This window comes from Argiope bruennichi, chromosome 2 (genome assembly GCF_947563725.1).
Source record: "Argiope bruennichi chromosome 2, qqArgBrue1.1, whole genome shotgun sequence".
In the NCBI taxonomy this organism is placed as follows: Eukaryota; Metazoa; Arthropoda; class Arachnida; order Araneae; family Araneidae; genus Argiope; species Argiope bruennichi.
Window position 1 is genome coordinate 135,606,657 of NC_079152.1, and position 144,179 is coordinate 135,750,835.

Here is a 144,179-nt window from a genome sequence, read left to right on the forward strand (position 1 = left end):
ACGAAAACATTCCTCAGACTCTCTCCTCCAGCTTTAACTCTTCTGGCCATTGTTGCAGAGTGTTTGCTTCCAGACGTTTCATGTCGTATACGCCAACGTCCATCTGACCGATGGAGCATAAAACGTGATTCATCGGAAGAAGCCACCTGTCTCCTCTCAGTGGAAGTCCAGTTGCGGTACTGGCGTACAAATTCCAGCCTTCGTCGTCGATGAACAGCAGTCAGCATAGGTGCATTAATCAGACATCTGCTGCGGCGGCTTATACGCAGCAACGTTTACTGAAGCGTCGCTGTTGAGATACTATTGGTAGCCCCTTTGTTCATCTGGGCGGTCAGTTGCTCAACGGTTGCCTGTCTATTCGTCCGAAAGCATCTCCACAGCCGTCGTTCACCTCTGCCATTTGTCACGCCGCTGATTTTGGATAGGGCCATTTTGCCATGCACGGTATACTTTTACCACGACGGCCCGCGAACAGCTTACAAAATTAGCCGATTCGGAAATGCTTCCACCCTTGGCTCGAAAGCCAATGATCATGCCCTTTTGTAGGTCGAATAACTCACCCCGTTTCTGCATGACCGCAAGAGGTGAAATGTTTTCCGAATGCCTACAACACACTTTATATATCCACCAAATTTGCTGACAGCACGTTATTTCTGCGATTGGTAATTTAACTTTGACCTCAAAAGTAGGCGGTGGTCACATAATATGACTGGACTGTGTACTTCCTGCATTCCAGTTTGAATTATCTAAATTAGATATTCCGATTTTAATACTGAACCTATATCCCCAATTGTCCCCTTAAATAATATTTTTAATTTCTTCAAGTATTTTTTTAATATTTGGATTCACAAATATCTAATAAGACAAAATAATATTTTTATAAAAGATTATTCATGTATTTTTATAAAAGATTATTCGTTTTTTCATAATTCCATCTATTTAACAAATAAATCGACATTTTCAAAAGAATACACCGTAGGCATTAATATAATAGTACGATTTTAACCAAAACTGCTGAATTGCAAACGCCAAAAATAGGTTCTTAATAAGGAGATCATATCACTGTATTTTTCTTCTGCGTCCGTCTTCAGTAGGCGATAAGGTACGCTGACTGTCTGCAGTATTTCGAGATTATCACAAAAACGTCTTGACCTCTAGAAATTTCATGTCCACTCGCAAGAGGAAATCAAAGTCACAGCAAATAAGATAAATAACCTAAACTAAAGATGCTTAGAAATCGGGTTCACTTTCTGTTTCGGTCGATAGAAAAAATGTGCACTTGAAATAAAATATAAAACCTATTCACCTAATACACAGAAAGACGCACCAAAACTGTTCAAACGTATAAAATTTCACAAGATAAAATATAGGGCGGATCAATGAATCAACACAATATATTGAAAGACAATTTTTGTTACTCAAATTGCTCGTTAATTGACCATACACTTTTAACGGAAATTTGAGTACAATTTCTAAAAATCAAATGCATAAACATATCATCTAATAAAAACACAGGAAACACCTACAAATATTTAAACTTATTAGATTTGCTTGCACTTATTTATGTGTATTAACAATAATAAACATTTTATTATTATTATTTTGCCTGGTTTCTATGACGAGTTTATTCTTCGTACTCTACTCTTTTATAATTCCTAAATATCAGGGTTTTTCTTTTTTTTAGAAAAAATCAATAGCGAAATGGGAAGAATAAAAAGGTTATATATGCATCTATTAGTCTCGCTACAGACACCATCGGATATACTAAAACTCGCTCTTTTTACTTCCGTTACCATTCCTTTGTGTTCCGCTGATGAGTTCGTTGTTGGCTCTTGTGATTCTTTGACATTCCACTTTCGTCAGTTCATCTCTATTGAGACGCTGTCGGCTGACAACAGTCAATTCTTGTGTTTATTTTGCGAAGTGTTCATTATCCAAACATTGAATCATGAAAAACTTTCACAAGAAAATTCGTTGTTCGATTTATTTGCATTCGGAATTGTTCTTTAAACGAACATTACTGTATATACTTACAACTCATACACACTTCGAATTTGCAGTATTTATATTAGCGCACAAATAAATTTCAAATGATGTTACATACGATTTTAAAGATTCTTTTTGAACAAAAATATGTTTTGGTATTTTTTGAATTGCAATACAATCTCTATTAATAATACAGATGAATGTAGGTGTCTGTTGGAGCCTATACAGGCTACACCGTTTGACCTACAGCTACCCATTATGGCACATGGATGCCTTAGAGAGTGGGAATGTGTACTTCGGAGAGATTTTAATTTTATTTAATTAAAAATTTTATTTACTCAATGGCGATTTAAAATTTTCATTGAAACTTTAAGCTAAATTTTTGCATTTAATTAAAAATATTCAAAAACGATTTAAAATTTTCATTGAAACTTTAAGCTAAATTTTTGCATTTAATTAAAAATATTCAATAGCAATTTAAAATTTTCATTGAAACTTTAAACTAAATTTTTGCATTTAATTAAAAATATTCAATAGCGATTTAAAATTTTCATTGAAACTTTAAGCTAAATTTTTGCATTTAATTAAAAATATTCAATAGCGATTTAAAATTTTCATTGAAACTTTAAACTAAATTTTTGCATTTAATTAAAAATATTCAATAGCGATTTAAAATTTTCATTGAAACTTTAAGCTAAATTTTTGCATTTAATTAAAAATATTCAATAGCGATTTAAAATTTTCATTGAAACTTTAAGCTAAATTTTTGCATTTAATTAAAAAAATGTTAAATTTTGACGTTTTTCTAAAATAACTTCCGAAAATATTATTGCACAAAAATGAAATTTTCATCGCTTCAAAATTTAAAAAATTGCCTTTTAAATTATCCCATTTTTATAGTACCACCAATTTTTTCGGAATTTTGGCAAGTTTTAAAAAAATAGTTTTTTTGTCTTATTTTCAACAACAGATTACATTATTGTCCTGGAATTCAAACTGTTTGTATTGTTTTATCAAATATTTAACCGCGTGATTTTCTTCCATCGTTGAAAGCTAAAGCAAAACGATTCTATATGGCATCCGTACATTTTATAAAACGAATAAAAAATGTGAATTTTTAAGATAATTTATAAGATAGGCGAAATGGATATATTTACGTTTTCAACAGCGATATGATGTTATAAAGCTAAACTCCATTAGAAAGTCTCATGTACACAGTAAACAGAACTTAAATACGAAAATTAAAATAGCATGGCTTTAATGTCTGACAATTTGACAAATTCATGGACATGAAGTTACACCTAAGCGATTTAACTGAAATTTATATACCCAATATCCCGGTAAACAGCTGGTCGTCAAAGGCTGTTGGTTTGAAATAAATCTTTATATTTTTAAGTCGTAACTCAGGTTTCGAAATTTTTTCCTCAATGGCATATCATTAAGTTAGATTTAATACTTTTTTTTAAAGAAAAATCGCCAACTTTCCTAAATTTAGTGGCAAGTGAAGCTGACAGTATATGAAACATCAGCATTATTTAATGAAGTAATATGAGTCTACACGTCTCAGAGCAATAAAAAAAATCCATGAAATTAAAGAATGTTACATCAAATTATAATATATTAAACCCACAGAAAATCGATTATTGCTGCTTTAAATAACTTCTTTAGAAGCATTATTGCTTAAGACAAAGTTAAATTTATGCCTCGTTTTGGGAAGGAAATATGTTAGGATACATTCAGGGTTTGGTTTAGCTTAGGTCCCATTTTTAAAGCAGCCCTAGGGCTATTTTGACCTCGTCAGAACCGCGGTTAGCAGACGAAGACGACACCTGACCTGGCAACCCCCTCTCCAAACTTCCACACCACACCAATGGGAGGACGTTTGTCCCCGACCCGCTTACACGATGGTTCTTTGGTGTAATCGGGTCCCAAGTCTGAAACCCTCCGGTTCCGAAGCCGAAATCTTACCACCACGGCCCGATACATTCAGGGAGAAGAATACGTTAGAACTGATCTTGCAAATCTAGACAGATCAATATCTAAGCTGACACCAATATCTCTTTCTGTGCAACCCTTAAAATCGTAAATATAGCAGACTCTCTTTATGACATTATTTTATCCTAATCTTGATACATATCAGTTTACAAAAAACTTTATACCGACAAAAACGCGCCTACTTCGAATTTCCAATATATTGTTCCTTTTTTCAGGTGAAATAAAAACTTTTTTATCCTAGTTTTGTTCGCCCAATAGAGATGGCCAGAAGACGGGCTATTATTTCAGGCAACTCGAGGTCTTTTCAAACTTGTATAGAATAGTTAACAGACATATTGACTAATAAGTGGTGAAACATAATGGTGAAAGGTGACTTGTGAAACATAACAAGTATTGAAATATATCCAATAAAAAATGCATCACACTATTTATTATATGGTCATTGAGAAAATACGAAATATAAAAATATTAGGGATATTCCGTCCAGTGAGAAGACCAACAAGCTTGATAATGGATAACGATGCTTTAATCCAAAAGAACAACAACAAACGCAGACAGCAAAATCCGAGCAAAAAAAAAAAAAAAAGTTAGCAGTTGAGTAATTAAACAAACATTAGCAAATTTTTAATTAAATTCCGTGATCAATACTCCAAAGAGAGAATTCACTAGAATGACTTTCAGGTTTTTATAGTCTCCATTACAGAAGTTTCTAGAAGAGTCTACACGTTTCGGCTGTAAAAATGGCAGATAATAATTGTTCAAGCTATTTCAAACATAGAATCCGATTTGGTATTTGTAAGATAGGCTAGAAATGAAATTCGAATTTTTCTCGGAAGACCATTGGCAAGATCGAATGCAAAAATTCTAGGTAGAATGTGGCCATCGTTGCTGTCAAAAATCTTTTCACACAATAGCTGTACAAAATTCTTAAAAAATAGTCAAAACAATTTTTATGGGCTCATATGATAAAATCTATCTAAATGTATTTTTTATTAAGTTATTAAAAAATTTTTGTTGCATGACAGGAGAGAAAACAACGTTACCATGCCCAATTTTCAGATCATCTGCAAAAACAAAGCCCAATAAAAATGAACTACACCTTCCTACCACTCACACAGTTAAACTGAAATGAAGTAAGTCGCTAAGTTTTGTCTACATGCGCTTTTCCTTACAACAATGAATGTTTTAAATTAAGAGATTTTTTCGTTGTTGTTGGTTTACAATTTCTGACTCACTAAGGCTTCTAAAACAATGAAAATTAAGGTGTTTCTATTTTTATATGCGTTGTTAATATAGGCCTGTACCAGAAACATGCATTTAATCAACTCTGAGAGGTGTATTTAATTTTTGTAAGTTATGATTAAGATTTTTGAAATGTCTATTATTTGTAGATTTTTCTTTATACATTCATTAAAAAAAAAAAAGAAGAATATTTCATTTCAATATTATTTTAAATAATTTAGAATAAATTAATATTCTGTAAAAACTACAGGTAAATTATATAAATTTTATATCATGGTAATGATGAATGAAAACTTTAATTTCACTTTTCTCCATGTTGCGTTTGTGCTAATATGCCAATTTTTGAAACCCAAGACTTTTTTAAAAAATTAAAGTGATAAGTTTTTTGTAAATGTTTTAAAATATATGCTTTATAAAACTTGATATAAAATTAGCTCTCAGACAGATAGTAATTTTTGCAGAAAGGTTCTAAATCAAAATTAATGTATTTTTCAGAATTCTTTGTGTGTTTCACAATAAAGAAAAATTATAAAAACCTGTCATTAGCAGAAAGAAATCCATAGCAAGTTTCATGTACAATATTAATAGTTACCTGAAAAAAACTTTTATAGAAAAATCTATATTTTTAAAAGAAGCCTTAGAGCTTATATAATAATAATAAAAAGCATTCCAATTTTTCACAAATTTTTATAAATAATTCAAACTTATTTGTGGGGAACATATATAGAATACTATTCTACATAAAATATAATTAAGAACATTAAAATGTTAAAAAATTGTTTACATGATAATGTGCAACCTTAAGACCAAGAAAAAAAAGTTTTTTTTTTTTTTTACTTCAAATAGTGAAAATATGGTGGAAAAAAACTTTGAATACATTGTTAATATTATTAACATTAATTAATAGCTTTCAGAAACTGCTTATAGAAAATAAACAAGGTTTATGGAATAAGACATAACTATGGCTTTCTTAGAAAAATTATTAAATTACTGAAGATTTTTCATATAAAAATGTAAGTCAATAAACACTGCGACATACCATAAAATAATTTTGGATGGTAAATTAAAACTAAATGAATAACTAATATAACACGAAAAAAAATTATAAAGTCAGTACTCAACCAACCAAACATATCAGGTAGTAATAAATGTCCATTGAAGGACATTCTAATTTATTCACGATATTTTTTAAAACAAGTTTATCTTTGAATTAAATATCATAAGAGATTTATGATATATCTTAATATAAATAATTTTTTTTTCAAATTAAATAAAGTGTTTCAAAAAAAGTAAAACAAATATTTAGACCAACAAGAAATGTAGAATGGCCACTTGGAACCACAAGCTACACTATGTATCATAGCAAAAATAGACCTGATAATACATTTACACTAAAATATTTTTTATTATTTACAAACACAAAACTGATTAAACATATTCAAAGATGGACTCAAACAAGTGGGAAATATAGTAACAATGAAATTATACAAAACTTATGCAATGTATGCAAAAAAGTTTATACAATACTTAATCTTTATAGATTAATACAAATAAAAAATTCTTTTAACTTAATTACAGAAAGCTTCAAATAATGGAGAAAATAGTAAAAGATTGAAAGAATTTCAATTTATAAATCAATAAGCAACTCTTCAGTTATTTCAAAATTGTAGCAACACTCAATGTTGAGCATTTGCAAATTCTTCCAAAATTCCAGGGTGTCATAAAACGTTTACAGCAGTATAAAGACATATTTAAAAAAATCTTTTATGCAACTAAAGAATTAAAATTTTTAAATAAGTCTAAAAATAATAATATTTTAACCAGATATCTTAAATGAAATACAAACACTGATTATTTTTAAATTATTTATTCTAACATAAAATTTATCAGTCAAAAATCAGCATCATAATTTTTCATAACAGTACTTTGTCTCATTTACTGATTTTTACATGGCAAAACTACTTATTGTAGTATTTGTGGTAAAATTTCATAAATATGAGCAGCAATTCAAAAGTCTGAGAACTAAAATACCAATAAATAAATTACTTTCCCATGTTACATGAAAAATAAATATTTTCTTTCATATCAATTTTAAAGCGCCACTTTTTAATAGAGATGCAACTGGCCTATATCTTAAGATGTGTTGAGATTGTGCAGCCAAATCAACAATTTCTTCTTCACTGTAAATAAAAATATTAAATGGCATGAAAATAATACTTAACCAAAATATATATCACATCAAAAATTTTTTATTAATTACATCTATGGGAAATTATTTTTACATCATTTTTATGTAAACCAAGATTGCACGTAGACAGCAATATAAATTTCTTTTTCTCTCCATCCCAATAAAGAAACTGATCTGTCTCAAAAACTTAAAAGTAAAATTCTTCTTAAGAATACAAAATATCCAAATCAATTTCGCATAAAGAAACAATCTTCTTTAATATAAAGGAAAATATATATATATTGTAGAAACAATATAGAAGTTAATAATATGTTTTAACTAGAGAAGTTAAAAATATAAAGCAAAATATCTTCAATCACACTGATGACACATGATCAATAAGATATGAACAATTTTAATTATCAAATGCTAATACATTAAGTTTAATTTGTTATAAAACTTATCAAATTACTATTTGATGACATGATAAAACTAATCAGAAACATACATATTTAATATTAGCCACTTTTTATGACCACCTAGTTGGCAGGGATTATTGGCTGCAAAAAAATTCCAATTAAATCTTTTATACATAACATAAGCTTAAAGCCTTTCTCAACAATATATTTTTTTTTAAAATATTGATTCACAATTAATTTGTATTATTTTAAAAATGCTACCACATTATACTTATTGTACTATGCTTTTTAACTTTAAGTCCTTTCATCTAAAATTTAATTTTCACCTCACCGAACTTAAATTTTAGATGCGAAATTATTAAACTTCAACTAATCCAATAAATAATATGTAATTTTTTTATGAACATGCTGAGTCAAAGGAAGTTCATAAAAAATATAATGATAGAAAGTAAAATCATTTAACGTGAGAATGTACTAAGGTAATATTTCATGATTTATACAATATATCAAATTATTCTCTAGAATAATAACTTATCCCAAATTAGAGTATAAATTATAATAGCCACTTCAAAATGAACAAGTGTGCCTCTTTAGATTAGTAAATGTGTGTTTCTGTATATATTTGTGAAAATCTAAAGATTCATAGACACTTGCTCAGCCCCAATTTGGCCTTAGAAGGAGAATTACTAATGTATGGGATCAATCTTTTGAAAATAAAAACATGGATTAATAACACCATCTAATAGAAATCATTTCATTCCAAAAACCCAAGGCTTCCATGCATCAATAGGGCATCTTGTGCATTTCTACAGAGACGCAAGGATGTGGCATTCGGCTCAAAGTAGAATCCATTGCAAATACACATACACATTGTTTGTCCCAAAGGGGCTATACTTAAAAATGTATTTGATGCATCAAGTAATAAATGTTTTAATGAAAAGAAAATTAATATAATTGAATTAGACATCTTACCCATAATCACTAAAATCTTCTATGACAACACCTGGGCAATCTGTTTTAACTTTAATAAATACAGATCTATCCATTTGCGCTTTAGAACCTAAAAAAGAAGGGAAAAAATTCATTAAAATATAAACTATTTTAAGATACAAAATAAATTTATCATCTTTGGTAATTCAGATGTCACTGAATTCTTTAGAAAATTAATAAATAAAATTATATTATTTAATATTGATTGGAACAATTTTTTCAGACATTTCTTTGTTAAGTCTTTGCACTCATGCTTTAGATAGACAAAAAAAAAAAAAAAAGATATATAAAAGGAGGAAAACTTTATAAAAAATATGTGAAATTGTTAATGGCTGAGCAACAGATATATTCTGGATTCTTACTTTTACAGGGGGGGGGGGATTCATAGAACTTCAATGATGAAGAACCATAAAACTTCATATTTTAGACACAGAAATGCAAATGATTAATTTAAATCAATTGTTTTCACTATTAACTTTTAAAAGAGTTATCAAGTTATTTATTTATTTACTTAATACTTCTAGATGCTTACATGAAAAGCTTTAAATGAACTTCCTTTGTTTAGTTAAAGTTCAAATTGGGTTTCATGATCACTACACAAGCATCCTTATTGTTAGCCATTGCATGACTGCTACTAGATGCTAAATTCTCAAATTACTGCTTGGTTGTTCATCATTCATACTTTAGCTGAAACAAAATTATTTTTAAAAAAATACTAATTTAATATGAATTTTAAACTTTACTTCTAATCAATACTTTCAAAACGAAGGAACAATTGCAAGATACACTGACGGGAAAAAAAACCCCAACAGCAAGAAAGACTTGTGTTAGATGAACAAAATTTGGTAGGCGCATTTATACATCTGAAAGTTGACATCAATTCACATTTCGCGCTTTGTGCATAAGTGTGGTGCTAGTAGCGCCACTCGGAACATGCAAATTGTGTTTGCTTTAAATGTGTGCTGTAAAGTCCGTGAGCATTATTTATCATTGAAATTTGACGTATAGAATTGAAGTTAGCCAAGAACGTCCTTCAGAAGACGAAGAAGCCATTATCAACAGCTCATCGAGCTTGAACAAGGTCATTTAATAGGGCTACGAGAAGGTGCATGATTGTCGAGAGCAATGGTCAAGTGATGAGACTACCTCAAGAAGACCAGGTTTCGGGTGGCTATGTGGCACTACCGAGAGGGAAGACCACAAAATTCGGCGTACGGCTGTGGCGCATTTTACTGTGTCTGCGGCAGAAATTCAAGCCGCAGTTGGTACCACAGTGACACAACGAACTGTTAGAAATTGATTACTTCAAGGACAGCTCTGAACTGCATTCCACTGACTCCAAGCCATTGCCGTTTGCGAAGCCAGTGGTGTCAAGCCAGAGCTCATTGGCGGATAGAATGGAAATCTGTTGTGTTTTCTGATGAAAGCAGGTTCTGCCTTGGTGCCAGTGATGGTCGTGTGTTGGTCAGAAGGTGGCCAGGGAAACATCCACAACCAAACTGTCTGTAGCCTAGACATATTGGACTTACACCTGGAGTCATGGTTTGGAGAGCAATTTCCTATGACAGCAGGAGCACTCTCGTGATTATCCCAAACACACTAATTGCAAATTTGTATAAAAGTCTGGTAATTCAACCTGTAGTGCTGCCATTTGTGAATAGCATTCAAGAGGGGATTTTCCAACAGGGTAACGATTGCTCTCATAACGCTGTTGTAATGCAACGTGCTCTACAGAGTGTTGACATGTTACCTTGGCCTGCAAGATCATCACACCTGTCTCCAATTGAGCACGTATGGAATATCATTAGACAACAACATCAGCACCATCCACAGCCAGCACTGACCCTCCCAGTATTGACAGAACAAGTACAACAAGCATGGAACTCCATACCACAGAGTGACATTCGGCACCTGTATGACACTATGAATGCATGTTTGCAGGTATGTATTCAAAATTCTGGAGGTTAAACCGGCTATTAAAGTAACAGCCTTTCCCATTTGAAATGCATTTTCTTAAGCTTAAATTAACCTGTGATCTTGAAAATTTAATCAATTAAACATGTTAACTAGACAAATGTATTGTCCAAATTTCATTACTTTACAATACTTTTTTCTTGGTGTTAGGATTTTTTTTTCTGTCAGTATAAATACAATTTTTGTTTTAAATATCTTATATTTAAACAAAAGAACTAGAAAAATATGCTATTCTAACAATTAAAATTTACATATCCAATTCTTCTGTTAAAGCGTCAATCCCTAAAACTATTTGATTTTGAAATGCACTGAAAAATTCTTTTCTTCTCTGCCTAATCAATCAATTTGTTCACAAACTTTTGTAATACAGGAACTGATATTCAATTTTCAACTATTTTGATTTTAAATTATTAGTTCACCTGTAATAAGGATAACAGGTGCTCACAGCACGATTTAATTTCGTCTCCCAGCTGCCATCAGAGATTCAATAAAAATATATGAAGCCTGAGCATGGCATTATTTTTTAACCCCTTCATTTGTGCAAAATAAATAATAAATATGACCATTTCGAAAAATAATATAAGCATACTAATGTGTTGTCCTACAAAAACGAAATAAATCAGAATAAACCACATGGTAAAGCTGTGTCTTTCTCCAGTGTTATGGAAGACTTGAAATACAGAACACTTATTATTCAAAAATGAGGATTTGTGTATTGTTCTGATGGCACCCTAAATATCAAAAGCTTTTGCTCCCCCTCTTAGTTGCTACACCAATGCCTGCAATGCACTTCCTTTTCTTATTTATTCCATTTTGAAATTGTAATCTTTGCTTGCTTATGTTTTTGACAGAAATGATTTTTTACATATAATCTAATTTTTTTTTTACTGTAAAAACTCTCTACACAGACACAATTTTTTTTAAATTCATCTAAAATCAAATTTTTTACAACACATCTTTCTTCTTTAAGGCTTTAAATTTCCATACTTTTATTAACGAGATATTTTTCAACTATGGTCTTTATGTATATATGGGATAATATTACCAGTAATAAAAGCGTACTTCTAATAATTTTGATAAGATTTTTTATCAATTAAGTATTTTTGATTTTTAAAAATTATCAGGTTGATTTCTGGACAATTTAAACTCCTCAAAATGAACTACATTCCATGCATATTCAAAAAAAAAAAATGTTAAACTCTATTAAAATGCAGTTCTATTCTTTTTTTCTTATAATCAACGGTAATTCATAACAACAGAAAAGCTGTCTTTCTTCTTATTACAGCAGGAATGGGTTATTTTAGCAAATTTTTTTCACTAATGCATACTTCTGGTAAGTAATACAATTGAAATGGAATTCACTATTTATGTAGGAAATTTTTTAGCTGTTTTCCCAAAAAAGAAAAATATTTCTGATTAGTAATTTTGATCAAAAACAGATAAACTGCCAGTTTGATTGATAAGGTCAGATCTTTGCAACAGCATCATTTTGTAGACATCTAGTTCTGCAAAATTTTTTGGGAAATACCAATGTAAAAATTTTAAGCAATTCATCCTTCTCACTGGTGATTTTTCGATTAAATAAAACACTAGACCAAATGAGATTCTATATTCTATGTGGATATTATGTATAAAAAAATTGACAACATACAGGCTATAACTATCACCCTTTCTCAAAATCTCACAGAAAAAAGATGAGTGGTTGACACATAACCATATCAATACTTTTTACTTTATTGTATATAAAGAACACAAAGTATTGTAAAAAATACTTTATCTTTCAATTTTGAAATATTATCACTTGTTACTTCACAATAATGCGAGCAATCAAAGAAAGAAAGATTAATGTTCACATGTTAATAATTTCTTATTCCAAGTTTCTGATCCATTTTAATTTCTTTGTGTACATCAGCGGTTCTTAACCTATGGGTCGCGACCCAAAATTGGGTCGCGAAGCATATTTCTTGGGTCGCGCTGAGTCAAACCAAAAAAGTTAGTAATACACCAAATTTCAGACATTTTAGAAATGACGACTTGAATAAATATCAACAATCCAAAATGAATGTGATTAACAAGATCAAAAAATATCAGCTGATTAAAAAAGCGAGAGCAAAAAAAGTACGTGTGATGATAATAACGGTGAGAACTAAATGGAACAAAGCTGGCGAGGGCGTACAAGAGAAGCGCTCCAAATATTTGAATGCATTTAATTTTGATGTAAGTGATTTGCATGAGGAATTTGTTAATATTAATCAATTTCAAGAACAATTAATAGAAATACAAAGTGCTTTCTGGTTAAAATTAAAAACCGAAAAGCCAATAATTGTTAAAGAAACCCTAAAAGTATTATTGCCCTTTGCAACAACATATATGTGTGAGGCTGGTTTTTCGGCTCTGTGTGTAATCAAAAACAATTACTGGAACAAGTTAAATCCTGAAATAGATATAAGGTGCTCCTTGACAAGCATTCAACCGAGGTTTGAAGATCTTTGAAAATGTATTCAAGTACATTAAAACTGTATGACTTGCATTTAAAATTTAAAAGACTTAACATATGCATTGATATTTCTTTTTTTTAGGAATAAGTTAAAATGTCAATTATTTTCAAAAAGTTATAAATATATTTTAATTTGATCAATAAAAATTATTAATAACACTTGATTATTAATTAAATTTTCCTTGGATCGAAAAGTACTTTTGTTTATCTTTATTATTAAAAAAATAAATAAAAAATTTGTAAGTTAAAAAAAATCATCATCGTAGGATTGAAGACTTTTTAAAAATACGATCTAAAATAAAGCAATGAAAAAATTTTGACTTTTTTTGGGTCGCGACATGAACATATTTCTCAAATTTGGGTAGCGGCTTAAAAAGGTTAAGAACCACTGGTGTACATGAATATAAATTTTTTAAAATCTAACCGTTAAAAACAATGTGTGTTTTAGATTTTCCCGAGTTTGAAAATAAATTTTAGCAATTATATCTGTTTATCCCCGAACATAACTCAAAAAAGCTACGAGCTACATTTAATATGGTATTTTGTCTATACATCAAATTTGCATCTTTCCATTAAATTCGGACGGAAATCATCCACAAAAAAATGTGTCTAACTATTTGCCTACAAATAAATGAATACAATAAATACAAAATATTAACAGTTAAATAGATTTAATAACTAAATTGTATCTTTGTATAAAATTTTGAACCAGTCCTGCCAAAGAGCTGACTGTCCATCAAATTGTACATTAACAGACATATAAATGTGATAACTGAAAAAGACTGTATATAATTTATTGAATTATATATAACAAGTATTTATCATTTAAGATTTCTTTAATACAGTACAGGTTAATTTTAGTACAGGTTTTATTAGAAATAATTAAAGAAAAAAGAATTTTACATGCTTTTACATGAAATTCATTTTAATGAAAAGGGAAAGGTAGAAATGAACAGTCAACATTGGAAATCCTTGCCAAAAACCACTAATATTTTAATAAAACATCAAAAGTACCAATATATTCCACGTGGAAATAAAATTCAAAATACCATGTTTAGAACTTAATGGTGCATGCAAAAAAAAACATTTCTTTGCTTACTTACTCTTTGCTATTCAATGATTAAAAAAAAAAAAAAAACTGAATAAATGGTTGTGTGAGATGGTAATTTTATCAAAATATGATTCAATGAGCATACTGAAAAAATGCGTCAAACATATCAGTGTACCATGAATAAAAAGAATGTTTTAAACAAATTCTTATAAAAACTTTTAGTTTAAATATTCCTATCTTATAAAATTAAAAACTATTAGCAATTTAGTACAGAAAAGAAAGAAGAAATCAATCCAATATTTAACTCACAGATCTCTTCAAACTTTATATTTTGCATATTAACTGGCATGTTTTTCAGAGCAACAACGTGAAGATATTTTTTAACATTTGACGTAAATCTGGAGAAAAAAAAAAAGGAAAATAATATAAATATTAATATAAATAACATTTTTATTTACATGTTTCAAAACATTGTTTTATACAGAAAATAAAACTATCCTTATACTATTTTCAGAGCGGGGAGGGATAAAAATTGCATCATAATGAAATTCAATAAATTATATACAAGGCAAAATACAGGAATGTAGAAAAAAGAAGCAATCTATGGAGATGTATTCAGCTTCAAAACTAAATTTAGTCAAGAATGGTGTTTATTTTAGTCACATATAGACTCTCAAACGTGGGAATTATAAATGCATGTAACTCAGAAATTAAAGTGAAATTTGAATTCATATCAGAAAATAATTAACCATGTTTTAAAAATACGCAAAATGCAAAAGAAACTAAAAGAACAAACCTTCATACCTTGGTTAACAACAATGGAAGAAAAACATGAGATAAAATATATATAATAACAAATAGAATCATTTGCATTTCATGTGCATTGGAAAGCACTGTAAAATAAATTTTACAAATATTTTTATGTATATAAAAATTATGAGAAAAATTGTCAAACAATTACATTAATAACTCAAAAAGCAATTATTTTATATTTTTATATGGCATAAAAATAATTTTTGTGCTATAATATTTTCAGAAATTGTCAAAGAAAAATGCCAAAATATCATTAAATTATTGACAAATTAAAATTTACAAAAAATAGCTCTGAGGTGCACACATTTTCCTCTGATATATGTTACTACGAAATTTTGGAGTTCTATGTCTTAAAGAGCTTCAATATGCAAATTTGCTTCATTAGCAACTAAGTTAATAAGATTTATTAAACTCTGAAAATTTTCTTCATAGTTTTAAATAGATAGAAGGAAATCATGATAAAAAAAACAAACATATTCTTCAAAATCATCAATATATAAACAAGATTTGTATGAAAACTATTTATATATAGCAGGCAATTAACTAATATAGACAAATAATATTGAAATATCTGCAATACTAACTCTTGGGCATAGTTTCTTTCCTCTTCAGACATTAAATCCAAGTTCGTTTCATCTTGACTTTCCTGGTGCAGTAAATTAAAACCAAATTTTTCAATCTACAAAGAAATTTAATCATTAATTTTTTTAAGAAATTAGACTTTTTTTTAAGCTTATAAAGAAAATAATTGCAATTTTTTAAAATAGTTAATTAGTGATTTTCCTAAATGTTGCATTCAAAAAAATTAATTAGCAACAGAAATATTTTGAATGCAAAATTTTCAGAAAATCTAAATCAGTTTGTTTTGGTAAAATATTTCATTTTCAGATAACAAATGAGCTTTGTTATAAAAAGCACATAGTAATAAATATTGTCAAGTCTGATTTTATAAATATATATATATATATATATATATATATATATATATACATTTTATTTTAAACTGCAATATTAAATAAAAATCCAACCTTTTGAAAATTGATTAAAATTTCAATATGTTCTAATTTCCATTCATTTTGACATGGAAGTTCTGAAGATTTTTCAGTCTTGAATCTAATGAACTATATAACCATAAGTAGTTAATTTGAAAAACTGCAGTTACAATATTTTAAAATTAAGTATTAAACTTATGAAAAAAAATTAATATTTAATTTTTAACATAAGAAATTTTATTTGAATTGCAAAACAACACTTACTTTTTCCAAACGAATTCTTAGATAGCTGCTTAGGACATATTTAATCCGATCTAACTAAAAAAAATACACAAGCATTGTTTTATAAGCATTTGTATACCTGTTGAACAAAATAAACTTAGAAATATTTTGATGTTTATAATTTTTAAAATTCCATAAATATAATTTAGCAGCTTTTCATTAATGACATAGCAGTTTCATTAGTAGTATAGCATATTAATAGGAATTGCATCATGACAACTGTTTCAATGCATCTTCAACATTTTTGTATCTTAGAGTAACTTATAAAAAAAAATCCTAATTTTTATTATATTTGCACAATTCTAATTGTATTTTTAGAGATAAAATGATATAGCTCTAAGTTAGAGGAAGAAAAGGCATTCTCAAATATATATATATATATATGCTCCTTTGGAACTTTAGCTCTCCTGTAAAATGCTAAAATTGTTATTTATGACAGTTTATATCCCTGATAAATAGATTTAAAGAATATATTGTTTTAAGAAGCATTTGTTGGGCCATCTGCTCATTCTTATGATCTGAAAATCTGAATCTTATCTGTGAAAATTACAACTTCCAAATAATAGGCTTACTTGCCGAATTTCAGCTTACACCAAGACTGTCAAGCTTCACTGTACATAAGATACCAAGATTTCAAAAAGATGATTGCATTTCCGTGTTTATTTGGCAATTTCCAGATTACACTTAAAATTAATAATGCCATTAATAATTACCAGATTGGCAATGGTTTGCATTTTTTGGTGAATTATTGTGAGGATTACCAAAATAAACAAGTACTGCCTATATTAGCACTCTAATATATTACTTTAGTGCTTATAGTTAATTAAGATATTTATATAGTACTACGTATAGTATTTGTTTTATTCTTCAATAAATAAACCATTTTTTTAACAAACTTATACATTTCTCTAAATCAAATAATGAATTTCATATGCTATTATAAGCTACATAATGTAAGAACTATAAGTAAAAACAGAAACATTTCTTTAAAAAAAATCATAAAATAGTAATTTAAAGAGGAGCTAGAAACCTTTCAATTTAAAACACTCATATTTTTAAATTTCGAAATTTTTCAAGTTTTCAACCATTACAATTTAAAGCCTTTTAAGTGATTAATTTTAAAGTTTACACATACAGAATATGTCATAAAAATAATAAACGTGTACCAACTTGCAAACTTACTTCCATTTCATGAAAGACAACACGAAAATCTTTCTTTTCAATTTTTTGCAAATTGGTTTCCATATGTTGGATTTGATCGAATATAATTTCCACAACATCAGACTCGTATTGAAGTAAATCTGGAGCAAGTTTTTCATTAACCCATACCTATAACAAAAATGAGAACATGAAACTTCATACCAGCTAGATGAATAAAAATTTATGTATAAAATTTAATATGCCCTGTATAACCTGTTTGTTTGTACTGTTTATCAAGGCTGCCTTTTAATAATTCTGAAAGAGAACAATTGGACTTTGGGAGAAAGATAACAAATGATTGATTGCTAAAGTAACATTTTGCACCTTCATCCTTCAAACTGTGGATACCATCATAAAAAAAATTGTTCCATTTGAAGGTGATCTAGCCAGTAAGCTATTTTTTCAACATCTTCAAACTGTTGAAGTGTTACAGGGAAATAATGTAAGGCGTCAATTAAAGAAGTGGTAGTCTATAACAGAGAAGTACATGTGATGGGTAAGATTTCTCAGCCAAATGTAGAAACAGTGTCTCTGATGTCTTTTGTAGAATATGATATAGCACTGTCTTGCTGCATAAGCCCTTTTCTGTGTCAAATCTGTACACTTTTTTTTATCAATATGTGGTTCAAATTGATCAGTTGTTGACAGAAACAAATGATATTCACTACTTCATCTGCTTTCAGAAACTCATTCGTCCCCTTGATCAATAAATTGACACCATTGCCTTCCCTTCTTATATAAGAATAATTAATATGGATTTAGATCCAAGAATTCTATTTATTTTTTTAAAAAATAAAATGACATTTAAAAAAAAATTCATCTGGCTGGGGTTTTTTTCAGGGTTCAAGACAAAAATTATTAAATTTGAAGAGAGTTAGATTTTCAATTCCATAATAACTTGTTTCCAAAAATTCAAAGGATAAAACAGGAGAATAGAGAGTCACATTTCTCACCACGAAGGAAAAAAAATCTTGACAAGATATAAAATTTCACCAAACTACCAAATATAAGAATTTTCTTTAAAAAAAAAAAAAAAAGAATAACACATATAGGACCTATTGTCTTAAAAAAAAGTTACAACTTGGCCACCAGTACCCGATTCCCCTGCATGACTAATCAAAGAAATATAAATCACTTGAAATAATTTTTTAAAACATAAATAAAGATATATTTATAAAAGAACTTTTATTTTATTTTTTTATTTTGCTAAATTGGCTTTTTTAAAAGATTTAATATAATAAAATAACATAAAAAGTCATTAATTATTTTTAATACTTCTTTTAAAAAATGTTTTTGTAGGTATATAAGCTTAAAGTTTATTAAACTCCTTTAATTATTAAAATTGAGTTTGATTTATTAAAAAAAATATATAATTTGAAAACTAGTTGGTACAAACAATAAAGAGAGGGCTTCATAATCATCTGTAGATCCAGTGTCACTAAGTTTAAAGTTATAGCAAGCCACATTCATTACTGTACAGCATCAACTAATAGTATGATAATGATGGTTGAATAAAAGCCCCTGTAAATTTTTTATTTAATACTGTTTAAAATTGGCAATGAGAAGTCAGGCTCTTCTAATGATAAAAAAAAATATATGAATTTGAAGCATTATAAAAATTTTAACTTTTAAATAACCATTGCTACATATCATATATAATATTTGTGTAGTTTACCTAGTTATTTGTAATTGTATTTATTTTCTTGTCTACTACAGTAAAATTTAATGTAATTAAGTGACTAAACTTTTTGCAATAAGCAAAAAAAAAAAAAAAAATGATATATTATTTTGATATGTCCAATTTAAATTATTTTTCCACTAAAACAATTACAAATGACTTTAATGAGCAAATACATAAATAGTAGATTATATAATTTACTTCTTCTAATTTTTCGACAATATCAGGTAGTGTAGGGCCTTCTTCAGTTTCATTATCCTCAGGCGCATCATCTTCATATGGGTCCATTTTCAACTTCAGTACTAAAATAAGTATTGAATTAAAACTTTTATAGCTAAATAATCAATAATTAAATTATCGCGAGTATTTAAATTCAATTAAAACAGCAGCTCACTATCTTAAATTAGCATCTAAAATTAAAAGCTACTTAAAGAATTTAACATATCTTCAACTTTTACCGCGTAAACAGAAACAGAAATCACGCTGATAATCAAATGAACTTCTTAAGGAATCTGGGTTTGAGAGTTAAAAAAAAAAACAATTGAAATGAAGTAAAAATTAATTTTAATATTTCTTCATATTCTTTAATATTCATATTTCTTTAATATTCAGATTAGCAATTTTAACTGTTAGAAATTATGCCTATACTTAGAAAATAAAAATATTTTTGTCATTCCTATGTCGTGACCATTTTAATATTCAGCAGTAAACAACTAAACGACACTTTGTTTGTTTCTGCTTCTTTTTTTCTTAAATTGTAACAAACTATCAACTGGTATTCTTCAACTATCAAATCAACACGAAATTCGTTTTAAGATGTCTATCTAATCAAGATACAAAAGCATTGTTTACAAGCCTCACAGTACTTTCTTTTGGTTTGATAACTGACACTAAAGAAAATAATTGTCCCATCTGTATATGTTTTTTCTTAACTACGTGTTTTTAATCAATTTTTTTAAATAAACGTTTTCTTAAAGTTTGAACAGCTCTACTATTAGATTTTTTTGTTTATATATTTAAGATGGAGAAAAACAACTTTATGAAATCAATGAAGGAAGAAAATATTAAAGGTATAATTTTTTTCTTTGATTGCATGTTTTATACAACCGGCAAAAATCACTCGCATGAGATTTCATTTTTGCTGATTAAAAATTCTTTTTTTTTTTTTTTTTTCTGCTTATGAAATTGAGAAATGCACTGTAACAATAGATGCCATATTAAAATGGTAACCATTTATTTAAGATTTATGGATGATGATTTGTTTGAATAAAGTAAAAAATTAATTTATGGTAAAGGAGTGCAGCTTTTATTATAAGCACAAGAGTTTTATCCAATGGAAATTAAATTTGTCATATGCATTTAGATGAAAGATTAATGATGCTGTTACTGTCTGGCAAGAACGAAATTTGATAAGGATGTAACCATTTCAAACACTTTTATTTGCAATACAGTTTTAAAGTATTACTGTAATTCATTTATTAATAAGATGCTTCCAGAGTTATCCATAACTCATCATACCAAGTGCTTTTAACCATTTATATTTCAAGTGCTTTTTGAAAAAAATCACTTTGATCTTTTTTGATTACATAGACGGGAAAAAATTAATTTTTGTTAGATTGAAATCAAAATGCTTTCAGAATGAATTTCAACACATTTAAAATTTATTTTATGTGATAAATAAGTAAATATGAATGTTTTAAAAACTGTTTAATACTTTAAAATATTAATCTAGCATTATTTCATATCTTAACTCTCAAATATTTATTAATATGGTTTATTTGGGGCTTATTATTGTGTAGAGAGAATTTTAAATTGTCAATATGTGTATTTCATAGTTGCAATGATTGTCTATATATATTAGTGTTCAAAGTTTGTAATATAGGAACATTGTGTTTAGCATTCTTAGCTTTTGAGTCATAAAGCATTTATTTAATAGCTGCCTTAAAATTATCTGTCGGATTCTTTGAATTTCTTAAACAAAACAAAAAAGCAGTATCTAGTAAAATAAACATAATTGCTTTATATTTAAAAGTACTCTGTTCATAATACAAAAAGTAAAACTATAAGTAAACATTTACCTATAAGTTATGACATATTATCGTTATCATATAGTTACAATTAAAATAATACTTTTTGAAAGTCTGGTAAAGCTATTTGTATCGGATTTGACCAATAGAAAATTCTTAGTGAGAGAAATGAAGGTCTTATCCTTTCCAAACACATCAAAGAAGTACTACTAGACTTCAAACTCAGTCTGGCCTTATTCAGTATCTAGATCAATGATACCCTTTTTGAAAGAAATTGAAATTTTATCTTTTTGCTGATTACACATGTATTTTGTACTCTCACCCTCAAACTAAATTATATTCATCTGCTCCAACAAGAAAGGTCAGGCTGTTTATTTATTTTATAAATATTTCAATCTGAATCTTACATTTTATGGAAATGCCATACTGCAGCAAAACCAAACAACTAATTCTGATGTCATCTTGGATAAACTTTCTATTTGCCCAAATCATAACCAGAAAATTTCTAATAATTTAAAGCAAGAATTTTCTGAATATCAGTGCACTAATTAGAACTTTTTGGAATAAAAAAAGCAATCTTCTAATTTATAAAACCATGTTTAAGCCTTTAGTGAACTGTACATCAACAAGTTGAATCCAAGAAAGCACCATTAACATTAAGCAACTTGAGGTTCCACAAAATAAAATAGTGCAACAAATCTATGGTATGTATTGGTTTGTTAAAATACAATATTTGTTAAGCAATCTATGCTTAGCCACTTTCAAGGAATTCCTTAAGGAATTGGGAAAACAATTTTTCCAGTCTGCCCTCCATCCCTTAAAGAACACATAATTAAAAAAAAACAAAAAAAAAAAAACAGAAGATGATCTCTTAATAATATAGTTACCATCCAGATAAGGGACTTATTGTTGTGTTTGGTGATGGGCTTTCTCTGTTGTGAAAAATAAAGTTGCTGGTAATGTCTTTATTAGGCATGATTAATTATTTATATCATTTATATTTTAAAATTTCCTTCTACCACTTCTAAATTAAATACTTCATACAATTTAAAACAAGTTAATATATTCAAACTATAGTATATTAACCAAATCTACTTATAATTGCAACTTTGTGTATCTTTCCAGCAATACCTATGTACTGTGGTTAAGAATGTATTATTTAAAAACATTCAATTCAATCTTTGAACATTACCAACATTTCCTCTTAAATTACAGTTTATATAAAGGGAAAACTCTATGATGGATATAACTGAATTATTAAATGGCATTTCAACTAGGGATAAAATTTTAATCTAACAGTATTATATAGTTAACCGTGGATAAGCTAGCATCCAGGGTTTAAGTGATGTTTCTGCTTAATATTTTCATATCTGTGGTTTTATATTCTATGAAAATTTACATATGTTCTTTAAAAACAGTTTTTTTAAACAAGTTTACAATTTTAATTTTTATATTTGTAGAATTTTGAGATTAGAAAGAAAAAGACCACTTGCTTATAATTGTTTATTTTATTATAAATTAGCTGTCTTTGGTGACCAGCTGGTACACCAATCTTAATGCTTTTTAAAATTTTCAATTAAATATTTTATGTAATTTATCTTTTAATAGCTTCTTCATTAAAAATTTTTTTTCAAATTTTGATAGTCATATAATTCACTCACACTATTATAAATGCCTTAAGCCATAATGTACTATGTATCTGTCCAATTTTCTGTCAGCTCCCATAAAATTCCAATTTTAAATTAAAGTGGAAATGATTAAACAACAATTAATATAAAAACATTTTTTTATTGAAACCAAGCATTAAAAAAAAAATATGAGTACTGAAAACACAGTCATTCAGCATTTTAGTCTTATGTGCACTACAGAATAATTTTCATGATTTATGTAATATCTCAAGAATTATACATAAAATTTCTTTGATTTATCACAAAATCCAGTGTTTTAGTTTTAGTTTCAAATGGATTTAAATGACAATAATATGCTGCTTCATTTATACTTCCCTTTGGTCCTGAGGAATCATATCCTGCACAATATTCTTAACACTCCTACTTTTAAGTAAATAAATAAATGTGTCTGTCTACTGCAATCAAATTTGAGCAATTCATTAAGTTTTGTATATTAAAATTTTAGAACTACCAAAATTTTTATAATCTTAGGCAAATCGGACTTGAGATACCCTGGTCCACCAATCTTAGTAGATCTGCCAATCAATCTTGAGATTAGCATATCTTGTTTGAGACGGTCGATGAATTGGTCTAAAATCACCCTTTTTATAGAATAATGATTGATTTAGTTGAATGGAGTGGAACTCTTTTTATTTAAAATATTAATGTCTTACAAATATTTTGTTCAATATTATTCACAGAGAATGTAATAGTCTATGTAAAAATTTGAAATTCGTAATTCATTGGAGCATTTATTGACTCAAGTTAAATATAATTATAATTATTTTCTGCTCTCGGGTGCTCAGGGGTCTTTACCCTCATATGCTATTGCACCTTTCTTTTCGTTTTAAAGCGGACACAGCATCATCATCAAATATTATTATTTAAATCATTTAGACAATTTTGTTAGCAGATGCATAACTGTTACTAATGGTTTACTAATTAGCTGTTAGACCCTGATTAGCATGGATATCCAGCATATATTTAACTATGTTTTCCTTAAATAAAACAGATTTATTGAATTAATTATATAGATAATTGTAAAAAAATCATAGAAAACTTTTTTTTGCATATACATTTTAGAAAATATATTTCATATTTATTTCAAGTCACACAGAAACATGCTGAAAATTACACTTTTATATGTTTAATTTGCAATAATAATTAACTTATTTTTTTAATTTGAGCTTTTGTCAATATGATGGCAACATCTTGATAAAAGCTAATTTTTTTTCCAATGCATGAGTAGCATGCTTGTGCATATTACATTTTATTTTTATTTTGTGTGAAATAAATGGTAAAAAGATATGGTAAAAATATTTTTTTAAAACTTCATTAAAAAGAAAAATTTTTGAACTTTTATATGATGGAAAAATCAATTCTGTGCTGTAATATTTCTAGAAGTTATTGGGGAAGAAAGCCAAAATTTTGCTTAACTATTAATTAATTAAAATTTTAATTCAATATTTAAAAAATTAATATGAGGTGCACATTTCCAACTTCCCAGGTATACATGTGCCAAATTTGGTATTTGTAGGACAAATAGTCTTGTCTGTAGAGCACCAAAACACACACACACATTCAGTTTTATTATTGTAAGAATATACATTATATTTTTAAAATTAGAAAAAAGGCATTTTAGTTATGTTATATCTGTTATTTTAATATTTTTTATTAACATTTTACTTGCATGTTCATTAACCTTAAAATTATGTTAAGTATTAGCAAAATGATATCACTTATTAATAATTCAAACATTTATTCTTCATTTTTATTTATAATGGATACATAAAAAATCTATAGTTATTTTATAATTTTGTAGACAGTCAAATTGGAATATTCTGAGTAATTAAATCTTCTCTACTTGCTAAACTATGTTCTCATGTACAGATCTTTATCATACTGGATAGAAAGAAAAAAAAAAGTTCCTTTAAATTGAAAAAAAATAATAATAGTACATATTTTTAAACATTTATAATCAAGTTTAAATGTTATTTTATTTTACAGGCAACTTGGATAGGCTTCCCACTGTTCTTGTAACAGGTAAGTTTGTTTTTACAATTGGAAGTAAATGATAATTGTTAATTATTTTTACTTTTATTAATTAGCCAAGCATAAAATAATAACCATAAGTACTTTGAATTAATTCAGTAGCATTTATCATCCAATTAAATTTTGATTGCTAAATTAGTTTTACCCATTAACGCCCAACTTAATTTAAAATTGAAATTTTGTTAAAAACTTTTAAAATTATATTCTAAACACTTAAATTAAATATAATATGCAATTAAACTCCACACCATTAATTTGGGATCCAAAATAATTACTGTCCTATAAATAGGACGCTGGGCGGATATGGAAGTTTTTGAACAGTTAGTACTTCTTCTTTCTTTTTAGCTACTTGATTACGTTTCTTTTCCCAAATAATTGAACTTTAATATTTAATGCAAAATAAAATGAAACACAAATAAATTTGACATTTTTTATTAAGTTTAAGCATATTCACACTATTTATGGTAATTTGGAAAACATTTGGTACATAGAGTTACATTACATTTTATTCAAAATGTAAGAGGTTTTCCCTAACAATTTTGTATTTGACATCGTCTTTGTTTTTCTCTTTTACCAATTATATGGCCAACTCTGTCACGTCTAACAGTGTCTATTTCCTTCACCCGAGATGAAATTCTATAACCTGGTCTACCGATTTGTTTTTGTCCTGTGTTGCCTTCTTTTAGATAGGCTAGTGCAATATGTCTCCTTATTTCTTTGATACTCTTTTTCTCTGTATTTACCATGTTGTAAATAACGCAGGTATTTACAACAGCCATGTCTACAATTCGGGTAAAAATTGGCCAATACCATTTTTTTCCACGGATCTTTATGGTATGTTTCGCTAAAAGCCAATCATGAGAATCAACACCACCCATGTTTTTTTTATAATTATTTACGAGACATGGCTGTTCGATTTTATTTTTTTCAGCTTTTCCTTTTACACGCCTTGAAACAGATGTTAGTGGCTCAATTATGTCAAAATTTGTCGCAAGTGTAACGCATTTGTTATCATTCCATTTTACCGCAGTAATTTTATTTTTCACATCAAAGTAGAAATCATGTGAACCACGGCTAGTCTTTTTTAAAGTAGAATCAATTTCAAGGGGACAATGCTGTATTCTGTCACTTCTTATTGTTCCTGTTGCTCGAAATCCACTCTTTCTTAGGTCAACTAACAAATTTTAGGAATTAAAAAAAATTATCAAAATAAACTATATGACTCTTGGGATCAGTAAATGGCTGAAGGATTTTTTTTTTACAACTTGAGTTTCCAAGGACTCTTTTGAAAGAACCACGGTAGAAGCAGCACCGACAACTTCCTTGCCGCAATACAAATCAAAATTATAGCAGTAACCATTGTGCCCACATCTTATACCCGAGTTTCAGTGTCATCAAAACCTTTTTCATCTGTTAATTCATGTACTTCAGGTGGTAAAACAATAATTTCGGACACTAATTACTCCGAAAATAGATATTCTACAACTTCCTCAGCGGTTTAAAAAAAAAAAAACTGCGACATCTTGAGCACCTATGAAATAAACTACATATCAGAAAATTTAACGAATCCGCCCAGCGTCCTATTTTTAGGACAGTAGTTTAAATTTGTAATTAAAACTATTAAAAGTAAAAATAATTTTAAAACGTTATAAGATATCTGATAATAGAATATCTGAAATATAAATTCTGAAAAAATATTTAAATTTTCCTTTAAAACCTTTTTGTACGATTACAATGAAATTCAGCAAGAAAAAATCATGAAAATGGCGAAGTTTACGTGTCTGCAGTTGGCTGAAAAATGCTTCCATCTGGTCCAAATTGGTTTAAGTAAGTAGGGTGAAACCCTTACTCTTCAGGGGGCAGAAAAAGAATAGTCGAAACGTAGAATAGCTTTATTTATAATGGTGAAAATGAACTGTTCTATAAATATGACGCTGGGCGGAAACGGGTTAATGTGGCTTTCTCAATGAAAAAAAAAGCAAGCCAGTTATTTTTTTATTTAGTGTACTTTTCAAGCAAATGTTCAACTAATGAAAAAGTATTATGTGATATTTTAAATTATTTATAATGAGCCATTTGGGTCATATCTAGTCATTTTATGTCTGATGATGAAATATATTTACAGGATTTGGGCCATTTAGAAATCATTCTGAGAATTCCAGCTGGCTCACTGTTAAAGAACTTCTTAATCTTAATATAACTGATTTTAATATCATTGCCAAAGAGTTGCCTGTAGAGTATGAGTTTGTATCCAAAGCTGTACCTGAATTATGGGAGAAACACAAGCCAAAGGTATTAATCATTTATTGAATTTTGTATACAATTCCTATAATTATTACATTTATATAACAGTTTCTTGTTCTTTACTGGCACTACAGCTTCGTATAAAACTTGGTCTTATACGAAGACTTGGTCGTATAAATTTTGTTCTGTTCTTGGCTAAAGTCTTCTAATTTGTCAACTTAATAGTTTTCAAGTCTTTTTTTCTAGGCAGTCAGTCAACCTAAGTTTTGGTCTCCCTCTTTTTCAAGTACTAAATCAGAGCTACTGCGGCACGGGGTAACTAGAAATTTAAAAATCATCTAAAAAGCAAGTAAAATGCAAGGAAATTCGAACATTTCCATAAACACTGATTGAATTTTAAAAATTTGAGTTTTTTAGTTATTTTTTTTTCTCATCTAAAAAATGATGATCTCAAATCATTGCAAGAATAAAAGGTTATAGCCTTAGCACAAAAATGAAACAACTGTATAATCGTGAAACTCGCTCATATTTTACTCATTTCCTTTTTTTTTTTTTTTTTTTCCCCCTGTATAGATCAGTTTGATTTCAATTTCAGAGACTTTTGTTTTCATTTTATTAGATTTCCATATTGCAGTTAATGTGGATATATGAGACCTATAACTGCTTGAGAGGACAGAATAAATTTCTCTATTGGGAATAGCAACATTCATTCTGCGGAAGCAGCAAAGTGTTGTTTATTCAATCATACTTAAATGGTTTGTTCATTATTTCAGAAACTGTGAACTTATTCAGAGTAGATTAGAGAATATTTTTTAATCAATGAGCTGCTCAAAATTCGTATTTAATTTAGATTGGGTGGATAAAAATATGAGCTAACTAACTTTGTTGAATGGGTTAGAGAAGTTTTGCAAAATCCATTAGCTGCATACTTCTTGATTTCTAAGAAGATAATAAGCTAAAGTAATATGGAAAAACAGGCATATATAAGTCATGCTAAAAGAAATAAAATGTACAAATTTGTGTGCCAGTTACAAAAGTTCATAATCTGTATTGGACATTGTATATAAAAAGAAGGCAAGAGAAGATGACAAGTGAAATTTGATGCCCAAAAATAAGCCTTTTGAACTTTTTAATTCAAGAATACGCGTTTGAAGCTGAATCCTTTTTTGCATTAAAAGTTGTTGCAGCACATCTGTCGTTCAATGATACGTTGGAAATATTTTTACATATGTTCACTAATTGTGAAATAGCCAAAAACTGTACTTTAAGTTGTAAAAAAATGTACATTATTTGTTATTGATATGCTCCAATTTTTTCTTTTTTTTTTTCTTCAATGATCTCTTAAGAAATCTAAACAGTAAAAAATTTGTAATATTCTTTTAACTAATTTTCACAAAAATAACAAATGGATCATATTGTAAGGTATTTTTGTGAATTAACCAATAGCATCACCACACAATTTGGGAATTCAATATTTTTAAGTAATACCACTGCTCAAGGATTGTTTGAGAATTTTAAAGAAGTTATATTAAGTTTGGACATATAATTACTTTTACAAATTAGTATGGATGGACCAAATGTAAATTTAAAATTTATTAAATTTGTCAAAGAACTTCTGTTGAAAAATGATTGTACAATTTTAGAAATAGATACTTGTGAAACATACACATAATCCATTGAGCCTTTCAGTATGAACATCTTAGAAGTATAGTTAATAATAATTTTTATTATATAAATTATTTGACCTAGAATTTAATTTTTGTTATATATTTTAATGAAGATTCATTTATAAATTTTTTTCTAAAAATACACGAAGTTTTTGCTCAATTTTCAAAACTAAAACTTAGAACTTAAATTTTTTCCAATGTATGGTAAAAATATTGATTTTTTTTCAGCAGTTGCCTATAAGAAAAAAAAAATTAAAAATTAGTATATCAATAAATAATTATCCATATTAAATAATCAAATGTATATAAACTCTATACTTCTGAATAAACTGAAGATTATGTATCAATATTAATTTTTAGTAATATTATTTTGATATTTTAGCAACATAATTAAATGCATTTTCTAATTTAAAATACAGTTTTATGGAAGGATTGTGCAAAAACTATGAATTAATGACAAAAATGTAATTTAACAAATGTTATTTACTATATCATATGTTTGGTAATTTATTGTTAAATTTATAAATAATAATTTTTTAATAATTATGTAAATAACTTTTCCTGTTTATGTTCTTTAAACATTTTATTAATAAACTATCATTCAACTAAGATTTTTTTATATTTCATGTATTTATTTTGAAAAATTCTATTAATATTGGTCTTATTATTATTTATTCATGTTTTACTTCTATTAAAACATTGAGGACTTTTTGCAAGTTTTTACTGGTGCATTCCAAACAGTATTTATAGCAAAACAGAATTACTTTCTTTTATCTTTAAAAAAAATAATAATAATTTAATTTTAATGTAGCTTGTTGTTCACTGTGGTATGTCTGAGCAAGCCAAATGTATCACTCTTGAAAAAGTAGCTTACAATGCTGATTACCATGGCTGTGATATTAAAGGGCAAGTGCCTCAACTCAATATTTGTTGTGAAAATGGCCCGGAAAAACTCAGCACTGCTATAGACATTGATTCAGTTTTAGAAGATGTTGCTTCATCAAATGTTTGTGTAAAAGCTGTATCATCAGAAAATGCTGGAAGGTAAAAATTTTAATCCAAATTTTATTTTAGCTGTTAAATTTTACAACTATTTTATAAAATATATATATTTAGAAAAATAGTTTGTGGATATTTATCTAATATTATATAACAATAATAAACTATATATAAAAAAGGACCAGGAATTTTTTGATATAATATTATTAGCTGCCTTTGGCAACCAGCTTGCTCACCAAGATTGTAGATTTTTTTTAGATTATTAAACAATTAATATGGAATGCATTTTTAAAAATTTCTGTTTATTTGATACAACTTAAAAGCAAGACTTGAACGGAATCGTTCTGCAACAAATTATTGTGGGCACAAATTAAAAGTGTATATATTATGAAATATAAGCGGAAATGTAAAACCTGTTTCAGAATTAATGATAAAAAAAGTAATTTTTTATCTTAATTTTAGCATTAGCAAAAGCACATGATTGAATATTTTGATGGCTCAGTTTAAATTTCATAACATTAAAAAAGCAACTGAAATGAGCATAAAAAGTTTTTTTCAAAGCAAACTAAACCAAACCTAACATTAAAAACATCGTTACATTGTAAATTAAACTTGAAGAATTTATTAAAAATAAAGAAAAAAACTATATAGAAATGAAATTAATTTTGTAAAGAGATAAATTTTTTTTCTTAGTTTTAAGATAATGCAAAAAACCTCTTTGGGAAATAAATTGCTTTGGCAGTCATTTCTTTCCAGTAGATAAATTGTAGTAAGTAGCCATAGTGATGGTTAAGCCTATTTTCACTCTCATTTATTAAAGTTTATTTCTTTTTCTGACTGAATGGTTTGATATGGCGAGTAGCATTTATTTTGTAATAATTTTATTTAATTGTGAAATGTTGAATTACATGCAGCTGTAAAAACACTGAATAAAGTAGCATGCTGAAGCTTTCGTATATAAATAATTTTACATTTCTTTGCTGCCATTCTGTAATTAGAGTGATTTCTGTGCCACATTCATTAGTGTTATATATATATATAGATTTCTAGAAATTGATATGCAATAGGTTTTATCAATGTTAACATAATAAGATTTATTATTTAATATATTTTTTATTAATGGCTCTTTGTTTAATATGACAGTTTAATTAATACATCCTTAAATGCTGCCATGCTTTAATTTTAACATTATTCCATTAGTAACAATACATCATTAATGTTTGATTAAGGGTGTTACCTCTAAGAATTGGCAGGTTTTTGTCTGCTGCTTTACTAGAATTGTATTGCCTTTTAATTTATGTATAAATGGTATATGTTTTTATCTTATTAATTAGTTTTCTATTAGTTCTTTTGGCTTTTGTTTCATATTAAGCCATACTTATTAATAGTTATTAATTTTCTCAGTGTTCTTAAAATTTCTAAAACAGATAAAATGCACTGTTCATAAATTTTGTACCTTTGTATTATACTAATTTTAAAATTTTTTGGAAAAAGTGACTATTTGCTAGAAATTACATTAAATTTTTTAAATTAATTTTATTATAATGACAATTTTTTTCAGTGATGCATCATTTTTTTCTATAATCAATTTTATTCTATATTTCTTTCTAATTTGCTAAATAAGAAAAGTATGTGAAATTTTAAAATTTGATCTGTGAGTCACCATTATGACTATCTGTATGCCAAATTTCATGGCTGTGAGATAGATTTTTCTGGACATTACATGCAAAACTTACTGAATACAAACAATTTTTCACGATGATAAATAAAACAGCTAAAATTTGGAGGTCATTAATAGTTAGTAAATAATGGTCACAGGAGTATGGCTTTCATTAAGCTGTCTTTGATTATATATTTTCTAATTTTAAAAAAATCAGCTGGTTGTTTATCACATTTTGAGCATCACAAAATTCTGTTCTGTTCACACTGTTTAAATCCCTTAGAGTCTAATTTAAATCCCTTAGTTTTTCACTGTTAAAAACTAAGTTTAAGCATAGGCTAAAATTTTCAGTCAATGTGATTCAATATATAATTTAAAAAATCATTAATTCATTCCAAATACAGTTGTTCAGAGTCACTTGCTGGAAAATATTCAGTGATAATTATAAATACCAAAAATCCCTTAAAGCTATTGTTCAAATAATAATTGAGTGAACTTTTATTCCATAAACACAAATTCTTCATTAACTAAAAAATTAGCCACTTTTTATATTTTTAATGAACTTTTTCAGTTCTCAAACAAAAATAATTGACAAATAGGCACCTCTCGGTATTATAAAATTTCTCTAGAGATAATTGTGTAATATGATATTTAACATGATTGCCATTTTAATTAATGATTAGATAACATTTTGATAAGAAATCATAAAAATAGAGATTGCATTTTATACTTCATGCAATTATATTTGGACAGTTGGCTCCAGTTTACTTTAGTTTTTTAAAAAAATATTTATGTTTAAAAATTTGCCATATAAAAGGGATATTTTCTCTTTTTTATGTGAATGGTTGGTTAGTTTGAAGGAACACAATTTTGTCTTTTTATCATGTCATTTTCATTCTGTTTTGGTTAACTTTGAGGTTGTTTGTGACTTTTAAAATGAAGAGGCTGATATTTTGGAAGAATATCTAGTTTTTATGTAAACATTATGAAATATTCACTTTTATCCTTTCCAATTATCCTTAGCATTTCTGGCAGAAAACTGAAAACTGTCTTTATCTTTTCTTAAAAAATAACTAAATTGTATTTCTTGCCATATTACAAATGGGAAGATACAATCGTTGTTTCATAATTTTGGCATTAAATTGTCTTAGTAACAAGTTTAAAATGACAAAGAATCATAATTCACTTAAAGAACTTAGTGGAAATAAAGTTTCTGGCATTTGTATATTGGCCATATACAAATGCCAGAATATATTAGGAAATTGTTTGAATTATATCTTCCTTTTGATTTCTTATGAAAGCTGTTGTTTTAGTGATCTGATATCATCAAATAAAATAATATTTATTTAAAATTTTAAAAATGAAAATTGCAGTTAAATTTTTCAATAAGAATTTTTTAAAAAATAATCTTTATAAGCATGTTTGTATTAGTATTCTAAAGTGTAGAAACAATTTTTTTTTTTAATAAAAAGAACTGTATGTCATAGCAAAATGTAGCATTAAATAAATTAGTATTTTAATTATTTTCATAATGGATACAGATTTTTAATGATTATTTTAATATGTTGATTGGGATTTAATTTCCCACCATATTATATTCAATGCCTCATGTTTTTATTAATTTTCCTTTCATTTCCCCATTTTTGACTTAAAAAATATTTTCATCTTTTTAGTTATTAATACATTGCATAATTCATTTATTTTTATGAAATCTTTGTTATCAGTTTTCATCATATTGACTACAAAGTCATGTCAACCATACGGTATTAAAATTAACCAATTTGTTGATAATGTAATTTTGAAAATATTAAAATGTTGAATTATCATTGGGAATACACAGCTATCAAAGTTTCAGAACTCTAGCACATGAGAAAATGAGTGAAAAATTGATTACAAACATTAATTAGTCAAGTTAAATAAAAGCATGCAAAAGGCATTTTAATGAGACAAAAGAGTGAACCTAATAGAAATATTTATTTAGAAGCACTTAATAGATTTGAGTTTCTAAAATGTAAAGAAATTGATGTATATCTTTCTGAATTTAGATAATATCAAAAATGCCAGTATGTAAATTAATTAAGAATGAAATTTCAAGTATTAGTTACTATATCAATTAGTTCTGCAATTAATTAAAAGCAAATAATACTGTCCAGTTATTTGTAACATATAAATTTTACCATGTATTTTGATAATATTCTGTTGATATAAAAATAAAAGGGTTATGCTTCTAATACTGTGCTTAAATTATAAGTATCATGTGCATTTATTGCTATAATTTTTGTCATTAACTTTTGTATTATATATTTGCAGGTATCTCTGTGAATTCACGTTTTATACATCATTGAAAGTAAATAGAAATGCTGCCTTTGTGCATGTTCCACCCATAAATCAGCCATACAGTGCCAGAGCAATGGCTCAAGCTCTAGCCCTTATTATATCTGCAATGTTGAAACAAATTAAAAATACATAATACTCTGTTTAAAAATATTACTCATTTTTACTAAAAAGTGTTTGATTTTCAGGCTGATTGGAATGGGATAATTTTTTAAACTTTAAATAAAACTTTTGTTTTTAAGTAGATCTAAAGTAATAAAATTTTGTGCCTAGGGTATTCTAAAATAAGATTCAATTTTTCCAATGAAAATAACCAAGATATATTTGTTAAGCTTTTATTTTTAACCTGTTTTGTATTTGTATGTTTATTGTTTCAGTGCTGAAGATTGATATGATCATGCAGCTCCATTTTTTTAAAAATGAAATCTCATAAAAAATAATAGACATCTGTGTTTGTGTATGGCAGGGAATTTAACTGTAAAGATAATTTTTTCCTTAATTAAATTCTTTTTTATTATTTTTAAAAATGACCTTTGAAAAGTTGTTATAGATTTTGCAAATCTATTCTTTACTTCAAGCTTATTATACTTTTACCCTCCTGTATGATTCCTATCTTAATTTTTTTATCTTAATTTGTTGAATTATAATGTTAAGATATCATCACTCAAAATAAAATTGATCATGTATTAGGTATGACCTTTTTTTGTTTTCACATTTGGTAATCTTTGTGTATGTATATAAAGATTCTTTTATAACTCCTGTTTGATAATAATTATAATATTACTGATGTATAGTCAGAGAAAAAAAAAAGTCATGTTGTTTTATTCTGGCATCATTCATCATACAATCATTACAAAAAAGCGTCATTTGAAATCAAAAAGTGTCATATTCTTATATTGAAATTAGAATAAATTTCCAAAGGTAACACCCATTTTTCTCATTAAATTTTAAAACTATATTAAATGTTATTCGTGAAAACCATGTTTCAGTAGTTAAGGTCTTTTCATTTCGAAATTATGAATTAACAAAATTTAGATTATGTTAAAATTAATTTGGAACTTTTATTCATATCTTAAAAACTTATTGGCCTAAACTCTTTTTATTGCAAAAACATTAAGATATTCTTCATATTTTTGCATACATATTTAATATGAGAAAAATCGCAGAATTTGAGTTTTAAAACTTTTAAATTGAAATTTATGTAGATTTTAACATAAATGAAGGACAAGACTATTTCATGAGGATATACAAAATGTTAGCTCATTCCTATAAGTTGTTTGCCCATTATATTTCTTCTGCATTTGCTCCTGATACGTGCATTTAAGAGCACATTCACAAATATCAAAAGTTTTTTATTTGGTACTGAAATACTGCTGATCAAATATCATTTTCTGCATTGTTGTAATATGAAAATGTATTTTAAAAATTCGTCAGTGGCTAAAAATATGGATTTTTTTAAAAAAAAATTTGATTTAATTGTCACAGTATTTTATTAATAGTCGCAACTTTTAAATGTGGAGGATAGTCTCTGTCCTTGTAATATTCTAGAATTTGTATTTGTCAGCTCATATAATGTCACTTACAGAATACAACAAATTCTTGAAAAATGGACTTTTATTTCATAATAAATACTTTGTAGGATTTAACTATTTAGTTTTATAAACATTCTGACAAATTATTTCTCTTAATTATTTAAAAAATAATGAACTCATGGTATATCAATCTGAATTTGTTCTCCGGTTATTTTTTTCATGAAAAATCTATTCACGACATTTAAAAAACAAAATGTTGTCATATTGAATTTTAAAATTTGTTCAATTTTAATTATCTAGAAAAACCCGTATGAAAAGTTTTTACACTGCATCTTTTAGTATTCATTATTATCTTTACAATAGTATTTCAAATTTTCACATACGATGATCGATTGCAAAATAAATCTGGGTGACTTCTTTTTCCCTCTCTCTCGACTGTACTACTTGGATATTTTTACTCAATTCAAATTCCCTATCCCCAATTTATTTTTATATAGGGTTTCTAACATAATAATTTTTTTTTTAATTTAATTAATAAATCTCTATTATTTTATAATTTTTTTTTAAATCTTACATAAGTCCTAATAAGAAACTTTCTCTTTCATGTATTAAATGCATCATTAACATTATCTGTTCTTTTAATTTAATTTTTATAGCTTTCTTTTATATCCTTTCCTTATTTTTTTATTATTTTTCCAAAATTCAAGACTGCTGAGAGATTTTTTCCTATCCAGATATATTTTCCTTTTCTCTCACTCAAAAATTACACATGTGAATTCCTTAAAATAAAAGTAATAAATCAGTTTTTAAAAACACACTTTTATTAGTACAATAAAAAAAAATTTTTTTTTTTAGTCTTAATTTATATCATAAATATTATGGAATTTCTAGATTAATCAAATTTTGAAAAGATTAAAGTAATATATTGTCATTGAGAAAATGCAAATGTGTTTTGAAATTTTAGACTCAGGCAGCAAATCTATTACAAAATTCCATCTGTACGAACATGAAAAGTGTAGTTAAATAAAAGTGTGTTATTAAGATAACTACTGCATTATATATATATATATATATATATATATATATATATAATATCAGTTGCAGATTGTCAGGTCATTTTGAGTCATTCCATTTAATGAACAAATTAAAACTAGTTATTTTGCAGATTTGACAATGAATTTGTATTTATAATACATTTTGAATAAAATATTATGTAATGAATTCATTATTAAATTATCATTAATTTTAATGGATTATTATTATTTCTTATAAAATAAAAATTGTGAAATTTATTATTGATTGACATGATTTTTTGGGTGAAGTGAAGAATAGTGTGCCCCGAGTTTGTCGCCAATATGGCAAAGCAGCGGAATACTCTTCTAGCAACCCTAATGTTGTTTTGTTTACTACTTTTTGCAATGGTTGAGTTGTGCATAAACTACAACTATGTTATAAAAAATGTTAAATTAAAAATATTAAAAAATTATCGATTAAAGATTTTAATTTTGTTCTTTATTATAATTAAAAGTTTATTAAATAAAGAAAGTTAAGCTTATAATTAAAGGTTATTTTATTCTTTCTTTCTTTTTTTAAATGTGAATACGAGCAGAATATATTTATTCTTTTGAAATTTTTAATTGTTAGTATGCGCTTTAAAAAATCGTCTAAATTCTTACTTTACGAAATCGTCTGCATTCTCAGTTTAAAAGGCAGCTGCAATGGAATTCTTCGCAGTTCTCGTAATTCTTTTGGTGCTCTAACGGTTGTTCCCTTGATAATTTGTTACGTCGGCAATTATACAAGAATGGATGTCGGGTAAATGGGATGGAAGACAGTATTTCTTACCTGCAGAAGGGAGAGTGGAATATATATATATATATATATATATTACGAGTTGATGAAGTTAGGAAAGGATGCTTGTTTGGAATTTTGTATGGGGAATGGTCTGATTGCTTCTAAATGTGTATATCCGGTGTGTGGTGAGAATATGAAATTGGTTGATTTGGATGACAAAATCGATTGAAAGATCTGGTGTTGCAGAAAGAAAGGATTGAATCCGCACCATATCCCTTCATTCTTTCTTTTCTATTGATTATGTACTGTTTCTGTTATCCACACAGTCCTTATATGGAATGTGCTAGCGAAGCTACAAGGTTCCTGCTCCCGCTGCTAGCAAAGCCATAGGATGTTTTTTTTAAGTTAAAAAATTCTGCCCGGTGCCTTCTACAGATGCCGAAGGCACCGGGCAGTCTAAAAAAAAATACAATACTTATCAGTAAAAAATCATAATTACTTAGCGGAAAGTGGTGACCGTAACTATTCCGCAGCAGTGTTTATTTGCTTTGATCGCCATCTATTGGCGTCTTGGCATCCTTGGCGCAGCAATAGGCATACTAAAATTCACTTTTACCGATTTTTTTATATGAATAACTGCAATTATTTGTATTTATTAAAGTTTGTTTCTAGAATATAATTTCTTTTTTTTTAAAGTTCTTGATAATGAAAACTATTTTGCATTTTTAAAAACAGTGTTTGCAAAGTAACATTAATGAAGTTCCTATTTTTATGAAATGCATCATTCATTGGAAAGATGTATAAAAGCTAGTTTCAATTGTATAAGCTTTCAGTTGTTTATTTATGCTGGCATTTTAATGTTATACAATAAAACTGTCCACTTATAGAGCTTCATTTTAGCTCAATTGTATTTTAATAATTCAAAATAAAATTCTTTTTACATTATTTAGTTATTTTTTTAACATATTTTTTGATATAATTCGAGACTAACACAGAATTTGTGGGAGAGAGAATGCAATAAAATTCTTATTCTATTTAAAATAATCTTTTTTTTTCCCCCATTCTTAAAACTGTAGGTACAAATACAAATTCACAGGGTGCATAGCATCATGAAAAGTTCTTAAATTTGAAAAATGCTTAATTTTCTCAAGAAATGCAAAGAAAATTTTGTTTTGCTTCCCCAAATGTTGAATGCAATAAATCGAAAACATGATCATAAATGTTTGTTCACTGAATGTATGAAAAAAGAATTCATAGAAGAAGAAAGGGTGAAATAGATTCAGGGTGTCAACACATATTAAGTTAATGCTTAATGACTTTTTATGCCCCATTCTTCTTTCTTCAACAATGTGAATTGCCATTTATTGAAATACTTACTATGTCATACTTGTTGCAACTCAAAAAAAAAAAAAAAAAATGAACTTTAGTTTTTACTGTTTTAAAATTAGTTAAGAATTTAATTTCGTTTGTCTAATAAACATAAATTTAACCTTTTATGTGTTGTTCATGTATTGGTGTGATCAACAGAAAACCGGATGAATTTGGTGCACCAAAGAGAAGTTACTCTAAAAACGCTCCTCTTCATAACATTTGACAATCATTCTTATTAATATGTCATTTGTGCGCAATCCCTTGAATGCCTATTAAAAGGATTTTAGTATTGTATTGAATTGTAATTCATTGCAGTGTGTAATTAATTATATTAATAGATAATTATATTAATAGATAATTATATAATAGATTGCATAAAATCCACTATGATGAAACGTTGAAGTCATTAAATTTTCAGTAAATTGTAATTTCTTCTGTAATTCCTTCATCATTTGAAAATTATAATTTGTTGGTCCAATTTCATCAAATTTTTATTTCTTTAATATATATTTCAAAAAATATACATATTTTTTAACAGGGTGCATAGACTACCTTAAAAAATAAGAACATTTAACTTAAAAGAATAAGAACCAACATTAACCTAATATATATTTTTTTATTACAGAACTATAAGTTCGAATAATATAATATTGAGCATTAATTAAGTAAATGTCCAATTTTATACAAATATACAGTTAAAATACTATCAATAAATCGCTGAATATTTTTCGTCAACATTAAAACAAAGTTATTTAAAATGATTTGTTAATGCAAGTTTCGTTTGTAAAACCTTATCAAAAAATATGTAAATTTTGAAGAGAAAATATTAAATATAAATGAGCCATTTATAGGGTTTAATATAACTAATGTGACTGGAGATGGACTAGCAAAACCTCTGTTGAAAAAGATTAAGTGGGCTGGGTTTAGATATTATGAATTGTAGGCGGCATGCGTACGACAACGGTAGCAACATGATAGGGAAATTTCAAGTTGTACAATCTGGAATAATTGCTCTAAACCCACATGCAATTTATATGCCTTGCCTATCGTACTCTTTAAAAAAATAAAAGAGTATGATAGGCAAGCCATAATATTAATTTGTGATACCATTTCCAGCAGTATGTATTGTAAAAAAATGGATATTGCAACTTTTATATTCCTTATTTTTTGCATCTACAAAAAGATGGAAAATTTTACAAAAGCATTTAAACAGAGGCGGCGGCGGCAGATATTTGCCGACGGGGAGGCAAGACAAATCCGATGGGGGGGGCAAGCACAATATCCCTAATTTGGCTTCAAAATAACTCATAATAATGAATTTTATATTTAATTAAATAAAATCAACTATTATTTAGCTTCTTTTTTATTCAAATACTGACCCTTTTTTACATTAAAAATTCTCAAAGATATTTGTAAAAAAAATGTTCTCAAGGTGTTTTTTTTTTATTGACCGTCAAAAGATCGCTAATATTTGGGTCTATTTTTTATGGGACTCTTGAGATTTAATTGCACTGAGATCTAATGTTAGAAAAAATATGGTTATATTCCATTCTCGATTGTGGTATATAGATAGAAACACAGATTGCGGCAGAATGGATGAATGAACAAATGCATGCTCTTATTGTGGAATCTATATAAAATGAATGTTGAAATTGTTTTATAAAACAAACTTTTCAGAAATCCGAAATAAATGAATAAGAATATACGATGTTTCCACCGAAAATCGATTTTTCAGCATAGTTCCCCTACCTAAAATAATTGTTAAATCAGGATTGCAGCAACAAGCAGGAATTCAGATGTGTTTCGAATCCGAGGAAAATAAATTCACAAAAAAAAAAAAAAAAAAAAAATTAATACAACAAAATTTTTAATTTAACAAAAATTTCTGACACGATCAATATAGAATGCGGAAAAGATACATTTATGTTGTTTTTTAAGAAAGCTGGAGAAAATATTTTGTAGATATATGTACAAACTTACTATTTTATACCAGATATGAAAAATATTCTTATGAAAAAATGGAATACTTAAACATTAGATCCCCCATGTATTTATTTTCTCATATTTATTTAGGCTTAAAAAACCAATGCATTTTATTAAGAAACAATTAGATTTTGAATATGAATTCAACTATCTTCATTTTTAGGCATGCATTCTTATGGTTAAGTACTTTTTTGAAATTATTGCAAGCTAATATTCCTCCCAAAAAGTGAGTTTCATCCCCTCAGTTGCATGCATTGGTTTTTCTTACCCGCTTCGAATACAATGACGAGTCTGATTCGCTATGGAATTACTAAATTTTTAACTTTAAATCTGGAATTAAGAGAAAGCATTAAATAATTTAAAATGCAAAAATCACTTGAAAACGCATCATTACCTCAAATGCTCTTACATCATTCTAGGGATTAAAATAACAATAATTATCTCAAATAAGATCTGCCATTTAATTAGGAAATTAAGTAAATTCATATGTCAAGGGTTTAATGTGTTATATATAAATTTTCTATGAATAAATATTTTAATCATCTTTTCATCAAGACATTTTATACAAAGTCTATTAAAAATTTAGAAACATCTGAAATTATATAGTTTTTGCCGCGATTAACTGAAAGAAGGAAAAAAACAATACGTTCCCCGATTACATAGTCATAATATTGAATGCAAAGTTTGAATAATTTAAGTAGTAATTTATATAACAAATGTAGTGCATACATGGTTAAACTCTTTTAGTGTAGCTAAAAAGCTATCACATCACAAATATTTATTTATTTATTGTCATCAATTGTAGTCGATAATACTTTTTTAGAGTAATAATTGTAGCCTGATAAATTATATTGCAAATGAAAACAGATATTTTACTGTTAAAAAAATTTACAATTATACAATTTACTTACTCCAGTGATTTATAATGAAGCCACATAATTTCGCAACAGTAAAGTAACTCATTTTAGCATGCATATGCACAAGAGTGTCAAAAGAAAAGAGTGTTTTATTAAATTTAGTTTAACCATTAACTAGATTTTAGTCAGAAAATTCTCATAGTGAAATGAATAAAATAAATTTACCAATTCGTTATCGAGGAAGTAACTATTAGATGAATAAGACGACGATTAACTTTAGAACTTGAATTTGAATGAGGAATTATGAAAAACAATTCTATCGTCCTATTCATGAATAATGTAAAGACTTCAATTTCTCTAATAATTCCACTGGCAGGTAATCGAAGTGATCGATGAAAATAAATGATAAAATCTTAGTCGAAGGAGCAAATATTAGTCGGGAAAAATGTTACTGTAAAATATAATATAAATTATATGCTGAATGAATATTATAACATCTAAATCAGATGGCTGAGAATTTGGACATAACGTCGTCGATATCAAGAGCAATGAATTCTTAGTCGACCAAAAAAATTCTTTGGAAAATGCGACGTCTTATGTCTTATTCATATATCGCCCTGTCGGTTATATTGCCCAAAGTAGTGAAAATTAAAAGCTTGATGAACGACATTTGAATCAAATGTCTGAGAATCTGGGGATATAGTCTTCGACTTTCATCATATTCAGTTCACAGTCAGCCCCCTAAAAATTGTCGGCAGAATGAGATATATCATTCACTTGTCGAATATATTGTCTAAACAAGTGCAAATTATAAATTATATGAACGACATTTTAATCAGATGTCCGGAAATCTGCAGGCTTAACTTCTTCGACACTCATCGCATTGAGTTCATAGTCGGCCGATCAAAAGTTATCAGCAAAATGAGCCTATCACCTTGTTGATATCTTATTCACTTGTTACCTTGTCGATTGTATTGTCAAAAGCAGTACAAATTATAAGCTCTATGAACGACATTTGAATCAGATGCCTGAAAATCTGTAAACTTAACGCCTTCGACATCCATTGCGTTCGATTCTTAGTTGGCCTATCAAAAATTGTCCGTAAAATACGGCATATTATTGACCTGCCCCCCTATCGATTATTTTGCCAAATATAATCAAAACACTTTAACCATTACTTGGATATTTTGACTGTTTACAGTATATTAACTTCAAGGTGGTTTTTAAATAATCATATTCGATAATACGCAGCTCTCTATAACCATCCTGAAGTGGTGAACACTTTTGCCGACGGAACTCTGAACTTCTCGCCGACCGGGGGGGGGGGGGGAGAGGCCGCCTCTGCATTTAAATATTACCCTTAACCATTATGCGAGAATCTTTGGGAAGCCAAAATAGATTCAGTTAAAGCATATTGGTCTTTTGATTCTGATACGCGTGATCAGGTAATATATTCGATTCTTGCTGCATGTTGGTCCTGAGATTCTGAAGCACGTGAATTTGTAATTCGTAAACGATTTGCTTTATTGCTCCCTTGTCGTTCCTCGTTTGTTGAGAAGCTCGAATTGGTTTATTTCTACGTAATGCGTTGATAGATCTATTGGATGAAAGCTTGGGGATATACATATTGTCGAGGCAATCAACACGATATACGCTTATATATTCAAAATATCGTTTGTCGATTCAATGAATAAATAGAAAAATTGCTGTTTGCAATGAAAAATTTCCATTATATATAACTTAACTTGATCTGCGTCGATAATAAAAATTCTATTTTGCATGTGTGAGATAAACTCTGATTAATAAGTACGGTTTGGCACAGACAAAATATTGTGAACTTTGAATGACAACATCCTGTGTAGATGACTATTCATTAATGAGAAGAAAAAAATTAGAGCTTTCACTAAATATTTCCGATTTCATTTCACTCACATTGATTGGGATCTATCATAATAATTTTATTTTGTTTGAGATATGAGCGATTAACTCTGAATGACGGGCCATTTGTCTTTTGTCAATATTAAAATATAACCTTCGCGCAGGTTCAAGCAATAAGTCGACCAAATTCCATCGCAATCGGGTGAACGGTACGGCAGGGCACAAGGTAAGAACAAATAAAAATTCATTTTTATATATTAGATTTAATAGTATGATTTGCAATATTGTCTAAAATTGACACTACCAATAAACTATTTCAAGCAAAAACAGTTGTTCTTGATTTGGCTTGAACCAGGAAATTTAAAACTGAAATCCAAAATTTAACACATTTTTACACGAAGTAAAAGTGATAGGACTCAATTTGAATATTTTTTAACATTTTCCAAAAAAAAAAAAAAAAAAAAAAAAAAAAAAAAAAAACGAATTCGAAAAAGAAAAGAAAAATATTTTATTCCAAAATAACGAAGTTATAGAAAACCCGGTAAAGGAAGTATGTCAATTAATCATTAATATAAGAACTTTAGAAAAATGTTGTAAAGTTTTATAACAGAAAGTATATGAAAACCTAATCGTGGAAATTGGTTTGCTACAACATTTGATATTGAATTAAAGGGATGTAAATAAAGCACAAGACAATATTATAATACATACCAAATAATAATTATAATGAGTTATTTCTAAATCTGTCAACAGTGTTATAAATTTTTTTGACGTTGCCAATTACCATAGCAAATGTCGAACACTCTTTCAGTAAATTAAAATTAACAAATTAAAAAACCAAGCAAATTAACTTCGTCGGCAGAACGCTTAAATGAACTTTCAATACCAAGCAACAAAAAAAATTAAAATCACTTCAGAAAATTATAATTTTTCTTAAGTAATTAATAGTGTTACCGCTTCGTTGGCGCTCTTTGTTAAAGAATGTTGCAACCATGCACTGACTTGGCTTCAACGATAAAATTTATTGTAACTCTGCTGACATGGGATCAGCCCTTAAAAAACAGTTTCGTACTGAATCGTTGCGGGGTCGGTTGAACCTCGATTAAATAAAAAGTTGGCTTTCGAAGTGTCATTAGATTTTAAATAAGATTACAGTCCATTTATTAAAAAATTAAGATGAACCAGCTTAAACTTATGGTAAATTCGTACCATAAAATTTGGTCCGCCCGCGGAGTTTGAATTTTAATTAAATTTCGATTTGAATAGTAAATAATAATGGAGAAAGACATTACTTCGTTAATATGGTAGAACTATAACTAGACTATTAACGTCAACAAAGGATCAGCAGTTAGAGGATGTTGAAGTAGAAGAAATTGAAGTCAAGTTGGATAAAATGCGTAAATTAAATCAACAGTTTGAACTTTTAAGACAAGACTACTACAAAGTTGTGAAAAAAGATGAAGATTTAGTAGAAATTGAAAATAGTTTAGGGGATATATCAACTTGGATCTCATAAAATTGGAGGTAAGTTTGAAAAAACTTTTTATAATTGCATGCACAAAAATGACAATGCAAAAATTAATAAATCTAATGATGTTAATATCAAGCTGCTAGAAATCCCATTACCAAAATTTTCGGGAAATTTTGAGGAATGGAACATTTTTAAAGCTCAATTTGATTCATTAATTTCTTCTAACAAATAACTTTCAGAGTCGCAAAGGCTTTATTATTTACAATCATGTTTAGTTGGAAGTGCGGCTCGGATGATATCGAATGACGATACATTTCATTCCTTATTGAAAGCTTTGGAAGATAGATTTGATAATAAAAGACTTATTGTTATCAAATCACATTAATACTCACATTAATGAAATATTTTCGATTGAAAAGTTGCACAATGAAAGTGCCAAAGATTTAAGATCATTAGTTGATCAATTACATAAACATTTAAGAGCTCTAAAATTATTGGATTTGGATAAACTAGGTGAAGCTATGTTGATTAATATTGTTATGCAGAAATTGGATAAAGAATCGCGTAAACAATTTGAAATGACTTTGGCGTCAAATTAGATAACTGATTGGGATACCTTTATAAAATTTATTGAGAAAAGATTTAGAAAATTTTCAAAGTAATATCGTTCAACCACCAAAATCGAAATTTATTTCCCAAAGTTCTAAACCAGGTACTTTAGTAACAAAGGTAAATGACACTTCATCAAAGTGTCCTGTTTGTCGTCTACCAGCAAATCATCCTATCTATAAATGCAAAAGTTTTCTCGAGTCGAGTTCGATTAAAGTTCGAGTTAAACGATTGCTCGATTTAAATGCTGTGTTTAATATGGTTAAAAAACTCTCCCTCAATGTGTTGTGCTTAAAACCAGGGCACAAATTAACTTTAAGTCGACAATCTAAGTACTTGTGTAACATCTGCAATGGTAAGCATAATTATCTCTTGCACAGACAGCAAACCTTCGATCGGCGGAGAAAATATTACTCATTCCGAAGCAATTCTTTCGGAGCCGAGGACTGGTTTATCCCCAACAGATGTGACCTTGGCTAATTCACAATATACTTCCGGCCGTATTCACCAAACCGGTTGCTAAACATCGGATCGTTCAACCCATGATCAACGATTAATCATCAACCAATGATCATTGGTATTCACGAACGGTAATTTCACGACTAAGCATCAAGGTTACGACAATCAGCTTTTTCTGCCTTTTTCAACCGGAAATGGATCTTCATTGGTCTATATATATCACATGATTATCAGCTGATGGGTGGCGCTGTTTCGTGTTTTTGTTGTTATTTTGTTTCTTTCCCAGATGTGTACAAGGATCAAACGAGAAAACGAAGGTGATATTGCCTAGTGATAATCTCACCGATTTGCTTACATGATATTATAGCTTTTCGCAGGATTGTTTCTCTGACTATACATTATTAACCAAGTATATTTTAAATTTCCACTCTATTATTATGTAATAAAACATTTGAGCATTTGCTCTCTTTTGAATTGAGAATATGCATATTAGCTGTGCTTTGAATAGTTTTCCAATGAATTAAACTTTTACAAAAGGTCTATCTGAATTAAATTTTTGAAAAAAATGCATATTAACCTTAAATTAGTTCATTTACTTATGGAAATATTTAAACATTTTTTATATAATTATAGAGTATATACATAAACAATAGAAATAACAAACTGCTGCAAACTGATTTCGCAAGTGAGGAGTTCATTGAAGTTTCTTCTAAACAATGAATTTAACAAAAATTGTAGTATCCTGTATTTTTAATATAATAAAAGAGGAGAAAATGTAGTGTATAAAATCTTGCTTACAAGTATTATGACTTTCATATTAGTAAATAATTTTCATTTACACAAAATATTTCAATTTCCAAAGGTTATTTAAATTGCAATGATATCTCTGGCAATCCCATATAATTGTTTGCATGAAGTTTATAGCATATATTACAAACTTCTCTTTAAGATTGTTATTAGACTTTCAGCATTTATTTTTAAACAAATAGGTTTTAAACTTCCACAATATATTATATTTAAAAAAAAATACTAAGATTGTTTTTGGTGTCAATATTTAAATATGTATTAGCTGTCTACATATTCAGTAGTGTTTGAGATAATTTTTTTCCCTCAAAGCGGAATAAAAGTAAAAAATACTTATTCTGTGGTATGCTTTTATTTCCATCGAAAAGCAAATATGGAAAAATTTTCTTTTATTAACTATCAGAATATTAAATTTTTACATATATTTTGTTAAAAAAGATATAAATTTATTGTTATAAATGTCAGAATATATACATATAAGAAGAATATATACATTCAGAATATATGCTGCAAATCAGAAAATTCAAATTATAAACAAAAGTCAGTGAAAATTGTATATGAATATTGAAGAATTCTTATGAAAAACAAGAGCCTTTTTTGCCAAAATAAATATTCATGCAATAATTTTTTATAATATTTTATTATTGTGGAAGTGAATTAGCTCATTTGTATCTCATATCTAAAACTTTTTATAAACAATGAATTTAACAACTCTTTAAATTTGAATGAGTTAATTGTCAGTTTGACAACATGTACTTCACAATCTTGCCATTACAAATCTGCATAAAAATAATATAAATATTGATGACAACCATACTTATTTTAGAATTGCTATCCTTGAATAAAAGAAATGATTAATTTGCACATCATAAGCACTCACCACTCACTTTTGTACAAATAAATTGAGTGGAAAAACATCAACAACCAACAATAAATTTTTTAACACTTTCTGCTTGATGATTCAAACTTAATCAAAAAGCAACACAGTTTAACTTGATTAGCCTGTCAGAAACTAGTAATGATATTTTAATTCTTTCAAGTAAATGTGAAATTCCATTTGTTTCAACAAGTTTTTGCCTTTTTTTTTTATTTTTTTTATTCCCAGGATTTTGTACCAAAAAAGTTATTAATTTTTTGATATTTTAACATTTAGTTTCTACTCATACTTGAATAATATCTGTCACTTTATTATATTAATTTCCAACGATGTTTTTAATTATTCATATCTTCATGACAATCATTACTTCCTGAAATCATAAACCTATGAGCACAACATCTAACTAAATACTGTTAAGTCAGCATAATTTCCTTTGTTTAATTGTCAAATTTTTCAACTCAGGATCTTGTGTATTTAAACAAGGAATCTCTTTCTATATTTAAATTTGATGAAAGATGATCCAAATTGAAATGTTTCAAAAAAGTAAAAGAATTTTTCACAAAATTTTTTTTCTTGAAATCATCTTAAATATTATTCTAATAGGTTACATTAAACTGTCAGTTAAATTAAGTTGAATTTTTAAAATAAAAACCTCTTTTTTAAAATTTTATATTTGCATCATAATTTGTAGAAATTTGAATTAACTCGGATAAGTTATTATCTATACTTGTTTTTCAAATTCCAAAATTTTCAAATCACAATTAATCTATTTTCTTTGTTTTTCACACACTTCTCAGAATGTCTTAAAATATGCAAAATTAAAAAAGGACTTCTGTATACAAAAATCTATTTTATTCAAATTTGACTCGAAAAGTAACATATATGAATTACAAAAGAAAATTCTGACAGAGAAGTTACAGCTTCTACAAGCATTAAAACAAAGTTCCATTAAAGGTACTTTAAAATATAACATTCATGCTGATTATTAATTCAAAATTCTTCTACAAGAATTACAAGAAAGTGTCAATAGAGGTGCAACATTAATGCTGATTCTTAATACAAAATTCTTCTATATGTGTCTTTTTATTTCTCTAATACATATACATATTGTAATAAGATAATGAGCACATAAAACCACTAAAAAATAACTACACTGATATGAGTCATACATGCATGTCATTTTCTATAAATCATAAAAAGAACAACATCAAATTAAAAATACATTTGATTTTCAAAGATGGGAATAAGGAATTATTTAGTCATTTCTATACAGATAAATTCAAAAAATAATCAGGTAGAGAATACATTAGAAATAATGTTAAAATTTGTTATGTAATGAGAAGGAAAACATTAATAAAAATTGGTAATCATTTTCAGCAGATAACAAAGGTCAAAATTTGATTTCTTTAAAAAATGTTAATTTTATACACATTGTTGAAGATTAAAGCTGAAGTAAACTGATATTGTAAAAGAGATTAGCTATATTGAGTAACTAAGCACATTATTATATCACACAATTTATAAGTAACAAAAGTAATTTCTTTAAATTTCTAATTATTAATCATAATAAAAACTGCAATAATTCTTTTTCTATAAAATAAATAATAACATAAAAAATCAATTTACTAAAAAAAAAAAAAAAAAAAACTTATATACCCATGTGAAAACAGTGTACAATCATGGAAATGAGTCATACAGGAAAGTTTCAAAAATACAAAAAGCAATCCTGTATAATCATCACCAGACAAATGAAAAAGATTTTTTTGTTTGTTGCTTTTCTTTCTTTCTTTTTTTTTTTTTTTTCAGGAGGAAAAGGCTGTTCCTTATTTCTTCCATATCTTTGCAAGTCTTTAATCTGAGAAATGTGAAATAAGAATTAATTATATTATAAATAACTAATGAAAAAAATTGCTAATTTAACAATAATACTTACATGACATACTTAAAAATTGATAGTATAAACACAAATATTATAATTTATTTGATTATAATATTAAATTTTTTAAATATTATAATATTTGATATAAGACAAAAATTCCATTTTTTGTAACTAAATTTAGAATTCGTTTATACAGTACTTTTTAAAACTTTTTTATATATATAAAAAAAAGACATAAGATATTCTATTCTCAATCACTAGAAATGTGCATTCTAAAATATTTGTAAGTGATTGCAGATAACTTTGGAAAATATTCTACAGAAAGAATATTTTTTTTTCCTAATCTTAAAATATTATTTGTTCAACGAAAACATATTTATTATTTAGGTGGTTGTTTCTCAAAAACCCTTCTTGCTTTATTCATACAAAAATCTGCCGTAATCTTTGATATACAGTGGTATAATGGTAGGGGTAGAAGAATAAGATTTTTCAATATGGAATAAAGCATAATTAAAATGTTAAGTTTATATTGCAAATAATCTTTAATACTTGAATTCTTTATTATATTTTTACAGATTTACAAAATTGAAAAATAAAAGGAGCAAGGTTAAAATTGATTAACATGTACACTGTCTATGTAAAGAATGGGAAAATTTTCTTATAGTATAACAAATGCAAAAACTGTTACAGATGAATTCTAGTTATAAAAGTAATATTAAAAGTTAATTAAAAATGATTTGAAAAAATATTACATACATACATTATCAATTTTTAATAACTTATATCGCCATAATAACATAATTAAAAAAACTATAAGACTACACAAATGATATGAATATGTATAGATATGAAATAACTTATTTTATTAGCAAGTCATTAGATTAACCAGATAGAAAATATGCAATAAAATGTTTTTAATGGAAGTATTTTAAGGAACAAAAAACTGTAAAACAGTATTGACAAAAAACAGTATAATCGTACTAAACTTGATGAGTTTTCTAAAAGGTATTAATAAGTTTAGAAAATTCTTTTAATTATAATTCCTTTGCTTCAAAAATTTGAATGTTCACGGAATTATACAAATGACAGATTCTAATTTTAATTCCAGAAAATAATAATCAAAAATCAACTCGGATATAATAACAATAAAAAGGGATTCCCATATGAACGATGTAAAAGGGATAAATGTAAACATACCTCAAGTCGCTCAGATTCATTATTTGGTAGGTAAATGAATCTTGGCCTCATTTCAGCTATACATCTAGATACTTCATTTATAGCCCGGCAACATGATGACTGGATAGTTTGATTGAAATCACCAATTATTTGTTGATGACTTCCTGAAGCAAAAAAACGTAAGGCAATACACAATTTCTCTTCAGTAGTTACAGCACTGTTTCGTAAAATATTGATGCTTAATTTCTCCTTCTCAAATATAAAATGCATTGGAAACAAAATCACATTCATCTAACAAATCCAAATCAGAAACTCTGTCAGTGTAAATTATTCACCTCCTATCTGATATCAACTGCAATAGTTCCAATGTATCTAAATCCTCCATGTTTGTTTGAAAACTAATGTAACAGTTGTCCTTCTTGAGAACTGCGCATGCGGAAAACCGTTGATCAAATGTGATCATCGGAAGTCCATGAATCAAAAAATGGGGGAAAACAGGGGGAAATTGACAACGGGTTTGGTGTGGTGAATACCGATTTGACTGCTGAACAGCGTTTAATCATCAGCCGATGTTTAACAACGGTTGGTGAATACGGCCGGCCTCTGCCTGCTTGATTATAAAAAGTAAAAGCGTTCTACTTCCAACTGCAGTAGTACTTATTCAGAATATTTATGGCCACTTGGTAGCGCTTCTCAGACGAACTTTATAACAAAGCAGTTTGCCGACAACGCGAATTTACGAAGACAAAAAATAAATACATCGGTTTCTGGATTGGGAGGAATTTCTACTTCGATTGAATATGAGGCTGTTGCTACTATAGCCAATTGTAATGGATCTTTCTTTTTATCACAAACCTTTTTTGTAATAGATAAAATTACGGATATGATTCCAGCAACAAATGTTAATTTAGAGCATTTAAAAAATCCAGAGTATGCTTGAGGATCCGGAATTTACACGGAGTTCCAAAATCGATGACCTTTTGGGTGCTGAAACCTTCTTTGAAATTGTTAAGGGTGAACAAATACGTTCATCTCTAAATTCGTTAATATTTCAAAATACTGTATTTGGTTATGTCGCTGGTGGCTATGTAAATACAAACAATCAGGAGCCATGTACTAATTTATGTACTTTAGTTTCTCGAAATGAGAATATAGAAAAAGTAATCGAAAAATTCTGGTTAGTGGAAAATATTAGTGAAGAAAATACTATTCTTAGTACAGAAGAAGTTTTGCGAGGCGCATTTTAAAGAAACCCACAATAGAAGTAAGGATGGTCGATATGTAATTAAAATGCCGATGAAAGAAGGTTTGTTGGGCGATTCTAAAGCCTTAGCCAACGTTAGACTTAACCAAACAGTTAAGCGATTGCATAAGAATCCCATGATGCAAAATTTATATAAGGAGTTTATTGAAGAATATGAAAGTTTGGGTCATATGGAAAAAGGGAATAATGACCTTTGTGAAGGATCTTATTATTTGTCGCATCATGGAGTTTACAAACCTGAAAACTCAACCACAAAATTAAGGGTTGTATTTAATGCCAGTGCCCCTAGTGCATCGGGACAAAGTTTAAACGATTTGCTTCTTGCCGGTGCAGTGAAAGAAAATATTTTTGAAATAATGACTAGATTTAGGACTTATAAATACACATTTATGGCAGATATTAAGAAGATCTACCGTCAAATATTAATTGATGAATCACAAAGAAATCTGCTAAAAATATTATACAAGGATAATATGAATGAGTTTCCAACTACTTATCGTCTTAACACTGTCACTTATGGCACAAAATCGGCTCCGTTCTTGGCCATTCGTTGTTTGAAGCAACTCGCTTTGGATGAAGCAACAAAAATTTCCGTTAGCTTCGCAAGTTACACTAACAGATGTGTATATGGATGATTTTGTCACGGGTGCTGCTACTTTAGAAGCAGCCCAGGATTTACAAAGGCAGTTAATACAAATGCTGTAAACTTATGGCATGGAGCTTCATAAATGGACTTCAAATTCATCTGAACTCATAAATAATAGCTCTGAGGAAACTAACCAACAGTATTTTCTCGTTGATCGACATTCTTCAGTAAAAGCTTTGGGTTTTAATTGGTAACCAAACGAAGATTATTTTCTTTTTAAGGTAGACTTAAAGATTAAGCCTTTCTACACTAAAAGAGACGTGTTATCAGTTATTGCTGGTTTGTATGATCCATTAGGTCTCGTTGATCCTGTTATCACAAAGGCAAAAATTATGGATCCAACAATTGAACTGGGAAGATACTCTCCTTCAGTAAATTCAACAAGAATGGTCACATTTTGTGACATCTTTGAAAGTCTTCGAAAATCTCAAAATTCCTAGGTATATCTTGACAGAATCTTATGAAAGAACTGTTATAGTAGGTTATGCTGACGCTTCTAAAGCTGCTTTCGGAGCGGTAGTTTATATGAAGTCTATTATGGAAGATGGCACAGCTGTCAATAAACTTATTGCCAGTAAATCAAAAGTCGCTCCCATTAAAGTAATTTCAATCCCTTGTTTGGAGTTGTCAGCGTGTCTCCTTCTCTCGCAGTTGATAGAAAGAAATCATTTTTCTCTTCAGATGCTAATCAGTGAAACAATCTGTTACACAGATTCAACAATTGCACTTGCCTCGATAAAAACACCTTCATATAAATTAAAAACTTTTGTTGCTACTCGGGTATCAAAGATACAAACTCTAACAGAAAACTCCCAGTGGAAACATATTTCTTCCCAACTTAATCCTGCAGATATAATATCTAGAGGTTTGAACCCTCATGAACTCTTAACCAAAGACTTATGGTGGTGTGGTCCTGACTGTTTGCCGGACACTAAAAAACATTCTAGTGTTGAACTTGATGAACCTGTAATTTCAGATGAACAATATCTGACTGAACTTAAATCACAATCAAATATTAGTTTATCTTCTGTAAACAATACTTCATTTCTTGAGGACTTTTTAGCCATAAGTAATGACTATTTAAAATTAATTCGTGTATTTAGTTTTCTTTGCAGGTTTTTATTCAATATTAAGAATAAAACAAAAACTACCGGTCCAATTCACAAATAGTGAATTGGAAAGAGAAAAAAGGAAATTAATGGAGATTATTCAGGTAAGTGAATTTTATAAAGAGATAAAAGTCCTAAAAAACTGAGAAACTTTGAAGAAGGATCCTATAAGTCACTTAAATGCTTTTTTAGATGCAGACAATTTGTTAAGAGTTGGTGGTAGATTGGTTCATGCAGATGTTAGTTACAATCATAAACATCAGAAAATACTGCCTAAAAAGCTCAAAATTACTACTCTAATTTTCCAGTATTATCACTTAAAGAACTTTCACGCAGGACATCAATCATTATTACATTTTGTTCGGCAAGAATTTTGGCCCATTGGAGGCAAAAATATTGCAAGAAAGGTCGTGCGCAACTGTATAACTTGTTTCAGGTGCAAACCTACTCCCTTAGACCAATTAATGGGGAATTTACCTCCAGAGCGAGTAAGTCCCAACCCTGTATTTTCTAACACAGGTGTAGACTTTTGCGGTCCATTTTTCATAACGTACAAAAATCAAAGAAAGGGTAATTTGCATAAGGTGTATGTAGCTATTTTCCTTTGCCTAGTAACTAAGGCTATACATCTTGAAATAGTTTTTGACTCAACATCACAAGCATTTATTGCTTGCCTGAAAAGCTCGTCGAGGGATATGCTCAACCTTATTTAGTGATAATAGTAAAACCTTTATAGGAGCCAACAAAGAATTGAAAAAACTCGCTTCACTTGTTAATTTTCCTGATGAAAATTTATCCAGGTTTTTGGCAATGGAAAATATCTCCTGGAAATTTCTTCCCCCTCGGGCCGCTAATTTCGGAGGACTCTGGGGTTAAGTCCTTCAAGCATCATCTAAAAAGAACTGTTGCTGATGCAAAATTATTTTATGAGGAATTTTTAACTGTTGTTACTCAAATAGAAGGCTTCCTAAACTCAAGACATATTTCACCTTTATTTTCTGATGCTTCAGACTTAGAACCATTAATTCCAGGCCATTTTTTAATAGGCAGGCCCATAAATTCTATCCCAGAGCCTTCGGTAATAAATGAACTAGACAGTAAACTAGCCCGTTGGCAAAGACTGACAAAAATAATAGAACAAATCTGGAAACGCTGGTCGATTGACTATCTAAATCATTTGCAAGACCGAAAAAAATGGCGGTTTTCAAAAAATAATATGGTTTTACTAAAGAAGGATAACCTTCCACCTTTTAAATGGTGTCTTGGAAGAAAAAGTTATTCCCTGACAGGACGGCTAAATACGTTTTGTAATTGTCAAAACTAAAAGTGGTCATTTTAAAAGACCAATCTCTAAAATTTGCCTCCTACCTATTCAGACTTGATTTTCTAATCTGTGCATAAAAAAACTATATATTGTTCTGTACATATTCAAATGTTTATTTTCTATTTTTACATATTTAATTGTACATTTATGGTTCATACTTATTTATATTTCTATGTCTTTTTTTATATATATTTTCATGTTTGAATTTGAAAAAAAAAAATATATTTTGTTATATATTGTTGATTATAACTTTGAATCTTGAATTGTAACTTCTGTTGCATAAACACGCAACGCGGGGCGGAGTGTTACCGCTTCGTTGGCGCTCTTTGTTAAAGAATGTTGCAACCATGCGCTGACTTGGCTTCAGCGATAAAATTTATTGTAACCCTCCTGACAGGGGATCAGCTCTTAAAAATCAGTTTCGTACTGAATCGTTGCGGGGTCGGTTGAACCTCGATCAAATAAAAAGTTGGCTTTCGAATTGTCGTTTGATTTTAAATAAGATTACAGTCCACTTATTAAAAAATTGAAATGAACCAGCTTAAACTTATAGTAAGTTCGTACCAAATAGCAAAATCAAGTAATAAATAAACACGCAATAGTATTATATATTATGCTTTAATATATATATACTTTACAAATAATTTAGGGTCCCAAATGGTTTCTTGCACCCGGGCCCCTTTACAAAGAAGGTCGGCTCTGGATAGACAACAAACTACAAATGTGTTATTCTGAGGTTTGTATCATAGAGATAATGCAAAATCTCAAGTTCGAATTTTTTGGAAATTACAATTTTTTCTCTTAGAATAATTCATAACCGAAAAAGTAAAAAATTATGGACCTTAATTTATTTTTGGTATCTTTTTGAAGAATAACAAATAACCTACAAGTAACCTTTGAGCAATAAAGACATTTTGCTTTATTTTAATTTTTGGAAGCCTTGAATCATTCAATATACATACTTACATTAAAAGCCCATAATGAATCAAATGCACATTTTCAAGCCAACTTTTGCACAAAAATTAATGGGAAAAAAACCCCACATATATAATTTACTAATGGAAAGTCACTAAGTGGCACTGAAATATAATTAACAAATTAAACAAGTAATCATGTGCAGAAAAGCAAGGATGAGCTGAAGTTACTGTTAAAAACATGACAATTATTTCCAAAAAAAAAAAAAAAAAAATTCTCCATATCTAAACAAACAAAAGGAGTTGAAAGAAGAATCAAGTAAATGAAAAGGATATATTTTCGCCATTCTATCAATATGTCAAACTGAGATAAAAAAAAAACCTTTTTCACTGATCTCCGAATTCATTAAATCTGTTAAATATTGAAAGACCCAACATCACTAAGAAAATACAGTCAATAATCAGGCAGACCTAGTATGGTGAAACATTTTTTCCCCCCATCAGAATTAAATGGTATGGTTACATAAAAAAAATAATAATAAAGCACTTTTAAGGTCCTTATTTCAGGATTAAAAAAATTAAGCAGTTTTTAAGGACTTTTAATGATGGTATGCACACACAGCTCAAAACTTTTATTCTTCAGGAATCAGATTTTATCATGTTTTAACAATTTTTGTTTTTTCTCATGTTGACTTATAGCCCCCCCCCCCGTGAGATATCTCTGTAGGTACAAAGGTTTGTCCAGATTGACAGAGCAATATGCAGCATAAACCACTTAATTAGGCAGGAAGTTGCTATTTGATATTAGAGCAAAGAACCACTATGAACTTTTAAAATCAAACTTCAATTAGAAGTTTAATTAAAAAATAAAAACAGAATTTCAATGAGTTTCAGCCATAACAAATTATTGTACAAAAATTATTTTTACACCATTTTAAAAATTAACAAATGCAGTCTTTCATTTAAATCAATTTTTTTTTAAAATGAATGCTTTAGAATGAAGTTAATATAAACTAATTTAAAATAAAAATCAGGAAATTAAGATTTAATTTAATTTTAAAATATTATTATTATTATTATATAATGTAAGCACAATTTTTGAAGTAGATGGCAGTTTCGAAGACAGCGAAGACACTTTGCATTTTTAAATTTGCTTTAATTCATCCCATTCATCATATCCTTTCACTCGAAGCATGGGAACCGCTGACTAAAGCATTTTACAAAGCGTCTCTTGAATTAATTAAATAGAAAAAGTGGAATGGGATCACGAAATAAGAGAATATTTTAGAATGAAGTTATTATGGGCTAAATTAAGATAAAACCTTGGTAATTAATTAGAATTGAAATTAAGAGCTTAAAATATATATATATATATGAAACTATATCTCTTCTTTCCAGAGTTATATTATATAAAATACAACTCTCATTGTAGGATATATTACAACATTTTGGGCCATTTTATTGCAATTATAAAAATGCAAATGACTATTTTCACAACAATTTTTCTTGGGCTCCCCTTCCCCTTTTAAAAAGTTTGCTGGGAAATGGTAAATAGTAATTTTGTTTTGAAAATTAATTGACATTAAATTTTAAAGTCCAGCTAAATTATTTAAGGGAAAAATTAAGTAATGTAGTCATTAAAAGTTTTTTCCAGAGTCATAAGAACATGCAAAGAAATTTTTCAATGTATTCATTGTTTTAATACATCTTGAAAGATGGCAGAATTCATTTCTTCAACATTTCAACTATTTTCAATGAAGTATACTTAAATAAATCTTTAATTGTTTTCACTTCATATGCAATAATGAAGTGATATTTGCTTAATATTCAGTCATTTGCCTCTCAATTTGCACTATTATAGAAAAAAAGTAAAATGTAATCAATTGCATTTTTGCTCAAAAGAGAGAGATCAACATATTGAAATTTAGATTAGTAATGCTCTTCTACATACTTGCAACATTGTAAAGATTTTAATATTAGCATAAAAAGGAAAACAATGTATTAAAATATTATACTTACTATAGCTGATATTATATAAATGTACCCTTTTTAATCTCATTCAGTAACCAATAAAATATTGTTACGGCAATTTCGTACACCTTTCTATGAGATTAATGTTAATTTGGGGATTAATAAATTTATTAAAATAGTGATCTTTTTAATACATTATTTCATATTTTCATTTGATCTAAATTGAAAGTTAATTTTATTATTCTGATTCTGTTTTAAAGTCAATATTTTTAATTTATCCAATACCAAATTTTAAATTTACTGCCTTCGCTAAAAAATTTTGCCTATCACTTTTTTTTTCTTTACTGAAACTAGATTTGCCTTCAGTAGGAAATCATAGTGATGATTAATGATAGAACATGCATGCAAGAAAAATACCAAACTAGTTCCATACTTTGCACAATAATCCTAATTAAATGGAATATTATTTTGTTCTAGTCTCACAAAAGTAATTCTAGCAATGTAATCTTTATTTAAATTCTGATAATTCAAAATTTTCATTTCCACTTCCATTATCAACAAACCTCAAGTATAAGACTTTTCAAAACACATTTCTTGAAATATCTTTTTGTTTGCAACAGATTGAGAACAAGCAGCAATTCTATTTTATAGTTCATTTTTCATAAATTTCATGCCTCCAAGATTTTTAAAAATAAATTAAATGAATCAGCTTAACATTGAAATTTAAAATTGCAAACATTTCCAGTTTTCTTTAACATATATTTATTAATTTCTTTACATATATTTATTAAAAACTACACGATAAGCAAATCCATACTGTAGAAAACAATGTTCTCTTTTAATGACTCAAAACAAATCGTCCTTTTAAGATTCTTCGCATCAAAACTGCCCGGCCACCAGGAGTCGAAAGTCTTTTTTCCCATCCATGTGTCCTCACACGTTTTCTTTCACTCGGCCGAGGAAAATGCTTTCTCACATGCGTTCTGATTTGTTCTATATTTCGACCTCCCAGCACTGTTTCTAATTGCAAAAAGTTGGTTGGTTTCCATACTGAGGAAAAACTAGAAAAATATTTAAATTGTAATGAATTGTTAATTTTTAAAATTAATAAACAATTTGGGGTTTTTTTACAAATATATATTTTTAAATATTGATTAAATATAAAAATTACTACAAACATATTTACATTGCATACAAAATGCAATATGCATTGCTAGATATTGTATTTCATAAAGTATATATTGCAACATGAAAATCAGTTATCCACAAGCAGGTCTAACATGTATATTTGAAGACTTTTCAAGAAAATATACTAATATGAAGGATGTTACAAACTATATTTCAATGTGTAAAAGGCTATAAGAAGAAATATTTGCCAGTTGAATTGGCAGTTAACAGAGCAGATGAACTCAAAGATTTTTCATCTCCGTGCCTAATAATTTATCCAATCATCGTTAAAAAGATAAAAAGAAGATATGTGTTATATACAAGAGCAGCTAGATTACAAAAGAAAAGTGAAAACAAAATTATTTCAAGTGCAAAAAAGCAAAACAGAACCATTGGCTGAAAAAAAAAAAAAAAATTGTTTGCACTTTGTATATCAGAGTAAATAGGTAATCATTTTAAAGCAATTAATTAAAAAAATCAATCTATTTATATCTGAAGAACCAGTATCATATAAATCATGTAAGATTAAAATATCAACTAATTTTTTTTCAAAAGATAAAATGTATTTTAAAAATTAATTTGTTTAAAATACAAATACAAAATAATAAATCTAAATTAATTTAGAAATATATGACACACAAAAATTACATAACATGGATCTAAGTGACCTATTTCTGACAATAAAATTTATTTTCAAAACAATTATTTAAAAATATTCATTCTACCAAATCTTTCATAGCAAATATAAATATTTCTCATTGTTTTTAAAATCAAAACAGTAAGGTTAACATATTTATCAATCCTTTTTTACTGATCTTTCAGCATACAAATTGGTCTATCACAGAGTGAAATTGTAACATTAGTAATCAAAAAAAGCACCGAAAAAAAGGAAATCCAGTCAGTCATCATGACTATTGCTATGATATGCAGTGGATTAAATCTTGTTCACTTTTCATGCTTCTAATAATGAATTACATAATAAAAAATTAAAAAATAAATACACAACATAAAAAATTCACTGATAATATTAAAAAAAATAGCATCATCATGAAAATTAAAATTATGGATGTTAATATATTTAAAAACAACATGTTTAAATCAAATGAGTTTATGTATGTAACCAAAAAGGAAAGTATGATAGCATAAGGGAAAATAGTTAAAAGTGAAATCATGTGTCAGAGTAAATCATTTAATATGATGAAAAAAATGACAAAAAATTATTTGAATACGCAATCATAATAGTTTTAAAATATGATAAGAAACTTTTTTAATATATGCTACAAAATAAATAAGAATTTATAATATTACTGCCATTAATACAAATTCTTCAGATGTTCAGCTTTATTAAAGATTTTTGAATACATGTCTTTAACATAACTGGTATAGAAATGAGGCTTTGTACAATGGAATCTTTTTTAATTCAAAGATTAATTACACAATTTCAACGAGCTGTTAGGTTAGCAGCAACTGAAATATAATGTTATTTTAAACCAATTATTCAAATCCCTGTGCTTGTCAAGAGATCAAAGTATGCTTTAGACCTACCATTCCAAAATTTGTTTAGCAAAGTTAATATGGATATACATTTATATTTTTAAAAAAGGTAGATATTTTCATGTTCCGAACATAAATAATACGACTAAAGGTACAATTTCAAATTCACTGAAAAATTCTAAATGATATTCTGAACTTGTAAGATAAGACAAAAAGTTATATAATAAACACAATTCATTATATTCATTAAAATTACTATTAATAAAGATTCATTTACACACAATGTGAATCTGACAAAAAAGAAGAAAAGTTTGTCACTTTCCACACAAAAATATACAGAAAAATTTTAGAAGACAAACCTTGTAAATAAATTCCAACTTCGCATAGTAAAAGCCATGAAATACAAGATATTTTTCAAAATTTTTAAACGTAAGTATTAAATTATATATACATATGTATATAAAACTTAATTATGCAAATAAAAATAAATGATGCGAAAAAACTCAAAAACATAACAATTCAAATTTACAAATATTACAAATAAAACTAAGATGAGTTGAGTTGATTGTCTCTTCCCTATAAACAAGTAGTTTTTAATATATTAATGTCACGTGATAGAGGTAAAAATGCAAATTGTATATACGAAGGTACAATCGTCAAACTCAATATATTTACAATTCAGTGTAACTTTTATACTAAAGTTATACCTGGCCTCCGATAGATAGAATGTCGAGTTATATTGGGGAAGGGAAACACTAGTGCGAAAAAACCACAAACTTATAGCTTAAAAAGAAAAAAGCAATTTCGTTGCAAGCAAGCATAGTAACATCTTTGCGGTTGGTGATGAAAATGGAGATGTTTGTAGAGGAGACCCTGTTCAGATGTTGTTCTCGTCACCTAGTCAGGGTTTAATCTAATGAAGTCCATTCCAAATTAGCCTCCTAATGCTTTTAAGTAGGAATCATACTAACTAAATAAAATTTTACTTACAGTTACAATACTGTTCGATTGTAGCTGTAAATACGAACGAGTTTCTTTATTAATTTGGAAAGATCATTTTAAAATCCCTTATATTCACATTTAGATTAGAACTATTCTCTCTGTAGATGGTAGAATGAAATAAAGATTATTTATTAGCATATTTATTAAAACCTTTGAAGTAGAGCTAAATACTATTAGATATAAGGAAGACTACTTTTATTCTGTACCGTCACTATTTTCGGTCTTTATTAACAAAAAAGTATCATAATGGTACATTACATCATTTAGTTTCAGCATCATAACGTCATATAAAATATAGCTAACTGGTTCTCAATTAATTTCTATCAACTATCTCATTACAAATACGTATTGGCTGTTTTTTTAAATCCTGTTAGAAATTTTTATACAATACAAGAGTGGTCTTCATTTTATCTTCATGGTCCTTCTAATTTTCATGTGTGCAAAACTTGAAGTAAATAAAAGCTTCAATATGATTCATAGCACCCTGAAATTATAAACACAATCATTTTACACCAAAATACAATAATGCATTAATAGTTAATAAAGTAAGTTTAATTCAGAGATAGAATGCTACTAATGTAAAAATTTGTTCAGAGGATAGAGTGAAGAATATTCTTTTGCTCTTCTTATACCCACGCTTGTTCAAAAGTATTGTTATTTTGATTCTTTTTTCATTATAAGTTACCCCCCCCCCTTCCTATTTTACATACTTCCTGCAAATAATTCTGGTTTGAAAACAAATATTCTGTTTAGTTTCATAATTTTTTTTTACAGACGCATATATTATTCGTAGTATATTCATCAAACTGTTCAAAAAATTCAAAAACGAATGAATCAGTAGAATTAGAGAAACTCTAATATGAGATTCTCTAATTCTACTGATTCAGACGTTTTTTACATGTTAACTGTTATCTCAGGGGCTGTGACTATTACAATTCTTGCAAAAGAAGAAAGCCTATATGTAGATTAGAGATTTTGAAAATCGAAAATACTTTTCATCTGTAAAATCGTTTTTTAAATAAAAATCTTGCTTCAGTTTCTTAGCTTACTCAAACTTCATTAACCTCATTAACAAAATTCGATTTCGAAATATACATGTCTTTTGTTTCTTTGATCTATCTTAGAGAAGAAAAAAAATTATTTTCTGTTTTTATTTAAATTTCTCGAAAAACGAATTTTTTGAAAAAATAAAAATTAGCATTAATATTAATTTTAAAAACATTTTTATTTTTCATCTAATTTTAGTAAACTTTTAAAATATTAATACAAAGTTTTTCCAAAATTAAATAATAAATACATTACATATTACAATGTAATTTTCTTTATCTGTCAATGCAATTCAGTAATAGTCCAGATAATGTTTTAAATCTTTACCCGATCCCGAAATAATAACATCTGTTGAATAAAAAAATCACGAAATACTACTTTCTCAAACGCATTTCGAAAATATACTTTCTTTAAACATTTAGCTAAGAATTTTACTTTAATTATCTTCAGTACTACATTCTTTAATATAAATCGTTATGCTCATTAAATTTTTGATTATAAAACATTATTTTGAATTTTTTATAGTAATACTAAGAGAGATTTTTTAAAAAAGAAATTTGATTAAATTTTGGAAGAATTTTTCACATTATGTTTTCAAAACTTAGACATTCTTGTTTTGTATTAAATAACCGAAAAAGAATTTGGAATAAATAAACATCCCAAAAATATCTTTGTTTTGCAACTCATATTTACTAATTTTTTTTTTAAATACAGCTTTTAAAAATTTGTCAAATCACTAAAATGCATCATATATTAAGATTTCAAAATTTTATTTCTATTAAAGCAATTCGATAGATGAAATAACATGTTTTTAAAATTTCATTTAATACTGAAAAAAAGAAAAATAAATGAAATGTGAGATAATATCACAAAGAGAAACACATTACGAAAATAATGATTAAATTTTAAACATTTTATTGAATTTTAATAATCATATTTTCAATTAATATAACCCAAACGACATTTTAGAAATTTTATTGAAAAACAGATTTTAATACATTCATTTTCAAATATTAACAGCTTCAGAAACACTTTATATATAGCTAAGAATTCAGTCAATACGTAAATAAATATAATATGATTTTAAACTAAATTATCAAATTAAATGAAAAATTTGGCATGGTAAGAAAATTTTGGTAAACATGGTAATGAAAATTCTCACATTACGAAATAATAATTTCATAATAGTTTAAAGTTAAATAAATTATTTCATGGAAAATAAATAGAATGTTTTTGTTTTATAAGATATGCGAAAGTCTTCGGGCCGGATTCAGTTATTCTTTCTTTTAGATTCTTTGGCTATTAACTTAATATTTATTTCTAATTTGGTTTGTTTTTTAAGATGATAATTAAGCTTTACAAATTCTCCATAATATAAGAAAACATTGAAAATGGATCATATTTTCTTAAGAATAAAAGAGTTAGTTTCAACCAAATACTAACAATATACATACATCATTTACCTGAAATAATTTTTTTGAGAAATATGTTACTTAATGATGCTCATCATGATAGGGGTCGAAAACAGTTTACAAATAAACAAACTTAACAAATATCACTTCAATTCGATTTGAAATGATTTTTTAATTTAATGAAACACATCGTATACATTTTTTTCTTTCTCTCATCTATTTTAATTCTTTCATGAGTCTGGATTTTAATAAACACTCTGCGAGCCTGATGAAGCTACTCTTTTTTTGTCAACTGTGCGTCTATTAATGACATCCTGAAGTCTAAATGAGTTTTAGGTTTTTCTTTATGGAAAATTCGTCGTCTAATAAATAATATAGGCATTATTTACAATTATATTTATTAAATATCAAAACATGTATATTCATCATTTACGAGATTTTCTTCCAATGTTATGACATTTTCTGTATTTGTCCGCTAAATCTACTCCACCCATATGCTTATTATATTCCACAATAGCCTTTGAGCAGGTTACAAAGCACACATTTCCACCTGTTCTACATTTTATGGATGTAATTTCGTTCTTAAGAAAGAAATTTATTTTTAATTCGTTCTTCGTTGTTTAGAAAGAAGAAAATCTTTTTTGTCCTTCCAAACAGTGCATGTTACGTTTAGCGCTTCAATACATTCATACATTCGATACATTTTTCAGAAGTTTCTATTTAAATTTGGAGGAAGGAATTTTCGATTTGTGTTCCCTATTCTAGCTCTATAGAGTTAGAGCTGAAACAAATCCTTCATTAGCATAACACTCGTATAAAATATATCAAGGAATATATGGTGTCCTTTGGAAATATTTATAGTTAAGAAGATTACTACACAATAACCAAGTCCATTTTCACTTCTTGATAATTTATCTTTGTTTTTCCCACGGTATCAAAGAAAAAGAGCACTTAACTCACATTTTAATGCCTTTTTTCCCTTCTCCTACGGCTTATTAGGGATATATTACACTATGCTCAATCTACCCTTGTACTTCGCATAGCTTCACCTAGAGATAAATAAGTATGATTTAAACTACTTTTGAAAATTTGACCGCACACATGAAAAGACCCAGTTTCTGTATCATATAAAATGAGGAATCATCTTTAGAAATTTCATTTTCTCGATCTGAGAGATGGAAGAATTTAGACATGTTAAAAATCTACCCTTTGTCATCATCCACTTCACTTTATCGTTTCCTAGCATAGGATTGAAGGATCAATAATTTTATATTCTTGGCAGCTTACCAATTCCCATAATATTATGGCTGTAAAATTGAAAAGATCAGCGATGTCCGTAACTGGCTCCCATCGCCATTTTTTGTTACCAGTTGGTTCCCATTCATTTGATGTTGCAAATTGCACAAACTCCGCATATTTGTTTGTTTTCACGAATTTTTTACACATATCATTCGTGAAAGGCGATTTAAAATAATCTCTGGCGTCAGGTGAAACAGATAAATTATATTTAGAGTCATCACAAAATTTTTCATAGTTTACGATATCAATCCGACAATTCTCAGCACATTCTGTGAAAGAAGGGTTGAAATAGCCCCAGACATTATTTGGTGATTTTTCGTCTCTCTCTTTCTCATTCATTTGATTTTAGTCAATTTTATCTGCTGATTCTTTGTTAAAAATAAACGAAAAATCAGCTAAAGTACCATTTTTTGGCCAAGCACACTCTTTGACATTGAAAATCATCATGACAGATTATTATCACTTTCATTAGAAGCAAGTAAAATTACTTTGAGTTCTTCTTCAGTGAGTTCATATTTTCTTTTACTCATAATAAAGAAATAACAAGTGTTTAAATACAAAAATTATTTTCACAACACAAATGCTGATTTAAAGCACGTAAAAGTCGGCTATGAATTGCTACTTTTTAGAAGTAATTCACAGCCGATGAGATTTTCAGAATGGGATTGGTACAAGGAACTCAGCATTTTTATAGCTTATCTCACTCTATGAAGGGGGGAAAAATCCACAATCTTTTTTTGAGTCTTTTAATGCTATTTCAGTCGTAGTTCTACTCAGCAATCAAAAATTCTGAAAGCCTTTTGATGACAGAATAAGATGCTGAGAATATAAAATGAGTTCCTTTCAAATAACAAGATTCGCTTTACATTCCGTGAGAAAAATTGTTACGCGAATAGGTTGTAATAATATTGTAATAGTTTTTCTTTCTATTATTACAATAGTTTAAATATTGAAAACATCTGATACTTATCTGAAAAATAAAGAGCGTGTCGTTATCTCATCATTAACAGAGCACTTAAGTGGAAAAATTTCATTTGGTATTTTGAACTTTCCTATTTTGAGATAACAATACATGAAAATGGAAACAAAAATCCTTTGAAAACATTAAAAAAAAAAAAAAAATAAATAAAAGACGCAAACAACCTATTTAGTGAATGCCACCCCGACTCTTACCGCCTTAAGACACATGGGATCGGCTGCCTTGGATGTTAAGACAAAATTCTCAAAGTGTCTGATTTTAAGTATCACATCCGTTTTAAAGAAACACTAAGTATATTTTGGGACAGATCTAGTAATTTTGCACCGCGGTTAGACGACGAGGATGATATTTGAACTGGAGATCCTTTTTCCAAACTTTCACACTACAAAGCAGGAAGACATTTAGCTCCGACGGACCATACTCGCCTGAAAACCGGTTCTTCGGTGGAATCGTATCTCGAACCTGGAACCCTCCTGTCCCGTAACCGAAAGCATATTACCCTGCCACCTAATCTGGTCGATAGGCAATGCCGTTTTTTCCTAAAAGGACGTCTCGAGCAAATACCAAAACTGCGCCCTTTCCCCTCTCTCTTTAGATATATAATTGAAACTTGACCCTGACTTTTGTCTGGCCCTTTATACCTAGGAGTGCAAAGATTAAAAAAGCATTTGCACCTAAATAATAATATAAAAAATATTTTGAAATTGATATGATTTAAACATTATAAATGACTTTACAGTGATTGCTATATATGACCAGCCCTTGAATAGAATATGTGTCATAAGAATATTTCAAAAATTGTTAAAAAACAAATATTATAAATCAGTTTAGAGGTTCCATGTTAAATTTACGCGAAGACTTTTCTCCGTTCTAATTTAAATAAGGCCTAAATAAAAGAATCAAATAGTTAATATAGAGCTTTTGAAACATTAGAGAAATACATTAAAAATTATTTATATTTATTTTATACTTAAAATATATAGAATGGGTGCAAATTTAAATTTATCACTAATAATGCTTAATAATATATCTAGACCCTGAGACAAAGTTATAATGCACTATATGAAATAAAAAGGTTAAAATTACACAAAAACTGAAAGATCTGATTCAAAGATGAATTAAAATGAACATATTATTAATTTGCCTTTGTCTTGTAAAATACACTTAGTTACAATTTTAGTAAAAAAATATTTATATACATTCATAAAAAATATTATTTCCGAAAAATTTTGGAGGTGTTAAATGTTGAAAATATTACAAATCCCCCTTTCTCATTTTTATCAACACAAAAGTGTTCATGATTACGTTGAAGTTCGTTCACGCTCACACTCAAAAGAACTAAGTCTCGGGCTTTTTCTTTCTTCCTTTTCTTTGTCGTTCCGAGACCGTGAGATAATGAAACAAAGGCATTAGATATATAAAAGAGCTTTCGCAGCTTGCACTTGGTATTGCTATTGTCTAAAATGTCAGCAGAGCTGCTTCTCATAATGTAAAAGTAAAGAATTAAATTTAAGAACGTGTGTGCATGGTAAAAATATTCAATTGATGTTTGGTTATTATATCTATACCATCTTAAATTATAGTATAGATATTTTTTGCTTATAATTTATATGATAGGTCTTTTTAATTTTAATGAAGCTATACTGGGTTTTTTTCGTATTCAAAAGCATTAATCCACATTCCAAAAGATTAGCCGTTTGGAATACTTTTAATATATTTTGCTGGTTAATAGAGCTTTCAATGAATGAAAATAAATGTAATCTGCTGGCTCATCAACATTCAGCCTGGTGACGCGTAATTCTCTTGATATTCCAAATAAGAAAAGTTAGGAAATTTATTTTTATATGAGTGCTTTCCATTCATTATTTTACTTTGAGATATATACTAAGTCGACAATTTATTATGACTGCCTTTTTAAAGCGATGTTGGACCCTCTTTTGTCCTAAATACTGCATGAATTCTTCTTGGCATGGATCTATGAGTTGTTAATAGGTGGTATGAGGAATTTGAGACCATATCCGATATACCGCACTTTCGGATTCTTTAAGTTTTGATGGTACTGCATCCAGCTGCCTAATGACCGTTAGAACTCATTCCCCATTTTCTCAAATGGATTGCTATTGAGATTATGTCGGCCAACTAAGTGAGTTAAAATCTCTTCGGAGAACTCCAGATTTATGATAGTGATGGATACTCCTGCTGGAAATATCCATCCACTTCAGGGTGTACTATTAACATAACATGATGTACTTCATCTTCTATAACACTTAAATATACTTCGACATTCAGACGCTGTTCCGCAGTAATCAAAGGATATATACAATGTCAAGAAAACGTTCCCCAAACCATAATATTGTTTGCACTAGCTTCAAGTGTTGTAGCAATGCAGTTGGGATCCATGCTTTCGTGTTATTTTCTCCATATTCGCAGTCTGTCATCTTGCATGATATGATTGAAATCTCATTGGACTATATGACACTTTTCTAATTATCTACTGTCCAATCTTTGTTAAATGGAGACGTCTGCTTTTGTTCAAGACATACAATAAACGCTTTCGAACAGGTCATCGGCTTCTCTATCACTGTACGGTATACTGTTTCAAAGATCTTCGCAGTTACCCCCTGATTAAGATTTGATGCACTGTAACTCTTCTGTTGCATTGGACAATTATGGCAAGTCTTCTTTCAGATCAAGCGTTCAATAACCTGCGACGACCACAAGCCATACATAGAGATTTGATTTTCTGCTTGGTAGTTCATTTTCTGTAAACATTAATAACTGCTGTCCTCGACAACTTTCAAGAGTGCAGCCGTTTAGCTGATACTCGTTCTGACGCTTTGAGCCCTTACAATCATCAAGCATTCAGACTCAGTTAAATTATGTTTTTTGCCCATTCCTTCCCATATAATATGGTGCAATTGATGCTTCACTTCTCCTGCATTCCCTTTTTACAACTCATTCATCCTTTAATGGCAACAACGCGAAGTTAAGGCCTTTCTGTAAATAAGTATCAAGTTCTCATAATAATTTAGCCATTCACTGTATATCTCAGTTCTAGCAATCATAAATATATTTTCTAAGATTCATGATTCGATCTTCAGGAACGTAGACTTCTATTTTACCACTCAAACATCAGAAGAATAAAAAACAAACCTTATTTCTGAAACAAAAGATCCTCATTTAAAGATTTTGAAACCTATACTATTTCTAGCTATGCTGTAAATGTGTGTTTATTGCTTTCGCATGAATGAGAAGGCAAACCTATTTATTTTCACATAAATCCAGAAGACTTAAAATCTTTATTCTTTGCTTTTCATGTAAAATAAAAAAAAGTATATAATCTAATGAGAGTTTTGTTATAATTTATTACGTTTAACACATAAAATAACTGAAGCTAGTAACCGTAAGTTTCTAAATAACCTTTATTTCGAAAGAGAGAGCCTTTCTAAATAACCTAATTAGAGAGAGCCATTTCCTTTAAAAGCTTTAAATTTTTTTTCAGTTTTTTTGAAAGCCTTTAATTTTTTTCCATTTGGGGATAAAAGCTTATTAGTTTTCTTTTAAAAACAACTACTTGATATCTTCATTTTGCGCCTCTTGGTATTCCCACCAAGTGCTTGTCTGTTCCACCAAAGTTACGCCACTGCCCTTCTACGATGAAGTCTGTCATCTAATAATAAGCGAGGTTAGAGTCTATTAAATAAGAGCCTACCTTTTTACAGTTATAGTCGCACCATCATTCCCCACTTGTCAATGATTTTGAAAGAAGAAAACAAATGATGTTCATGACGTAAAATTGTTTTCGTCTCTTCATTATATTTGGCTTTGAAAAGCGCCATGCACATTCTACCGTTTCGTTTTCATGATACCTGTTATATTTATAACACGTCAACAAGACAGTATTTATTTTATAGAATAACTAATATTTAATCAAGTTAGGAACTATTTTTGGGTACATTTTTAACAAATATTTGAAAAAAAATAAGATTTATTTCCTATCTGACAAGAATTATACCGATTGTAAAGTTGTAGTAATTCACGATCCTTATAAACTTGCAAATTCTAGTCATCTTTGGATGCTTACATTTTGGCTTTTTCATTAGGTTTTTAACAATTGTTTTATGAATTAGAGCATCTGTGCGTGATATATCGCTATAATGAACAAAAGACTTTTCTAAATATCAACTGCTTTATTTTTATAAGTTTAATTTTGAATGATAATATGTCTATGAAAATCTTTTTCTCCTATCAATCTGCCATAAAATATTTCGTAAAAGAATGCATAAAACTAAATCGATCATATTTATGAACGAGAAAAAAAATATAAATATTTGCAGTTCAAAAGAAATGAACAATAAGCATTAAAAAAACTTTAATAAAGCTTTGAAGTAGCACAAATAAAAATATTTTTTTTTGATAAATATAATAACGTTCATTACAAGAGAGATTCATGGCACATCTTACATTTTGGCACAATTTATAAGTATGATATAAAAATACAAAAATACATTTATAGTAACAAACACTTATTAATGGGTTAATATTAAGCTCCTGCGCTATATTAACATTGCACAATAATACATAAAAATTTATAAGAGATTCTTTATCAGTTTAAAATGCAGGTCAGTTCTCTACGAAATACTACTCTTCAAACTTTCGAGATCTTTTGTGGCAAGATTCTGAAGACGAATACTTAAAAATAAAATAAATAGAATGATAATTTAATTGCGACATCACCTGTTCGTTAAGTATTTCTGCTTATTGCTTAAAATGATTTTTGCTAATGTTTTTTGCGAAGCTAAACTTGACAGCTTGCTTCCCCAACACATTTCGTATTGTATATCTTCTAAGTCTGGACTGCAAGTGATAGGATGAAAAATATGGACGATTCCCGGATCCGCCGCTCGAAGTACGGTTAAATTGCTACGAACGACTTTGGAATATAGATCTACATCTTCTTTACCCCAGCCTCGAATCGAAGTATCCAAACCACCTACATCCCTCAGATCTGAATGATATATACTTACGATACCATAACCAAACTGTCGCCAATAGCCTCTCTCTTCGCTAAGGTATGGCAAATCCGAATCATTTTCCACATATTCTGGATCATATTCGCTGAAGACCACAGGAAAGTAGACTTGCTTTGACCGAATTGTATTCAATCGTATTCTTTCTATCACGCCTAAGTCAAGAACTATGTCCACGTCAAGAAAAAATAAGAGAGAATCCAATGAAAATGCTTTCGCACCTATTTCCAAAGCTGAAGCTCTGGAAAATGGACCTTTTGCTTCAATTAAGCGGATATCGTAAGTTGGATATTTCCTTTTAAGATCTTCGAAAACAATTTTGCTTTCTGTGGAATCTTCTCCATCAGATTCGAAAAAGATCACGGCAAGACCTATTTTTTCACCCACCTGAAGACATACATTTTCGATATTATTAATGAAACGCTTAAAATTTTCCAAACGTCCATACAAAGGTACAATAATATTCACATGAGTTTGCAATGCATCAACGGATGAAGGTTGATTATTCTGAGTATACTCCTCTCTGAATTCCAATTGAGAGAAAGCTTTCTGGAGATAAGCGTGCCTCCGAACAGGAACTGTCATTTTCTTTCCTCTGTATTTACGGTAAGTTAACAGCATGTCTAGAATGTAATCCACACCAAACAAGGGGTTCTCTCGAACATACCCGTAAAGTATTTCTTTGAAATCGATCACCCTGCCTCTTTGTTTGGAGTACTTATTAATAATTTCCATTACTTCCATCACAACATCATTCACAGCTAACTGCTGATAAGATTCTAACCGCTTTTTGGGATTCAAACTACCAGCTGAATAGATATGCTTACTAACGAAATCCCAAATCAAAGTTTCATCACTGCTGGTCGGATTAAATTTATTTAGAACAGGTTTCATGCCTAATATTGAAGTATTGAAGTGGAGCAATTGCTCTGTGTTGCTAAACGGCTTCGTGTCCTGTAAAAGGTTCTCCATATCTAAAATTTCGCGATAGAGATTGAGAGAATTATATCTCAGATTCTGAGACTGCAAACCATAGAAATAGCTATGCATTCGATATAAGTAGGGTGGCTGCTTAACAGGATGGAGAGTTATAGCTCTGTGGATCTCTTTAGTCTTTAAGCGACCAGTGAACACTTCTTCTCCACTAAAGCTGTGATAGAATATGCTCTGCATCTGCAAGGAAAAATAGTTACTCATAGTTAGAATATAAATTGATATTATCAAAAATGTCAGCATAATCATATCGCTTAATCTATTTTAAATCATAATTCATTTCATATTTTTTAAAATCCTAAATTAGTCCATATTACTTTATTCCAAAATTTTCACTTATTTCTTCATGCAAAACCAGCATTTTTTAAATTTGTTTCCAACAAGAGCTCTCAAAAATAATTGAATAGTACAACTAGGGATTGCAATACCGGACCAAAATTTCAATACCGGTATTCGGTATTTTTTAAATCTTAATACCGGTATTAGAAATTTTAGAAAAAGAAAGAAAACACAGGTGTTTTTTTGTTTTATTTGCCAGTTTTATTAGAAAATGTAAATATCACAAAAAATAATTTGTAACTTATAAATTATAACAGTATATAATCACGAAAAAGTAAAGAAAAATCTTATTTATTTAAATCACAAAAAAAGTGTAAATATCACTATTCAGTCTGTGATACTATTACAAATTTTTGAAATGTGATCTTAAAAAACATAATCATCAATTGTACTGTCATTAAACCTGAAAAGCAATTTTGTGTAAAAATTACCAGCTGTCGAAAACGCTCTTTCGGCATCTACGCTAATTGGTGGTACTGTTAGCAATGCGCGATATACTTTTTCCAAGTATTTACCTCTAAATCCCTCATCTTCAAACAAATCGATTTCTCGTTGGATGGTTTTGGATATAGCTGATTTCTGTATTGTATTTTGGTTCGTTGAAATTTTTTTATTTAAGTCGATTATTGCTTTTTGGATTGGATTTCTCAGTTTCAAAAATCGTTCCATCATTAGGAGTAAACTGTTCCAAACGTGTTTTAGAATCTAATATTAACATATATTCTGTTTTATTTTCAGTTAGTATATATTTTAGTAATATATCCTTTTTATAGGGGAACATTTAAATATCTTAACAATTTTTCGAACTTTATAAATTATAGGAAGCAATTCTTGATAGATTAATATTTCATCCTCATTAGCAATATCTTCTTCAAGAATTACATTCTCATTATCTTCATTGTCAATATCACTCTCACTCTTACTCTCTTCAAAGTTGGAATCCAAAATTTCTATATCCACAGTATTTGGTTTCTTAGGTTCTTTATTTTTTTGGTATAATACATCTATTACTCCTAATTGAATTCCATGTGCATAGCACAACTTTCCAACTTTTTTCATAATTGTTGCTCCATTAGTCGTTATGGTTGCAATATTTTCTTTCAGAGATAATCCATGTTTCGCTAATTTAGATTTAAGCCATTAATTGGCTAATTAATTTCGCCCGTTAGGGAGACATATAAACGAAAACGTATACTATTTTGCTATGTTCTCGATACCTGAATATATAGCGGAGACCATTTTAAAAATTTCTAGTAAATACCGAAAAACCGGTATTTAAACTTGTGAATACCGGTATTACGAAATTGTACAAATGGCTCAAAATACCGGTATTCGGTATCCCGGTATTGCAATCCCTAAGTACAACTCTTAAGATTCAAGAGCAGCGATAAAAATCCCTAACATTTCCTTTGCTACATCGACACGAGTCAAACAAATATATATAAGGATCTCTCAGTAAGAACCACTGACCGGGAAAAAAATTCACCCGCCCATGTACACACACACATTGATGTATCTGATAGGAGAATTTAAAAAAATATATATCGCTCCAAGTTCGGAATGAGAGTCATTGAATAAAAGTTGACAACACTGCTTTTTTTTTTTTTCCCTTCTTTCATAACAACATCGGTTTTCGATAATTTCTATTGCAATAAGCATATCTGAGAAAAAAAAAAAGTTCTCTTATTGTAATAGGAATACATAAATTTCATTATAAAATTTTTGTTCTATGTGTATACATTTTATTCGGTAAACGAGAATTTTTTTTTTATTGAAAATCCATGATTCCATGAAAAGGAAATTTGATACTTGGACGGTTCGACTGCAGTTCAGGATTTTTCTTTCTGGTAAAAAGGTTTTATTAACCACATTTCATTGTTGTATGCGAATACATATTCATTCCCTTTCATAATAATTCATTCCCTTTCAACTAACACATTCGTTTCACCAATTATTTATCTGAAATCTATTCAAGGAATTTTGCGTTTTTCACAAAATTTTTTCTCAAAATTCTCAAGTAATAAACTAAAGGTTTGATGAAAGGATTTCCCCCCCTTCAGCAGATTATAAAACTGCTAAATGTATGTACGTCGCTAGAGCAACTAAAGAATGTTTAAGATACTGAATTTATTAATAACCATCCTCCATGCTGCGTCAGCATTCTTATCTAGTAAGAATACTAAAAGAGATTTTACAGACGGTAAGGTTATGATTTCTTCTATTACCATATGAAAGCATGATGTTACTTCGGGAATATTTGTAATAACGAAAAAAATTGGCCTGATATAAAGATTACTAATCATCGAAGATATCGATTATTGAAATTGCAGAAGTAAAAATTTGTTAAATAAATTTTAAAAGAAATTCCGAATTCAAAAAGTCTACATTTAGATTCTAAATAACAATCAGACACTTATTTATTAAAAATACCTCTGTAGAAAAATTATGGTAAGAATTTCGAGCAATTGTTTCTAAAATGATCACCCGATTCATCAATGCATTTCATTTGACTAATTATACTTTAAAAATCCAATTCTCAGCAGCCAAAATTTATTTTGCAAAAAAAATGTTCACATATGATAACTTGAAATTTGCAATAGTAGATTTCATTTCAACTGCGAATAATTAATTTTTCAGCTTATGAATTAAAAAAAAACTGAACCGATGTATGAATTTGATTGGTCAAAATATGTAAAAATGCAGGGATTTATGAAGCAATACTTTCTAGATAAGATAAATTACTACTTTTAAATTTTTTTTTATTTGTTTCTCTGACTGAAATGCATTTCACTGAATGTCATAAGCAAAATTTTGTCATGTATATAAATTACACATTTTCCCCGATTCTAATTCCAAAAATTAACAACAATTTTTTATAATATTAACTGCAGAGCATGATTTATGCCAGTATTTTGCTGTAGATGATGAGACCCTCCTTCAATAAGGTGATCAGTTAATTTCGTATTTCAGCACATTTTTAACATGTTAACGATTTATTTTAGAATAGCATTTTTTAAATTTATTTTAGTAAGTTTATGAATACGTAATTGTTTTTATTTACCTATTACGACTCTAGATTGCCTAACATCGACGTTTGTATGCATCATTATTTAAGAAGTTATTAGTTTTATAAATAATGTAATAATTAAACGAATGTAATGAAATATACAGTAACCTGAACACTTATACTTGGTAAAGAGTTAATATTATCCTAATATTTTATCATTCGCAAAAATTTCTATTTTTTCGCGTTTTGTAGCGCCATTAAGTGGCCAAATGATATAACCCTTTAATGTGTGTTCCTGAGAGTGTTGAAAATAAAACCAAGTGATACAATCCACGATGTGTGTTTTATTTCTATGTGATTGTATGTTTTAAAAAATGAACTATCATGGGTCAAAACATGGTCCACGAGCCGGAAACAGCAATGCATGTATAGAATAGGATTCATTATTTGAAATGTGTGTGAATTATTAGTAGTGATATCGTCAATGATGACGAACTTGGTGCAGAAATACCAAGAATGCGAACTCGGTTGTGGATAACTAGTCTCGTGTGACAGCAGTCCCAGCAGAGAGGTAGGGGCAATATTATCCTTTGAGTTATTAACTAATTAATTTCCCGAGACGAAGTTAATTTTGTTTTAATAAATTTAGAATAAAATTGTGACAATATTGTTCTCTTGAATTATATATTTAAAATGGCGGGTTTAACAAAATTTAAAAAAAAACGATTAATTAAAACTCGTTGCCGAGGAAATAGGTTTGGTTATCGCGGAAGACATGAAAAAGAATGAAATAAAGCGTTTAATTGAGGAAAGTGATGTGTTCAAAAATGACAACGAAGTTGTTAAAGATGTTGTAGATCAAGTAATAGGGAATAGAAACCAAAAATCCGAACAGGACAGTGAAATAGAACTAGAGAGTCTCAAATTATAGAAAACTAAAATAGAATTACAATTAGCGCAATTAAGGGATAATGAAAATAGTACTGACTTCCGTTAATCAAAAATGTAAAACCGAACCAGAAGAGTCACCGGATAGCTTATTAAAGTCTATGAGAATATTGTGTATTAAACCACAGAATAAAGCTCAGGACTGGGGTTTCTTCTTTATTTCGTTAGAGAGAGCATTTAGTACTAAAAAGGTACCAGAGAAATTTAAAGCAGAGATTTTATTAAATTTGTTAGGAGAAAGAGCTTCTAATATCCTAACTTATATTGGCGAGAAAGATTTAAATAATTATGACGAAGTTAAACAATTGTATTAAGAAAATTCGAACCAACAGGAGAAGAAGAATTTTAGAAATGCTTCTAGAGGTAACGAAAGTCAAGTGCAATTTGCGTCACGTTTAATGAAGAGTTTTGAATATTATTTAAAATTAAGAAGGGTAACAGATTTCGAGACCCTAACACAATTGATGGTTTCGGATAAATTATTCCAAACGCTGGACAAGGAAACAGTAACATATCAGTATTGGACAAAAGCAAAAGTAGTTTACACCTCTCGAATTAGAAAAAGAATGTGATTTGTATTTGCTTCCAAAGGCAAAATCATAAAAGAGACGAGAAAAGGGCAAAATTATAACAACAAATTTAACCAGGTATCAAACGTATTTTTCAATGAAGTGAAAAATAAAAATTGTGATTTATGTCTAAAAAGTGAGAATCATCTGTTATATGCTTGTCCTCAATTGAAGAGACTATCAGTTCTTGAACGCGTTGAGGTAGTAAAAAATGAAAACGCCCGCTTTAAATGTTTATCGCCCAATTGCAGTGTTAAAAAATGTTCGTATAGGAATTGTTTCTGTGGGAAAACTCGCAATAAATTAATACACTTTCCAAAAGAAGCAAAAAAATGTTTCGTCTACGAATGTAGAAACTGCTGAAGTCAGAAAAAATAATTCCCAATCGGAGGCGGGGGGGGGGGAGGCTATGATCAAAGCTCGACTTCCCCCAAAGAGTGGAGTACGCCTTTCATTGCGACTAATCTAATAGTAAATCAAAATGTAGTTTTGTCTACTGTAAAATGTTTAATAAAAGATGTTCCCAATGGCAGGAAGTAAGGTGCCTTTTGGATAACAACTCACACAGTTCTCTCATGAGTCAGAATACGAGTGGAGTACGCCTTTCATTGCGACTAATCTAATAGTAAATCAAAATGTAGTTTTGTCTACTGTAAAATGTTTAATAAAAGATGTTCCCAATGGCAGGAAGTAAGGTGCCTTTTGGATAACAACTCACACAGTTCTCTCATGAGTCAGAATGTATGCAGAGGCTACAGCTCAAAAATGAAAAAATAAATCAATCTATTTTTTGCATTAATAATGCCTCGCTTGTAGTTAATCGCAGTTACAACTGTGCTAATAAAAATAAGAGTTTCTAAAGAAATATTTGATGTTAGTGGTATCAAAAATAACGGATTTAATACCAAATAAGATGATAAATACGCGTGTACAGATTCCAGAATCAATTGACCTTGCGGATCCTAATTTTAATACTCTGGGGGGAAATATATATTTTAATTGGCGCTGAATACTTTTATAACATAATAAAGCCGGGAAAATTAAAAGGTAAAAATGAAAATTTGGCGTTACAGGACTCTCTCTGTATTTGGGTATATTCTAGGAGGTAGCGTTTCGAGTTCAGAATAAATTAAATTCTAATTATTGCTGTTTAATATGTGGAGCATAAGAATTAAATTCAAAATTAATAAAATTTTGGGAGACTGAGGAAATAGGTAAAGAATTACCTAAAAGTAAAGAGAATGCTATTTGTGAGGAACATTATGCGCGAGCACATAGAAAAGATGAGACTATAGGCCTAAAAAAAGCATAACTAAACTATGTACCGTATTTAATGCGTCCACCTTGATTACTAATGGAAAATCGCTTAACTCAGTTCAATATAACGGTGGAGTGATTCAAGATGATCTATTTACATTGTTAGTTAGATTCAGAAAGCATATATTTGCATTTCCTGCAGATATTCGTCAGATGTACCTATGATTAATATAGATGGAAGAAATCTCAAAAAATTTTTTATGGAAGAAGAGAGTTAAGGGTCCCGTTGACACGTATCAGCTAAATACTGTTACCTACGGAACGGCTAGTGTTCCGTATCTAGCCATGAAAACACTCAAACAAATTTCCATTGACGAGGGAAAAAAACTTTCCAAGTGCCGCATCAGTCTTGTGTCATGACTTAAGGACGACGTTTTAAGTGGAGCGAGTACATTGGAAGAGACAAAAACTCTGTAACATCAACTTGTTGACATTGTAAAGAACGCCCAGATCTCATTACACAAGTGGTGTGGAAATACTTTTGAGCTTAACCCAACCACGGAGAAAGAGTATGGATTTTCATTTACGGATGAAATTAAGACTTTAGAAATTGCCTGGAAGGCTGAAACTATCTGCTTCACCTTTAAAATAGATGTAGAGCAAGATGCCCATCCTACCAAAAGGTCGGTTTTATCCATTATCGCCAGACTTTTTGATCCATTTGGGTTTCTTGGCCCAGTGTTCACAAAGGCATAAATCTTCATGCAATAATTGTGATTGCTCATGCAATAATTGTGATTGATTGGGGTGAAATTCTTCCCGCGAAAGAAGCTGGTGATTGGCAAGAATTTGTGACATCTTTAACAAAATTAAACGCCATTAGCATCGAAAGATGTATTGTTATTTCAAATGCAAAAGTGACTGAGCTTCATAGATTCTGTGACTCGTCTGAAAAGGAGTATGGTGCTGTAATCAACACCAGAACAGTCAATTCAGCAGGTGAAGTGAAAGTGAAGCTAGTCGCGAGTAAATCTCGTGTGTCACCGATCAAGCAGATAACGATACCTCGGTTACAGCTATGCAATGCCGTTCTACTCACCAAATTGATGCGTAAAGTAAAAAATGTATTAAAAATGGATATTACAACAGTCTTTTATTACTCGGATTCTACAATCGTGCTTTCCTTGATGAGAAAATAGTCCCGAGACTTAAAAGCATTTGTAGCAAACAGTGTGGTTATTATATAAGAATCAACAGAAATGAATCAGTGGCATCATATTCCTTCCGAACAAAATCCCGCAGATGTCATTTCGAGGAGACTTCCTCCAACGAGAATGCGACAAAGTGACTGATGGTGGTTTGGTCCATCGTTTCTTCAAAAACTAGTTGGGCAGAACATGGACGTTTCTTCTGAGAAACTTTATTTAGCAGAACTCAAAAATCTGATTAATTGCTGTTTAGTTTCAGTTGTGGACTCATCATTTTTAGATAACATACTTAGTGTGTCAAATAAGCATTATAAAACAATTAAATTCTTAGCGTTTATTTTCAGATTGATTAATAATTTGAAAAACTCGAGCAAAATATCAGGCCCTTTAACCACCAAGGAACTGCAGTTGGCCAAGTTAACTTTAGTCAAATTTGTTCTGATAACTACTTTAATTTGGACATAAAAGCTCTTGAAAAAGGCGAAAATGTTAACAAGAGTCAGGTAAGTTGATTGAACCCATTTCTAGATCGAAACGGTGTCTTACGTGTTTGAGGACGATTAAGTAATTCTGATTTGTCATATGATAAAAAGTTTCCCATATTACTTGCAAAGAATCACAAATTCACTTTGTTAATTATGCAACATTTTCATCTTAAATATTTACATGTCGGTGCGCAAACATTGTTGTATTAGGAATATGATAAGACAGGAATATTCGCCTTTATCCGGCAGAAATACAGACAGAAAAATTATTCAGGATTGTGTCATTTGTACTAAAAGTAAACCAAATTATGGGAAATCTCCTGAATTAAACCGAATTACCCATTTACATATGTTGGGATAGACTTTTGTGGACCTTTCTATATTTAATACAAGGGTCAGAGGAAAGGCAATTAGCAAAAATGTTATATGGTTGTTTTCATTTGCTGTGCTTCTAAGACAATCCACTTGGAAATAGTAACGGATTTAACTGCAGATGCAATGATAGCCACTTTAAAACGCTTTTTTAGCAGAAGAGGTGCTAGTTCCTCTATCTGTTCTGATAATGCAACTAATTTCAAAGGGGCCAATTCAGACTTAAAACGCTTATAAAATATGATTGGTATTCCTTCAGAGCCATTAGCTGATTTCTTAACAACTAAACAAGCGACGTAAAAATTTATTCCACCAAGGTCATCTAACTTCGGTGGCTTATAGGAGGCAGGTGTTAAATCTTTCAAACACCATTTAAGGAGAGTTGTTGGTAATGCGTGTTTAACAACGGAGCAGTTTTTGACTATTCTTATTCAAATTGAAGGTATTCTAAACAGTTGCTCACTGACACATTTATCATCTGATCCAAATAATTTTGAAATTTTGACTCCAGGCCATTTTCTAATCGGCCGTCCCATAAATAGTATTCCTGATCCAGATTATTCGGATAGAAAAGATAATTTTTATCTCAATGGCAAAGATTGAGTAAATTGGTCCCAATAATTTGGAAAAATTGGAAGTTAGATTACTTAAATAATTTACAAACCAAACACAAATGGCAGTTTGAGAAACAAAATGTTTCAAAAGATTCAATGGTTCTTTTAAAAGATGATAATCTTCCTCCTTGCCAGTGAACAATGGGTAGAATACAAGATTTAATTTATGGATCAGACGGCAAAGTCAGAGTAGTACTTGTAAAAACTGCATAAGAAGTGAAAAAAAGGGCAATTTCAAAGATTTGTTTATTACCATGTGAATCAGGTACATCTGGTGTAATTAATTATTGTATTTAGTATTTAAAATTGTATATAATGCATATTCAAATTGTTCATTGTACCTATTGAAATATTTCTCTTTTCAGAAATGTTTTGTATACATTGCTCAATTTTATTTTAAGTATGTAATATTTTTTGTATTCTGTGCAAGATAATTGTTAAATTTTTGCATTGTCTAATTAAGTAATGTGTTATTTATTTCTGTAATGTTCTAAAATTTTAAAATGATATTTCAAGGGGGCGGAATTTTGGCGCCAATAAGTCAGCAGAACGCTCCGCCTACCAAATTTGTAGCGCCATCAAGTAGCCAAATGATATAACCCTTTAGTGTGTGTTCCTGAGAATGTTGAAAATAAAACCAAGTGATACAGTCCACGATGTGTTTTAAAAAATGAGCTATCATGGGCCAAAATAGGTAACTTAATAATAATAAAGCATTTTGATTGGTTAATTATAGTTGAAAGGTTGTCAAATTGGCGACAAAAATCAATGAAATCGGTCCAGTTCTTGAGGCTGAGAGCTCTGTCTAAGTTTCATTCTGCAAATACCTAACAGAAATGGAGGAAAAGATAAATCTTTATGACATATTTAATTCTTATAAGCTGTCTTGAGGAATAAAAATTTAGAAATCAGTATATTAGATATTTGATTTAAACATGATAAAACATTTTGAGAGTACTTATTAGCCAAGAACAAACTAAGTATCGAATCTAGTCGCTTTAGATCTAATAATCTGTCCTGAATAACACAGCAGTCTGCGCGTTCCCTTTTTACAACACACCGAGATGAAAACTAGCTCAGGATGACCTTTCACCTCGCGAAGAATACTAACAATGTCAATTCTCCAAAGGCAAAAATTACGAATAACTTTTAATTAGAAATAACTGTTTAAAAGCATCGTTTATCCGATCAGTCACATTGATTAACGACTTGATAATCTTTGGCAAGGTGAAGAAGTACCCTAAACTAGATTTCAATCGTAATCGGTATAGCTTAATTATGGAAATTGATCAACTCTTCCAAAATTATTACCTCACAAAAATGGTTTTTTACATTATCTTAAAATAACAATAATATGAATTTTATTTCTGTACAATTTGTTTTGTTTATTTTTAATTTTAAAAAAATTCATTTGAATATACAATCTGTAGAAATGTTTTTAATGTTAGTGTTTTCAATGTTTAATTCAAACTCGTCCATCAAAATATTCAAACACATGCTTTTGCCAAAATTCAGATTTTTTTTTTTTAAATGCTTCTTTTGGATATAAACTCCGAAATAAGATTTTCACTTCAGGTTTTCGTCGAATATGTACTTTTTAATTTGTACCTGTAATAATTTGTAGCAGATTGATTCATCAAATTCGCGTTTTTCAGTCGTATCAAATAAAAAGATGAATTTCTTTTTAAAAAAATGCATTCAATATTAATCATTTAATAGCCTAAAAAGTCAATAATCTATCCGTGTGAACAAGCTTATCGCCAAAGGCCGCTTTCAAATAAACTTGAAGTATTTGTTTTTCTTATTCAAAGTGGAAAGCTTTCAATATGATCGATATCAAATAAAAATTTCAAATTTCTCGTATACTTTCGCATAAGAGTATTACTTGCAATATAAGATCGAAAATAAATTTATCTAATGATACATCATCAATATTTCCGGTTGACATGAATAAATCTTACGAAAGAATTTCCTATTGACAAATTGCCGCTGAAGATTTTAATTTGGTATTTCGGATGTTTTCCTCAACCTTTTTTTTTTTATTTATTTATTTTAATTTATAAGACGAAAACAATTTTCAAGCTATTTTATAACTCCGAAATATATTCAATGATGTTAACTTGATTCCTTGCAATTGTTTCTCCAATTTTTATATAGTACTAGCTGATCCGGTAAATGTTGTTCTGCCACATAAATTATTTCTAGTGAATATTTTGGTTGTTAATTAAAAAATAACGAATGTATTCTAAGTGTATGGAGATGGGATCCATGACAGAAAGGGAAATGGAGCGCAGTAGACGATGATCGCCGATAAAAGCAAAACAAAACACCAACCATTCATTTTCTCAATACGATGTATTTCATTAACGTAACGAACACATACATTGTTTGATCGGTTAAAAGTTAAACGTAAAGTGAAAAAAGTAATATATTTTTTATCCTAAAGTATAAAAATGGAATAAAGAAAATTAATATTCATTTCGAAGAGCAATTGAGTGTACGATATTTTTTGTCAGTCCATCTCTAGCCAACACAAATAAGCTCGATGGTTTGCTCACGCGAGAACAATCCATGTCCGTGTCAAAAACATGGTGTGCCCAATCTTCGTTCGTTTGGCCTTGCGACTTATTGATTGTCATTGCGAATGCCAATTTAATAGGAAATTGAACGCGTTTGAATTCAATTGGCACGTCTGTGAGAATCATTGGAATTCGTGGCAGCAAAGTATTTTCCGCTCGGAATTTGCCATTCAAAATGGTGGCTTCGATAACGTTTTTCATCAATATTTTAATGACCAATCGCGTGCCATTGTACAGTCGTGGTGGATTCAAATTCAAAAATTCATAAAAATCGGTCCAGCCGTTTCGGAGGCGTACGAACACAAACTCTGTGACAAGAGATTTTTATATATCTAATATATAAAAATCTCGTGTCACGGTGTTTGTGTTCGTACGACTCCGAAACGGCTGGATCGATTTTTATGAAATTTTTTATGTGTATTTGGTAGGTATGAGAATAGGTTGTAAAGTATATTTCATAACGGTAGGTAATTAGGGTGTCCCTATCCACGTTCAAAGTACGCTGATGAGATCAACACTTGCATGAAATCATCGCCAATATGGCGTAATGATGAAAAAGTCCAGCTAAAAATAAACATGCGCGTCCAAATGCTACAAGATCCATCTGCTGACACCTTCTCGGACCAACTGTTAGATATGGGCAATGGAAAAGTTGCTGTCTATGAAAAAATGGATGCATAAAATTGCCCACTAAATTCTGCACTGTCTTTGATTCGCAAAATGCTCTCATTGACCGCATATTTCCCGATGTACGCACAAAATACATATATCATGCGTGGCTGGCAGAAAAAGCCATTTTGGCAGTAAAAAATGTGGACGTCGACGATTTAAACTTCAAGATACAGCAGTCGTCCCCAGGCGACTTGGTATCATACAAATCGATCAATCCAGTTTGCGATGCTAACGAAGCTGTAAATTATGCAGTGAGTTTTTGTACTCAATGGATTTGCCAGGCATGTTACCACACCTTCTACGACTGAAAGCTGGATCTCCGGTTATTTTACTTTGAAATTTGAACCCACCACGGCGGCTGTGCAATGGCACGCGATTGGTCATTAAAAAATTGATGAAAAACGTTATCGAAGCCACCATTTTGAATGGCAAATTCCGAGTCGAAAATGTTTTGCTGCCACGAATTCCAATGATTCTCACAGACGTGCCAATTGAATTCAAACGCGTTCAATTTCCTATTAGATTTCCTATCCATTCGCAATGACAATCAATAAGCCGCAAGGCCAAACGATGTCTGTTTGCGGCTTAAATTTGGGCACACCATGTTTTTCACACGGACAATTATACGTGGCATGTTCTCGCGTGAGCAAACCATCGAGCTTATCTGTGTTGGCTAAAGACGGACTGACAAAAAATATCGTACACTGAATTGCTCTTCGAAATGAATATCGATTTTCTTTATTTCATTTTTATTCTTTAGGATAAAAAATATATTACTTTTTTCACTTTACATTTAACTTTTAAGAGATCAAACAGTGTACATGCTCGCTATGTTAATGAATAATTGTTTTTTTTTTTTTTTTTTTTTTTTTTTTTTATCGGCGATCATCGTCTACAGCACTCTATTCCTCTACACTCACAAGTAAATCTATTTTATTTTTCACGAAAAGAAGTAGCAATATGTATGTAAATAAAAATAATAACTGAAAAAGTGTATTATTTTTCAGAGAGCGTTTCAACTTGTAAAAAATTGGTCTATTAATGCCGTTCATATACGTATAAGCAATGAATAGGACACCTATTATTAAAATAATCTATCTATATTTAAAATAAAGCTGTGTGTGTGTTGGCGCTCTACAGACCTACCGTTTTACCTACAGCTACCAAATTCGTTCATGTATACCTTGGAAGCTGCAAATGCGCACCTCAAAGCGTTTTTTTTTAAATTTTAAATATAATTTTAATTAATTAAAAAATAAGCGAAACCTCGGCATTTTTTCGCAATAACTTCCGAAAATATCATCACTTAAAAATGATTTTTTGCTTCAAGTTCAAAAAATTATTTATTTAATGATACCAAAAATTAAACCTACAAATTAGGTTCCTTTTTCTAATGAATTTTTTCAAAATATTTTAATTACATTTCTCGACAATTTATTTCTCACAAAATAAGAATTTAATCTGTACAAGCACGTTATACGTGCATGGAAAAAATTAGCTTTTATCAAAGAGTTGCCATCCATTGATAAAAGCTCAAATTAAAAAATAAGTTAAATATTACTGCAAACAGACAAGTGTAATTTTCAGCACGTGCCTGTATGAAATGAAATAAATAATATAATATTTTCTAAAAAATAAATAAAAGACAAAGTTTTCTACGATCTTTTACAATATCCACATAATTAATTCAATAAATCAGATTTATTTACGGCAAACAAGGTTTAATATATATCCTTTCATTTCAGGGCCCAACAGCTAATTTGTAAACCTTTGATAATAGAAATAATGCGCTAAAATGGTCTAAATGAAGCAAATAATTATATTTTATGTGACTTGAGTTAATAAATGATCTAATAAAATACGAACGTTTAGTTTTTATCTAGATACTCTGTTCTATGAATCATATTTAACAAAATATTCTTGAGACACTAATATTGTAAATAAAATAGAGTTGCACTCCAATCAACTAAATCAGTCACTAAACCTGACAGATGAATGAAATGACTTATGAAAATTTGAGTATCACTATGAAGTAAAAACGACCGATTTTAGACCACTTAATCGATTGTCCCAAGGATGATACCCCAATCAGCGCCCAGGATTTCTCAAGACTGACTGACCCAAGATTATGAAAATGTTGATTGTTCTAAACTATTATATTCAAAACTTTATAAATCGATAAGATTTAATAGTACAAGATAGAAACCTTCATTTACTTATTTAAAAGTTGAAGCGTCAAGAATATTTCGGAGAATATGCTTCCTTATGCCCAAAGGACTGTGTAAAATTCAGACTTCATAATTTTTAGAAGCATATTTATAGACCGAAATAAAATAAAATATTGTTATTACGTCATTTAAATCCTTTTGAAAGCAAAACTAAAAACTTGAATTTTTTTATGAATCTCAGAAATGTTTGTTAATTCTTGAGATATTACATAAATTATGAAAATTATTCACTATGAAGATTTGAGACTTACACATAAGACTTAGATTGAGAACGACTCTGTTTTCAATGCTTGTACTTAAAAAAAAATGTTTGGTTTCAGTTAAAAAAGTTTTTACATTAATTGCAGTTTAATCATTTCCACTTTAATTTAAATTTGAAATTTTGCGGGAGCTGACAGAAAATTGGAGATATGTCTAGTACATTATGGCTTAAGGTCTTTATAATAGTGTGAGTGAATTATATTACTATCAAAATTTGAAGCTTCAAATATTTTGATGAAGAAGTTATTTAAAATATTTAATTGAAAATTCTAACGGCCATTAAGATTGGTGAACCGGCTGGTTGCCAAAGGCGGCTAGTATTTATAATAAAGCTGAATGTGTGTGTGTGTTAACACTCTACAGACCACACCGTTAGACCTACAATTATCAAATTTGATACATGTATACCTTGGATATTGGGAATGTGATCCTCGGTGCAATTTTTTTAATTAGAATTTTAATTAATTAAAAATTAGGCGAAATTTCGGCGTTTTCCCGCTATAACTTCCGAAAACATTACATCACAAAATTGTATTTTACATCATATTGAAGATAAAAAAAAATATCTTTTTAATAGTATTAATGTTTTTAACCTATAAATTAAGTTTCTGTTTTTAATGAATTAAAAAAATATTTTAATTATATTTCCAAACAATTTATTATGAAAGAAATGAAAATACAATTTAACCTATACGAGCATGTTGCCATAAAGTTGACAAAAATTTAAATTGCATACGTTAACTTAATGCTCTAACTCAGGAAAAGTATTTTATGGTCCACGTGTATATATGAAACTGAATAAATATGAAATGTAATATTTTTCTATAAAAAAAAATGCGTGAAAACGATTTCTGTGACATTTTAAAATGGCTATATTGTTAATTCAATAATTCAGCTTAATTTAAGGCACATATAGTTTAATATATATATGATATCCGCTCTAATCAGAGCCCCCAACAGCTAATTTATGACTTTATTAATTGTCGAATATCTTTAATAAATAATGGTCTAAATAAAATAAATAATCACATTTTATGCAATTTGAATTAATAAATGTTCTGATGAATTACGATTTTTAAATTTTTATACAGATCCTTTATTTTGAGAGTCATGTTAACAAATTATTCTTCGGACATTAATATTTTAAAATAAAGAAAGTTACACTCTTGCAATTAAAACAGACTAAGTAATGAAAATTTGAATGACTCTATTCTATTTTTATAAAAACGCGAAGTTTTAATTCTCACCATCGACGGCTTTAAGAAAGTAGCCAATCAGCACTTGGACCCTCACCGAGACTGATAATCTAAAAATTGTGATTGTCCTAAAATAACGATATTCAAAGCTTTATAACTCGGTCAGGCTTGATCGCAGAAGATTGAAACGTTAGATTTTTCTCAGATAATTTAACTGATTATAATTTATAGGATTGAAGGACTGTATGAAATTTAAGATTTTATAATTGTTTTAAGAAGTGCATTTATTGATTGAAATAAAATATTATTTGCGACATTTAATCTTTTTGAAAATAAAAATGAATCTTATGATGAATCAAGAGAAGTTTTTATAGAATAATTCTTTGAAATATTGCATAAATTATATAAAAAAAATATTCTGTGGCACACGTAAGATTATAATGCTGAAGGATTTGATTTTCTGTAGTTATTTTTTTAAAAATATGCTTGGTTCCATTAAAAAGGTTTTCGTATTTATTCAAGTTTTATTTCTTCCATTTCAAATTCAAGTTTAAATTTTATGGCAGCTGAAGGCAAATTAGAGAAATAGTATATAATACAGCGAGGAAAATTTCGCAAGGCTTCTATAATATGATTTATGTTAAGCTTAAAAATGTTTTGCCGAAGAAGCTATTAAGAGATCAAAGTACAGAAATATTTAATTAAATATTTTAGAGAGCATTACTCCGGGCGAATCAACCAGAGACGACTAGTAGTAATAATAAAAATAATCAAAGATTTTAAATATCTATGACAATCTAAAGTTTAAAATTACATTGTTATCAAGAGAAACATGGATATCAGATTATAGATTCGACCGAAATTAAACAAAACCGTATTTCGTTGAACTGCTGGTGTTGAACGTAGCTAAAAGTTGTTTAGTTACAAATAAAAGCAATTAAATAATAATCTTACCTCATAAGACCACGTGCAAGGGATGCCTACAAACTTCCGCACACATCTTCCAACTTCAACGTCTTCATGGGTTGAATACAGATTTTTCAAACAGTAGCGGATATGAGGTATAAGCAGACGAAGAGTATCCCTACTCAGAATCATTCCTGGACCACCCATACAGAAATTCTCATCAGGCTGCAAACTGAGCTGTCCAAATTCCGCTTTATTCCCAACGCCGGCTTGTCCGATGAACTGAGGTTTGCTGCTATTGATGGACCTGAGAAAGGCTTCAAGGTGATCTGTTCTGATGTAAACATCATCATCTGCTCGCATAAACCATTCGAAATCATCGATGAAGTGATCGTGCATAAATTTCAACATTAGGAAGGACTTTTTCTGAGGAGGATAAGAATCGTCAACACTTTTCAGAGGAACCAGAGGAAGCGAATGATTTGTCCTGGAGCTGAAGCTCGAGAAAAATATCAACTTCCCAGGTACTGTCTTACCCCAAGTATTGTGAATAGCCAAGGCTCGGGTGTCCAGATATTTCTGCGCTGTCATTACACCAACAAATATTAACTTTTTGTCATCAGGCAAGTTGGAGGTATTAACGACATCATCAACTGAGAATTCTTTACTTGGTGCGGCATCTTTAGTAGAACTAATTTTATTGGGAGAAAGTAAGCATGATGGTTTCTGAAGAAGCATGTACCTCAATTGCGTGGTTATCACAAATCCAATTATTGTGCCACAGATGAACCGGCACAGCTGGGAAGCAGTGACCATATTGGATAATTAACTAGATAATAACACCACCACCTAAAAGCAGATAGATTATAAATTAAGAATGCTAAATGAAAAACATAGCAAGGAACTTTATTACAAATGAAGGAGATTCCGAATTCCGTAGTTTTAAAAACCAGTGCTTTGCAAACAAATGATGGCAGAAAGATGTTGTTTGCACAGCAAGGTGAGAAATGTAACCGGATTTGTTTCTTTAACTCATAAAAGCAGAATTTTTAAACGACATAGTATAGAACTTATCAGATAGTTCTGCACTCATTGTAGCGATGCGTTCATTACGTTGAGTAAGGCACTAGTCGAAGAAATGACTGAGAAATGCTTAATATGTCGCTCTTCACTCAGGAGCTCAATAATCAGACCACATTTTTTTTCCAGCATTAAAAGCTATTTCTAATCATCATCTGACACAAATGAGCAAAAGAAATGCTGGGGAAAATTGTGAAAGACAGCCTCATTAGAAGCCTTGCGTGAAAAACTGCGCATTGAATATTTATTACTGGATTTCACACTCGTTCGATGGCTGTCTGGGGGAAAATCCGTCACAATTAACGTACAACGCTTCTTTGAGGCGGTTGATGATAGGCCTGAAATAATGAAATTTACGGCTTCATAACTCAGTCAAATTTGGTCGCAAAACTTTTTTATTATTTTATTTTGTTTAAAATGTCAAAAAAATATTTCCCTGAATATCACTAATAGGACTTGGGAGCGATATAAAATTATTATTTTTTAAATATAATTCTTTGAATTAATTAAAGCATTTTACCAATTTAAAGTTTCTGCCTATCTCGAAAGATTTAGAAAGTCACGATTAGAGTGAAAATTCAATATTATGTATCCTATCATAAAAATAACGAGTTAGTTAATTCATAAAATAAAAAATAATTTTATGAAATTGTTTATTCGTGAAATTCATGGATGAAGTCGAAAAATATCATGAAACTAAAAGCGACTGAGACACTACTTCAAAAAAAAAAAAAAAAAACGTTTTAAGTCGTTTAGTTGGTTGTTGAAACAAGCCTTCAAGTTTGCTTTCGGATAAGGGGTAAAATATGTTCTAACACCAGTTTTTCGCGTTTAAATAAAAAAACTGTTATCTTATGAGGAAAAATGTAAATTATGGTATTTAGAAAATAACCTAATGAATTAAAAAAACGGAATAATAACCTATTAGATCACATGCACTCAAACGGTATCATCATGATGATACCGTTTTAACTGATTACTGAGTAATTTACTGATTTTCCACAAAAAAAAGTAATAAAAATTAAATTTGAATATAAAATTTTGCCCGAATTATCAAGCTCGAATTCATTTTTTTCAAGACAATTACTCTCCCAAGTACAAGTTTCTAATGTGTTTAGGGAATCTATCGTTACAAATTAAAACTTTTCCTTTTCCAGGTTTAATTTTCACCACTCACTTCTTTCCTTAGAAAAGGACCATTTGAAACCGTAGAGTAACACTTTAAGAACAGAATATTTTTTTCGATTCCCGAATTCTTAAGCATTTTTCGACTACCCAATTTTTTTCCCCAACAAAATGAATTTTTCAAAACATAATGAAGGTATCTATCTGTAATGTTTAGCAATTATTCTCTCTTATATAAGGGAATAATTTTTTATTCCTCTGCATAAAAGGGTTTAGAGGATTTCAAGCAATTTCGTTCAGATGAAAAATATGTATTATGTTTCCACATTAGTACTGTTTTTAAATTTACTACTGATTTAATTACATTATCATTATGTTTTTTAACTCATTCATAGATCTCTTTAATCTAAGACTTTGCTCCAAGATGAATAGCTTTTCCTTTAGCAGGAAACCTTTGTCCCATGAATCATATAAAGTAAAATTCTCTCGAGATGCCTAGCATTTTAAATAAAAAGAAGGAAATACTCTGTTGTGATTGAAACTGGCTGAGTTATGAAAATATGAATGTTACTATCTTATAAAAAATCAAGAACTTAGATCATTCCATTGACTGTTTCAAAGAAGATACGCTAATCAGTGTATGGAGTTTCCCCAAGGCTGATATGTCGAAAGTTGCGAAATTGTTGGTTATACTAAAATAGTGATATTCCATAACTCAGTCATATTTAGTGGCAGTAAATAAACACGTTTATTTTTTTTCACTTATTTATTTAAAAGTTGTCCAGAATATTTCATTAAATATGACTTCTTACACCAAAAGACTGTATAAAATTTATTCATTATATTTTCAGAAGTACATTCATTATTGATTGTAACAAAATAAAATATTATTTACAGCATTTAAATCCTTTTGAAAGTAAAATTAAAAACTGAATTTAATGATGAATTAAAGAAATTTTTATTGAATATTTGTGATATTACAAAAATTATTGAAAAAAATATTTTGTAGTGCACATAAGACTTCAGTGCTAAATGATTTTATTTTCTTTACTGATGTTTTTTAAAAAAATATGTTTGGTTTTAGCAACAATGCCTTTATTGAGAAGTAACATTGTTCAAAGTTTCAAATGTGAAAAAATATCATTTTATCATTCCTTGAAATTAAATATTTGATGCATCAGCCTCAGGCAATTTGTATACAAAACTTCAAATTTAATTAATTTCCATTAAGTTCAAAAACATTCATGTTTCGCAAGACGAAAATCCAAAAGATATTTGAGCTTAACTCATCTTCATTGTTAAGACAGTAAATGTTCAAAGAGTATGTGTGCATAGATTAAATTATAAATTGTTATTATTAAATCTGCCAAAAAAAAAAAAAAAAAAAGTAAAATAATCAAACTACATAAATTTTATTAATATTTTTATCTCTCATGTAACAGAATTTCAGGATTCAAAATTTAGAAGAGTATATATTCAAACATATCTTTTATAAATCTAAAGTATTATCTCAATTAAAATAACGTTTTTTTTTTTTTTTTTACATTTTTAATACATATATGCATACTATATGTTAAAATAGTTATTAAAAAAATAGGAGTAAAAATCAAATAAGCTCTTTTAAGTGCAGGTGTAATATTCTTGGAAATTGGAAATTATTAAGTTAAATATATCAAATAATAAATATTCAAATGATGCTATTTGTACACACATGTTAATAATATCTTCAAAAATATTGAAGATATTATTAATATGCATCATTTATTGGTGAAACATTAACACATTTATTGGTGAAAAAATATTGAAAACAATTTAAATAAATATTAAAATAAGACTAGAATGTTTAAAGGGTGAATAGAAAATCCTTTTTGAAATTATGACAAGATTTTATGATTTTCTAACTAAAAAACTTTTTACTGTCTGGTCACTAAAGACTTTGAGTTAAATTTGAAACAAAAACAATACACTTTATCACATATTTTTAAAATTTTGGGAAACCACTCTGAAGCATACCTTCTTTACAAAAGTCAAATAGGATACTAAGTATTATTAATCAATTTTATTTTTAAAATTTGCATTTTGCATATGATTTACATCTTAAGAAAAATTATAGAGTTCAACATAATCATAAATAGCCATACAGCAGACATATACAAAACCAGCTAAAAATGCATAAAAAATCCTCTTCGTAGAGCGTCTGTCGAAATTCAAAGCCAATGTAATGATAAAAAGACTACTACAAATTGAAAAATGTGTGTTAAAAACGTTTCAAAATTCTACAAAATCTTTTTTAAAAATAAACTTAAATAAAAAAAACAATATGTTTTTATATATTTCAGAGAAACAAAATAATTATACATTTTTACAAAAGTAACTAAATATGCAAAATTAGAAACATTCTTCCCTTACCCTTTCTATTCCATGGTTTAAGCATTCATTCTGCAGTAATCAACTGTGATGAAAAAATATTAATTAATAAATTTGTTAAAAATTATATAATGTATTAAATAAATCAATAAATAAATACCAAATTTAATACTTTACACAAAATTAGTTACAAATAAATTGGGATTATAAGGCAATGACTAACATTTTTTTTTTTTTTTTCAATTCTGTATTTATTTCTTGAAAGTAATACTAATACAAAATTCAAATTAATCTTTCAGAAAGCAGCAATTTTAACATAACCTATTAAATAAATCCAATTTCATAACAAAAATATGAAAAATCCATGGATTGTTGATTAATTCAATAGAAATTGAAGAAATTTCAGAAAACAAACATGAAATAATAATCCTTTCAAAATGCAAAATATAATATACAGATGGGGGAAAAAAAATTATGTTTACTTCACCAATGCTTAAAACTTGCTAATTTTCAAGCTTTGTGGTGATAATGCAACAATACAAAATTTGGAAATTTCTCAAATGCATGTAGCTTAAATAAAAGGAAAAATATAAGACATTATGAACCAAATCGATACGCCGAAACAGGTAAATAAATACAAAATAAAAAATGAAAATAATTGACAACTACAGATACAGTTTCGATCATAAATTCGATTGAAATTTGTCTTCATTTCATTTTTTCTTGTTAAGTATTCAAACCTCATTTTAAATAAATTATACTAATTTTATTTTTCTAAACCAATGGATTTTAGATCTTTTTTTATTTACAATAATTTTAAGAGACAGATGGTGAAATAAGTCATAATAATATTTTTTTTTATCCGGTCGCTAAGGCATTAATTAATCTGCTGAACTGGCAACACTTTGAGCATTTTTTCCCAATTCTTTTGTATTCGATTTTGAATCTTGTTTAACTGACTTTTGATTAAGTTATGCTATAATAATATTGACATGTCCCACTTTACTAATTTTTAGATTTTTCCAAAGCATTGTAATGTTTGGTAAGACTTATATTGCTATTTTTTTTCTTTAACAAAGATGAACAATATTTTTTGGATCGTTCTGTGATAAGAGAGATTGGGATCGTTTAATGATAGAAAGTATGTAATTTGAATATCTGGGAAAATATATTTATTTATATGTCGTCGTTTAATCATATTTTATTTTTAATGAATTGTCTTGGATAATCTTAAAGCTGTTGAAATAATTTTTTGTTTTTTTCCGCTATACATGCCGTTATACCGGGAAATCCCCTCAAAGAAATTGTATGCATTGTAACTATTAATACCAAGTTGAAATTAATTTTAAATATGTAAATTTACAAATCTTTTGTGTTTAATGTACGTAGTGTAACTGAAGTTCAGTTGCTTAAAGGATATATGTACTTTTTGTAGCGGTACTTTTGCATCATTATGTTAATTGATAGTCAATATGTAATAAATTTGATAATATCATATCTTCATTTTTTTAAGGACATCAATATTAATCCGAATAAACAATTTTGATTATCCTAAGAACACATATATTTGTAATGTAAATGTTCGCATAATTTATAAGGACAAATTTTTTAAATGTATTCAAAATAACTTCCTCATTATTAAACTCCATTTTTAAAAGAATGTCTAGTTATTTGTGTTGCTACTCGGTTGATTTTGAATAATAACAATAAAAAGCTGATAAAAACATATCTTTTATCAAAAGTCAGATTATTATATAAATAAATATGTATATAATGCTACAATAGTATGATATGCCAGTTGCATTATTGGTTTTGATTGCAATCTGATATTACTGCTGTACTAGTGAGATTTAGATTTCACTATCTGCTCTAATAACTTAATTGATCATTTTGCTTCATTTCTGATCATCCCATATGTGATGTTTAATTTTATTGCTAATGTTAAAAAGAAAAGGGGAAAAAAAAAACCCCATAAGATTTTGAGGAAAACCGCAGACTTCATTTTCAGATGTCTGGAAAATAATACTCTTTCCTTGTTCTTTATCAAAATATTGATGGCTTTTTTTTTTTTACTTTTTCTTTAGCCTTGATTTATCATGTATTGAAATAATACCCAGAATTTGAAAAAAATATTAGATTGTGTTAACATTTGACAAAATATATATTAGATTGTGTTAACATTTAAAGTTTGAAAAGACTGCAGATTAAAGTTTGATATCATTACAGAGCTTTTTAAGATTTGTAATGGATCATGGATCTGGCATAAGCAAATTAATGTTTGATACAAAAGGGTCTTGAGGGGCCTTGGAAAAAATTTCATATCGCAAAGTAATAATTTACTGCAGTTTGTTATTTATTATGTTGCTCTGATTTAGTATAACAAGGACTTGAAAAATATGTGGAAATAAAAAGTAATTAAATTGGTTTTTTTTCCCAATTTAACATTTTAATTGCCTAAAACTGGTTGATAAATAAGAGGAAAATGGTTAATTACTTTATAAATTACTAAAATTCAAATTGACATGCAACTTACCAGAATACGATTATAATATGTGATTGTTTCATTTTCTTAGTAACATATAACTTACTGCTTCTTTTTTTTAAAAAAAATTGATAATCTCATAATATATATATATTTTTTTATTATTACTTTAATTTCAATAAGGGAAATGCTTAAGGCAGTAAATAATTTTTGACTAAATCTCAAGTAATTTTTTAAAATCCTGAACTAAATCCCAAATAATTTTTTTTTATTTGCAATTTTGAGAAAGGCTTTTCTGCAGATGTGACATTTTTATAGGCCAATGTCATTTCCAAAACAGTAAAAAAAAAATACTGTTGAAAGACATTTTTTTTTAAGTAAATATTGTAATGCTTATAAAGTATTGTGATTTCTTGAACACAAAAGTAGAATCAATTTTGATTTTAGTAAAATAACCAGTTTTGCCTTGAAAAGTTGCTTTTCAGTCTCAACAACACTTGTAGTTGAGGTTTGTCAGTTTGTGAATGCAGTGAACATTGATACTGTCTATAATGATATTTGCCTTTATTCCTGTCAAAATTAATAATTATTCAATATATTTCAATCTTGTATACAATATTAATCACTTTTAAGTTGCACCTATCTACAACAGTATTTCCCCTTTTAAAAACTGCGAGTATATATAACTCAACTTTTTTTTGTTAATACTTGGAAAATAATATAATCTCTTTCAGAATGTCAGGTAAAAAAAGAATTGTGTTGGCTTTTGTACCTAGATATTAACCCTTTTGTAGTTTTGATCCTTTTGTAGTGGATGGGAGGTAATAATTGGAATAGGGTTGCCACGCCACCAGGAGAACCTGGAAAACAGGGAATTTAAAAATCGACAGAAAAATGCTGGAAATCTGAAAAATTTCATAAAACCCAGGAAAATACAGGGAATTTTAAGTTTTTTTTCCCTTCCCCCATCTAGAGAATGCCGATCTCTATAGATCATAGATATCGCTTCCAAAAGCAAAACAATACCGTTCGTAATTGTGCAATGCGGAAAATCGTACCTTTTCTACTCTCTCTCTCATTTTCTGTATACATCAGTCCAGTTTCAATTTGTGAGACAGTTATTCTTTTTCAATAAGATTCCCAAATTGCAGTTAATGAGCATGCACAAGACTTCTGTAATTGTGTGAAAGATTAGAATACATTTCTCTGGCGGGATTAGCAACATTCAATCTACGGGTGCATGGCAATGGTATTTAGTCACTCACATGTGAGTTTATTGAGTGTTTGGTTTATCATTTGAATAATGAGCTTTTTCAGAATTTATTAGAGAATTAAAAAAAATGAGCTGCTCAGAATCAGTATTTAATTTGAATTGGGCAGATAAAAAAAATCAATCCTGATTTTGCTAAAAGGGTTCCAGAAGTCCCATAAAATTAACTTGTTGCAGACTTAAAAATATCTGACTGATGAAGAAAATTTTCATTCTGCATTTTTATAGTTTCAAAAGGGATATTCCCTGATTTTACTTGAAATAGCATTCATTTTTGGTGCATGTAAACTTGGAAGTGCTAAAACAAAAATGCATATAATTCAGGAGCTAAAATAAGTTTTTGAGAGTAAGTTAAGTTATTAGAAAATAATAAATTTTAAGGGTATGGTTAAATTTTAGTGATTATAATATATGTATGATTTTTAAAAAGAAATAATGGTATTGATTAATATTATAATTATGTAGTTTGTTTTAGCTGTGTGCAAGCATAGTCTCAAAACATCCAACTTTGCCCCAGATTGGTGGAATTAAATGTTTTTAAGCAATGTCATAATGTTCATATATATATATGTATATTTGGTTTCAAAGAAGAAATAAAAAAGCATTTTCTGTCGGTGATGCCAAGCCTTTTGAACCATCGAGTCTAGTGTATTTGCACTTTTGTCAACTTTGTGTTGATTTTTTTCCCCATATTTCTTGCCTTTTTGATAGATTCGGCCAGTGATTGCCGAAAAAAATTTTGACAAAAATTTTGTAGGGGAAAAAAAATATATTGATTTAATGAGAAAATATCTGAATAATAATGGGAGTGGTAGCTGTGATGCCTTCTCCCCAATTAAAAGAAGTTTGTTTTAGAAATTAAATAGGGTTGTGTGTTTGTATATATTGTATTGTTTGCTAGTCACATTTGCAGCTCCAGGATCAATATCTCAAGCTGGGTTGCTGGAGCTATTGATTATATTTAATTTCAGTTAAATCATTTAGACAAACTTCAGATCTAGATTCCATAAATTCTGTTCATTTTTCATATGCTTATATTATTTTTCTATTTTCTATGACATCATAGTCTGTTATCTACAGTTTATCATTGTCCTGTAAACTACATAGATATTAAATAGGATCCTCCTTTAGCTTTCAACAATGATAGAAAAAAAATCACACAGTTGAATATTTGACAAAATAATGACTTTAGTTCCATTCATAACAATGAAAATATTGTGAAATATATGTAAAAGGTAATTAAATCTAGATTAAAGTAATTTTTCACCAATTAAATTGACTTCATTGAAACGATTTAATTTTTATTTAATTTTTTTAAAAAAACAGTATAAAAAATATATTTCTATGGGAATATTCTTGGAATTTATAATGAAACAATATCAAAATCTAGTTTATTTTAAGTACAATTTCCTTTTAAAAAAATACCTTTCTTTAAAGTAAACATTTCCACCCTCTAAAGTATAGATTTTGACTCAATTCCTAGCTTTATGCAGATTTCTGCAAATCCGAATATTACTCCAATCTTGATTTAATTTGAATAATTTTTGAGTTCCATATTAGTACTTTATATTTTCTTGCCTGTTCTAAAAAATATTTTTAAACTTCTTTTTTATGAGCATTTCATGTATTTATGTTTTCTCCTATTGTGATATTCCCTTTGCTCCAGCAAATGTCCTGAATTAAATTTCAGAAAATCAGATCATTTTATATTAATTTATCTAGTTTTAATATTTTGAAAGCATACATACATAGTTAGACTTAATTCTTCCAAGGTTTGCTTTTTATTTGACTTGCTTGGATAAATCATAATCCATTTTAGGATAGAGAAATTCTTAATGCATTGTTTGTATCGCATTACATAATATATTTTTCTCTTGTTTCAGATAAAAGAATACTTTATGTGCAGCATTTTATTGTGATATAACATTCCTAACTATGAATAATCACATTTATTTTTGAACATTATAAATTTTTGTTTGGGTATATGTGGTTGTTGGGTATTGGGTATATGGCTTTTTATATTTTAAAAGGGAATTTTAAAGTATATTTCAATAGTTCCTGCATTGAATGATTTCAAGCATTGTTTAATTCACGTATGTGCCTCTGTTTTTCAGTCTCTCCTTAGCAATATTTCAAAAGTGTAGGTAAGGTTTATTGGAGGAAAAGAACATAAAGGGAAATGCAAATTAAAAATTTAAGGACTGGAAAAAATATAAAATATTTTCTTAATTTTTTTTTTTCATACGATTGATTACAATATAAAGATTGTTCATGGGAATGTAGCCTAACACCAAACTTGGCCATCTTAAAATTACAGCAACCACTTTACCTGTCCTTCCAGTGGAGTCTTTTGGGGGTTCATTAGAACATTGACTCGCATTATGTCCACCGCAGAAGCTGTAAACAATTTCAATTTGTAAAGGCTTAACAAAGCCAACCACAATGCAATACCACAATCAGCCATGTATTATATGAACTACTAGCCGCAAAAGAAGTGTGTATAGTTGTAAATAAAGAAGTTAAGCAAAATTAAGCTCACTTCGAATCACCAAAGATGTTTAGATTTAATTCTCTAAAGAAGGAATATAATCAAAGATGCCAAAGACTACTAACATAGGAAAATCTAAGCAAATCTAAGTATTTGCTACTCTTAAGCATATAATCCTGAATAAACATAGTGTATTGAAAAGTAACTAAATTATTTAGAGATTTTTTTTATTTATATAATAAAAATTTTATTTATTAAAACTTGTTTATAATGGCAATCATAAGTTAATCATACAATCATTCACTAGCTTTTTATGTACTACCGACATGAGTTGGTATAATTTACGGATGCATAGGTTTCATTATTGATACTGGGAATATCCTAAAAAATTACAAAGTGGGAAATAGAGTTCTTTATTTGAAAAATTAATTAGGGATATAGTCTACTTTGATTAAATATTATTTTTTTTATATATTTTTTAGGAGATGCAGTGCCAATCCGATTTTCCAAAAGAATTCATAGAAAGTCCAGCCTTTCATCAATTAAAGTGTCTTCAAAAAAGAATGTAAGAAGACCAGCAGTTAAAAAAAGAACACATGGTATTAATTCTTCTTTACTTAAAGCAACTGAAAAAACTAAAGTAAGCAGGAAAAGTAAATTTAAGCAAACTTCAAATCCAGAAAGCATCCAGCAAGAATCCAGAAAGAAAGTAGATAAAACATGTAAACAAAAAAGAACAACAAAGACTTTTTTAAATGTTTCCCAAATTAGTTTACCAATTAATGAAGTGTCTTCACAGAATCATTTTCTTGAATCATCTGATGAAAAGAAAAACTGCAAGAAACTTGTTGGTAAAATAACATCTGATCGACAAAACTTAAGAGTGTTGAAATTATTTAAATCATCTAAAGAAAAAGGGAGAAGTAAAGAATTAAGTCACTGTGATATAAAATCATCAAAAGAAAGAAAACATAGTCAGAAGAAAAGTGTAATTCGAGTAACTAACTCAAGTTCAAAATCAGTTCTTACTCAAAATCCTGAAAATTTTACATACATATCCAAACATTCTGATAGAAAAAAATCTGCAAGATTGAAGTGTTCAGAAATAAAAAAATCTGCGGGATTATCACAAGAACCCATACCCACAATGGTATCTAAATCGGTTACTGTAACTCCAGTTATTAAAAAAGTTCCTTGCACATCTAGACATTCTGAAAATCGAAAATCTGCAAGGTTATCAAAGGAATCAAATAAATTGAGGATAGCAGATTCAAAGATCTCTCCGTGTACACATTCATTTCAATCCATCCTTGAGACTCCTCACCCAGAAAAACATTCAGGAAGAAGAAAGTCTTCAAGATTATTAGAACCAAGCCCATTAAATAAAGAATTATCTTTTTCTACACGTGCTTCTTTATCTAGAATGAATTCAAATTCTACAATAAAAAAAATTTCCAAATCAAGCAAAAGTGCTGAACTATTATCATATAAGAATTGTAGCAGAAAGCGAGGTAGGCCTGAAGTATCTAATGAGGAGATTCCTACCATTTCACATGAGAAGTTGAAGCCAAAACGAAGGCGTCAAGTTAGCCAACATCGAAAAATTTCAGGAAATCTGAAAAAGCCTTTATCAAACGAAACTGAGAATTTACCTCTTGATGTCCTTGCAACACCTGCTTTTAAGCCCATACGTATAAAAACCTTATCAAAGGTATGTAATGAGGACATTCCTGCCAATTCACACGAGAAGTTAAAGCCAAAACGAAGACGGCAAGTTAGCCAACATAAAAAAAATTCAGAAAATCTAAAAAAACCATTGTCAAACGAAACTGAGAATTTACCACTTGATATCCTTGCAACACCTGCTTTTAAGCCTTTACGTATAAGAAATTTATCAAAGAATTATTCATCAAAATCAAATCCAGAGTCTTCAAAAACTCCTTTTGATATCCTTACCACTTCTGCTTTTAAATCTTCAAGAACTTTATCAAAATCATATCCAAAGTCTTCAAAAGCAAACTCGAAAGTTTCATCTTCCAAAATTCATATTATAAGTGAAGATTTGCAAGATACTAGGAAAAAAAAATCGGCAGGTAGATAGACATATTTATATTTTAATTAATTATATTTGTATCTTATTTAATTCATATGTGCATACAAATGTGTTAACAGATATCTTTTTATCGAAATAATCTTTTTAAATTAAAGTGTTTCTTATAAAATAATAATAAAAGCAAAAAGAACATCGAAGGATTTAATTTAGTTATTTAGCTATGAAGTTAGCAATATTTTTTTTATTAGTTAAGAAGGGGGTAATTTTTTTGTGTTAAATTTTGAATGATACGTAATCATTTTTAATAATATATTTAAAAATATTGCATGATGCAGTCTGATTAGAGTATCATTCTGGGGACTTTCCCTCAATAAGTTATTGGCAGATCTGGGTTCAAAAGTCATAAAATTATTTACTTTAACTATACTGCCATCCACTATATTTCTAATTTCCAGTAAGATTTTTTAATCTTTTTTGTATTTTTTTATATTTGTAATTTCAAATAATATTAAATTTAAAGATTTACAACTTTTAAATATTGAATGACACCAGTATAAAGTGCAACATTTTAATAATAACATATAAAAGCCCTTCTTTCAGTAACCATATATACATATTTCAACCTTCTTATGTAACAAAATATGTAATTATCATTAGATGCATTATAATTATTTTAGATCTGATATTTACAATTGATTGAAATAAAACTATTATATCGAGTACAATAATCTCTCTTAATTTATCTTCATTTTAGGGATTTAGCAAGATGTCCAAAAAATAATTTTATTTGTTACACTGTTTCTCTATTCTAGTTAAATGGAAGTGAATGGAATTCATTTCCTTTAAGGAAATTTTCTGTAGTTTTCTGACATTACGTGATAGAAATTCTTTAATATTTTGATGTTTTTTAATGCATCTGGGAACAATTTCTTGATTTGGTTTATCATTGACACAATCTTTCTCCTTGTCATTCAGAATTTCTTCAATCATAACTTCAGTTATGCACATTTCAGATTTAAATTCATGCTACATTTTAAGTAATAATACAAATACAATAGTAGCTATTAAAATTTAGTTGAGTAACCTTTTAACATCAATTATGCCTTGCAACACCATTCTGTCGCATTCACTAATGCTTTTATTCCTTGGTTATTATTATGTGATATTCTGATTGGATTCTTGTTTCACTTAATTGCATTTTATTGCCAAGTTTCTTCAGTGTAAAATATTTCTTTAACTTGCTCAGTTGATTTCTAGTTGGGTTAAAATCTTGGTTGTTTCCAGGTAATTCCTGGAGTAAAATATGATTGTCTTAAAATCAGTTTTTGCATATAATAGCAACATGATATGGAACCGAATTCTGTTGGAGTATAATTTCTTCTTTATTTGGGAAAAGATCATGTGCAGAAGGCAGCAATTTTAGAATGAGTATGCTATTTATAAGTGTTTGGGCTTTTATATTCCCATTAATCACACAAATTCTGTCCATGTCTCTAGCTCTTATTCATCTCTTGATCCTAACACTGATTTGGTGTTTAACAGTAGGTGTAATACAGTCAGGATGAGAATTTTCACTTATATTTCTCTTTACGTATTTTATAATGGCACTTTCAAATAGTAAGTTTTTATTTTCTTCTCTCTAGATCATATCATCCCTTGTTTTTCTATCTAGTTAATATTGATTTGTGCCCATTTGATGTTTTTAACCTTTGCTTTAGATTAAAAGATTTTTTTTTTCATGGAACTCTTGTATTTATAACAGGATGCAATTCTTATTATTGGAAGTGTTGAATAGTTCTTATGCTCAACCTCACATTGTACTGCACCATTTCACTTTGTGTGTTCCCATGTGATTTTCTGCTATCTCAGTCTTTTAATTATTCAATTGTCACTTAATATTGTGCACCTTTTCTTGCTTTTCCAATTTGGTTTTATTGGGACTGAGTGTCCTTATGCTCCTTGAAAAATTTAGAAATAATGCCTTTAATTAGATTTCTACCATTTGTTTCCTAATTTCATTATAATTAACATTTTGTTCATTCAGTAGAAAAAATGTACATCATTTTTTGGATGCTCGGTTAATTTTTTTGGCACCATTTCTTTTCTTTTTCTTTTTTTTCCCAATTTGTCTGCTCACAAAATGGGAGATTGCAAATAGAGAGCAAAAGCAACTTGATAGCAGTCATACACACACAAAAAAAACCCTCTTCAGTTCATACATATGGTTTCAATTGCTAAATGCTACTGTTAACAAGATGCCACATTTCTATCTAAATGACTATGTTCCTTGACTACATTTAAATGAAGAAAAGTTATTTTGTATCAACTTTAGCAAGGTATGCGACTGTTGAACCATACTTTAGTGTGCCATTGAGTTTGTTGCCAATATTGTAACCCAAGCAAGCAATCTTTGAGCAGTTCTAATGCTGATTTGTTAGCTATTTTTTTATGCTTTTTGAGTTGTACATGAACTACAACTACATTAAGAGAAATGTTAAATTAAAAGTAATCGACAAATAATATTGATTAAAGAATTTCATTTAATTATGTATTATAATTAAGTTTTTTATTGTTATTAAAACATTCTAGTACTATTTTTAATATGAATTACGAAGATAATGTTTTTTGCAACTCTCACTCAATTAATTTATTAATTAAAAACATCTTTTTAGGAATTATATCAAAACTGAAAGTAAAAATTACTTAATAACTTAATAAAGAATTTAATTGAAATCTGTAACTACATCTGTACATTTGTAGTGTCATAGAATTTTTGCACTTTAAAAAATTCTTTTCTTAAGTTGGTGATTCCTTTGATAATTCATTATTTCTTTATGGAAATTAATGTATTTCCTCTCAGGATGAGCAATTAATTGAATGAAGTAAGTGCATTAATTATTTAAAATTTCATATGATAAACATCTTTTCCTAGTAGCTTTGCTACAATGGACATAATTCTTCTTATTATTATTATGTAATGTTTCTTCTTCTTATTATTATGTAATGCTTCTTCTTATTATTATGTTATCTAATCCTTATGTTCAACATACTAGCAAAGCTAATAAGTTCTGGCTCCTGCTGCTGGCAAAAACAGGGGATGTTTTTTTTTTTTTTTTTTTTTTTTAAAGGTCAAATTCTACTTGTCACCTTCTTCAGATGCCAAAGGCATTACATGCTCTTTGAAGTTCAAATAGAAGTCTTCTTTCCTAAAACAGTAGTAGTGATCAATGCAGCTCTAAAATTTAATAAAAATAATAGCTAACTAATTTTTTCATGTAATTGTTTATCTGGTCAACCATATTAAATGACAACTGGCACTGTTGGCATCTTGGCGAGGTAAGGGACACGCTAAATTAGGATTTTACCTATGCGTCTTATTTCTGGTAATTTTACAGTAACTAAAAAAATATTGCAATAACTATAAAAATAGTTTAAAATAAGTACATTCGTGCTTAAATTATCTTTAAAAATCATATATAGTTTAATGGTATTATAGAAAATACTATTGCTATTATGAACCATTAAATCTCTAAAATATATTTTTTGACAAAAACCCCCACAATTTAAGCCACTATTGTAGTATTTGCTCTCAGAATGCTTCTGTTCATTTAGTATGACTGTTTAGTTTTCATTCTTTAGAATCTTTTCCCAAAAATCATTAATAATATTAGTAATCTTTATTCTACTTTTGCTTCATTCTAACATAAAAAAAAGTATTTTTCATTATCCTTGGAACATTAGTTTTTCTTTACGTATTACCTACCATTGATATTTTGGAGAACTAATTTAACAAGACATTTCCTGTATCATGTTTTTTAAGTTCCGGATTATGATCTAGAGATTGCCAATTCGGGGAAAGTACATTTTTAATCTTTTCTTAGAATTTGGTTTCTTTTATATGTACTGTATGTTATGACATAAAGTTGGACTTTTCATTTTTGTCTTTTTATAAAGATGCCCAGCTTTTTAAAAACAAGTCTGTAAAGAAGCCCATTATCATATAAACCTTAATTTATTTAATTAGATAATAGTTTGATTTTAATATTTTTGAGCACTTTGGTTTCTTAGATTTTTTTATAATAAGCAGTGCCATCTTTTCTATTTATAGTAATCTAAAGATAGCAAAATCTTTTAGCATTTGCTTATAACAATATCAAAAGAAGATATTTGGTATTATTGTAACTGAAAGTTAGATATTGTTTTAAGCTTTTCATCTCCAGTTCTGTAGTCACTATCGCATATCTGAATTCCTTTATTTATTTATTTATTTTTTGTGGGGAATAAAAATTTTTTTTATTTCATCTTAAAAATGTATGACCAATGTGTTGAAAGTTCAGAATAGGAGAATAAAACTGTATAAAACATATTATTTATAATATTTCTTTATCAATGTTCTTTAGAAGATTAAAGACTATATTAATGGTTTGCCACTCTGTTAAAGTATTTATTGGATTTTTAAATTGACTTTTTTCAGAATTCAGTTATACAACATTTTCCTATTTAATGGGATAGAGATTTTTTTTTTTTTTTTTTTTTTTTGAATTTCTATTTATTGAAATATATTGTCTGATATCAGGCACCAGTAAAATATGATAACCTGATATGTCAATCAGGCACCAGTAAAATACAAGAAATTGAAAAAAAAAACATAGTGTATATTAAATTCCTTAATTTCTTTCTTTCTTTTTTCCATTTAAAAAATGCTGATCTCTGAACATTGCAAGAATAAAAGGCCATAGTACCAAAAATGAAACAGCTGTGTAATTGCGAAAGCTAACCCCATTTTTCTGCTTGCTCCCCTTTTTTACTACATTGATCAGTCTAATTTTGATTTCAGTGATAAAAAAAAACAGAAAATGCTGAGAAATTTGGAAACTTTCCTAAAAATGGGGAAAATGCAGGGAATTTTAAATTTCTTAGGTATTTTTGTCATAATTGTTGAACAATATCTAAAAGGAATACAGGAAAAGATAACATTTCAAATCCAAAAACATCAAATTTAATGGCCAACAATAAACTGATTTCAAACTTTGTAATTCAAGAAAAATAATTTAAAGTTGAATTTTTATGGTTATGCGTTATGTGACAAATCTGATGCATTAAAATTTATTGCATCACATTCGTCTTTTAATGCAGTCAATGATATAGTGGAAATGTTTTCACTTATGTTCATTGAAAGTGAAACAGCTAAAAAATGTACATTAGGCTGTACAAAAATGTTGTATATTATTTTTTATGGATTAGAAACTGATGCTTGAAAAGTCTGCAGAAGTTGATACTCATATACATGAATGGGCAAAAATGAATAAATAAATAAAAAAGTAATCTTGGTTTGTAATGTTTTTTCTTAAATAGTCTTTAAAGGATTTGTATCGGATAACAAAAATGTTTTGTGTTTTATTTCACCCAAGACCTTAATCTTCTGTGACCTACAATTAAAAAGTATGAGAATAAAAATCCCCCCAATATATACATTTTGTCTTAATAAATTCTTGATAATAAATAAAGATAAATTTTTTTTTTTTTTCTGTATGTAAATTTGTCTTAATATGCTATTCTTTCGAATAATGTTGCTTCCTTTCCTTGCTTTTTCCACTCCTTAAAATCATATTGCATTATAACTAGCACAAATGCAGTTTGTGCATTTTCATTGTATCTTGAATATACATACAGGGCAAGCATAGGGAATTTTTTTTTCTTCCTGTTTTGAGTGGTAACATTGTAAACTTTTCATATGATTGGATACTTTGGATGACATAAAATGGATGTTATTGCTAATATTTTTTTTTGACATTTTTTATTTTGTGTTCTTTTAAAATTTCCTATATATTCAATAAAATGCTGTATAATTTAAAAATAATATTAAACACCAGAAATTAATTTCTTTGATACATTATAAGCTTCATTCTTAAGCACTCTGTCAATATGGATATGTTTTTGTACTGGATTTTTCTTAAGTAAATTTGACTATTTGACAGTTCTGAGATATGATTGGTTGGCGAAAAGTTTCTAGATGAGCATGTATCTTCTAGTGTTGGTTAATATATTTGCAAAAAGAAAAAAAGGAAGTGTTTTACTTAACTAAAGCTTATCTGAAATTCAGTAAGTGAAAATGTGGGGTTTTTTTTCCCCTTCCGCCTTAGAATTAAATTTTATTTTATATTTATTTTAGCTAAAAGAGTAAAATCATTTTTCAAATAAAGTTAATAACAGATTGTGCAATAGTTAAAGAGGGTAAATTACAGCAATATTATTCTGCAGATACTAGAAACATTTGAAAAATGTTGGGGAAATTTCAGAAAAAAACCTGAAAATATCAGGAAAATTGAAACAGCAGAAATTCTGCCCACCCTGTAGTTCCATTTTTTCAACAATATCATTACAAATTATTATTATTTTTTTTTAATATGCTGTGACAAAGCTTTGAACTGCATTTCACAAATTCCAAATGGTAGTTTTTGTATGACACTGGTGGGAATCGGGCAGTAAAGTCTCGAGAAGGTACTGAAATTCATTATTTTTAAGGCATACCACTGCTCAAGAAATGTTTGAGAATTTTAAAGAAGTTACATCAAGTTTTGGCATACAATTACTTTTACAAATTAGTATAAATAGGCCAACTGCAAATTTTAAATGAGAAAAAAAAGAAAAAGTCAAAGAAGAACTTTTGTGTAAAATTTACTGTTTTAAAAACTGCATCTTGTTTAAATCCACATTTATTGAATAATCTTGCTTTTCCTATTCATTAAAACTATGGAGTATTGTTATTCCGTTATAACTAGCACTTGAGTGCTTTTGCGCATTTACTGTTATATTGTGTATATATATATATATATACAGGAAATATTTTTATCAGATTTGAGTGATAACACTAATCAATATCTGTAATTTTATGAGTAGAAAATTGTCTGAAGCCCTTCTTAATTTAACATCTAATTTGTCTTCCAGTAACAATATTTGTTATGAAAAATTAATCATTTACAATTACTTGTTTTTGAAAGTGATTAATCTTTTAGATAGAGAATTATAAGAGGTATTGGGATGAATGAAAATAAATAATCACTTATAAAATTCTGTCCGTTGATTTATTTATCCTCATTGTTCTAAAAAGAAGGATAGCATAGTGTGGGCCATGTTATTAATTTTTTTTGAATATTTTGATATCTTCTATGACAATTATTATTAAGATTTTTAAAAAATGGGAGGGGGGGCACTGATTGATTGATTTATTTATCCTCATTGTTCTAAAAAGAAGGATAGCATAGTGTGGGCCATGTTATTAATTTTTTTTGAATATTTTGATATCTTCTATGACAATTATTATTAAGATTTTTAAAAAATGGGAGGGGGGGGCACTGATTTAAGCTTTTGCTTTCAGTGTAAAAAGTAATTATAAGAGATTGAACTAATACATTTAAAAGAAAAAACAATTAATTTGAAATTAAAAATACCGATTCTATTGCATTATCTGAAAATATTAAGAGTTTAATGCAATTTTATTTCTTTTCTGGAATTCAGTGAACATATGCAATTGTTGATAAATAATTTTTAAAAATATTTATCCAACAATATAATAATATGAAGAATATTACAGATTACAGGAATTATATACTCAGGAATATTACATGAATATCAGATATTTTTAAGATTTCGAGTATTCCTATAATTTTAATTTAGTCAATTATATTTTGAATTTGTATTTAAAAATTAAATGTAATGATACCAAATATCATCAATTTGGCGTTAAACTTACAAATGTAAGAAACTTGAATGAATATCTATCTGCCAAAATGAACTATTTCTACAGTGACCTGTTTCTTTAGAGACTGCTGTAAACATAGACATTTGGCAGAAAGTGTTCTCCTTGTGGACACACAGTATAATAACTTGTTTACATTTCACTGCTGCCATTAGGTAATAAGGGCAATTTCTATTCTGTGTACATTAGCATTATATATATATATATATATATATATATATATATATATATATAGTCTAAATTTTTACAACTTAAAAAAATTAACATAAATTATAATTTGGAATACTACTTTATTTTGTAGGAATAAAGTGTAAATGTTGTTTAATTGCTGTGTCATTTTATTTTTAGACCAATGATTTTTTTCCCACCATTATTCAAAGTATGCAACTTTTGTTAATTACATGTTTTTCTATTGAAAGATTCAGTGTTTTATAAAAATATACTGCTACTATTAGCATTGATAGATTCCCTTTTTTAGCTAATATTAAGAACTTATCTTTTCATCTATTGCTAGTTAGTCTTTCTTAAGTATTTGTATTTTTTAAAATCTTTAATCATAAGCTAAATTATTCTCTATACTTTACTATATGCAATTATTGTAATTTTAATTAGAACTACATACAATTAAGATGAAAATAATTTTTATTAGATCTAAATTTTTAGAATCATTCTTCCAATACTTCTTTAACCGTTGTAGGACAGGTTTAAATCTTTTAGCTTCATTAATTGCTAAAGATTCAGTGCATTTTCATTTCGTTTTTGCACTGAAACTCTAAGAGTATTATTATATTTCCATTACATGGTCCCCCCCTCCTTCTTTCAACCCAACATCGCCTTCTTTTAGCTTACAAAAAAATTAAATAACCAGATAAAACTTAAAAGTTAATTGGCACTTTTAATATGTTAGGTAACTAGGTAGTCAAAAAGGTGGTTAGTTTTATATAACTTTGTACTAAGGATGGATTAAATAGATTTCATGTAGTTTTTTTAAATTAGTTCTTGGTTATTTGAATTGTTAAATTTTATTATAATATGTTTTAAATTTATTTTTATGCTCGCATTTCAACAATATGAATTTTCAAATTCTATTAGGTGATAATGTTTGTGTGGATAATTCCGCCAGCTCTTCAAAGTACAGAAGCATGCAGAAAAGTATGTGCCCAGTCAAAACTGATGTAACAAAACTGAAAAATAGTCAAAATAGTGATGGTTCTCTTATGCCTGGACTGACAATTCAAAACAATGTTGATAATTTCTGTATAAAAAAGTCTAAAAAATCTATTGGAAAAAAAGTGCGAAAAAAGTTAGTCGAAATGTATTTTACTGAAACAAAAAATAACATTGAAGTGAATTTAAGTAGTAGTCTTCCAATTAAGGAGGATTGTTTAACTGACAATTTATATGGAACAAAACACAGAAGAGCAAAATCTGTACCTTCTGCTTATCGAGAACAGAGATCGATAAAAACTCTTGCACCAGTTTGGTTTACCCAAAACACTGGGTCAAATTTAAGCGTTTCAACAGTGCAAGACATTTCTCAACTACCTATTGATAATTTGACATATGATGAAAATGCTTCATGTTCTCAAAATGATGATGAAAGACGAGTCATAAACATTTTGTCACCTTTCACAGACAAAAAGAAAATTATTTCATGGTCACTTGGACATGAACTATGTAGCAAAATATCTGCAAAAGATGGTTAGTAAATACATTTCTTAAGGAAATGCTAATCATTTTGTTGAACTTTATTAAAATTTTTATATATTTATTATTTTTTTTGTTTTTTTTTTTGTTTTAAAATTTTTATTTAAAGAGAGGTACTTATTTTTTGTGATGAACTACAATGCAGTTTATTAATTAACTTAAAGCTTGTTTATGTTAAATAAATGAATTCTATAAGTATATCTGATTTATCTCGTGTTTATTTGTGAACAGAAAGTAAGATTTCCACTAAGTTACATTCTTAGAAAAAAAAAATGTGTGTGATTTGTGATGTATTGAATATTATTTAATTTCTCACTGGTAATGTTTATTTCCATTTTTATTTATTTTGGGAAAAAATCTTCCTATTTTGAATTACTTAAGAAGCAAATTATTAAACATATATTTTACATTCTGATTTTGAATAAAAATTTTTTCTTTACAACAGTTTTACTGACTCAGACATCATAATATTGTTATATAATTAATATAACATTACTTTTAGATTCAATGTACTGTTAGTACCTTTAAATTAGGTTAAAAGATTTATATACTTTTAGTTCCTTTAAATTGGAGTAAGAGGTTTATATCTCCTCAAATTCAAATTTTAGCTCTATGAAAATGTAAGATGTACTTTAAAGAGGATAATTTAAGTAAAAAAAATATTTTCTCTATTGTTCAAGTATTTAGAAGATTAGTGGTCCTTAGAGAACACTTGTGAGGTTATAATTCTTATTTTCTCTCATTAATAGTAAATTTATCTACTGTCCATATCATAATGGTTGCAGTTTAATAATCCAAATAAATTGTATTATTGTCAGAATAATTAAAGATTCAGAGTCTTAATGAATCTTTCAAATCATTTTATCAGCGTCTTTATTATAATACAGTAGCATTTTCATATAAAGAAAAGATAATTTCCAATTTCAACTAGGAAATTAATAATAGGAAATAAAAGCATTTGAAGAAACTTGACTATTAAGTTTTCTTTTTTGTATATGAAGTACTCAAAGCGAAAATATTATAATCGTTCAGATTGCATTTGATCTTTCACAGCTTTTTCCAAACCTTTACAGTATTAATGTAAGGGTTTGTAATTTTTGATTAGATTAATAACCAACAGCAAGAAATATTGATCAGCAAATTTTTATAAAGTACTAACCACCTTTGGTGACCATCTGATCATCAAGAATAATGCTTGCTAAAATTTCAATTAAATATTTCATATAACTTATTACCTTAATAGCTTCTTTAACAAATTGTTTATAAGCATCAAATTTTGATAATCGTATTATTGATACTATTATAGAAATTTTATGCTTTTTTTGTTCATATATCTCTCCAATTTTCTGTCAGTTTCTGTAAAATTTGCAATTTAAGTTGAAACAGAAGTGATTCATTAATTAATACAAAAACTTTTCTGGAACTGATGTACTACTTTTCAAAATATGAGTATCACAAACAGAATTGTTCATCATTGAAGTCTTATTTGTATTATAGAATATGTTTTATAATTTACGTAATATGTCGAAAAATTAATTCAATAAAAATTTCTCTGATTTATTATAGAATTGGGTTTATAGTTTTATTTTCAAAAGAACTTAAATGATGTAAATAATGTTTTATTTTACTTCAGTCTATAAATGTACTTCTAAGAAAATTGCAAAGTACATTTTATACAGTCCCTTGGTCCTAAGGAATCTTATGCACAATGAAATATTCTTAACACTTCTGTGACCAAACTATGAGGTTTTGAATATTACTATTTAAAGACAGTCAACAATTTCATGATTTTAGGCTAATCATTCTTAGGAAAATTCTGGGCACTGATTGGTATATCATTGAGAGCATTCATTGGACGGACCAAAAATCGCTCGTTTTTATGACAGTAATATTCAGATTTTATGACTCATTAAGTTTTAGTTATGATAGAGTGAACCTTTGAAATGTTAATGTCTCAAATAGAATCATAGGAATAAGTGTCTGTATGAAAGTTAAAAATTGTTATTCATCGAAACCTTTATTGACTTAAACTGTACAAATTTAAATTCTTTACTTCATTTAGGCTATTTTTTATTAGATTTTTATGTCTGATATTAACTGTTTAAGAATTAGGTTTTGGAACCCGATAGGTGGGAATATCCTCTATGTGTATGTACCACATTTTCCTTAAATACTGTAAAATTATTGATTTTATAATATAGGCATTTTAATTGTTTTCTCTCTCTCTTTTTTGTATTTATCTTTCTAGTAAATATCATGTTTTATTTCTTACAGACACATGCTGAAAATTACCCTTTTCTAGATTTAGTTTGCAGCAAGAGTTAATTTAATCTTATAATTTGATATTTTATGTATATGGTGGCAACATATTGATAAAATTTAATTTTTCCGATGCATGCATTGCATGCCCATACAGGTTAAATTTTATTTTTATTTTGTATAATATAAGTTGTTGAAAAATATCAAAAATTTTTTAAAAAATCATTTAAAATTACGTAATGTGTATGTTAAAAAATTGCTTTCATTAGAAGGATAATTTTTTAAATTTTAGGATGATATAAAAATTATTTTTGTAATGCGATATTTTTGGATTTTATTGCCGGAAAATGCCAAATTAAAAAAAAAAAATTTATTAAAATTTCAAAGTAACTACACCAAGATGTGGAATTCCATTTTCCAAAATATATGTGAAGTTTGGTACCTCTATATCAAATGATCTAGTACAGGATTGGGTATTAAGTCGATCGCGATCGACCACTAAGACATTTTGGGTGACTGCCTTGACTAAGACCTAAAACGTTCATACTAAAAGAAACATATTTATGGAACATAATATCCTCTTTATCTCTTGGGGAAAACAAAGTTTTTCTTATTCAAAATGACATAATTTTAAAAGCATTTAGATCAGAACTTTTGGAATTTAAAGGATGATGTAAAGTATCCTAATTTAAAATAAGTTGCATATCATTTAACATCGTCTTTTGGCTCTGTCCCCCTGTGTGAATCTTCATTTTCAACTAAGAATGTATTTAAGACAACATCTTGTCTCACGGAAGACCACTTAGAATCCAGTGCATGATTAGCAGTTAGTAATTATATACTGATATACTCAAGATTGGCGGACAGCCTTCTACTAACTATAACTACAAGAACTAACTTTAGATCAAAATGATTTATTTTTTAATGTATTTTAAATTGTTTGATATTAAATTCATTATTTGATATTATTATACTTGTGGCTATTAATATTATATTTTGTATCTTGCTATTATTATTATGTTTGTAGGTATGTACATATTCTATGTTTATTAAGTTACAATAATTATTGTAGACCTATGACCATAATACCTTGAAAAAATTAGAAGTAGCCCATACCCTGGAAAAGACTGCTCACTTCTGGTCTAACATGTAGTGCATTAACTGTCTCAAACACACATTCAACTTAATAATAATAGATATTTCAAGAAAGGGGTAGGGGTGGGAAATGAAGCTGCACTAAAATAGAACACATTCTTATTTGAATACCTCTTTATAATTGAAATTTAAATAAATGATTAATAATTTCTATTGCTATTCAGTTTTAATAATATTAAATTGGTGTGTTATTTTCATTCATAGGTCTCAAAGATATACCTGGTAAAGGGACTCTAAAGCGTAAAAGATGGCTGCTCAATAATTTGAAAGAAAAGAATGAATGTTATGAAGATGACTTATATGAGAATCACAGCTTCAATCATAACAAGTCTTTTCATGTAATTATGAATTCAGATGCATTTGTTCATTCTAAATTTTATTATGTATGGTCAATTTAAATGAAATTGGGAGTATGATATTTTTTATTGTTCTTTTAAACTCTCTTTAGCATAGATTTTTGATATATTTGATTGATATATTTTTAGTTGTTTGTTCATTTTGCTATGAATTAAATAAATTACAGATTGAAAATGAATTATTTAAATTCATAAATGTGTAAATTATCAAGATAATCTCTACTATCACAATTGATAAAGTTTAATTTTTTTTATAAAATGGCAAGTAATTATTTTATGTATTATGAGATAATTAAATTTTTTTTAAACTACAAGATATAAATAAATGAATATCCCTACTTTGCAAAGCTATTAAAAGAAAACAAAATGGAAATGTAACATTATTGGTCATTGGAAATAAAGAAAAAGCTTAAATTTAACACACTTTTATATTCAATGTAAAACTCAAACACAAAAGGTATTGAGGATCCCAGACTTTTTTAAGCACCTCTGATGGTGTGATGCTTTGAATAGCTGTAATATACATATCTAAAGTTTATCTACATCAGCTGATAGCAGTGGAATGAACACTTGATCATATTAACAATTTATAACTATGTTGAATATAGCTTTGAACTTTTATTTTTGATTTCTAGTAAACAATAATATTATTTTGTTTCCTTTTTCCCCTATAAACTTAAAGTATTCATTTATGAACACTCTGTATTTTAAACATAGTATATCTTATTATTTTCTGTTACATGATATTTATTGAATAGATTTGATGTCTATTTTTATATAAATCTTTTAAAATTTCAGTTTGGTGATGAATCGGATGGTAGCTCATCAGTAAACATTGCAACTCCAAAGTTCGAATGCATTTTGACTCCTGCCCTACCAAAAAAGACTCCTCGCTTTAAGGATTGCATTAGTCCAACAGAATTGTTGCAGGCCAGGTGCTTATTTTAATTGGCCTGTTATTATTATTTGCAATTCAATTTTAACTTTTTCATTTAATATACATATTTTCAACATATTAATCTTATTTTTTTTACCAAAAAGTCTCTTCCTTCGTCACAGAATGGGAAAAAAAATAAAATAATAATGGTGACCTTGACCAATATCTTAAGCATCAATTATTGTATTTGTTAATTATTTAAATAGAGAATTTTGGACTTTTAAAATGTAATTTCAGTAACATTATATTATTACTACTAGTTTTTAAATTATTTTTGTAGCTTAGAATTGAGAAAAAGAATAAAGTCTTGAATTTTTTCCCCATTAATTTAGCAGTCATCCTGTATTTATAAATGTAAACAAGGTTGAGGAGGAAAAGAAAAGACGATGTAAGTGTAGAGCCATCCCAAAGGAATTGAGTAATGATGAAAATCGAGAAATCAAAATTTTAAACTTGAAGCTTCTTTACCAATGAAAGTTGAATTTACTGTTCATGTATTATTTTAAGTAGTTCCAAGCAATGATATTTGAGAAAAATGCTAGTGGCAAACAATTTGTGCAATTCGGAAGTTAAAATAATAGTTTTTCCTTTAAATTGAAGAAAGAAAAAATATTTTTAAAAGCTTGGATAAATTAAATTTATTCTATAGATATACATAAGTACTTTCTGTATTCTTCCCTTTAAATAATGTTTAATTGGTATTTTAGGAAAACTGCTGAAGAATATCTGTACAGGCGAAACAAGAAGAGGAAAAGTGGAGATGGGGTAAGGACACCTTAATTTTTTAATTAAGTCCCCTGGGTTATTGGCAGTTCCATTAAAAGGATTATCTACCCATATTTGGTACTTGTATAATTAGCGCCATGCAAGTGATTATCCCCAAAAAAATCTCTTAAGTTATCATTCTAATAGGTACTTTCATAATCACATATGATTAATAATTACATTCACCAATAGCATGTTGTTAATATATAAGTGTCCTTATTATTTTTGTTTGATTAACATGTTGACCTGCCATTTGATACAATTATAAAAGCATGAGCTAACCTTTGAAAGATCAACAGTATGGTCATAAAGATGAAAGCTATGAAATTTTAATTACATTTTTTGAGTATCAAATTCATTATAGAAAAATTTAAAAAGTTTTTAATTCAAAGAATTGTTGAAATTTATAACTTCCTAATGTACAGTAGACTTTTAATTACTTGATTTAAAATTACCCAGCTTAGTTAAGAAATAATTCTCTAGTATATAATAACAAATTAGCTGAAATATTGCAAGTGGGTGTCTTACAATAAATACAATTTGACTACAACTCTGTCTCTAATCTATTATATTTTAATTATTTATCAATCAACAATATAATCAGCTTATTGTAAAGCAAATTTTATTTTTGCAAAAAAATTAGTTTTTCATTTTACAAGTATATATGTTAATACTGCACAATGCACATGATTTAATGTTCCTTGTAATTAAGTTATATATTATAAAATGTGTCCCAAAATCTTTTACATTTTTTAAAAAAGTAAATGTTAAAATTGTTTTTTTAAGCTGCACTGGGTACATAACAAATATTTATTTAATACTGGCTTGTACTAGAAGGTAAAAAAATCTGATTTAAGAGTATGAATGTATAAAAGATTATTTTTAAACTTTTTGTAATGTGGCTTATGATCACTTTAAGTTATATATATAATTATTCACCGTTATTGTACTTGAGCTATTCATGACTTATTTGTGCATATTAAGTGTTAATGATAAAAATAATGCTGTATGCTTTGATTTTAAAATTATGTGTTCTAATTTTTAAAAAATTGTACTGCATAATTGAAGAACAAGAATTTAATTTCAGTACACACACACACACACACACACACACATATATATATATATATTTGATATTGCTTAATATAAGATAATAAAATATTTTACTCTAATGTGATGTTAAAGTTTGACAATTAATATGTGTTGGAATTATTATTTAAATGTATGCATAATTTCTTAGCCATCTTCCTCTGGAAAGAAAACTGATATGAACAAAAAGAAAACAGTTCAGGACATCCCTGAAAAAAAGAAATTGGATTTTGAGGAAGCTGTGAATAAGCTTATTGAAGTGCAAAAGAATCTAGAAAGTAACGCAGAAGTTAATGATGAAGAGGAAGATTCTTATTTCAGTGATGCATCAAACTGACATTGTTGAACATATTCATTTTTCTAAAACTTTCATACAATTTGTTTCATTATTACTGTATTAAGATAATTTCATTATTCAACAGCCCCATATAAGTAATAAGTAAAACTGTTAATAAATTCTGCTTTATGTTTTGAAATTGGAGTTTCTTTTTGAATTAAGTTATTTTCTGAAAATTCATAAACTGCCATTTGGAATTTTTGCCTGAAAATAAAAAGTAAACTTTCTTTGGCTGGAAAACACTAACATATAATAATTCCCATTGTAATTCTTTTTTTTTTATGTAAATTTGATTTTACTTTATATCAAAGACTTTTTAAACATCTAGAACTTATTTTCATTGAAAATATTAATAAACTTTATAATCAATATTTTTACTTATATTGTATTACTTTTCATCTGTAAATATTTCTATACTTACATTATTGTTACTATTCAAACTTTGTACTATTTTTATATAGTACTGAAGCATATATTTTTTATTGGATTTTGGATAAACTTTTTTGCGTGTTACTTTGCAAATTGGATTGGAAATTCTTAGCCATGTAATGAAGTTTTGTATAAATACATTAAATAGTATGTAAATAAACTATCACTTCATATGTAGTATCCTATTCCATGTTACAATTTGCATATTTTGAAAAATTCAGAATGTTTACTTAATTTGTATCACAGTCGAATAATTTTTTCCCCGTATGTGTAATATAATTGGAAAAAAATTAATGCAATTGAGTACATTCCAAGAAATGTAACATGAATGAAAATATGTTTCCAATAAAATATAAAAAAACTAATTGGTTATTAGATTTGGTAGTAACTAAATGTGCTTGTTGTATATTTTTAAGGTATGGGAGAGATGAGCTATTAGAATGTTTTGTAGTAATATAATAAATATATAAAAAGTGATAAAGTGAAATATTTTTTGAGTATTTTTACAGCTATTTGTCATTTTGTTGTTTATTTAATTAAGTATTTCAATAGTATAAAGTTTCATTTTTTACAATTCATGCAGTTTATGTCTAATTGTGTATAGGGGACTAGCTGTAACAATATTTGGAAAAATGTTTCTATTTTTGAAAAAATTAAAAATTAATTACTTATAAATATTTTTTTTGTATAATTATTCATTCCGCATATACATAAAAAAAAAAACATTTATCCATTTTAATGATCTTTTTGAACAAATATTATTTCAAAACAATCAGTTTTACAACTTACAAACTGCCCTAGGCATAAGACGAGTTGTAGCAATAATATTTGAAGATATTTTTTTACATTCACTTTATTAATTAAAATTAAAAAAAAAGATGTCTGCTAATTGTTATTATTTGGCATAGTGATAATGAATGATATTAAGTGGTTTATAGCAAAAAAATAAAATTATTTAACAATCAACATAAAAGTCAATCTGTAACAGCATTACAATTGAAACAAACCAATGATAGATATCTTTCACATATAGTATTACATCCATTTTTTATTATCAGAATTGATCAGCCATTTACTTCCATACCAGGAGGGAGACATATTTTGAATGCCAATGCTTACAAAACTGATAAGCCAGCATTCGTACTTTCATTGGAAACAATATGAAGTAAATATCTGTACATTTCAGTCAAATAAGATATTTTCTATTCTTCTGCTGATGTAAATACTAACCTTGGTCTAGCATATTCAATAGAAATACAGGGGTGTTTGTGCTCCGGGGAAACCCCGGAATTCCGGGGATTTTGAACTTCGATCCCCGGAAATTCCGGGGATCGTCGTTCAAAAGGAAGTAGGAATAATAATGAATTATTTATTTTGATCTGGGTAATTTTGTTTGCTTTGAAAGCAGAAAACGCAAGGTCAGTGTATGTGGTGAAAACTTTTCCTTTCTTTCTCCAAAGGCAGTGATAATGCGTGAAAAGGGGGAAAAAACTTCTTTTTTGTTCTTTCCTTATTGCGAGTTATGACTCATTCCCCCGGTTCTCGGACATTCTCTTCTGGATTCTTTTCGGCAAGTAGGCGCGGCAGAAAAAAAAGGGAGAGACTTTGTTCGACCAGATGTGCGGTCACGTGACCTGGGTTCAAAGGTCTTAATTTTGCAAAATTAATGGTTATTAATTTTGCAAAAAAAGTAATTCATTGAACTTTTATAATTAGGTCATTCAATACTTAATAATCGTAATTTTTCATTTCTCCCCCCCCCCCTTTCTCGAAACTGCAAAATGTCGGTAGTAAGTCCGTAAAAGTTTCCGGGGATTTTTTGGGGTCCCACAAACACCCCTGGAAATAGGATTTTTTTTTTTTTTAATATATTTGCAGAGACATGACAAATATCGAATCTCAACACACACACAGATATATATATATAATATATACAAAGTATTGGAAATACAAATAAAACTTTGATTGTAGCTAACTTACATACATGTTGACCTTTTGAAGCCTATTCAGATTTCCTTTTATAGTTCCTCATTTTAAAGCAAGAAAATAATTAGATAAAATCGTTCAGATTTATAATTTATTCTTCAATTATTTTCATTTGTTCTATTACTTTACCCAATGTATGATGCAACTATGTACTTTGTTTTGGCATATCTTAATGTGATTGGATATCATCTGATGCATGATATGTATGCTTCTTTTCCATCTATCGTCTCTTTGTAAATAGTAATAGATTTTTTCTTTCTTCCCATCTGCAACTGTAGGTTTTAGTTATTATAATTTAATCTCAAGAATTATCTGAAATTTAATGTTTGGCTGTTGCATCCACAGCATCTTAATACTAGGTTTTCTTGTTCATACCCCACTTTTAGTAGTTTTATTTAGTGGAAATTGAACCAGGTTCTTATAAACCAATTTACAAGAAATATGTATATTTTTAAAGGTTTTTAAAATTTAAATATTTCAGTTAGCATCTAACCATTCCTTTTATAGTTTATTCTTTATATACATTGGCTAAAGGTTTCAGAATTTTTGATTTTGTTCAGCTCTAGTTCTCTTCATCAAAATTAAAAAGAATCTTTTAAGTTTAGCAGGTGATATTAAATGCTATTAGTAAAATCAAGTAAGTGAAAATAGATTTTACATTACAAATTGGTTCTAATTTTAAACATTTATACTGTATATAATGTGATCATTTTGTGACTTTAAAATTTTGGTAACATTAGCAAATTGATAACAATAACCATATTGGGTAAAATCAGTTATATTTTTTTTTATATCAGAAGAGAGAAAAAAGACCACTTACCTTAGGGTTATCTATATATATAGTTAAAAAGCAATTAAAAATGTGTATTAATTGTTCTTAATTTACTTGCATTGTTTTTTTTTTTGTTGTTTAACAATGCTGTTTGTTAAGTTTTAAAATGTGTGACACATTGGTCTTGTTCATAAAAAGTTCAAAATTTTAAAAAGTAGAGGATGTGTAAATTTTAACTGCGCAACAATGCTGTTTTGTCTCATTTTATATACATTTTTATGCCTGTTTAAAATTTCAAATTTGCCTCTTAAATTCAAAGCAGTTCTTGGTTGCCCATATTGCGTTTATTTATTTGCTGTCGACATTGATATATGGCTGTCCAAGACTTCTGCTACTTAGTTTTCTATTTAAACCAATTTAAGACTTCTCTAGTTCAAAGAAATATGGAACCCATCCCAAAGGTAACAAGATTTCACATTTTCATTGCATGTTGATTCTCCGATTCAAAACTGATAGCATTAACTTATATAGTGATCACACTAAATGAATATTTTGATGTACATTTGATTTGGTTTGATCAGTTTGGGGTCAAATGATTTTGAAAATATAACTCGAATGAAACCATTAATCGCAATCACTTTAAGCGGTGTCCACTATACAAATAATTTTTCTCTTTTACTTTATTGTATCAAAACAGTAGTGAGTTTTAAACTATTAGAACTAAACATTTATCTATAGTATAAAATGAAGTCTCTTGAAAGCGTCTGTACCTAAAACCTCGAGAAATACTTAACTAATTTTGGAGATATTTGTATCATTTTATAGGGCATTTATTGGGGAAGGTTTTAGTATATTGAAGTCATATCAAAATAAAAAAAGGAATTTTGTAATTGCGATTTTAATTATTTTCCTAGCTGCAGTATCTGTGTTTTGCACTGAGCGGAAATCTCAAACTTCGCATGTGCAAATAGAAAGAGCTGTGGTATTCATATGCGATACATTTCTTTGTTTACGTCTGATTTTAAACAGCGATTCAAATCTCATTATCTCCAAAAGAAGAAAATCCAACCTTGGTCGGAGCACATTAAATGCTAAAACGCTTCGTTTGTTGCGCGATAATGAAAATATAGAAGAAAGAAATGTTAGGTTGGCGAATATCAGAGAACGAATGTCCACACTTTCTTCAAAGGGGAGTCTTCTGCTGAACGAGAGGTAACTGTCTCTTTAAATCTCACTGCAATTGAATTACAGAGACAGTAGTGAAAGAACAAACGTTCCTGATATTTGGTCCGAAAAGGAGTACTCCGCTCTGAATTTCGACCCATGTGTGGATTAAAGAAATGATGCCTCTGTTTCAATAAGAACAATGTCTATAGTCTGTTCATATTGTTCAGCTTTGATATACAGTCATTTTCGCCAAATTTTAGCGAAATGGCCGAATGTGGCGAGAACGGCAGCAATAGGGTAACGGTAGCAAAAGTTACACCGAAAAATTGCCAACCTCGCAAGGCGCAAAATGACTATATCAAAGCTTAGCCCAGCTTTAAAATGGAAAGATGAATCAAAAGGCATGTTTGTTTACAAGGGAAAATTGAAACCATTTTAACAGTTTAAATATGGAATAACATTGGTGTACAGTCATTTTTACCCAAAAAGTTTATCTCCAAATTTTAGTGAAATGGTTGAATGTGGCGCGAACGGCAGTAATAGCGTTTCCAATCTAAAGGTTCTGAGGAGCACTGCAGCAAATTAACGGAAATATAGAAAAAAAAAAGTCAATAAATGCAGTAAAATGAAATGCATGCAAAAAAAAAAAAAAAAAAAAAAAATTAACAGAAAATAATGAAAGTAAGCAGAAATATGTGCAGCAGGGAAAAAATCAAGGGAAATGAACAGGAAAGATCGAAATACAGTAACATGAAAAAAATGGCGTCCATGTAAACCCGAACAACTGCCTATCTCGCAAGGCGCCAAATGACTATATATCAAAGCTTAGCTCTAACTATTTCTGAATATATGCTATAAAAAAATTGTTTTGTGTTTATTTTTGATGATTTCTGAATATCTTTTTGATCCCGCATGACATTTCCATTTCATATCGGGTGGAGGCTAGACTTAAGTCTAAAGCTAACTTTTCCTCTTGGATGTTATGCCACGGGCAACACTGTGCGGGTACTGCTAGTTTCAGTATAAAGATTAAATCTCTATTACTAATATAGAAGAATATATCTGAGTGTTTGTTGGCACTCTACAGGTGAAAAGATCGTTTAAAGTTACCAAATTTTGTACTGATATATTTTGAAGAGTGGGTATGTGCACCTCAGAGTGAACTTTTTAAAATTAATATTTTGATTTTTTTTTTGTGATAACTTTTAAACATTTTGTCTCACAAAACTGCTTTTTACACCAGATTAAAGTTGGAAAATGAAATTGTTATACACATTCTTCCTGAATTTTCGAAAGAACTTTTTTGCTTAATTGTTTAGTGACTAACATCCCTTAGACATCAATACAATTTATTCTTATCAGCGCAGTACTGCTTCCACATCCATATAATTCATTCTCTTAACATGGTGGATTCAACGTCACTTATGGAAAATTTGAAGTCTGCTTGAATTTTTAACTCTACTAGATTAGAGCTAAACTGCAATGGTTTGCATATCAATCGAATCATATGGTATTTGACTTTCATGTACAAGTATCAGTTGCTGTTCTGTGGTTCTGAATTTGATAGATCTATTAATAGAAACAAGCTAAAAATTGTGGTTCTTTAAAAATACATGAGTTAAGAGACACTGGCATTTATTACTTTCTTTTTACATTAAGAAAATATGGAACATTGTGCATCCAGGTGACTTGCATAGGAAGGGGGGTGAAATATCGATAAATATGTTTTGTCGAAATCCTGGGATATATGATTAGTTTCATTTCATTAGCCATGGCCTTAAAGACTGAGATGCCTAACTAAAAATGAAATATATAAAATTATGAATAAAAGCAATTCTGAGATTAGTGAATCATATTAAAATGATGATTTTATTTCACAAAATAAGGCTTAACTTCTGAAAATGAATGAGCATGTGGCAACACTTCATTTCAGAGCATTTGATTCGTAATTGCACATTGGTTTTTAAGAGGTAAATTTCCAACTTTAGATTTGATTGCTACAAAGAAATTCATTGCTTCATTAAGGAATAGTGCAATTTTCTGCCAATATTAAAACTTAAAGAATTCTGTTTAATGTACAATTTTTCCTCCAAAAATATGCTCAAAATGAAATAAAAATAGCGACAGTTTCTGTATTCAAGGAAAGGGAAATGTATATATATATATCATTGAGATTTGAAAACAAATTGATTCTTTAAATGAGATGATAAAATTAGTTATTTCATGTAATAAGTAATAATAAAGGAGAATGTATGTTGACACTCTAAAGGCAAATTACTGGATCTACTGATATGGTACATACATGCTTCAGTGGATGAGAATGTGCAGTTTGTCATTTTTAAAAAATTGTTGAATTTTAATCAGTTAAAAATAAAGAAAAATGGTGCCATTTTCGTTTTATAATTCTCAAAAATACTAAGCGCAAAGTGATTTTTACACCGTCAAAATAGTAGTTAATCATTCGAGACATCTTTTGGAAAAAAGTAATGTATACATTGCACAATTTTTTCCTAATTTTGATCATATATATATCTTATATTGCAACAATATTTATCATTGCCATAATAAATCGTTCCAACAAATTATTTAATCCGATTTATTCTACTGTAAGAACAAAACTGCAATCTTCTGAATATTAATTTCAAAACAGAGATTCACTTTCTTGAAAGCATGAAGTAAACTTTTAATATCTATTTTTAATTCAAGCTTCAAAAATTTTTTAATAATAATAAAATCATTAAATTTTAATTTGTTTGGATACTTTTTTTTCTTTTGAAACATCATAAACAAGAGAAATAAAGAAAAAGGATTTCTTACTTCTCATAAAATTTAATATTTGAGCAATTCTAATGTTTAAATGCTTTTAATGGTTTTTTTAAAAAAATATTTTCAATTCAGTTTACTTAATTTTGGTTTTTAAAGCACTGTTTAATTCTTTCATCCAATATACACAATATCATATATTTTGCAATTTTTCACCTACTTAATTTTCTACAGTTAAGCTTGACAATGGTGAAACTTTCAAGTCAATGAAATTAAAGGTAGTTAAAGTTAGAGCATTAATTAATTAAAATTTAAAGCAATTAAAATAGATGAATTATTTTCACATTCATTTCAGTATTTCAGTTATATTTTTCAGTCATTAATTAATGGAAAACTTTAAATAATGATGCATTACATATTAATAATAGCCAGAAAAGTTTGTATTTCAGAAAAACAAACAAGACATAACTAAATATATTGTCAACTAGTTGCCTTTAAAAATCACTTTTGTAAAGGAATATTTTTGACAAAATTAAAAAAAGCTAAAATTTCATTTAATTTTAAATTATTTAAGGCATTAATTAAAAAAATACTCCAAGATAAACATTCCCACATTTCAAAAGACATGTACGAAATTTGGTAGCTTTAGCCAATGCCCTGGCCTGCAGAGCACCAAAATTATTAGTAGAGATGCAAAATTATTAGTATTATTAAAATTATTAGAGCCATTTACTAAGGTGTTTGGTTTTTAATAAATATATGTATTTCAAACTGTGCGGTAAGATTTATTAAAATGTATTATTGATACACATTTGTTTATATACAGTATTAGGATATGTTTCTAACATTTCTTCTCTGGTACAATTTCATCTAGCCACTTCAGATATGGCTCATTTCCTTGTTGAATCTATATAAGAAAATATAAAAAAATGTCAGTTTACTGTTCGTAAGATATAGTAAGAAATTTTAATAAATTTAAAATGAAAAATTAGAAGTAATTACATTAGTAGTAGAGTTAAATTAAACATGCAGAAAATTATTTTAAAAAGAATTATTACATTTCCTTTTAAGAATGTCTAATATCACCAAGAACATTATTTAAGAAAGCATAAAGCAATTGGAACAATGTTCTGAAATGTATTTGCAATCTTGTTTTCACATCAGACAGAGTATACACAATTCACAAGATTGAGTCATAAGATAGTAAATTTGTTCAGTTTCAAAACATTATTAATCATTATTAATTCATCATCACTAAAAAGTAAGTCCATCAACTTTTCAGATGACTAAGTATTTTGATTTGCTAACCTAGATCATAATACGTTTTCAAAGAAAATGAACTGTGTTTTAATATCCTAGTAAGCAAAGTATTGTGTAATATCAATTTCAGATTAATATGGAACTTAAAAACTTATTTCTGGAGTTATGTCTAGTATTAATATGACAATTGAAAAATGCAATGAGTTAGATGAGTGAAATTTGATGTAATAATCAAAATTATAAACATATAGCAAACTGGAGATGGAAATTGTCAATGGGAAATGTATTTGGTTTTTCTGTCTATCTGAACAAGATAACTAAAAAAAAAAAATGATAGTTGAAATTAAGGATTTGCTTTTATCATCATAGTTGAGTACCAAATTTTGATTCAAACCTATTAATATCAACATGTTTGTGCATTTGCACTTATGTCAAAAGTCTATATCAATGCAAATATGATAAACTGACATTGCAATATTTCAGGTAAATGTAGCCCAGTGAAATTTATTATTCTTCCATCATATTATGAAGAATAAAATGCACTATATTGTTCCAATACAAGTCATGTGCTTACTGCTCCTTCAATGCTGTAGACGTTTGTGAGGATAAAATAAATAGAATTATAGTAATAATATATTCAGTATTTGAGAGAATTGATGGAAAAGAGCTCCCTCAGGTTTGACAAATGCTGATTTATGATGTCAATTTATTTGTTCTCTAAAGATCCATACTAAATATATTACCAAATTTTCTTGCCAGTACTATGAAGCTTAAAGAATATTTTAGAATAGGTCTCAAGACAATTATTTAAATAATTAATTTTTAATTAATTAAAAACTATACTTCCTTTAAACATGCAGAGTATTGAAGATAGCAAAAATCATGGAAGTTTGTTTAGTAAACAGAAAATTTAAAATGCCTAAAATATGAGAAGGGGAGATATTTAAATTATGATAGCTTTTTAAAAACTTTTATTATTATTATCATTTTGACACTGAAATAAGTTTCTTTAACCAAAATATTATTTTAAGATTTCCTGGTACTTAAAAACTGATTCAAAACTTGATTACATCTTATAATGGTCAATGAAGATGGTATTCCTTTTTTGAAAATGGATGCCTTCATTGCCAACTCATAAATACACATTTAAGTTGCATTCATAATATTAAACTTTGTAACATTCACGTAAAATTATTAATAATTGATGGAAAAAAATAATTATTTTTATTTTTTAAAAGTTATTGCGACAATTTGCAATTTTTCAAGAAAGTATGAGGTATTCAAAATCTTTAATGCTCTGAGGCTTTTAATTTTAATTAAAAATAAAATTGTCAATTGCATAATACATTTCATATAAAACATTCTTCTACATGTTATTTAAAAAATCTATTTCTGAATATGTTGGTTCATGTTGCCTGCTAATATTAAATAGATTTTTATGATCTTGCAGATGACATATGCTTAAAATTATCCTTATAAATACTAAATTATTAGCAAGATTTTAATGAAGTAATTGTGAAAATTAATTAAATTGCTAATTTTGCCTAAATAATAATAATAAAAAACATGAAAATTTCTGTAGAGAAGCATTGAATATGTCAGTTAGTATATGAATTAAAAAATTAGACAATTTCTTTAGAACTGAATATGAAAAATAAAAAAATGGGTTTGGAGAGTTGAAAAAAATTTGAATTTCGCAATTTTAAATATGTGAAATATCAAATATTAATGGATACAAATGTATGGTAATCACATCAGAAGATATTTTTTTAATAATTAAAAAAAAATCTTATAAAATGTTTGAATGAAAAAAATGAAAGTCTAAATAGGCATGAAAATATCATAATTCTATCTTATTTTTAAAAAGAGTTTAATAGAGTAAACTTTTAAAAAACAATCATGGTAAATTTAAATATATTTCATATATAATTACACTTTCTTTTCAATTTCTAATAATATAAATTCAAAACAATTCATAATGAATTTATGATAAAAATAATACACTATAAAAATAAAAAATAACATGGAAAAGTCAGATATTTACTGGCATAGATATGACTTCACAAACTTCATATGGATGATTTTCCCTATGAATAGTTAAAAGATTTAATTAATTGAAAATAAGGTATTTTATTACTTTTAAAAACAAATTTAGAGAACATATGGAAAGAATAAAAAGTTATTATAATTAATCACTTGGCAAAACAAAGATGAAAATAAGAAATTAATTAATATACATTTCCATAAATATTAATATATTTAAAATTCATTTTACCTCACATATTTTGTCAGCTCATCTAATCTTGAAGTTCTTGATTTAATAAGCTAAAAAGTAAATGAAAAAAAAAATTAATGTCTTTTTTTTATAGTTTTATTTCAAGGATATAATAATGCATTATTTCAAGAATATGAACTTAAAACTATATTTTAAAATTTATTATTTAATATTGATTTTAAAAATTCTCTGAAACTACAAATTTGAAATATTAATAAAAACAACTAAATTTTAACAACATTTCATTATGAAAGAAAAATGAATATAATGAAATTACTTTGTACTTCAAATAGCTATATATGTTTCAAATGTTTTTACTCTTCAATTTTTCATTCACATTTTAAATATATACAACTTAACTAATAATAATGTAAGTGACAACTATAAAGCATAAAGATATAGTAAAAGAATTAGAGCAATGCTATGTTTTCCAACTTACCATCAATACTTCAGAATCTTTTTGAATTTCTCCTTTCCATTCATAACTAAAACGCAGAAAAATATATTCACAGTCAATTATTTTAAAAAAATCAGGGTCCCAAAATTTCTTCCATACTCTTATTATCAACTTGTTATGCCAAAGAACAGCTTACATGGCACTGGTGTACAACAGTTATGAAATATTAACATCTGGCAATTAATCCCTGACGTGTGTTAAGAGTATCCAAAAATATTTATATTTATTTTTCTATTTTAGGCATGTTTTTCTCAACCGATTGAAACAATTAATCTGCCACATAACTGCACTTGTAATCATAAAATTTCATATATTTAAGTCATTGTGTTTTTGAACAATTATGTTTACATGATTCTGAAGGTACTGACTGACAGGCGGTCATCTTGTAATTGGATATGGCTCAAAATCTGACAGCCATCTACACTATAGATGCCAAATCTGCATACTGAATTTCATTTATTTAGCTCACTTTATTTTACAATTATCATGTTAATTTATATTACAACAGACGAACTTCCTCGGAACAAATTTTACTCAAAATTAGATACAAAACTATAAATTTGGTGTGAAAAGTGTGTACAAAATTTCAACCATCTAGCTCTAAGCGTTTGTGAGTTATTTTAGTAAAAGACAGACATTTTCTAAAAATGTATTTTTTGAACTCAAAGAGATAAAAAATATGGAGATTTGTTAAAATCTTGGATTTGAATCTTTTGATGATTACTATACTTTCTCAATACTATGAATACGAGAAAATAAAAAAAGTGATTTAGTTAAAAAAAAGTAAAAAAATTCTAGCATAGGAAAATTATAACGCAACTTTCTTTATAACAAATTAGTAATTACAAAAGGATATAAAAATTGGATAATGCATGGAAATAACTTCCTAGCCTTATTGAAAGTTTGCATCATTAAAACACTTTATAACACAATTAAAGCAAACATTAAAGCTCATTCCAGAGAGTTAGGAAATGATATATTAAAATGAAAAATTTATAATCTTATTTATCTTTAATGCCAAAAATATCAGAAAGTTCAAGAGTCATTTAATACTCAAGATGACTCACCCTTCACATAATATTTACCCTTCATATAATTTATTCAAGGAATTGAAAATAGTACAATTTCATTTCAATCATTACCAAATTTGGCACATATATATTTTGGGGAGTAAAAATATTAACTTTGGAGATATTTATTTAAAACTACAATTATAAATGTTGGCATCTTTCTGCTATATTTTCCAAAAATATTAAAGTATAAAAATTATTTTCACATTATCTTAAAACTCAAAAGTTTATCCTTTCAATGTTACAATTTTTTTCTCTGTTTAAAAAAATATTTTAAGTATTTTGGACTCCCCCCCCCCTTAGAATTAGAATAGAAAACAGTTCATGATGAATTTTCATGAATTGTTTTCCCATTTTTCATCATGAAGGTATGAAGTTATAGCTTATATTCTCACAAAAAGTACAATTCTATTTGAAATAAACTTTTAGTATACTTTTTGAAATTGATTATACTTACAATTAAAGTTTAATTTCATAAGTAAGCAATGAAGAATTTTTAATTAAATACTATCACTACTAAACTCAGTGGCATGACAGCTCACATGGGCCAAGGCCTACAGTGTCTATATCTGCTTTCATGACCGAGGTCTCTGGGATGCAAGGCATATGTCGTGGTTAGGTGGTCAGTCTAATGCAGAACCCCAATGTTTAGTTCCCAAACATGCTTGGTCCTCAGTTTATCAACCCTCTGAAGGTATGAAAGACTGAGTTGACCTTGCCCAGTCAGAGGATCGAATCTCAGACCTGTGCATAGGGAGCGTGAAGCGCTAACACTACAAATACTGCCATACTTTAATGTAATATTAAAAGTATAAAAATATGCTATTCTTCCAATCAAATGAAATTATTATTTTATTTTAGTGCACTGAATTTTTCTATGAAACAGAAAAATTTTATTGAATAATCCCCCATTACACAAATTATGAAAAATATTCTGTAATGCATATAAAACTTTAATCCAAAACGTTTTAATTATATATTCTAATAATTTAAGAAAGGGCATCTAATTTCATCAAGAATGTTTTTGCATTAGTTGAACCATAAACATTTCTAATTTTCAAATTAAAGCGAATATTTTATGCAAAATGACAAAACTAGAGCATCGCAAATTGAGCAGAATGATGCAAGGCTTTTGAAGCAGTACGTTTCACATGTCTACTAAATTTTAAATTAAAATATCTTGTTGAAGAAGCCATCAAGAATAAACTACATACGATATTTAATTGAAAATTTTAACAATCATTAATCCTGATGAATACACTGGTCACTAAAGGCAATCAGCATTTAATTAAAAATCAATTACTTACTAACATGGTCATTAAATATTCACTAATATAGATTCCTATAAGAATTCATTGCATTTGTGAATAAAATTTTAAGAAAATCTATACAGTAGTTTGGATTTTTATAGTATACAGATAACCGACGAATTTCATTTTTATATACATAGAATTTTTTTTAGATTTATAGTTTGCAATTCTTAAAACTGTACACATCCTCTTTCTTAATTTATATATATTTTTAAAAGAAAAGCCATAATACCTGGGAGAAAACAATATATACAGTAAAAAAAAATCTGACCCATTTATTTACTTACATTGAATGAATGCCAGGAATGATGTTAACACAAGCAGCTAATTTCTCTTTCACCAGACCTCTGCAGAGTATAAAAAGAAATTATTAAATATTGAAGGAAAAAATTAGTTATTTTTATGATCACATATCATAATCAGCATTCATTTAAAAGGTTTTATTTAGTGCTAATAAAATCAGAAAATTATAACAACAATGTCTATAAATAAGAGAAAAGCAAAGAAAATTATAAATTCTTTTGCAATTGTTTTAATTTTTTTACATTTCATTTTATCATTGTCATAAAATTAGGTGGATAAGTAGATTTGAAAGAATTTGATTATTTAATTGCATAATTAGTAAATAAATTTAAAAAAATTTTAATAATGCATTGCATTGAAATAAATTACTCATAATTCAAGGGAGAAATGCAAGTAATGTATCACTGCAACTAATTAAATAATCCAGAATACTTAAGTATATTTCAGATGATATTTTGCTCGAAACAGAATTTTTTGCACTGAAAGTCTTAACATAAAATTTTATTTCATGACATACATACACTTTAAAATCATGTAATAGCAACTAAGCAACTCTCAGTTTTTTAAAATAATGCTTGTAATTAACTATATGTATGACAAATATATATTTAACATTAAAAAAACAATAGAAAAAATTGAGCATTTACTCTGCTATTTTTTTTGCTACATCATCACTTGGAGCAGTAACATACGATACAGAAAATACACCTTGAAAAGGATCATTTGCATTGCAACTCATTGTAGAAAATACCCTTTTAGCAGTTAGACTTAACACACTAAGCATCAAAAATAAATGTTGAATCTAAAAGAGAAAATAAAATATAAAGGAACAAAGCAACATATAAATATATATATTGCATATAACTGAAATTCTTTATTCGCAGAGAAGCATCAGTGGATACATAAGTTAATAGAAGTTGGTTAAATAGTTTGAAATATTATGACATTCAGTTTTACTCATAATTGAAATGAATTTTATATACTTGATTACGACTTTATTAAAAACTGTACACACTATATAATAAATATTGCGAGAGGTGTAATAATACATTAATCTTTAACCCACTTTTGGTAGAATAATTCGCTACCAAGTTTTGATGAAATAGAGTTGAATATCAACTGAACACAAACAATTACGTTGAATACAAGACAAGTATGCCTGATAGTTTTAATAAATCATATAAAAAAGTTATATGGAGCAAAACCTATCAAACAGCAACAATTTTTTATTTCTTTATTAAACACTAACTTGATGCTTCATATTATGGACTTATTATTAACTTTCGGAACGTTTGCAAAAATACACTACATTTAAATCCTACTTTTTCTTTGCTTTCTGATTATATTTGATTGATTGATTGCAATATGCCTCGTATTCACACTATATAGTACTTGTCCAGGTACTATTTTTTTTTTCGGAAAAATTAAAGTAAAGCCCTCCCTCTTAAAGAAACGTTATCTATGTCATTATAAGTGGAATCCTAAAAATTCTGCTGTACGATTCCCATGCTTTTTTTTTTTCGGAAGGGAGGGATGGCAAAAATTCCATCGTGCATCTTCGCAATCTGGATTCGGGAAAAAAATTCAAGGCTAGAGATTTTATTGCTTTAATCACTTTATTTAGGTACCACAAGTAGGGATGACGAATATTTTAAGAGCGGTTATTACGTAACCAATATCAAAAAGTCACAAATACAAGTGATCAATACTTTTCAAAGAGGGGTGTGATTCAAATCCTTGATACGATCTTACTGATGATATTTCGATTACAGGTTTTGGATCACGATAGAAAGTAACAATCGATACGATATCACTGAAATTTGCCGGAGCAGTGACTTCACTGGAAAGTAACAATCGGTACGATCTGTCCAATGGAAGCTCTCGAAAGAAATCTGTGATTGGATTGAAAAGTGAACGGACGGGTTATAGGAATTATCGTATCATTGAATTGCATATCACTGATATTTATCGGAGCGGTGATTTCACCGGAAAGTGCGAGGCTTCACTGGAAAGTGCGAAGTCACCGGTCCACAAGTTTTCTTCTCTGAGTGTCCCGAAATGAGTGTGATCGGCTAGATGGGAAAAAGTGAAATAAAATAAGTAGGGTTTTTTTCTCCACATTTTCTTATTCCATTTTCTTTTTTCTTGAAAAGAAAGCCGTATTTCATTTTAACTTCAACTCCAGCACTACATACGATTTTAAAATAAGTGCATATAAAAGTTATAGAGTAAAAAAATCTGCTTAAAGTATATACCGATATAATATATTCTTCTTCAGAGATATCAATGTAGTTCTTATTAAAGATGCGTTGTTTTTCGAACTAAAAAAATTGTCTTTCTTCCGAAACACAATGCATTCAATCAAAAAATATATCACAATAAAGATTACATTAAAAAATGCCTTAAATTCTTGTACGTCAATTTGTCCACAAGCATCAGAACTCTAGTGTAATGGCAGAGCTGGCCTTCTCTATGAAGGGGCCCGGGTGCAAAAAGCCATTTGGTGCCCTAATTTTTTGTGAAGCCAATATATATATATATATATATGTATGTATGTATGTAATGATATTTTAATTCTAATTTCAATTTAATTAATTTCCAAGATTTTATTTTAATTTAGCCTATAGTAACTTCGTTCTAAAATATTCTCTTATTTCGTGATCCAATTCCACTTTTTCTACTTAATTAATTCAAGAGTAACTTTGTAAAATTGCTGAATCGACTAAACGCCGACACATTCTCACGCTCCGTGTGAAGGGGTAAAAAATGTCCAATAAGCACATTCTTTTTAAAAGATCCCTGTGTTTCCCTTACTTGTGATTCACATGTGTCAGAAATCCCCATCAGAACTTATTAATATATTAGCACTATGAATTAATAAAATTAATTTAAAAATGTTAAATGTCTCATCTATGTCTCCGAAACTGCATTCTGCTTCACATAAATTAATGCTCACATACACACACATACACACACACACACACACACACACACACACACACATGCAAACCCGAACATATATTATTAATGCATGTTTAATTAATGCGTGTGTGAATTTGTTTTTGGTAATACATCAATTACTTCAAAAAATGTGCAATTTTTTTTTCAATTTCTTTTTTGTTGCTGAATATAGCGAGTGCATTTAAGCGTTCTGAATACATGCTTGACCGAAGATAATTCTTCATTCATTTTGATTTGCTGAAAGAGCGTTATAGTAGCTGGCAACGTAAAGAAAAGTTTTAACGCAGTTAATACATTTAGAAATAACTTATTACTATTATTATTTAGTATGTAAGCAAATATGTCTTGTGCATTATTTACATCTCTTTCATTCAAAATCAAATCCCATAGCTAACAAATTTCCTGGATTACGTTTTCATCTACATCTTTGTTATAAAACTTTACAAAGTTTTTGGAATAGTTCTCTACTTCATGTTTTTCTAAAGTTTTTATATCAGTAATTAATTTGAAATCAGAAATAATATTTGGTATACTTTTAAATCTATCTTTTATTTGTACAATAACAGTATCAGTTGCAGTGTTAAAAAATAACACCTTAATATTCCTCTATCGGGTATTTTATAACTTCGTCTTTGGCTAATTCGGAATATAATACTTTCCCTTTTCGAATTCGCATTGGAGGAAAATTTTCTGAAATGTTCAAATTAAGTATTAGCACTTTTGCTTCGTCTAAAATTATGTTAAATTTTGTTCTTAAATTTTGGATTCAGTTTTAATTTTATAGACTAAATTGAAAACCGTGTCCAGAGCAATCGTTTTTGGTTGAAATAGTTTATTGATAGTGTTAATTTTGGACAATAGTGCAAACCATACTATTAAACATAAAATAAATGCCATTTCTTGCATTGCATCTAATAAATTTTAGTTTCGTTTACCGTTGTATTATCGTTACTTACATGAATAAATTCTTCTAGGGCATTACAAGTTTGTCCAAACTGTGTATACACTGCTTTAACCGAATATATTTCGGCTTCCCAACGAGTGTCACATAATGGTTTAAGAGTAATGTTTAAATGCTTTTGTATAATTAACCATTTTTTTCGTAGATGCAAAAAATAAGCAATCTAAGCGTTGCAATATCCCAATTTTTTTTTTTTTACAATATATACTACTGAAAGTGGTACTACAAATTAATAAATTAAAGGAGTGTGATAGGCAAGGCACATAAATTGCATGCGAGTTTAGAGAAAGTATTCTAAACTATACACCTTTATATTTACTTTTCACGTTGCTACCGTTGTCCTATACTTGCCTTCTACAATTCATAATATCTAAATCAATCTCTTAATTTTTCCATTACAGTTTTTGCTGGTCCTTCTCCAGTCACATCAGTTACTTCAATAAACCTATAAATGACTCATATTTAACCTTTTCTCTTCAAAATGTGCATACCTAATAATGATTGGAGTTTGTTCCCTCTGGGAAAAATCAGAAGTACAATCCATTTGGATACTATAGTATATGGTTGATTTTATATAACGTTTAATTTTGTTAAGGACTTCATTTTTTAACGCAGAAATAATTTGTTCTTGTGACCTATGTGCTAAGTGATGCACAATTCTATTTTTAGAATTTATTTATATGATCCATTAGTACAGGGTCGCATTTACTTTATAATTCGATTAAATTAAAAAAAAATTAATTATTAGGCGTACCTATTATTTCGTGGGTTCCTCGAAGTGGAAGATTATTATTATTTATAAGATTATTACACGCTAAAAATAGAATCACATCTGCAATTCTTTGAAATAGTCAAGTTTGAAATAGTCATGCCATGAGTCATGCCGTTTCCTTACTTATATTAACTTGATTTGTTTTATCAATAGTCGAACATAAATTTAGTCGTTTTAGTAATTCTTTCCAAGCAATAAACGAATTAAAATGACAACTGGAACTCTCATGTTCTTGGATTATAGTTGGCAGCTTTCTCCAGTTATTATAATCACCTATAAATCGTGTAGTTTGGTAATTTTCGTCTTCTTTTGGAAAACAGTATACAATAAAAACAAAATACAGAGTCTTGCGTTTTTGAATAAATTAACCATCTGCGAAGTTGGGTTTCACCATTTGGCATTTTATTTAAATAGTACGTAGTGGAAAAAGATCTATCTGCAGCATTTTTAGCAAAAATTCTTTTGTGTTGTACAGGTCTGCTTTAACACAAAAGATTCTAAATTTATCAGTTATAATACTTGACCATAAACCAGGATCATTTATACTCTCTTAATTATATTAGTTATTGCCATTTTCGTCATTATTTTCTGATTTTGTCATATTTGTATAAACATACGGTTCTTCAACAAATTTCACCTTTTCAACATTTTCGTTGCAAGATTGTGTACTTTGCGCGGAACTTTCTTCCCCAGTTGAAGTTTGAATTGTAACTTCCGAAGTCGAAGTAATTTCTTTGCCAGATTTACTTCGTAGCTAAGAAAACAGATCTACTCGTGACTTCTTGAAGTTTAGCTTTCCTTCTTTTTTCTTTTCTGATAAATTTTCTTATTTGACACCCAGAGGGATACATCCTTGGCATGGACTTGCTTATACCTCACAGTATTAAGCAATTTAGAGAATGAATTATCAAATTACTATATGCTATACTATACGCCAGGGATGGCGAACCCGTGGCACGCGACACAATATTTTGGCACGCCACCGATCAAAACAGTATGCATTTTACGGTTTGAAAAACGGCTTGTATGTGACTTCATTTGATAAACTGAATTTGCCCCAATTCGATTGGTTGGAAATCAAAGAATTTGAAATGCCACTGTTTGATTTCCAATCTAGTTCAATATGGATTCAAAAAATTATTGAAACAAGGAAAAAATTGGAATTGATTGAAACAGAAAGATTAACAAGCAATACAAGTAAAAATGCTAGTAATGAAATTTTGGAAACAAGGAATTCGATTCAAACGTTTAACTGTTTGAAGAAGCTGCCTCATGCTATTTTAAGCATATTTTCATCTATGCCTGCTAGTCATTTTCAGAGATGAATAACATTAAAGATTCACTTAGAAACCGTTTGGCAGATGACTCTAATTCAGCATGCATTCTGATGATATTTAGATGACAAATAACTTATACAATCCTAATATAAGTTATTTGTCATCTAATCTGCAACAATAGAAGTCACACTAATGTTACTTTAATTTGAATTACACATATAACTAAAACATTTACTACTATACAGTACAAAATGTGTTTTTTGTAGTAAATAACGAGTTTGAGTTTTTAGTATCCAGTTTTATTATCTTCCCAATAATCAGAGCCCAAAATTATTTGACGGTACGTCTATACATCATTAGACATTTCTTTAGAAAAAATGGCACGTTGATCCAAAAAGGTTCGCCACCCCTGCTATACGCTATTACCTAGTAGGAGAGGTAAGTGACTGCACATCTTCTTCCTTATATTAGAAATATTTTTCACATTTGTACTAGATTATAATATATACTGTAAACTTCGTATATTTCTAAATCAGTCGACTGCTCCATTTAAACTACTTTCTTAATTGTTTTCATTCCGGTCGTGGCAGGTGAAGCAGTAATGCAATGTACATTGCTAGGAGTTGATCGTTTTATTTACCTTCGTTTTACTTTTTTTTTTGAATAACTTAATATATACAAACATATACAGATGCGCACATAAAAAATATTACAGTAGATGTAGAAAAATGTAAATAGCTGATGATTTACAAGTCCATTTGAACCCAGCCTCAGCCTTGACTTCTGACCGCCGCTTGCGTCCAGAAATCGCGCCGCTCTGTCTTAACATGTCTGAAGGAGATTTCCTTATTCACAAATGAAGTTTTCCCACCTTTTCATAAGTACCACTGCGATCATTGCCTAATAGCGGCGCTCTGTCAGCTATGTGTAAACAAATTTGTACACTTTCAGAACGTGTAAACACTATTATTGTTGAGAACACTATTTTAATTCTTAAACATGGTGGGCTCCCCCTCAGTCGTGATGTCTGGGTACATGGCACTCGCTGCACCCCTCAGATGGCCGGTCCTGAGTAATGGGATAGTTTGCAGAGAGCTCTCCAACTAATATCGCGTCTCATATATAATGAATGGATCGCAAATCAAAATTATGAGGCCTAAATCAAAGTATCTCCTACATAGCTTCTAAACGGGATAACAGTCTAACTATATTAAACAAATATTAGACAAATTTAATAAATTCGGTACTGTGTTTCAAATGAAATTGAAAAACGAAACAAAAACAAGCAAACAAACAAAAAACAAAGAGGAAACTATGAAGCTGCGATGCATGACATTTCGCATTCATTAAGTATTATAATTGCATATTAAGCATGTACAAAATTAGTCAATACATGCAAGTGAAATATGAGGTGTAAAAAAAAAAAAAACCGTTTCTGTAAAAAATAATATTTTGGCTTAAATTTTTCTCTCTCTCTCTGTCTTTTTTTTTTTTTTTTTTTTTTTTTTTACGAAAATTGCAGTACTATGCAATATGTAAAATTATAAATATTTTTTTTTGCTGTATTGCTTGGTTTGCACCATCCTGATAATGAAACTCCTTCAGATCTATAGCAATAAACTTTTTTTTTCTGTAGTACTCTATACTTTTTTTTTATTTTTTCAAAATTATTCCGTTTTATTTTTTTTGTGCAAATTAATTTAATGTATACTTATAAGTTCCTATCATATTTAATTCTCAATGGCATTTCATTCATTTATTTATTTAAAATCTGGATCATTTGTCAGCTCTTCACAACCCGTGCAGCACTGGTGCATAAAGCAATGACGCTAAAAATACTCCCACCTCCTTTTGCTTTAGCCTCGTTTTGAATGCTATAACACATAGGTTCCCAAAGTGGTCCAGGTGGACCCCCAGGGGTCCATAGGAGACCACACGGGGGTCCACGTAGATGTGAAAAGAAAACAGGGGTTCACAAGTTGTAAGTGGGGGTCCACGAAAAATTTTCCGGTTTTCATAATAAAGAACAATAATTTTGGCTTGGATTTACTTATCAACGTAGGCATCATTCACTAGGTAGGTACTCAAAAATATTCGAGACTCAGTTCAAACACAAAATTGAATAGAACAATAGATAATAGTACAAGTGTACACCACATGTCGAGACTTGCAAAGTGCCGCCCGTGCGCCCGCTCCTCCGGGATGCTTGTTTAGAATCTTGTTTTTGGTCAATTATTGATTGTTTGTAATAATAAATGTTTATAATTTTGTATAACCACAAGTATTATTTTAATAAATAGGACACAAGAAAATGTGCTACTTTTTTTTTCTTCTTAACACCCCCAATTTAGGGTGATATTTTTTAGGAGTTTTGGGAATACAGTAGAAATATAGCAGCAGGGGGTCTACCGAAAATAGTAAAACTTTGAAAGTGGTCCACGAGAAAAAAAAGTTTGGGAACCTCTGCTATAACACATAAGCATTACTCCTGTTTATTGTTTTGCCGTGAAAAAAAGTACCAACTACTCTACCATTCAGGTCGAATTGTCGAAACGCTTGAATTTTGCCAATATGATAGTTTCGTTGAGATGCAATTTTGAACTCTCTCTCTTTCATTATTCCCATCAAATATGTTACATATAGTGTTAAATAATGTTATTTAATATTTAACTTGATAGGTAGAATAATATCATGCCATTACATCACATTTTGAAATGAAAAAATTAAAAAAATGGTATTTTGTTCCCCCTCTATCTTTTAGAAACAGAATTTTTCAAAATACCATTCAAAGGATTTAATATAATAATTTGACTTATATGAATTGATCTTGCTGAATGGCACTAAAATTTCTTTACTGAATTAGCTTCTGAGACAGTAAGTACACAAAGAAGAAGAGAAGAAAAATTTTACAAATTTCAATCTTTTATATTATCGCACTATATTTTTAAATGAGAGATATATTTAAAAAATTTGAATTATTAATCTATCAGATTAGCGAAGTAATAAATTTCACCAAACAATTTTTCAGCCTTTTTAACGAGTTGCTTACAGATTTGTGAGTCACGAACACAGCATTTAATGACGTCTATAAAGTTTGCGTAAAATGTAGTTTTTGAGTTTAAAATAAACCTCAATATCGTCCACGTTTATTTTAATAATTGAAAATAATTTCATAGTTTAGTTTCATAGTTTCATAATTAGTTGTCTCCATTTTTTTTTTTGATAAATACTTTTTTATGAATAAAATTTTTTTATTTTTATTGTTCTTTATGTAATTTTTCTTTTCATGTCACCTACTTAGAAAAAATAAAATACCCGTTTATATACTAAAATTTTGAAAAATTGCTAAATAGAATTTAAGAAAAGTTAAAAACCAACTTGCAGAGCTGCAATCGATATATTCATGAAATTCTTGGAAATTTTAAGTTATTTGAAATATATTTTCGAATTAGTAAAGAGCAAATAAAAAAAATAATTTCGTCCTGTTCTATGTCCACCAAGTAAATTTTGTTAAATAATAATAATATAATAGCAATAAATAATTCATTTTAAACTCATTTATAAAAAAAAGAAAAAAAGAAAAAACTTTATTTTTGTTCGCTGTATTCGGCGATCGGATAATTTGCTGGGAATATTGGATGCATTTAATTTAAATCTACTTTGTTATGGATAACCTCATGTCCAGTATTTAGTCAACAAACTACTTTCAAGTTACATATGCTCTTGTTTTACATATGCTAATTGTAAACATATGCTCTTATGTACATGAATCTTTCTAAAACAATCCTATATTTCTAAAATAATCCTATAGCACTAATATATAATATTAGTGCTATTAATAACCCAACTGTTCGGTGTATCTATCTCCTTACTTTCTCGTTATTATCAAGCATTTTTTTTTTTTTTTTACTTTCTTGTATACGAAGTGTAGAGAAAGTATTGTTATTGTCAAAAAATTCGAACTCGCGATTTTGACGAATCTTCACGTTTTAAACCTCCCTGAGTTCGGAAAACACATTTTTGAAAAATGTCTGTTGTTGACAAAGATAACACAAGAACAGTTTGAACTAGAGACAAATGAAATTTCGTACATGGCCATCCCACCAAATTTGTAGATTTTTATCTGATTTCGAATAAAATTCGTCTAGAGGAAGTCTGTCTGTCAGGCTATCCGAGTACACGTTAACATGATAACAACAAAATGGAGAGCGCTAGATGGATAAAATTCGATACACAACTGTACCATCTATAGTGTAGGCACCTATCATATTCAAAAACGGAATGACTTAAATGTACCACACTTTTGTGACAACAATATTTTGTCTGATTTTTGTTTCAATCGGTTTGGAATGACGTGTCTAAAAACTGTTTTTCGGATAATTTTAACCTCTTACGAGGAATGAATCGCCAAAAACAGTTGCAAAGGATCCCCCTATAGATTTAATAAAAATTCTAAATTCGCGCCAAAGTTTAACATTTCGTAACTATTGTATGCCAATGCCATGCAGGGCGTTCTTTGGGATAACACTTTTATGCGAGAATATGCGAGAAAGCTTTGGGGACACCACTCCCGTTGGTTATTAGTCATGTTAATTGCAAAGATATTACATATTGTCTTTGTACGTCTAATTACGTAATTGAATATTTTAAGAAGCAATGAAAAGCAATTTGAATCACAGGACAATAATATTGTTACGAAATTTCCGGGTTCGTTTGGATAGTGGGAGTTATATGGTGTGGAGAACGCTCAATCAGCAGGCGGCAGTAGAAAATGAAACAACGACGTTTATTTACACGAAGACACACAGGACAGCACAAAGACGACAACTATATACAGTACAAAAGACGATTATCTTCAGCCGAGACGTGCAGCATACAACCAGACTCTACTGCAGACAGTAGCGCACAGCTTAGTTCAGTACTAGCTTCACTCCGTCGCTGCTCCGCTTATCTCTGGAAGGCCAGTTCTTTACCGTCGATTCCGACTATTCTCTTCTCTGTCCGACTATCCGAAGTTTGTCGCCAAGCTCTGGGACCTCCTATGGAACCAACTATGCTGGGAAGCCGCATCAAAGATTCGTAACAATATCATCTGTTACTGAAAATTGAATTGAAAACTGGAAGTTTGTACGAATACTGAATTACCATCATTGTAACGATAGCTTTCTAAATTTTATTATGATGTAATCATTATATTTGTATTGCAATATTTTTGGAAGTTATCGTCGGAAAATGTTAAATTTCATTTGAATTTTAATTAATTGAAATTTTAATAAACTCGCTCTGAAGTCGACATTCCGATCGTCCAAAGTATATATTATTAAGCTTGGTGGCTCTGGCCAGATGGTCTGCCCAATGGCCCAAATGGTTTTCAGCTCTAACACGAATTGTTAAACTTCGCTTTTATTCCATCCCGAGAGTCATAATTTATGTACAAGCAAGAAGCGACGAGGTACGTCAATCCACAGCACGACACAAGAGTGAAAAGAGAAAAGAGCATAAAGAGACAGAAATATTTATCCCAATGATTATATATTGCAAGATTCTGATAGTGATTTCTTTACACTTGTCGATTTAGGTAAGGGGATAGGATAGGGGATAATTATAGGAATCTTTTAGAAGAATTTGTTTCTATCGACAAATTTTTATTCCTTCACTCGGAGCCTGAGAACCTCTGACTTAAGAGACTCTGACTCTTTTACAAAGATTCTGTAGCATTAATTAAAAGAGGAAATTGGATAAGGAAATAAAAGAACACTTTAGAATGAAGTTAATATAACCTAAATTAAGATAAAAAATTAGGAAATTAATTAGGATTTAATATATATATAAAATGTGTAGTAAGAATATCACGATGCACTGAAAATTAAATTTATATTCTTATAAAATATGTTAATAGAAAAAATAATTTTCTTCCATTATATAACAAGCTACTTCATTGATAGCATGTGAAAATCATCAATTGTTGAGCATTAATCTATAAATTAAAATTGAAATTGAATTCTAGATTATATATTTCAATTAAATCAATATTTAATTAATATATTAAGCGATAATTGAGAGCTCTAAAATTCTAATAATATTACTCTGCTAATTGCAAACAATAATTATACAAAATTTTAGAAGTCTAGTACTTCAGAAAGTAAATGTAAAATGGATGACAAAATTCCACTCTTTCAAACATGAAGCATTTGTAGCTTAGTGATTTAATTTTAAAATAATGATTAAAAATTATGTTAATATTTAGTTAAAAATTTTCTTTTCATGAC

At 28.4% G+C, this 144,179-nt stretch overlaps 6 protein-coding genes across 12 annotated transcripts; 3 read left to right on the top strand and 3 right to left on the bottom strand.

Annotated features, from left to right (window-relative positions):
* Positions 1–6,327: 6,327 nt before the first annotated feature.
* LOC129989275 (DNA replication complex GINS protein SLD5-like) lies at positions 6,328–19,763 on the bottom strand. Its single transcript, XM_056097692.1, has 8 exons — positions 19,745–19,763; positions 19,488–19,588; positions 17,591–17,737; positions 16,391–16,444; positions 15,719–15,813; positions 14,631–14,719; positions 8,782–8,869; positions 6,328–7,403 (listed from the first exon to the last, which is right to left on the bottom strand). Exons 2-8 carry the CDS (start codon positions 19,572–19,574, stop codon positions 7,304–7,306), a joined length of 660 nt encoding a protein of 219 aa, XP_055953667.1. The 5' UTR covers positions 19,575–19,588; positions 19,745–19,763; the 3' UTR covers positions 6,328–7,303.
* A 248-nt stretch (positions 19,764–20,011) lies between these two features.
* On the top strand, positions 20,012–38,211 carry LOC129959436 (pyroglutamyl-peptidase 1-like). Its single transcript, XM_056072270.1, has 5 exons — positions 20,012–20,356; positions 24,988–25,023; positions 27,158–27,324; positions 29,755–29,987; positions 33,913–38,211. The coding sequence occupies exons 1-5, from the start codon at positions 20,308–20,310 to the stop codon at positions 34,070–34,072; spliced, it is 645 nt and encodes a 214-aa protein (XP_055928245.1). The 5' UTR covers positions 20,012–20,307; the 3' UTR covers positions 34,073–38,211.
* A 13,705-nt stretch (positions 38,212–51,916) lies between these two features.
* On the top strand, positions 51,917–52,525 carry LOC129962347 (uncharacterized). The gene has a single exon (XM_056076094.1). It carries the CDS (start codon positions 51,917–51,919, stop codon positions 52,523–52,525), a length of 609 nt encoding a protein of 202 aa, XP_055932069.1.
* Positions 52,526–70,651: 18,126 nt separating this feature from the next.
* On the bottom strand, positions 70,652–94,137 carry LOC129961779 (chondroitin sulfate synthase 1-like). 2 transcript variants are annotated; one of them, XM_056075345.1, is made up of 4 exons: positions 93,978–94,137; positions 93,533–93,575; positions 88,967–89,767; positions 70,652–72,457 (listed from the first exon to the last, which is right to left on the bottom strand). In XM_056075345.1, exons 3-4 carry the CDS (start codon positions 89,732–89,734, stop codon positions 70,988–70,990), a joined length of 2,238 nt encoding a protein of 745 aa, XP_055931320.1. In that variant the 5' UTR covers positions 89,735–89,767; positions 93,533–93,575; positions 93,978–94,137; the 3' UTR covers positions 70,652–70,987. The 2 variants fall into 2 exon arrangements, with proteins under 2 accessions (XP_055931320.1, XP_055931319.1); XM_056075344.1 differs by having other exon boundaries at positions 93,973–94,137.
* A 265-nt stretch (positions 94,138–94,402) lies between these two features.
* Positions 94,403–118,286, top strand: LOC129961929 (uncharacterized). Of its 2 annotated transcripts, none has more exons than XM_056075568.1 (7): positions 94,403–94,532; positions 100,213–101,823; positions 110,635–111,243; positions 114,868–115,001; positions 115,818–115,954; positions 116,664–116,721; positions 117,962–118,286. In XM_056075568.1, exons 1-7 carry the CDS (start codon positions 94,526–94,528, stop codon positions 118,145–118,147), a joined length of 2,742 nt encoding a protein of 913 aa, XP_055931543.1. In that variant the 5' UTR covers positions 94,403–94,525; the 3' UTR covers positions 118,148–118,286. The 2 variants fall into 2 exon arrangements, with proteins under 2 accessions (XP_055931543.1, XP_055931541.1); XM_056075566.1 differs by having other exon boundaries at positions 94,409–94,631.
* A 7,742-nt stretch (positions 118,287–126,028) lies between these two features.
* On the bottom strand, positions 126,029–133,754 carry LOC129960067 (protein CutA homolog). 5 transcript variants are annotated; one of them, XM_056073171.1, is made up of 7 exons: positions 133,649–133,754; positions 132,587–132,741; positions 131,924–131,983; positions 129,239–129,284; positions 128,800–128,849; positions 128,569–128,611; positions 126,029–126,171 (listed from the first exon to the last, which is right to left on the bottom strand). In XM_056073171.1, exons 2-7 carry the CDS (start codon positions 132,721–132,723, stop codon positions 126,106–126,108), a joined length of 402 nt encoding a protein of 133 aa, XP_055929146.1. In that variant the 5' UTR covers positions 132,724–132,741; positions 133,649–133,754; the 3' UTR covers positions 126,029–126,105. The 5 variants fall into 5 exon arrangements, with proteins under 5 accessions (XP_055929146.1, XP_055929114.1, XP_055929143.1 ...); XM_056073139.1 differs by lacking the exon at positions 133,649–133,754 and adding an exon at positions 133,189–133,500; XM_056073168.1 differs by lacking the exon at positions 133,649–133,754 and adding an exon at positions 133,262–133,495.
* Between the last annotated feature and the right edge of the window lie 10,425 nt (positions 133,755–144,179).

Coding starts and splice junctions, on each gene's coding strand:
- LOC129989275 (XM_056097692.1), bottom strand. CDS start 19,574: ATGGACCCATATGAAGATGATGCGCCTGAGGATAATGAAACTGAAGAA. Junction 14,720..15,718: donor GAAAGAAACTATGCCCAAGA/GTTAGTATTGCA, acceptor TTTTTTCTCCAG/ATTTACGTCAAATGTTAAAA. Junction 7,404..8,781: donor GAAGATTTTAGTGATTATGG/GTAAGATGTCTA, acceptor TTTTATTTACAG/TGAAGAAGAAATTGTTGATT.
- LOC129959436 (XM_056072270.1), top strand. CDS start 20,308: ATGGAGAAAAACAACTTTATGAAATCAATGAAGGAAGAAAATATTAAA. Junction 20,357..24,987: donor GAAGGAAGAAAATATTAAAG/GTATAATTTTTT, acceptor TTTATTTTACAG/GCAACTTGGATAGGCTTCCC. Junction 29,988..33,912: donor TCATCAGAAAATGCTGGAAG/GTAAAAATTTTA, acceptor ATATATTTGCAG/GTATCTCTGTGAATTCACGT.
- LOC129962347 (XM_056076094.1), top strand. CDS start 51,917: ATGCCGATGAAAGAAGGTTTGTTGGGCGATTCTAAAGCCTTAGCCAAC.
- LOC129961779 (XM_056075345.1), bottom strand. CDS start 89,734: ATGGTCACTGCTTCCCAGCTGTGCCGGTTCATCTGTGGCACAATAATT. Junction 72,458..88,966: donor CTTGCACGTGGTCTTATGAG/GTAAGATTATTA, acceptor TTTTCCTTGCAG/ATGCAGAGCATATTCTATCA.
- LOC129961929 (XM_056075566.1), top strand. Junction 111,244..114,867: donor CAAAATATCTGCAAAAGATG/GTTAGTAAATAC, acceptor TTTCATTCATAG/GTCTCAAAGATATACCTGGT. Junction 115,955..116,663: donor ACAGAATTGTTGCAGGCCAG/GTGCTTATTTTA, acceptor TTGGTATTTTAG/GAAAACTGCTGAAGAATATC.
- LOC129960067 (XM_056073139.1), bottom strand. Junction 128,850..129,238: donor AAGATTCTGAAGTATTGATG/GTAAGTTGGAAA, acceptor TTTACTTTTTAG/CTTATTAAATCAAGAACTTC. Junction 126,172..128,568: donor GTGAAGTCATATCTATGCCA/GTAAATATCTGA, acceptor TTTCTTATATAG/ATTCAACAAGGAAATGAGCC.